This window comes from Lytechinus pictus, chromosome 16 (genome assembly GCF_037042905.1).
Source record: "Lytechinus pictus isolate F3 Inbred chromosome 16, Lp3.0, whole genome shotgun sequence".
In the NCBI taxonomy this organism is placed as follows: Eukaryota; Metazoa; Echinodermata; class Echinoidea; order Temnopleuroida; family Toxopneustidae; genus Lytechinus; species Lytechinus pictus.
Window position 1 is genome coordinate 17644640 of NC_087260.1, and position 121896 is coordinate 17766535.

General features: G+C 37.1%; 4 protein-coding genes, 1 long non-coding RNA gene and 1 pseudogene across 5 annotated transcripts; 3 read left to right on the plus strand and 3 right to left on the minus strand.

The window, feature by feature from the left end:
- The first annotated feature begins 8075 nt into the window (after positions 1-8075).
- Positions 8076-16820, plus strand: LOC129278708 (protein FAM43A-like). The gene is made up of 3 exons (XM_054914852.2): positions 8076-9231; positions 10505-10690; positions 12815-16820. Exons 1-3 carry the CDS (start codon positions 9046-9048, stop codon positions 13313-13315), a joined length of 873 nt encoding a protein of 290 aa, XP_054770827.2. The 5' UTR covers positions 8076-9045; the 3' UTR covers positions 13316-16820.
- An 8220-nt stretch (positions 16821-25040) lies between these two features.
- Positions 25041-51994, minus strand: LOC129278457 (uncharacterized). Its single transcript, XM_064111282.1, has 4 exons — positions 51406-51994; positions 31935-32088; positions 30252-30831; positions 25041-28874 (listed from the first exon to the last, which is right to left on the minus strand). The coding sequence occupies exons 3-4, from the start codon at positions 30750-30752 to the stop codon at positions 28497-28499; spliced, it is 879 nt and encodes a 292-aa protein (XP_063967352.1). The 5' UTR covers positions 30753-30831; positions 31935-32088; positions 51406-51994; the 3' UTR covers positions 25041-28496.
- Positions 43871-48574, plus strand: LOC129281710 (uncharacterized; annotated as a pseudogene).
- Positions 51995-58390: 6396 nt separating the features above from the next.
- Positions 58391-81468, minus strand: LOC129278707 (LIM and senescent cell antigen-like-containing domain protein 1). The gene is made up of 11 exons (XM_064110864.1): positions 81266-81468; positions 75929-76039; positions 70124-70169; positions 69367-69433; positions 66862-66982; positions 65915-66067; positions 64909-65059; positions 64554-64646; positions 63918-63966; positions 63107-63182; positions 58391-62185 (listed from the first exon to the last, which is right to left on the minus strand). The coding sequence occupies exons 1-11, from the start codon at positions 81274-81276 to the stop codon at positions 62056-62058; spliced, it is 1008 nt and encodes a 335-aa protein (XP_063966934.1). The 5' UTR covers positions 81277-81468; the 3' UTR covers positions 58391-62055.
- Positions 81469-84218: 2750 nt separating this feature from the next.
- Positions 84219-99706, plus strand: LOC129278706 (methylosome subunit pICln-like). The gene is made up of 4 exons (XM_064111012.1): positions 84219-84429; positions 93203-93468; positions 96062-96154; positions 96687-99706. Exons 1-4 carry the CDS (start codon positions 84308-84310, stop codon positions 96842-96844), a joined length of 639 nt encoding a protein of 212 aa, XP_063967082.1. The 5' UTR covers positions 84219-84307; the 3' UTR covers positions 96845-99706.
- Positions 99707-101756: 2050 nt separating this feature from the next.
- On the minus strand, positions 101757-111552 carry LOC135156984 (uncharacterized). The gene is made up of 3 exons (XR_010296054.1): positions 111459-111552; positions 102682-108545; positions 101757-102293 (listed from the first exon to the last, which is right to left on the minus strand). It is a non-coding gene; the product is annotated as an uncharacterized LOC135156984 (long non-coding RNA).
- Between the last annotated feature and the right edge of the window lie 10344 nt (positions 111553-121896).

Below are 121896 nucleotides of genomic sequence, written 5' to 3' on the forward strand. Positions count from 1 at the left end.
TGTAGCCGGGATTAGGTTTCTTCGCCAACGTCAAACTAAAAATATCCGAAAATACCTTTATGTTCTCGTCATTATCTTTGTTGGTTTGAGGAAGACTTTTACATGTATCTGTTTTCGGAGATACCTATTACAATTGAACCTCCGGCGAGCGATTTGTTTTGCTGGAGTTTATCGAGAAATTAGAAGGGTTTATCTTTCATACACCGCAGTATGACGACATTACGAAATGTGGATGTAAAGTTGTGTCTATACGGTGAAGTTAAGTTGGCATTTGATTAGTTAGTTGTGGGTGTAGAGTTGTGTTTGAAGTTGAGTTAGAATTTGATCAATTGATTGTATTTGTCGATAACTTGATGTCAACGATAATGATCTAAAATATGACTTATTTCAAATTCAAATTCCAATTCAAATTGATTTATTTCACTTCCATCGATTGTACATACATGAATTGTATACAATATATAAACATAAATATTTGTATACGTTGCAAAAAAAAAGAAAATAATGATACATATGTTGTGAAAAAAAAAACACTTAGACAATTTGGGCAACACATTGTAGGTTTTAAATAAGTATACTATTTTTCAATAGAAATTAAATTAAGATGGAAATGGAGGGACCCACTAAAAAGCAATGCTTGTACAATGTGGGCCCCTCAAAAAATAGATAACACAACAAATAACAAAATAGCAAAGTATAAATACAGATAATCAAATGAGAAAAAAATGAATAACTGAGAGGGAAATGCTCACAAATATACAAAGTTATCAAAAATATACAGTTAGATAAAGGACAAAACAACCCGTCCTAAAAATATCCACCCTTCCCCAACCCCACCCACCCCCCCCCCCCCCCAGTAAAAGATAAGGAGAAAAAAAAGAAGAGGGGAGAATTCCCTGAGAAGATGGATGGGTGTTGCTGTATGTAGATAGAACACATGCCGTCGTGGACTCAAGCAAACTGGATTCAATGATGTGTATAAAAGGAGAAAAAGTATATAAAATAACCTGGAAAGAATATAATGCACGAAAAATGTCATTGATGCCGTAAACAAATAACCGGTAGGAAGGCGGATAAGCGGACAGGAGAGGAGAAAATAGAGGAGAGGATAGACACAATAATGTATGAGGTTCAATAATGAGCACATCGGAGAAGGACTTGTGTCAGATTTTTTTTTAATAAAAAAAGGATAATAATTATTTTATGTTTTAATTGTAGTCTTTAAAGTAATAATGATGACTTGACAGAGATGATGAATTAAACTTAATTTGGGAGTATATTATAAGGTTTTAATAGAGATAATTTGAATTTAGTCTTAAAAGAGTTCAAAGATGTTGCATTTGTTATATCATTATGAAGTGAGTATTTGTGAGCATTTTTCAAATAATTAGCTGCAAATGCATGGTGATAAAAAGTACATGTATTGAGAATGATTTATAAAAAGAAAATGTCATAATTCATGCGTAAGTCTTAATTTACGAACAGTTTATAAAAATACCGCCCTTTTCACTCTTCGAGTACCCAGCTTGCGATCTAATCATAACCATAATTGCATGTTCATCAAGCTCACTGCTTACCATGTTCTCCGATTATCGTCATGGTTTTTCTTCTTGAAAACTAGATGTGTTCGTCGTCTTTCCATTTCTCTGAAATTACATTATGTCAAGACTTGATATTTTATGTAGGATTGAGGTGATTATCCACCCCCTCTCTCTCTCTCTCTCTCATTGCTATTGTTACTATTATTATTATTATTCGTAGTAGTAGTAGCAGTAGTAGTAATATCATTATTATTATTAATAATAATAATTTTTATCATCATTATTATTATCAGTAATACGATTCTATCAGCTCTGACAACCCTTTATTGGCAAGTATATTAAAAAGCATCATATTCAGAATAATGTCATAATACTACTGTTTATCTGGTTCTTTGCCATTCATCTTAGATATGTCACATCAAATAATTTGCTTTTCAAAGCCAACCAGTCCTATGTGACTCAAAACCCGTATAAACGCACCTTTCTAAAGTTGTACCAGTAATACGTACGCGGCATGACACGTACAATTCGTCCGTGGCACGAGTTTAGTAGCTCACGTGCTCGCGAAATCGACCCAATTCTATCCACCTCTGCAACAAATTCAGATAATATTTGGCCCTCCGCGGTGGGTTTAAAAGCAAGACTCCAAGCTGATTCATGATCATTATCTGCTCTCGATTTATGAAAATTACGATGCTTCTTCGACGGCTCTTAGGGACTTACTCCTTATTCAATTAATTTCTTGCAGCGTAAGATATTTATTCCTTCAGTTGTACGCCTATTATCATGATTATGTAAGTATTTTTATCAATTCTTATTTGAGAATGTGAAGGCCCTATGCTGAAATACAGAAGGGGATGGGGTATTGTAATTAGTGTTGCCTTGGGAAGTATGCGAGTGAGCAAAGAGTGGGAGGCAAAAATAATTATAAAAGAACTACATTCGACCACATATCAATTCCAAGGACACCTGATGCATCATATTCCAATGTAAATGATGTTTTATTTTGCATAAACTATAAGAAAAATTCTTTTCATTGCATTTTTTTTAACAAGTGCACACCTCGTTACCAATAACGCATATAGCATTTCCATTTATTTGAAAGAAGGATAAAAGAGCATATAGGTACCGCGGCCGGGGATCGAACCCCGGACATTCCATGTATAACCAGGCGCCTTAGACCACGCGGCCACGTTACAATTTGCAATCTATTCATTACAGTAATGAAATAGAATAAATTGAATAAAGGAACAGATATCCTCCATAGCCTTTTTCTTTGTATTTTCGATTGCAAAGACGATGGCGTCTCTGAAAAAAAGGGGGGAAATATGCACACACAGATAAAATGTAATTTCGCGAGTACGGGTACAAAGTTTAAAGTAAATACATACCGTCGCAAAAGAATATTCTAATTTCATGCTATTTAGATGGGGTAGCAGTTTATGCCACTAATGTCTTGTTACACTGCTGGCCTACAGAAGACAATTTTAGTCCATCAGTAGTCTTTACATCAACGGTAATAATGCAATGGCGTAACACGGGGGAGAGTGGGGGGTAAGTGGGTATGCCCGGAGACAAGGGATGCAAAAGCGTGTAATTTTACAGGCAAAGGGGGGAATACAGATGATAAATCTTAATCTTCTAGACAATAATACAAGTGAAGGGCGTCGAAAATTAAAAGGGTGCGAATTTACGTGCAAATTCCGTGCGTTCTTAATGGAAGAGCTAGTGTAATACTAAACAGCGTTTGCGCATTCCGCCTAATTTCAAACATACGCCACTTTATAGAAATTTGTGTTCATTTTATTGGTTTATTAAAAAAATAATGTTTGGGTCAGGCAGTTTCCTATCTAAATCACTTGCGTACAAATGGGAGGGTCCTTGGAGACCATGAATCCCCATGCTCCCCCTCAAAAAAAAATCACGAACCTATAGAAAAACGAGGAGGGAAAGAGGAGCCATAGAAAAGGGGTGAAATTTTATTTTTCCCCCAAATTTTTGAATTGTCAAAATCTATCAAGTGGTGCTTGCTCACTTCGCTATAGCTCGCAACATTTTAGAAACTGTGCCATTATCTGACTCCCTCGAAATGTTTGTCTCATTTTGCTTCTGATAAATTATGTATTGCTGGATGCTATATCGAGAAACGATACATGCATACACCCATAATTATGCAGGTTTCCTTTCCATCAACATCTAATTAAACGAGATCAAAGTATGATTCATGGCTGTTGTGATTATTGCATTACAAATCCCTATTGTCATTAAAAAAACAATGAATTTTCGTTATTCATGATGATCGTTATCGCTGGCAATTCACACAATTTTTACTTACCGCCCTTTGTAATCAGATGAGGAAATCTAAGTTTTCGTTTTGCCCATGCACGCGACCACTCTTTTGCTCTCGATTTTTGATGTTTATCGTCTTGACTCTGTGAATAATGCGGTCACCTCGACCTACTCTTTGAGCCAACTCCTAATCTGTAAAATATAATATTATCCGCTTTGGGGGAGTTTCTGCATTTATTCAAATTATTAGTCATAAATATTCAGCATAATTGATCAATTTGACTATGATTCCGATTGGGGATAGGTTTATAAACAAGGGCAACCCGAGGACGAATCTGTATATAATGGTACTTTTTGACAGATAACATTATGAAGGCTATCCTTCTATGGTTCAAACTTGCAAAGTATTTTTTTCTTTCTGTAATTTCCTCTGAAGCGCCTTGCGTATCTAATTAAGATTGGAAGTGTGCTATACAAATTCAAAGTATTATTATTATTATAAAGAAGTAAGAAACTGACCTATTTTTTCTGCTCAGTCAAGTTATTTTAAAAACACAGGAAGTCGAACAATTCCTGAGTGCATTCGAAGGCTTCGGGGGGTTGGGGGAAAAGAGTGCTAGATGTAATTCAATCGTCGAGTCGCAATCACTCGATGGAATCGAAGCAAATATGTCGAGCAGGATGGTAGTTTTCATTAAAGCACGTTTTTCAATTGTTCATTATTCATTGCTCCTAACTTTATTATTTTTACGGACGAACTACGCTTTCTTAAAAATCGCTCCCCCCCAAAAAAAAAATAATAATGCATCCTGGGTACTGTTGCATAAAACTACTTTTCTCAGTATGGTAACTTTGCCTTCCAACGGTAGTTACCATGGTAACAGTGCTCATCAGCCAATCAAAATCAAGGCTTTCATGCAAGTTACCATTGTATTACCATTATGGTATAGCTTTTATTCAACGAGGCCCAGAATGTTTTTCGTTAATTAAGAACATTCCCCGGGATGCCATAGAGATTTTAAATTACAATGTATTAATCGTTTTTGCTTAATCTGGAAGAGTTTAAAAGTATTTAGAAGAATTAAAATATATATATATTCAATACACATTAAAACTGGATGGGAAAAACTGTTGCGTCGTTAACGTAATATCAGCAGCACGCACACGGCGCACTTGTGGGTTACAGAGGAATGATTGCCTGTGAAATGATTTTAATTATAAAATTATTATTATAATTTGAAGATATCTGGGAAATCGATCACAAATGAACAATACGCAACTCAATTCAAACAAAATTGCAGCGAAGGATACTTTATAGTCGAAAAATACAAGGGATTTCTTCATCTGTTCAGTTTTTAATCGTTTTCAAGAAACACACGCTTCCACATCCAGGCGTTTCTTCCTTTTTGTCTATTTAATTCAAAATTCGATATGAACATCACGCTTTTGCGAAGGGAGATGCTCTCTCCCTATAAACATGTTTTTAAGATCCTCTGGCGAGAATGCATTGTGTTTTGTATCGTCCTAATTTAATTTCCAGGCTAGGAAAATTTGTAAATGTCATGAGCATCTAGCTTTTTTATTTGCCACCGTGATCAAGGCAACCTAAACTAGGTTGTTTGCTTTTTTACTTTTGCTGCCCCGAGTGAGGCACGGTATTCCCGCGCGGACATGACGGAGAAGAATAAGAAAGAATCTATTTTCTGACACAAAAATGAACGTGTGTATTGCAATTAATTTCTTGAGTGATATTGTATCCCTAATGAACTGGTAGAGATAAAGAGAGGGGGAGAGGGGAAACGAGAGAAGAAGAAGAAGAAGAAAAAGAAGAAGAAAAAGAAGAAGAAGAAGGATGAGGAGGAGGAGGAGGAGAAGGAGAAAAAGAAGAAGAAGAAGAAGAAGAGGAGGAAGAAGAAGAAGAAGAAGAAAAAGAACAATAACAACTACAACAACAAAAACAAGATAGTGGTGAGGGAGATCTGAATTCATGAGGAAAATAAAGAGATAGGTGAAAGATAGTGTGAGAGACTGAAAACATTCTCTAGGGGAAAGGGAAATATGGATGTTATCGATTTATGATTGGTAGGTGGTTTGTGGGGTTTGGAGAGAGACAGCAAGAGAGATAGAAAGAAAGTGCATTAGGAGAGAAAGGGGGGGGGGGTTAAAGAAAGTTATAGTACAATATGAAATCCCCCAACACTTTACAAGTATGTCATGCCGTGATCTACATACAAGTGTAACGATGATACAATTCCTGTATCTGTCCCTCAAGTTTGAAGTTGGTCGAGTGACAAAGGATATAGAATGTGGGTGAAGTGCATTGTGGAGATTATTCATGAACGATTATTGCTTTATCAATACCATAATCTAATTATGTTATGTAAATGTAACATATTGGCCTTGTTGATAATCATTTACAACACAACAAGCATATTGTGTTATACAAGAAGCTAGTCATATTTGACAAGGTTAGTTAATGAGACGAGCACTGGCACTCTTCTCGTCATATTATTTGATGATACAGCGGTATGCAACATGTTAATAGTGCGCATGCGTAGTTCAAGGAGTTGCTGAGTCAAGTAGCCTATCCACTCATCTTGTTTGTGTGTGTGTGAGGGTGTGTGTGTGTGTGTGTGTGTGTGTGTGGAGGTGCCTTGGCCCTGGCCGATTGTTATATGAGGCATCTGACCATGCATAGACATCTAGAATCCGGGGTTCGATTCCCGGCCAAATCCACCTTCCACGCCTGGTCAAAAATGTCTTCGAATTTGAGCCAACACTTGGACATCGTATCTGATATTTTGGTTTTAATTGAAATATTTACTGTTATTCTTACACTAAAGGGATTCTATGAATACATATTTTTTGCGATATTCTATTGAGAAAACTAATGTAATACTAAATAGGTTCAACTACTAATGTAGTTAAAATATATGATCTAAGATGGCATCTCCATATCCATTTGTCATCCTCCCTTTCATGTTTGACGGTGGGTAGTCGGTCATAATGGCGACGAGAAGGACTTTTCAATACTGCGACCTTCAATTGTAACTGTACGACCAATCTTTATGTAGATATAGACGGAAGTCTGGATATACAGTACATGTACTTTCTATTTTTCCCATTTGTCATGTTTATCTACTAATTAGCGACTATCGGACGGCCCCTTTCTGCGACTCATTCTCTCGATAAACATGATAATGGCACAATTTTCTTCATTATCTTTCGTTATCATGTCATCAAATTCCATTTCCTATTGGCGGCTGTCATGGCCGACGCGACAATCCATCGGGAAAAAAATCGCTACCGGTTATCATTGTTGCAATCTTGTATGTACATATGAATAATGATATTTATTTTCTTATTCCGTTTCTCGCCTTCCCTGTTTCCCCCCTCCTCTCCCTCTCCATGCTCTCTCTCTCTCTATCTGTATCTCTCTCCAATTCTCTATATACTTATATACTATACACTCTTCTTTCTATCTCTCTCTACCCCCCCCCCCCCTTCCCTCTGCAAGGGCGGAAATCTCTCCCCAAAGGTAAGGGGGACCAAGGGCTGGAAAATTTGACAAGCCAAAAAAAAAGGTTATCACCCCAAAGTAAGGTCATTTCGATCAAAATAAATTTGACAAGCACAAAAAAAAATGTCACCCAAAAATAAGGCCATCTCGCCCAAAATGCATATTTCATTTCGATTTTAAATGCTCATAAAAGACCACAAATAGTAGGGGGACATTTGATATTGTGTCCCCCCTACTGTTTTGGGTAGGGAGGACGCGTCCCCCCTGTCCCCACTGAGATTTCCACCCATGTCCCTCTGGCTTTCCAGTTCAAACATGCGTGCATTTTAATTCCACATTCACATTAACCCATTCATATCCTGGATATTATGTAAATGCACCATCTTACACATACACACACACGCACTCACCCACCCACATACCCCCACTTGATGCATAGGATATTTACACTCCGAAACCTCCAATCTCTCTTCCCTCTCTCTCTCTTTCCCTTGTATTTTATCTGCCTCTCCTCTCCCCTACATCCATCGCCACCCCCCTCCTGCTTCAGCCGCTGTCTCATACACAAATCCTGTGCGTAGTGCGTACACATGCCGCACCCACTCCCACAATTATACACACGCACAACCTACAGCCATACACACGCTCTATTCTAATATCTCACGTTTGATTTTCTCAACCGTTTTTCTCCTTTTTCATCCTCTCTCTCATCTATCCCTTTTCCCATTCCCAAATCATCATCTCTTCCGCTCAACATCCCCCCTTCCACCGCTCTCCCTCTCTCTCACTCTCAAGTAACATCATCTTTTGTCTTCTTCTCTTTTCAGCCAAGTCTGAATCGAAAAGCCGCAGAATGTCATCTTTTCACTCCACAGCAAACCATAGCTTTTAAGGGCGGAGGCTTAACATCGAGACATCAGATCCATTGATCTTGGTCGCAGAGTACGCTTCTCGTGGTATTGTGCGACATCGCCCTGTTAAGAGGACACTTTTATGAGCATATTCTTTGCATCATTTCAAAGCTCCTCCATCTCTGCAGTTCTATTAATAACGCTGCTTGGTATGAATACAGAGAAATACCTTCAAAATCAGATATCAGCGGATACAGGAATTATCAGAATTATCAGATCAAGCTGGCTCTGAACAACCCTTCTCCGTTTGGTCACGAGTATCGCACAAAGTCCAGTTTTTTATCTTGTCAAGTTTCTCAAGTTCTTTCACTCTTACTATTCCCATACGTTAGAGTTGGCTTACAAGTGTCGAATGGTCGAACCAGTTGTTTGTCGGTTTTGCTACTGTGGACCATCTTAATACTTGACGAACTTTGCGACGTCGGTATCAAATCGAATTATTCTTGACAGACATTTCCTTAAGACAACATTTGGGTCATTGTATTTCCCCGAAAGACTTGTCTTTACGCGAATTTATAACTGAAGTTTGATTGCATTTTCAAAACTAAATATTATTCAACAGCATCAAGATTTACAACCATTCAATATAAACATATTCATCCTCACAACGTAGTACTTCAAAAACGGTAGCTTTGTGTAATTTGAAGTAGCTTTGTGTAACTTGAAAGCTAAACATTATTTAACATCATCAGGAACTTCAACCACTTCTTCCATACCCTGCGCCGACACATATTATTCTTTGAAACCATCTATTTTTCAACCGAATACCGGCATTTCACCAACCATGTCGATCATACCCGATGTCTTAAAATGGCGCCAGCAGAGATTCATTGTGACTCCCAAGGACACGGAGTACACACTACGGTACCTGGGGAGCATGCGAACCCTGAGATCCCGGGGAGAATCCTGCTGCGATTACCCCATTAAGAAGATCTGGAAACATACGGAAGGAGGCGAGAGATACGTCAAGGTATTTATGAACATTTTCAATTGCAGAGCAGTATAATAAGGGAACTTTGAACATCAAATTCTGTTTTACGAGATGGCAAGATATATCTAATCTTGCCATGTCTACCTAATAGCTTATTGCGAGGTATTTAACCTTGACATTGTGACTTAATAACCTTATTATGTCGACATGGCATGATACGTTACATTGCCAGGTCGACGTATAAAACATGTAAAAAGTTGCTTGTTGACTTAGTGAGATATGTTACTTTGCCAAGTCGAATTGGAAATAGTTATGTCGTTAAGGCGAGCTATGATTTCGTTATCTATTACGTATCTCGCAATGACGACAGAGACATATACATTTCTTTTATAAGCTGACTTAGCAAGATAAAATTTGCCGCGATGTCGACTTAATAAGACATAGGTATATATTGGAAAATGTAGCAGACGGAGAAGTGTAGTTTGCTACTAACATAGTTGTATTAATAATTTCGAGATATTAAAAAAACATTGTACATCTTTACATGTATAAGAAATTTTGTTTAACAAAAATACCGTGCCCCGATGAGCGTAGCTCCTGCCTTCATAAGTGGATGTATGCTATTTCTATTAATAGGCACAGGCACAGGCACAGGTGACGCCAAAACAAAATAATAATAATATGCAAACGTCCTCATGAAACATTCTACACATTTCTGGACAGGAATAAGTGCTATTCAAAGTAATAACCATTTAATTTTGAGCATTGTGGTGAAAACGTAAGCATGGAGCTCATAATTATGAATGTACCTACACTGTTACATGTGTAAAGTAGGGAACTTCAGAATCCACGATGCAAGTGGACGTGAAGTGAAGATGAGAGGCTGGTTGAATTTCTTACCTCATTTAAAATCATGTAATCATATCTAGTAGTTCTCAATTTCTTGTCGTTGGTTATAGAAAGAGAAAACTATCCTTTTTTAATACATAAAGCGCCCCCAGACATTATATATATATATATATATATATATACATATTTCTCACCATAATATTGATGAAACATATAGTTCTATAAATATACCAGCCTGCTAAAACGAGTGTGACCACATTGTGTTCACAGTGTGGAAATGCCTTTACACTGTTAAATCTGATCATTTTTAATAGTGTAACAATAGGAATCTGTTATGCGCATAAGTCTACTATGCGAACACACCGTGTGACACCATTTTCTTCCTTGCCGCAGTGCAGGGTAATTATAAGTACGCTGTATTTGAATGATATCATAATCTTTCTTTTTTTCTTTATATGACCAGGCCAAAATGTACTTGGGAACGAAAGGGATGCGACTTGTGCGAGCAGGAGGTGTGTCCAGTAACGGCGAGAGGAAAGGGGACAGGGAACAATTCTTTCATCTTCATCGGATCAACTGTTGCCGAACGAACGATCAGCACCCGACGGTGTTTGCTTGGATATACCGCCATGAGCTCCCGAGGTTACAGGTGGGGTCAAAGTTCATTTTTGGTCTATAAGGTCATGTACGCTTGTAAGTAATGCTACAGTCGTACCAGCGAAACCGACTCCAGACCGACAAAGGTTTTAACATTACTTCCATTGCCATACCATATTTCAGTTGCTAGTCGGTTCCGTGGGAGTGACCGGTGATCGGTGCTCAAAGTGCGTAAAGGAAGGGGGGAGGGTAAGTGAATTTAGGCCCTCCTTTGGTGATGCTATAAAAGCAGCTTTCTCTAAATTGAATTCTAAAGATGAATGAGAACTATACGATTCGCTCTGCGGCGCTGTCGTCATAACATTTTCTTTAACCTATGTAGGCATATTAAAAGAGGCGAACAAGAGCGGGTGTAAGTCGGGCATGGGTATTTTATGGTAAATTTGACCCCTACCTTTCTCACTGTTTGACTGATGTAGGTGATTATAGCATGGTCACATGCAGGGGACTAAAAAGAAAATTCACTATATGTACATGGTGCACGGAAAGTGGCAAAAGTCTTGATGTTTTTTGGTTTTTTTTTACTAGTTCCGAATGCATATTATACTAAGCCCTAAAATGCCAATGCTTTAATCCAATGAAAATTACTCTTTAGTCAGATTCTAGAGAGTATATATTTTCTATTAATAACCATTTTTAATTAGAAATCAGAATTATATTTGTGGGACGATTTTTTTTCATAATCCACGGACGGATGTTGCTTCAATCACTTTTAGACGATTTCATCCCCTCTCAATATATTTTCTATTTTTCATCCGTTCTTTCTATCTCTCTTCACCTCTCTCTTCCTCGCTCTTTATTTTTCGTCCTCTCTCATCTTCAATCCTGCTTCCAAGGCCGTACGCATAAATTTGTCGCTGGAGGGGGGGGGGGCGGCACGCGTAAACCTTTTTTAAGCGAAGCGATCGAGCTTGTCATTTTTTTTTAAATTTTTTAAGTGAAATTGTAGGTTTTGATGCATACTTTTGGTGAATTTTGTGAAAATTTTCAGTTAAAAAATGTAAGTTTTCGAAATTTCTGGGGGGCAACTGACCCCCGCTGCGTATGGCCATGCCTGCTTCTTACCAAGCTTTCTATTTTTTTCTCTTTACTACTTCTTCGTTCAGGTTTTACCTCGATTTTTTAGTCTGTCTTCGTATTTCGTCTACTGCCTCTCTCGTCTTTATCTATTTTCTGCTCCTTCTTTTCTCGCTGTTGCTCCACCATATCTCCTCATTCTCTCTCTCTTTCTTGCCCTCTATCTCTCCCTACTCCCCCCCCCCTTATCTCTCTCTCTCTCTCTCTCTCTCTCTTATTTTCTCTCTCTCCTTTTCTCTCAACTATATTACTCTTCCGTCATCATCGATGTAATTATATAGCATATAGCAAAAGACAGAATGTAATGTATCCAATCTTGGCCGCGGGAGGAAATTTTATCATTTTATTGTTGCTCACTAATCAGGAATGGCTTTATAGTAGTCTACCCTGGATTCATGATAATTCCAGGATTTTGAAGTTTTAACTCCAATGAATTTCCCTTCTGAGATTCTATTCTAATTCATGTAGTTCCATCATTTCCCATGACGCGTCGATCTGTAATATTTCATCAAATCAGAAAGGGTACATCAAAACTGAAACAGAATTGGACGAACAGAACGTCATTACACCTCCTCCCACAAACCCGTGGACCCTCACTCGCACATACCCACGCTCCCACACCACCTACATCATACAACAAAATCGCACATGTATATGCTTGCAAGTTGTCCTATTTTAAAAAAGAGAGATAGAGTGAAATCAGAAAATGGGAGTGAAGATATGACTCTCGTTTCTCTTTATCATGAGAATTCTGACCCTAGAACATCCATGAGAAAACAGCTGTTGTACCTCTAAAGATACATTTCTACCATTCTTATTTAGAGGGATCCACACACTACAAGCATTTTGCTTTTCAGTGGATCCCTCAATTTTCAGAGATAGTATCATTATTATCATTATTTTGTATATGATGATTTCTTTTTATACATTATTTTGGGGAAAATATGGAAAATGTTTCAAGCATATTTCGATTTATATATGTGTGTTTAAGTAAATTATCATTTTGCTTTTTTCATTATGATTTTGCTCTTGCCTACAGGTTTCCTTAAGAGTCCACGTAGCAGCTTGCCACAAAGACGACCAAGCCCATGAGATAGCCAATACCATCACGGATATGTATCAGACGGCCTTCGACCTGTTCAAACGCGAGAAAGCCATCAACAAACAGAAACTCGAGCAGCGTTCCTCCATGTCCATCCCCAGTAGCCCCAGCTCACTGAGCGTCATCGAGAGGAGCTGGAGCGAAGACAGCGAGGACGGCGACGACTCCGACGAGGAGGATACGATTTCGATGACCGAGGCTCTGCCCCCGACGCCGCTGCGACGGATCATCAACGCGCGTTGTTCGTTCAAGCCGCCGTTGGCGCATCGCCTGAGCCTGCAGACCCAGATGCTGGTCATTCGGGAGAGCCGCTACGAGGGCAAGAAGAACCCCAAGGTGAGGTACAGCTTCGATAAGGTCGGGATCCTCGACAGTCCGACCCTGAAACGGGAGGAGGAAAAGTTTGAGGATTTCCAGCCGGCAGATTTAGAGCTCTGATGAGATTTCAAATTAGCCATCTCGAAAGAAACATTTTCTACGATGTTCTAATTACAGGATTCGAATTCCCGGGAAAAACTGTTCGTACTGTAGGTGAATATGTTGAAGTGTTTTTATTTTTTTTGTATGACGAATGTTTCTATAAAACGTTAATATTAACGAATGGACAAACTCCGCATGCGTCAACTCTTGAGATTTCGTCTGTCGCCCGGTTCTTGTTACTGTTTGGGGGCGAATCGGCATTGTGCTAAAATGACGATAACACACCAACAAGAGTATGTCCTCGTCAAAGAAAAATAGAAACGATTTATACACAGGACAGAAGCACTGTCACACCCGCCGGCACAGATATAATTTACATTAGTTGTCATACATCGTAAAAACCAAAATGACGGATCCTCTCTTAAGGCGTATTAGGGGTTTATTTCAAATTCGTCTAATGCCAATTCGTCCAATTGCCAACTCGTCTACTGTCATTTGGTCTACCATCAGTTCGTCCACTCACCACATATGGTCTACTCTCATTTAGTCTAATGCCATTCCGTATAATATCCAGCTGGTCCAATAGTCATTTAGTCCATTAACCATTTGGTTTAATTTGACTAAGTGTTGAGTTGTGCCAAATGAATGAAAAGAAGATGGGTATTAGACCAGCTGGTCATAGACGAACTAGTGATTAGACGAAGTGATTATTGGACCAAAAGATTATTGGACCAAATGGTTGTTAGACGAAATGTTGATGGACGGAATGGCATAAGACTAAATGAAGGTAGCCCAGGTGGTAAGTGGACGAGTTGGCAGTAGACGAATTGGCAATTATAGAAACATAAAAATCACATTCTGTTAAGACATCATTGCAAAGACTGGTGATAAACTGTCATGACTGTAGTACCTTCCCGAACTCTGAATTGTTGATGTTATAATATCTGGTATTCTTGATGTTATAATATTAGTGAAATACGCTCATTTTTGTGAACATTATCCAATATAGTAATCCAATTTACTTTTTTTATATTCGATTACCAGCGGCTGTAGCTGGCTGCTTACTATGTTACATACATTCTGTCAATACTTGACCATGCGTTTGCGGTGCATTTAGCTTTTTCAATGTATACTAAATCTATTGTGCATGGGCTATAACTAAATATAACATTGATTACAAGAAATGCCGTTCTTCTATGGTTATAAGACTGACCATGGACGTTGGTCATGTGCTAATTATAAGTAATAGATTAACTACACTAAACTAAAGACAGCAACCAGGAAATCTCACTCCATTACGCAAGGCGGATCAAGAACATAGAAAATGTATTGTAAATGCCGTTCGTGACATAGAATAACCAAGAAGTCCTTGTCGAAAATTGGTGAATCAAAACGCCAGTTTCCTCCTGGACTCTGGACCGACGACACATTTGCAATAATTCGTCAACTCCGAAATTTAGCACGAAACTGCTGTTCCGGCTCACCAGTTTTCGACAAAGACCTCCCTGCTGTGCATTGTCATTTGGCGGGCATTTCCAATGCATTAACATGCTCTTGAATCCGCCGGGTATTGCGGGAGGGAACATTCCTATTTAAACATGTTAAACGTTCTTACGTTCCGTTCTTAGTTTCTCTGGCGCCATTATTCATTACGATTTCTTCTTTTTATCAATACTTATGAATGTACATGTAAATAGTTTTACTTAATCTTGAAAACAAGACAATAAGAATGATGATGTCGTGATTTTTATAGATTGTATTCCTATTGTTATTCATTATTAATGTAATGACGTATTCATACCACAATGTACATATTTAAAATCTATTGTATATAACATGTATAATGGATGTGGAAATCAGTAGTCTTGTGAACATCATATAGAACAAGCATTATTATCATATTGCCATAGCTACACGACCAACGACGGATGACATTTCTTGCACTTTCCTTTTTATTTTCGATGAGAGACGTTTTAAATTAATGTTCATGCAGATATTTATTTTCCCACAGGTCATCTTAAATCTTGCCCTTATTTTGAGCATATAATTCACACCTTTTAGAATATCACAAAGATTTTCACCACCTTTTTACCGATGATAAAGTACTCGGTACAGTCCTCATGCCTTCATGGGGATATGAACTATAGATTAATGCATTGGACCAGATTTATAAGTTGTGATAGGCACATAAGATCGAAGAATAAATATATAAATCGTGAAAAAGTAGTTTTACATAATTCTTTAGGTTATATATGTCATTGGTTATAATGTAGTTTTATTTTATTCATATCCTAATTTTCTGATTGTATCATGTTGATGCGTTTAGACATGTTTGCGCATTATTCAAAGTTATGGGGAAGAACAGATAGTTTCTTTGCAACAATGCACATACTGATGGGGAAAACACATCTTTAGTACCATTATAATGGAAGATGCACTTACCATGTTAACAGCCCGCAAAGGCACCATTATTTTAGGGTAGATGTGTTTTTTTGTATCGTATAGAGTTCGTGCAAAACAGTGTATATTATCAGATTACTAATAGAAGTTGAGTTTTGGACTTCACAGGCAGCAAATGCTTCACCAAATACATATGTGATTAAAGGTCAAGTCCACCTCAGAAAAATGTTGATTTGAATCAACAGAGAAAAGTCAGACAAGCATAATGCTGAAAATTTCATCGAATTTGGATGTAAAATAAGAAAGTTATGACATTTTAAAGTTTCGCTTATTTTTCACCAAACAGTGATATGCACGATTTGGTGAGTCAGTCGATGATGTCCTTCACTCACTTTTTCTTTTGTTTGTTAGTGTTTGAATTATACAATATTTCATTTTTTTTATAGATTTGACAGTGAGGACCAACTTGACTGAACCATATAGTATTGAACATTGCTAATTCCACATGTTCAGGGAGGAATTAATCGTTGTATCACTTGACAATGAAGAGAAAATTAGAATATTCATATTTCATATAATAAGATACAAAAGAAATAGTGAGTGGATGACATCATAGTTTCCTCATTTGCATACCAGCCAGGATGTGCATAATAACTGTTTTGTGAAATTAAGCGAAACTTTAAAATGTCATAAATTTCTTATTTTACCTCCGATTTTGATGAAATTTTCAGTGTTATGCTTGTTGGATTTTTCTCTTTTTATTCAAATCAACTTTTGGTTGGGATGGACTTGTCCTTTAAATATACATACTTATTTCAAAACACGTGAAAGGTGTTTCCTCCATGATGTGGATAATGCTCAGCACAACTGTCTTTAGAGTAGAATGAAAAACATTTCATTTAAATCGTTTTTGTCTGAAGTGATCAAAGTGGAGTTAGCCCATTTTGACATAAACTCTTAAAATATATGATCATTATTGAATTCATGGAAATCGTGTGGAATGACATTGTAATCGATTTTCCAATCGGCGGAAATACTGTTTGTATGCTGGGGGAGAAATTCCATATTGAGCAATCAATTGGGCTGGTTTCACTTACAAAATAAAGCTTTATACCAGCAACTGAAATATATTTATAAATGTCTCCTGGTAGTTATTTATGAATAATTCGTGAATCCGTGTACTTCTCTAATTTTTTAGTTATTTTGTTGATTCGTACAGATACAATCATGGCTGATTTTGAAGCCTTAAACATGTTAAAGCTTCAGTAAATTCATCCATCACCCTATAATCCCCCCTCCCCTCTCCCCTTTCTCTCCCCCTCTCTGTCTGTCTATTTGTCTATCTATATATTTTTCTTTACATTCCTACATTTTATTTATAATGTCGCCATCTTGATTAGACGTCACCATAACAATTGAAATAATCAAGGCTTATCAATACCATTAGGCCCACTCCTCTTTTACACAATCCCTCTTTTTTATAAGGTTGCATACATTTTATCGTTTGAATTTATTATCATTGTCAAAAAAGTTGGCGCTAAATGTCAATCATTGATAATCGTAGAGTGCACAATAATTGATGTTTCTTCAATAATTCAATCTGAATGTCAATTTTGCAGCCTTGCACATCCAAACATTCACCTAGGCCTATTAGCTTTTAAAGAGAAGTGCTTGTTGTCGAGCTATCGAACACACCCACAATCAGACCACCCCCCCCCCCATCACTACCCTCCAACAAAGAAAACGTCACTAAACTACCTGTGAATATTTCACTACGCCAATGTGATATGAGATAGCAAAAATGACAGCATTATCAGGGCGAGAGTCTTTGTACTTTTAAAGTCAGTCTGACTTGAGCTTTCATTTGTAATAGGTTTCATTTTGATATTTGTGGAAAGCAGTGGTACTCATGCGTCGTATCTGCATATTCAGGGGTCAGCCAAATAATTCGCGTCCCGTTGAACCATAATCATAAGAAACATTCCTTTGGTTGAATTGGGCCATTTTAGACCAGGAGTGGTGTGAGTTTATGCTGATCGTATGAGGTATAAGAGAAGTTTATACAAAACAAAAGCGAAAGGAGGAGTGTGTATTTATAAATGAGGGTGTGCGTAAGGGCGTTTATTGTGTGTGGGGTGCATGAGGATGTGCTTGTGTGTGTGGAGGTGTTGGGTTGCGTAAGTACGTTTGTGCGCGTGGGTGTGTGAGGGTTGGTGTGTGTGTGTGTGTGTGTGTGTGTGCGTGAGTGAGGGTGTGGGTGTGTGTGTGGGTGGGTAGGTGTGAATGTGTGTGCATGTAGGGAATTTATTGTTGTTCTGGATGTGAGCGAGAAAAGAGAGACAAAAGAACGAGAAAATTGGGTTGTGCAGTATCTGAAGCGATTTCACGACTGAATATGATGAATCACATTTCGTATTTTCTGGCGTCAACATTACATAGGCCTGATGATCATCGATCTGGAATTTTCCTTTGACGTGAAATCTATGATGCGAAATGTTGGTGACGTATAATGCATGATAATTATTATGGACGGACAATGATCTTTACCACTTTTTGCCAAAAATCAATACATCATCTGATAATACAATATTTCATGCCTGATATCCGATCTCAAACATGTCAAAAGCAAAGTGTTAATATCCGCTGATCTTTCAACAGATAGCGAAATAAGTGAGCTATATATAATCCTTATGATGGTTTGCTGGTTAGGCAACACCAACACTGTCCTTTCGACATTCGAAAGAAAAACATTTATAGTAAAAAAAAACCTGAAAATGTTTGTTTGTGTAATTCATTTAAAAACGATTACAATTTTCCATTAGATATTTCGATATAAAAATAGAATGAGCTCATGTCGTTTTATATCTAAGTGATCCATATAAACACACGATAGATTTATCATAAAATGTTGATATTGTTAGAAAATCATAATTTACAAAACATAACTGGTGTCGCATCACGAACATTTTGGAAAATGGTGTAACATGATTAATTACATTTATTAACTTATTAATAATATTCAATCATTTTCATGTAAGGTTCAGGAGTTTCATTAAATTTGAAATATTGTTTTCAAATTATACAAGTTCTTATACATTTTTGAAAAACTTCATTTTTTTTTCAAATTTATGTGACATAAAATTACATTTGAACATGAAAAGGAAATTACAGAATTTGGGTCATTTGGTTAGTAACATCGCTTGAGGGTAAATAAGTTAAAGCTTCTGATAAATCACTCGCTTCCTATTAAGTAGGTTATAAAACTTATATGAACTCAAACGTGTCTAATCATTAGAATAAAAGGAATAGAAATTTCCATTTTAAGATCCCAAGATATATGCCCCTGTGTGAATATAGATTTAAAATCTAAATATTTGTCGGATATAGCCCTGCGATTAGATGGTTTGGTGGGGTAAAAAGATGATGTCATTATTTTTCTTATTTGAATAGATTGTGTTAAAAAAATCAGAAAGTATGACATGTGATATTCATTCACCTAGGTAACTCGTCAAAATAGGGGCAAAGATATATAAAGGGGCGGCATGAGATATTTTGAAAATGCCCTTTTTCAACGATCTCGAAATAAGATTGCATTACATATGTTTATTTTATTTCTCTGTTTTTCCCTTTTAGTTTTTAGAGTTTTTTTTTGTTGCTGTTGATCGCTTTTAGCTTTAAAGGTGAGGTCGCCTCCACCCCCCCCCCCTCTTAAAAAATATCAAGGTAGTCAGTTGTTTTTACATCCAACAAACACATATTGAGCACAAAACATTTAATCACACCCTCGTTTTAGATAAACCCTTTTAATGCTAAAACCGTGGAAATATACTCTTGAAATCATTTTTCAAACTACAAAGGGAGACGCCGCGATTTACACCGATAAAATATGCCTATTGGATAATGCTGTTTATGAATAGATTTTAATCATTGTTATTCTGAAGTACAATAGATAATCATGCATCATGACTACTTTGTCGAGCGTTTTGTAGGCCGGTAGACCAGACGTCCCGGATTTCAAGGGACAGTCCCATATTTTAGCAATATGTCCCCTGTCCCTTATACGACCCTGGCTTCGCTCGCTCGCAGTTTTTTTTTATAGAACTTTTGCCCTCTGAAAATGTTTGACACATTAGGCCACTGAGTTGACATCGAAGTACTTCGACTTTCCGAATCTAGTCGCCTTGGTTGTAGGGCTTGGTCTATAGTCACACATTAGGGTGTATTATGGTTTAAATGGGAAAATAGAATAATTGTTTATTTGAAAAAGCATTGTTTGGCCTCGATGAATGACTTTGTATGAACATTAAGTATTTTCATGACAACATTTCACGTAATCTTTTGTTTTCAACTGTTTAGATCCACCTTTTTCCTGTTTCAAACTTTAACTGTGTTTAAAGCCCCTTTAAAATTTTGCCATTTCCCTAAAGTTTTTGTCATTGTGGTAGTTCACTCTTACATTTTCCTGTATACGGACGCATAATTCTGTCCTAGAACTGTTGGGGCGTGGTTGAAATTTAATTTTCTTAAACCACACTTTTGTGGTAAATTACCCAAATTAAAGTTAGACTAAGTGAGTTTCAGTCCAAGTGATTGTTGGACCAAACGGTAATTAGACCATCTTGATAGTTGACCAAGTGGTCGAGTCATTGTAATGTTAGACCAACTGAGATTTAGACCATTTGCTATAGGGTCGATTGGATACAAATCGTAATTTCTTGGGTCGACAAAACCAATTAGTGTTTCTTTATAATGATTTGTTTCTAATTATTCGTCAATGAATGAACAATTTATACAAACATAGACGTCCAGATAAAATACCCTCACATTTAAGAACGTGCAATAATTGTAATTCAGGAAGGGTTGGGGATGAGTATCACACGATAATAGAATGTAATGTACACACAACTGAAAGGGTTGTGTTTTTTTACAAAATAGCTGAAATGTATAAACAGTTTAAGAACCTTAGCGATGAAGACAAATTTATATTCATAATGAAACATGATAATGAAAACATAATTGATAATTTTTGTAAGTTCTTCAAAGCGATTATAAATAAGAGGGGTGAGTTTTAACATCAAGTACATTTTTTCTTTTTAAATTTCATTCAAAACATCTAAAATCCACCAAAGCCACCATTACCAAAGATATATCTCTAACGTTATACGTTTATTTACTTCCTGATTTGTATTCGATAATTAGATAACTTATGTATATTGCATTATGCTACACCTTCTTTATGTTAAATTTCAATTCGTCATTTCTCTTTGTATATATAGATGTATATCTTTATAATAATTGGAAATCTATGTATTGATGTATTGCTGATTTATACGACATACATGTACAATTATGAATGTTTTTGTTTATGTTATCATTGTATATATGTTAAAATAAAATATTCATGCCATATGAATGAAGTTTGTTAATAAATTCAAAATTCAAATTCAAACAAGATGATGTAAAGTGCCAAAAAGGGACCACCAAATTAATGGCTGGCATGTGCAAATTGTTATTATTATTCAAAGTTAGTTGAATAATATCCTCCCCCCACACACACACATTTTAGGATTTCATCATGTATATTATCTACCGAAATCTGGATGAATTAATGTTTGATGCAAGGCTCTTATCAATAATTCTACCTGAAAAAAATTATGATGCATGAAAGGGGACGGGCAAATCATCCTGAAATTGAAATATCCTTGAACTTGTTTTTTTTTTCCAACGCATTACAGGGTTACTCGTGATCATAGTTCTAAAGATGAAAGGAAAAACATGAGGAGACGCTTGTCAACGAAGCCGAATGATGATGACAAAGTATGAGGTTCATTTATTAGTTGCCTAGCAACGGAAATGCGTGTATTATTAGCTGACAAGGTTCTCTTACGCGAAGGTTTTTCCTTTATTCCACATCAGGCGTTCTGTATTCTATACAAAAAGAGAAATAGCAGCCACGGTTCATAATTTGACAGATCGAGACCAAAATGTCAAGATAGATATTTCAGTGGTTGGAAAGTCATTGCACATGTGAATAATTTGTCTTTAAAGGAGCTATTTCCACATTTTTTTTCCACATTTCAGTTTGGAAAACTACACACAGACCAATTGGCCTGATGGAATTAAGTTTTTTGCTGTGGATCGATGCTCTTATACGCTTCCCAATGGAGGAAAGTGGGATGGAAATGAATTAATATGAATTTTCATTCAGAGTAGAATTTACATTCCACACTTTAAATACCAGAATACCTAAGTTTTACTGTTTGTTCATAAGATGATTGCTTTTATTGTTGTTTTTCATCGTTTTCCTTTTAAATAACACCCGTGGCATGACTTAAATATTTCAAAACCCTTTTTTTCGCTCAACATATCTGTTTTTGTGTTATTCTATCTCGATTCTTACAATAAAACATTTCTTCGTTTATTGTTTTCGCTGTATTTAATATTTAAAATATTTTTCTCAGGGATGCGATCAGGAGGCTGAGGGGTAAGGGTCAGGTAAGTACACGTAGCGGCCTAAAATAATGGATCGATGTAATGTTCACAGCAATATTTATAAAATAATATGATTATTAACATTCTTGCCTTAGTCTTTGGTGCTTCCGCTTACGAAAGCTTACGTAAAATGAAAGTGTGTGCGATGGCGGTTGATGGAGAAAAATGCACGAATGATGCGATGTAGTATGTGTCTATAACGCCCCATTTAACTCTAATTTAAGTTTTTCAGGATCGTTGATTTGAAGCAAAATAAATAATAAATGATCGTTCAGACTTTGACGTAGGACAATCATTAAAAAACTAAGCTTGAAAGGTTTATATCCAATAGGTAAAATGACAATATGTCCAATTACCACCTCGTCTACTATCATTTGTTCTACCATCAGTTCGTCCACTATCCACATGGTCAAATTTGCCATTTCGTTTACTCACCATTTTGTCTGATAAACAGTTGGTCCAAAAGCCATTCAGTCTGGTGACACGACATTTGCTCCCGCGACAATTGCTCCGGGCTTTAATCGTCTAAGACATAGGGTTAGGATTAGGATTGCAATAGGGTTTTATGTTAGGTTTGGGTTAGGATAGGATAAAGTATTATATCCAGAGTTGAAGTTGGTCATTCCATTAGTGTGTTGAATTTACCGCGGAGCAAATGTCATGGAACCAGTAGTCCATATTGGTCTAATTGGACTAAGTGTTAAGTGGACGAAATGAATGAAAAGAAAATGGATATGAGACAAACTGGTTATGAGAAGAAATGTTTATAGACGAACTGGTGATTAGACGAAGGGATTATTGGACCAAATGGTTAGTGGACAAAGTGGCTGTTAGACGAATTGTTGGGGGACGGACATGTGAATTGTCCCTGGGAAGTGGGGGTGCTGAACTGAAGCACCCCCAACAATTTCACTGATTGCAACAGGCGTACTGCGTGTATTATTCTCCATAGGCAGCACCCCTAGGTATTCTGGAAGATGTGTAAAAATCGGAAAATGTAACCAAACTGGATTTTGTTGTGAAACCCTTGGCAATAGACGAATCGGCAGTTTGCCGCTGTAAATACCATATGACAAGGAACACCATCAATCTTCTTCTTACCAAGTAATCGTGCTGCCAAACAATAACTGTTGGCGCTTTCTCGCTGAAAAAAATACTGTATCATTATAAATTCACGACTGAATATTAACAGATATATCTTATACAAGTATGTTCTCTTCCTGTAAAGGTACAACCTGTTCAAAAGGGCAAGAGGTCGAGAACCGATAATAGATATATACAAGAGATTGATTGTCCTTGTAAAAAAAAAGTGAAAATGGTGTCCTTTTGTTGGCTAACGGTTGCCTAGCAACAGCATAATGAAAGAAAGTGAGAGGAAAGTTATTGCTGATATAATTATGAATTAGTATATATGTTGATATACACGTACGATAATGTTCGATAATACACCGTTCCCACTGTCATGCGATCCTTTTAAAAACGCCACGATTGACCTTTCGTGGCTGAAAGCGACAAATTGTGGACCATCCGATTTTTTTTTTACGATCAATACCATTGCCACGACTGATCTGATATGATCTGATACGATCACTCCACGATTAAGTCCACCGTTTTACTCTTGGCGCGAATCGTGGCAGTGGGAACTGGGTATAAAGAAAACGTGTCAGTTTGGGGTTTATTGCTCGGGGAAGAGGAAGAGGTCAAGAAAGGCATGAGGAGAGGAGAAGAGAGAGAGGTGTAGAGGGGAAGACGGAGAAAAGACGTAAATACACCCACTGGCGGATCCAGGGGGGAGCACATCCGGTTCGTACCCCCCCCCCCCCTTTGAGAGTCATAATCAAAATTTTTAATGTAAATATGTCATTTTTACCCAAGTGTGCCCCCCCCCCCCCCCCCCCCTTTAAAGCGAGGACCTGTTTTCTTTCTTTCTTTTTTTGGCTTCTCAAATTTTCTGCAGGCGAAATTACCTAATTTATTTTTTATTTTTTGCTTGTCAAATTTTCATCGGGAAAATGTCCCCCCCCCCCCATTGGAAAATCCTGGATCCGCTCTTGAATACACCAGTGACAGAACTTAGATATTCAGAACAGTGATTAAAAAAAAGAAATTGATGTCGTTTCATTTTGTGGAAAGGCCAAGGTTGTTTTTGCCACAATGGCATTTAATGCAATCGAAGTAGGTCATTAATTCAAGGTATATCTGTAAAAGATCAGCGGCATCTATAGTTCAAATTTGAAGATAAGATCATGTACACAAGGCCTATATCGTCATATCCATCGATGTGTAGTTAAGGGGATCGAATCTTTCACAATGCAATTCGCGTCACAATCCTTCGCGTCATAGATTTGGTATCAGAAACGCTGAAAAATAAAAATGTTTTTTTATCACAAATTTATAGCAAATTAACATTAAGCATGTGAAATGAAATGCCTATATGTGAGAAATTAGGAGTGTACATTCTTTCATATTACGGTCAGTGGCGTAATGTACAAAAAAAATGTGGGGGTCGCCTTGTCGTATGGAGCAAAATTTCTTTTTATAGTATATATGATATTCTTAAAGATGAAAATCTACTTTGTGATAGCTTTCGACATGGTAATTAAGAAAATTATATCATTCTTCACCCTCTTTTCTTTCTTTTATTCTTTTTCTCTTTCTATTTTTTCATGGTCCCAATTCAGCCCCACCCCCATCTAAATCTCGAACTGAAGGGTGTGTCTGAATTCACATTGTACACATTGACCCTTTAATGTACTAACTTCGCACCCCCATGCCCCTTATCTCCCCCACCCCCCCCCCCCTCTATCTCTCTCTCCCTCTATCTCTTTCCTACTCCATCCCCCTCATTTATGTCTTTGTCTAGATCTATCTATCTGAATATCGACGTTATATATCTATATATCTCCCTGCATCCCTCAGTAGCTCTCCTAACCTTTTCAGTTTACTACTCTCCACCATTTACATTCCCTTATTTACCTCTGTTTCCTCTTTTTTTCTTTGTTTCCCCCTCCTAAACTTCTTGTTTTCTTGGGGTTTTTTCTATCGGTTTCTTCTATCACCTATATAAAAATGATCACAAGAATTGACACAACAACAAACATTGGTTCCAACGATTAATTTTCAGCTTTCTGCGAGTTTTCATAATATTGCCCAAGCGAAATACATCTTTCTAAATCATGTCAATTTAGCATGACTCCCTTTTCTGTAATACTGCCCTCTATATGAAATGGATTTCTTATGCTGTTATGAGAGGACCTGACGTGATTTCTCTTACTTAAAAATATTAATGTCAGTATTCGGAACATGGAGGATATCGAGAATGCTGAATTGCTTCTTTTGTTAGATTGATACCGTTGTTAGTTGGAAATTGGCATTGGCAGTTTACATTAATTCCGAGATTTTGAATTGATGTCAAAAATCCTTCTTCTTGTTCTTCTTTCTCTTGTTCTCCTCCTCCCCTACCCAGGTAATTGTTCTCATTTCTCCCACACACCTTACCCCCCTCCCCTCTCTCCCCCTTCTCTTTATTGTGTGAGTGTCTCTCTCTCTCCATATCTCCTCTTTCTCTCTCTCCCTCTCCCCTACTACATCTGTCCAATGTCATGAATATAAAGTATAAATTTAACAAAATCTTTTTGACGTCAATTGTATTATCTGGACCAATATTCTATTTCAATAACCATTACCAAAATGACTTTACAATAATACTCTTGATTTGATATATGAATTACCTTACACCCGTTTCTATTCAGTTTGTCTATAATTTACAATGCAGTAGTCTTTTTTAAAGTTTAAATCACTTGCACCAAATTTATGAAAATTGATAGCCCTGGGGCCCGTTTCATAAAGGACTTACAACTGTTGTAACTTTTCCATAATGGCAACTACCATTGTAACAGGGCTCAGCAGCCAATCATAATCAAGGTTTCCATGGTATAGTTGCCATAATGGCAAAGTTACAACATGTAGTTCCAGTCCTTTATGAAACGGGCCCCTGGTTGCCTGCTGTAGAAAATACTGTTTTCTATCGGAATCTCCTTAACTTGATGATTTTCCACTTTAACAATAGACGAGTTACTGCCAGAAGACACATGGCATTGAAAGAGAGCAAATCGTAGATCACTTGATTCTGAAACATCAAAGACGCTTTCAGACGGTATTCATCACCCACGATGGATATACCGCTACCATATCACCAGTGGTGATCAGCAACATGTCATTCACGCGTTACCATCACTGATTGCAACAGGCGATGTGTACCGTGTCTCACACACACATGTTATTACCACTTGCAACAGGGGATTTGCTACAGGTAACACGTGAATCGACAGCGCCGTGACGTGTAATGTGTCACCCCTACACAATACCAAACGATGTCCCACATTATAACACATCACGACATGGCTAACTCACTGCCACTCTTTCCTTTTAAATTACAAAGAAATAATAAAATATCAACCCACTACTTTCGAGGAATGTTTTGACACAATACAACTACCTATATGCACAAATGTATATATTCGGTTATTACGTAACACTGTGGTATCGATTCTATGTATATGATGTTATACATATATAAGGGACAATGTTGCATATTGAATATGCCTCCATTTTATTATTATTACTATTTTATTCGGCACTTTCAGAAATCAAGAACAAGACATAGTAGCCAAAGGCATGCCACAATAACACGGGAAAATGGACACCAGACCGACCAAGAGTATAAAGTTATTTCCATTGATATCGGTCGATTTGGAATCGGTTTCGTTGGTGTGACTGTAGTATCTAGCGATTTGTCATTCAAAGAAACATTTTATATCAGTGGGTAGACCTTAGAATGGAGATGAATTTAAGAGTGTTGCATGTGGAAAGTCATGCGATACATTTACAATTGATTTGACGACAAATGCGACATAGATGTAATGGAAAGGATTCAAATTATCTATCTGCGAGGCACTGACTCTGCGACTATACCCTAAACCATAGACGACATCACCTTCATTACTAAACGGTATAATTTACCTCGATTCGGTCGTCTTTCATGAAAATGTCATTATTGGGTTTGAGTTTTTTTCTTAACATACATAATGCTGAATTTGGTTGTTTCCCCCTAATTCTGAAGTATAATTTTTTTCATCATTTCTATTTTCTTTGAACATATTCGAATCTGCGAACAAACATTACGCCAGTAATTAGAGGTATTGAAAACAAACCCACATCTGTCAGTATTTACACCCATTCAGCTCAAATATCAAATGCTCTCTTGAAATATTCATATAACCAAAGGCACAATAGTCATCACATTGTTCATTTTAGATTATAATGTTTATACTTACAAGGCCAAAACAGAACAACAAAAACGGTGATAGACCCATCAATTACATCCTGACCTAACTATGTACCAGCTATATATCACCTAGTGGAATATTCGCTAGGTTCAATACCTCTTCTGACTCATTTCATTATGTAGAGCATGCGCCCATCTTTCCTAGGTATAATCCAGAAACGTCCTAATAATAACTTAGAGACAGTCAGTAACTATGTTCAGAATTCAAGAATGTGAAAACTCCTTTCCAGCTTCTGTGGTGAAGGTGAGATAAAATGTGTTTTGGCTTTACAAGACTGCCGTCGTTCGAAAATCACGATAGGGATCCATTGATAGTGTAACATTGTACCGCAATACCAGTTCCAGTTGTTCCATTAGGCATGCATTTTGATGCAGACGACTACACTGGCGCACGCAACTGCGATCTACCAGTCAGGTGCTTCCAATGATCAGGAATTATGTTCCGCTAACGTCGATTGTGAGTAGCTTTTAGCTCGGATTCCGTCTGAAACTGCATGCCTACAGGACGTGTGGTCCAGTAGTTAGAGAATTGGACTCATAATCGCAAGGTAGTGAGTTCGAATCCCAACTCTGCCAGTGTCTCCGCTTTGAAAAAAAAGGCCCGAGAGTAATATCTGTTTTCTATAACGTCAGCCACTATGACTGATTAACCTAGAAGTAAAATATTTTCTAGGTAATTGGTTATCTGCCAGCTTGGCGTTTACCAGCAAAACGCTGTCCTGCCAAGTTCCTACGGGAGTTACCCGGGGGAGTTACCATAAACAGAAACAGAAAATTATGGTAGCGTTGCTTGCAAGATTCGGTACACTGTACCACTCATTCATTCATTCACATGATTTTTGTCCTAACTTCGACAAATCCATTTCGTTTAGGCTTAATTCTATACCACGAAAATGTTTTCGTGTTATCATGGATAAGATCTATTAGTAATATTGATGGAAGACGTATGCAAACATTGATTTACACCGGCCAGTATCTTCTGGGCCTCGGTTCAAACGGCTCATACCCGAAATTTCTTGAATTGCGGTCATTTTCCAGGCTGGCAACATCGTAAACATAAGGAAGATTCGGTTCGTTCGGAAGGGTCTCTTTCGCCTGCCGTAATCCTTGCCAGTAGATATCCAATGTCCGTAGATACTCGCGAGTCTTGTTCCCAACGCGATCGTTGTCGGGGTCGCCCCGGCGGTCAGGTCGGAAGACGGCTTGTCGCACCGGTTCGAATGCCTCAATTAACCTCAAGATAACCGTTCGAATCTCCCGTAGATCGTGGTCAAGTCGCCTGCTTTCGGCTTTGTCTGCTGACATATTTTTTGAGATTCTTTCCACTTGAGTAGACTCCTAAGAAAGAACAGAAATGGTAAAGTTGCGATTAGGGACAATTGAAATGAAATGAAGAACAGAGGAATGCGTTTTTCCCACCGTTCCCTAGAAAATGAAAGTCCCCCCCCCAAAAAAAAAAAAATATAATAATAATAATAATAATAAATAAATAAAATAAACAATAAAATAAAAATAAAATAAAAAATAAAAAATCCTCAGCAATTTATATCACCTGAAGACCTTGAGGAGAGCTTAAAGATTGCTGACAAGCTATTGAGAGATCACTGGAAGATTATCTAGCAAACACTCATACATCTTAGAAAGGTCAGTGAAGATCTCTGACTGTCTAACCGAGATCACTGGAACTTTAAAAATACTGAAATACTCCATGACCAACACCCCCAAATATAACTCGTTGTTGCTTGTCTTTTGGCGATGCATGTATTGCATGTCTTTCACTGGTCTTTCAATGATTCGTCAATGACCTATCAGCAGTCTTTTAGTGAGCTCTGCAATTTAAAAAAGCATAAAGGCTATCGGGGCATGATGGAAAGGCTAATTACACCTCTGAAAAGATAAGATACCAAATTGAACGACTACTGAAAGACAACTGAAATAAACCGATTTCCTAAGACCGTTTACTGTTCTGAACCTTGAAAGCTGCTTGAAGACCACTGAAAATCCATGAAACTTGTTTGGCCTTTCAAATGTCTTTCCAATGAACTCTCAATGATCTCCTATGTCTTTCGGGTTTCTAGACTGTTCTTTAAGAGCTCTTCCTGGTCTCCTTTAGCTACAAAACTGGTTGAAAAGTCTCAAATCAGTCTTTCAGCAGTCGGTCAGCAATCTTTTAGTAGTCTCAATGAACTTTCAAATGTCTTTGTATGCATACCATCTTTTGACAGTTTGTCATTTTTAGGGAGATCACTGAAACACTGTATGAGAGAACATTGCCATGATTGAAGACCAGTGAAAGACATGCATGGAGATCATCGAATGACTTTGCTGTATAAAAAAAAACTCAAAAAAGACCGTTGAAAAGCCGTTGATTGAAAAATCAAGTTCAGCATAACTGTCGACCAGTCTATCAGTGATCTCTCGGAGGGGCCTTGGTACGTCAGTCTTCAAAAGTTCTGTAAGTGGTCTCTCAGTTTTTCGGAGATCTTTATACTTTAAAGAGGTCTTTCAAAGACTTCTGGCAGCATGCCAGATGATATTTCAGGTTTTTGGACCCATTCCATAGACACCAATATTTTTTTTATCTTGGGGACTGCTGAAAGATTTTGCAAATATTCGGTCTTTTTGAAGGGTCTTTGTTCCATTTCACAGAAGTAAGACCCTTCAAAGTTTGAAAGGTCTGACAAACTCCTATTGTAACAAAGATATTGTTCTTACCTTTGTAAGCATATTTATCAGAACTGGCGTGAAGATTTTCTCTGGTTTAGCAGGACCGAGAACACTCAGACTCTCCATCAGCCGTTCAATCACCTCCTTGATCAATAACAATGCCTCGGTTAATCGTGTGATTTTAAAAATCCTGGACTGGGAGACCAATGTTGTCTTTTCGTGGGTGGTGTCAAACTGGCGGTTGATGCAGTCCGCGCAAGATCGGAGGTCATCTGCGGCGGAAACCAAGAGTTCCACCGCGTTGTTTAAGATTCCTACGTTGCCTCCTTTGCCTTTGAAACTTTTTTGACACTTTGGAATCTTGACTTCTGGAACCAGTTTCGATTTATCCTTGCAAGAAATAACCCCGTCATCTTCTTCAAATGCAAAATTCTGTGTACCAAATGCCTGATGGTTTTTACCTTTGTTCGGCGCCATAGTTCTTCCGAAATGGCGGAGTATGCGAAACTTAAGTTTCGAATTTGGCAGCGACGAATATTTCCGATTCATTTAAAGAAAATATTGTTTATAGAAGATTTTGAAGATCGCATTCGGATTCAACTGTCCTTGTGCGCTTCCTCTTCGAGATCTGTCAAAATGAACAAAGCACAAAGTACGATTATTCTCTAGAACTTGGCGATTAACATTAACGTTCTACCCTTTCACACCCAACGGCATAAGATATATAATTGATTTGGGGGTGGTTTACTAGTCAGAAAAAGTTTGAAGAAAGAGACGACCCTCCCTCTCCCCCTTACTAGGCTCAATACTACAGCCGCCATTCAGTGAATGTGCCTGTTTACTCTATCAGGCAATAGTGCTCAGGGGCGGATCCAGGATTTTACAAAAGGGGCACTTTTTTCGAGGGGAAAATTTTATAGACAAAAAAAAGTTTTTCACCCAAAATTTAAGGTCATTTCGTCCACGAAAAAAATTGACAAGCAAAAAAAATTCATCGCTTTCAAAAGGGGGAGGGGACACCTGTGTTATAACGGCATATTTACATTACAAATTTGGATTGTGCCTCTCAAAGGGTTACATACCAGCTGTGCCCCCCCCCCCCCTTCCATGGATCCGCCAGTGATAGTGCTGTATTATTCTGGGGAGCGTTTCATGAAAGGACCTGTCGGATGTTTTATTAGTATCCGACAAGTCCCATTTTATCCGACAGTTACCATAGTTACAGTGCTTCCCAGCCAGTCAGAATCAAGGAAAGAATTCAGATCTGACTAATTGTCGGACAAAAATGATGATGTCTAAAATATGTTAAAGACATTGGGAACCTTGATTTCACTTTTAACATTCTCAAAGGGCCCAGTTACCTTTGTCTGTTACTTCTCATTATTGAAGACATGGGAAATTGAGTTATGGAGGCAAGAAAGGGAAAGTACGTAAACTAATCTGAGAAAATATTTTTTTTCATGACGAATGATCTCACATTATTAAGAAATTCTTAGTTTATCAACAAATTTCCGTTAACGTTAAATTCTGATAATTAGTGAATTTATATTGAGACTAGCTCTTATAGGCCTACAACTGCAGTTACTATACATAGTTATGTTATGTTCCATATTTTTATTCCTGTCTATTCCCTTTCTTTTTGAAAATAACTTAAAATCGAATTTCCTTAATATCGATATTTCTTGCCGGATTTCTTGGACATGATGATCTAAAACCGAAATTCAAACTTACCTATGCTTTTCAGTGCTCTCTTGATCACAAAATAGTCGAAGTTTGAGGCAATGATCGGATATAACAGAGCAGAGAAGGATGATGTTGACGATGTAGCGAACCTTCTCAAAGTGCTTGATGACTTTCTTGCCAGCAAAAGTCCTGTCCTTTTTTTCTGTACGGGATACGTCAGGAAAAAAAATAAAACTTAATGACCTCTTCGATCATATGACTTATTTTATTTCTATGTCAGTATGTTGCGAGCATCCTGTTTCGTTTATGTGGCGCCGACCTGACTTTTCGAATCGGTTATACGTTATTGGTGGCACCACGGGAGAGGGGGGAGGGGTGGGCTAAGGGGTTCAGAGGCGGCACAAGGATATTTCGATAGGGGGGCAAGGCGACTAAAAGTCGACGTCATTTTCTTGCATTTTGATAATAATGGTAGAGTGAGATGGTACAAACTTCGTATTTCATACACTATACTTTCTTTTGCTCCCACTTTTTTTCCCTGTTATGTTCCCTACCCACCCCCCCCCCCCCCCCATGGCACCACGCCTGAAGGAATTCGATCTCGCTCCTCAATTGATATAGACTTTGGGAATTTGAAATTGGTCTTACAAAATTCTCCTGCTTTTCTCTTTCTCTGATCTTAACATCATTTTTATGTTTTCATCCTACATCGCAATATAATTCTTTAATGAAAAGTGTCCCGTAATAATAATCATAATTATATAGCATTTATGAAGGGGCCGATTATCTCTAGTTTCCTATTCAATGGTGCACCATATACTTCCTCGGCTTTATCCTCAGCTGCTAAAGGCGCTTGGAGCTTTCAAGGAATTAATCCTGCTGGGTACCTATTCACCTAACCTGGGTTGAGTGCAGCACGATGTGGGTATATTTCTTGCTGAAGGAAAACATGCCTTGGCTTGGATTCGAACCCACGTCCCTCTGATTGAAAGACGAGAGTCGTAACCACTATGTCACGACGCCAATTCTAGGTCAACTATTAAGTACATAATTGGTATTTGAAATTTGATCCCCTGTAATTTTGAGTGCACCCATGACCGCCTGATCCTCCGCCAAACTTCATAGTCTAAACAGGTTAACCCATCGCGTACTGGAACCGGATGGTACCTGTGCAATGCGTATGGGACTTACAGCATTCGGTAGTCAACGGGATGAATTTCTAGAAACATTCACCATGTTCACCTTACTTTTAAGTGTACTTCAAAACTAATCATTCAAATGAATATCATATTCCAAAAACATGACTAACACGGTGCCCTTTGACTCATTTCGTAGAAATAACCTGGTAGCTATAAAAAAAAAATATATTATTTACTGTTTCACCGTTACCTTCGTATGAAATTCACCAAATGTGTCCATCATTTCTAGAACATTTGTAAAGGTCGGGTCAAATCTAACTACTATTGTTCATTTATTGGAGCGGGAATAAAACTATTTAAGGCAGCCTTCGTTAAATATACCGGTACTCGTTAAACGTGTTGACAAAAATGCGGTACGTCTTAATGTTATGGGATTGTTTTCGTTGAAATATAATCAAACTGGAAGATTTAAATACAAAGTAATAACATATGCAAAGGTTTTTTTTTAAAGTCTCATTCATAAAAATATTGGCTTACATTACAAAAGTCTTATTAAAAAAATCCAGAGGAAGAAATGTCATACTATTCAAGTGGGGGATGAAACAATAGACCCCCCTGAACAAAATACATTCGCCGCTAGGATGTACGCCAGTGGGCAAAGGCAACAAATGGAACTTTGCAGCGTACATTCCTGATTAACACATATGGTCGGATATTAACCGTTTAACGTGTCGAACATTAATGATCCTATATTATTTAGATGTTTCTCGACAATCTGATTGATATTCCATCATTTTGTTGGGGTATTTGGATATGGTTTTGGGGTAATTTAAAGCATTTCCTAATCGTTGTTATAATCCCAAGGAGAAAAAAACATACCAGGTGTTCCAGGAAAAGTAAAATGTTGAATTTTAAGTACTTCAAACATTTCAAAATAAAGGACTTGGAATGAATGACAATTGAAATCATAATAACAAGAGGGGGTATAACACGTTTAAAGCATGATTTGAAATTTAAAGAATTTTCGACGTTTTTTTGCATCTACCTTTTTGCATGTTTTGTCAATAAAGTAAGATTATACATTTGATCTGATGATCGTTTGATGTATGCCAGTGATTTTATAATGTTTTTAATAATAAATTAAGAATGGTTTTTCTCGAAACCATTCTCATAATCGAATGACCATTGAGAGCAATGACATGGTGGCATATTATAAAGCCTACAACTCAAGCGAACTTAATTGACTCTGAGTGAGTGTACTTATTAAACACATGGGTTCGGCCATATTGTGTGCCTTTTCGTCTCCGTTATACAGGCCTGGGTCGCGAAGTGGTTTTGAAAGTGAAGTGGGGGCTTAGCCGAAAGTGGCTCAGTCGGGGGGAGGGGGGCTGACTATGCCAAAAAATCACAATTAAATGGTAATTTTTACCATTTTCTGTATGTATTGGAAATAAGTGGGGCCTGAAGCATCATGTAGTAGCATCATGCTAACGATGATGCTACTACATTGATGAGGCAATACTGAGGGGGTTAGGAGGAGGGGGAGGAAGAAGAAGAAGAAGAAGAAGAAGAAGAAGAAGAAGAAGAAGAAGAAGAAGAAGAAGAAGAAGGAGAAGAAGAAGAAGAAGAAGAAGAAGAAGAAGAAGAAGAAGAGGAAGAAGAAGAAGAAGAAGAAGAAGAAGAAGAAGAAGAAGAAGAAGAAGAAAAAGAAAAAAAGAAATAAAGAAAGAAGAGGAGGAGAAGAAGAATTCGGAGGGTGGTGATGATGCTAAAGCTAGATATATTGATGAAATCTCTTTCTACACACAATTGAAACATTTTTCTCGTTACATCAAGTCAGTGGCGTACGCAGAGGGGTGGTTCAACCCCCCTTAAGTTTGTTGATACCCATGTCCCCCCCTCCCCCCCCCCCCCCTCCCCTAAAATTTTTATTGAATACCTTTTTTTTCCTTGTCAATTTTTTGCGGGATAGGAAGCGACCAAAAATTGGAGGTGAAGACCTTTTTTTTTGGGGGGGGGGTTATCAACATTTCATTCAGCTTGATACCTCACCCTCCCCCCCCCCCTTAAAAAATCCTGCGTTCGCTACTGCACCAAGTTGTAGTTAAGACATGAAAAGTAAATGAGGAATGCACCAAATTGGGAAATGAGTAATGACACAAATGCAACTGTTCAATTTTGTGCATGGAATTGTATCAGTAGGTCTCGTGATATAAGGATAATCTACAACTATTGCATAGTTATGAAATACACATGATAAGGTAATGTCAGCAAAAGAAGATAGCAGCTGTCAATAAGAAGTAAAAAGAGATATTCTATACCACAATTGTATTTGTTTTTGTATTGCAAATTTACAAACCTACCTTCAATTTCTACAAACTCGTCCTCATTTTACATAAAATCCATCAATCAAGAATCAGCACATCATTATGTAGCTGTATAAAAGCAAGACGTCTATGTGAGAAAATGTTATTGTATAGCACTAAAAACTGAAATGTTAAATCAACAATTGAAATGTTTGAGGGGTGGCAACCTTTTCTAATTTTTGCACGTTAAATGGTTTGACCAACATTTAAATTGTTGGATTCAGCTTTATGCAAGGTTGGAAAAGATTGTCATTCCTCCAACCTTTCAATTATTGATTTAACATTCAGTTTTTACATTGTAGGCCTATATTCACAACACTGGCGGATCCAGGGGACAAAGCCGGCCCGTGCTCCCTTTTTTAGAGACACTATTTAAATTTTCTAATGTAAAAATGCTATTAAAACAGAACAGAAGTTTTGGATTTTTTTTTTTTTTTGCTTGTCAGATTTTTCCTCAGGAAATTGTGCTCCCCCCACTTTTCGAAAATCCTGGATCCGCCCCTGATTCAATAAATGGAACCACCTCTTCCCCGGCGCCATCTTCCATTTCTAACTGTGTGTACGACCGCCACCCGTATCACGCATAAAATTATTATGTTCGTTACATAATGAAGACAGATGCGCGGGTATGTTTTGGCTCCCACATGTGCACGAGTTAAAAATTGCAAAATTTCACTCATTTTACCCTGACGATGTAACATCAAAAGATTGAACCGCTCATAGAGTGGCGCAATGAGCCAAAAATTTTGAGGGGGGCCCAGATTTGACGTATCGGAAAAATTTTTGTTTACAAAAAGTTGCGAGCGAGTAAAAATTTCGACATTTTTATTACAAAAATTCTATTTTGGGATAGATTTTGATATAACATTAAGAGAATAATATTACTTACTATATTTCACCCTTCTCTCTTTCATTTTCTTACGTTTATTTTTTTTCTTGGTATTAAAACATTTAAGGGGCAAGCGCCCCCAGCCCTCCCCCCCCCCCCCCTTATCTGCATGTCACTGCAATCATTGTACAATCAAACTCAAGTATTTAATTCATAGTCGACTGCATGTGAATAGACTAAATTTAAAAATCTAATCGATCTTACAATCAACCGTACCTGAATAATCAATGTGCTTAAGATTGATATCAATTGTTGGCATCGATGGACCAATCACTCATGTTATGGTAGCTGATGCAATGTACAAAGAAGACTTTTCATCTTAAACGTTTGGACCCAGCATTTATAGTTTATTGAATACATTGACCTGAGTAATGTTCTAAATATATACGATAACTGTGCAATCGGCCATTTTTATGACTTCCTTCAAGTAATTAATGTTTATGTTTAACATCACATTTATAAAGCACGTGCACACTGGATCACGTTGAATCAGCAGCTCATGTAAATGACGTACCATAAAACATAGACAAATGATAGAGTTGTGATTTATCTGATCAACCTCTACTATATGGAAAACCATTAAATGTCATAATTTTTCCTACAGGATACTCGCACAATTTCCTTTTGTTAACGAAGAGGAGCATACTAAATTGTCAAAAAACAATGAATGTATGAATATTCATCGTATCTAGAAAACATTTTGAACAAAGTACATTTTAGGTAGTCGCTTTCCAAATTGTGGTATTATTATCAGATCTATCGCTACTCTTTGTAAGACGGATAACCCTCGTCAGACATGTCAGATCTTAAGAACAGGGGCAACAACATGGTTTGGGGGAGGGGCACTAGCGTACCTACGGGGGGGGGCAGGGGGGCACTCTGCCCCCCTGACGAGCCACAACCCATACAAAATACATATCACTGCCCCCCCCTGACGAGCTTGAAAGACCTTTAATGCCCCCCCCCTTACGAGCTTGAATACTTTTTTTTTTTTTTTTTTTTTTGGGCGGCCGATTTTGCCCCCCCCCCTGTGGAAAATCCTAGGTACGCCACTGGGGAGGGGTAATAGACAGGATTGTAATGAGTCACTAAATTTTGGGTCGGGTCAAGGCATTTCATTGTTTAATAAAATATTTGAGTCGATTCCGTCGAAATGCGGTACAAATTTTGTCAATGGGAACGAGTCAAGGAATACTGCTGGCTTTATAGGCCATACCTTTAGGTGGAGAACAAGAACAAAATGGCTCAAACACCGCAATTTTCATTTCGCACGTTATCCTGCATATAAAATCTAACAATGTGATGTAGATTCCAGCTCGATCGCCTTGCTCTTTTGTTCACATGTTTCCGAAAACAAATTACCAATGCTTTCCCCAGGGGAGGCAATATATGGGCAACGGGATGACCCCCCCCCCCCATGATTTTTTCAAACAGTTAATAAAATGAAAAAAAAGCATGAAATGAAGAAAATAAAGGGGGATACGAAGGAAAAAGAAAATCATTAAAATGATCGATTAAATAGGGCGTATAACTTTTGATTATGTTTTTACCATCACAAGTGATTTGAAGTCGATTAAAAAAAAACAAGAACGAAATTATATAAATACAGGTCAAGTCAGTTAGAAGTGATTAAGAAAGAAGTATATTCAGAACACTGATGAATTAAAAAAATCAGTAGAGTATAAAAAACAATACACGTAGTCTGAAATAACTAACATATCTTTATCATGTTCATGTGCCCCTGACTCTAGATTCATAACACAAACCCGACGTTATTAAAATGCAAATAAGCATACTTGAAAAAATCCATTATCACGGAGAGTGTTTGTATCTCCATGTCCATATGGTGCGATGAGTAAATATGCATAAAGCGGATTTCAGCGAGAATAAATTCTTAAATTTTAAAATCATATTTCTCAGTTAACACTTGCTTTTAGCAGCATGTTCCAATGTCGATTATTGTAGACAAAATCGGAGCCAAGATTTCACAGTGGGAGGGGTTACAGAAAATAAATCATTTTTTCCCGCTTTCAACAAGCAAGCAAATGAGCAAAAGGCCAAGGGGGGAGGTTCAAGAAAATAAAGGGAAAGGTTGATATATAATATAATTTTCTGAATATTATGTAGAAATTTATCCCCAAATTTGATCCTCATTCCCAAAAGATTAAGTCGATTCGCTCGCTAGCGATTATTTAGACGTTTTGCTCAAAACATACAATGCTGAAGCCCTTCAAAATCGTTGGTGCATTGCGCCACTACATTACCACTGATTACAGCTTACTAATTAAGGGCAACTCCGACTTGTTTCGCCTTCCTGAACCAAAAATGGAACCTTCCCTTTAACATATCATTAATTAAAATCTGCGAAACAGCTTCTGCATGTAGGGGATATATATTCCGATGTACCAATGGTATATTAATTATGCATGCGTGGTTGAATGCTGCTGTAGGGTCTAATTAACATGACCAAACAAGACATAGCCCCGTCTCCCGTTTAATAAAGTAGATTCTACTTTTGACTCATAATCGATAATATAATATACTTGTAAGAAATTGATGCTTCATTTTCAGCATGCAAATACGCCTAAATATAAAATAAATTTCTACCAACCATTTACACTCTAAAAAAGGTTTGCTCAATATTGGGTAAAATGGGAACATACATGTTGGTTGGGTAAAAATATATCCAATATTTTGTTAATTTTGCGCAATGTTGCTTTGAAATAGCCCAATGTGAGGTTTAAAAAAATACCCATCAAACATACATGTTCCCTTTCTACCCAATATTGAGTAAAATTTTATTCCTAGTTTTAAAAGTGTACAATTGCACCCGTATAGCAACCTGCGTTTAATCTACATGTATTGGATCTCAATGGCTCTAAATAAAGTGATTCATCCGTATCTTTTAAAGTGTTTATATATTTATATTCATTTTTTGTTTGTACGTATTTTGTTTTGATATTGAATAAAACCAAACCAAAACAAAATCGTTCAGAGCCTGTATTACTAACATTTATTTCAGGGACATGAACTTTGTGGTCTCGAAAGCTTTTTAGGGTGGGGTATATGGCATATCATACACATTATATACACTGGGGATGGAAAACGTTTATTTATTGCAAGATGAGTAGGAGAAGAAGGGATATCGTGGGGGCTGTGCGATTACATAATATCTTCACAAATTGGAGCTGAAATATCATCCTCTGTTATGAGAGAAAAAGAAGAAGGAATAGTAGAAGTAGAAGAAGAAGAAGATGGTGAAGAAGAAGATGGAGAATAAGATGAAGAAGAAGAAGAAGAAGAAGAAGAAAGAAGAAGAAGAAAAAGAGGAAGAAGAAGAAGAAAAAAGAAGAGGAAGAAGAAGAAAGAAGAAGAAGAAAAAGAAGAAGAAGAAGAAGAGGAAGAAGACAAAAGAAGAAGAAGAAAAAGAAGAAGAAGAAGAAGAAGAAGAAAGAAGACGAAGAAGAAAAAGAAGGAGGAAGAAGAGGAGGAGTGAGAGAAGAAACATAATCTCTTTGAGAACAAACCTTGCGATATACAATTATACGATAGCTGAAACCTATCGCATTTATTCACTGTTGTATTGTGTAATATTTTTTCATGGTCCATGATTTTGTGAAATATGTATACACTTTCACTAGAATCAAGTCAGTCAATTATTATTTACTAATTTCGACATATTATTTATTGACTTAACTGATTTAACGGAAGCTACATGTATAATCATCCCTTTCATCAACGCTTTTTAATAATGGAACCCTACTGTCAGTTTTATCTCAACCACTAACCAAGGAAAGTCCAAGCCGATATAATCCATTAAAATCACAAAATATAGACATTGTTAATCATTATTTGATAACTTCCGGCATTAAAGCTCTTAAGGCGTTAATACCACCTGAGCTCAATTATGCATATCATCATATATATTTACACCACAACACAATGTAAAGCTTTCTTGGGCTATCATTAATGATATTCTAAATATATTTTTTTACCCTAGTATAGGCATCTTAGGAAAATCGAACGTTGCATTAAAATCACCTACGCTTTAAAGCAGAGATATGTAAATTTGTGATAAGAAGCAATAGTGTTTGGTGGTGGGTTAGGGTTGGGGTTAGTAGTAGTAGAAGAAGAAGTATGGTAGTAGTAGTAGTAGTAAAAGTAGCAGCAGCAGCAGCAGTAGTAGTAGAAGTAGTAGTAGTAGAATTAGTAGTAGAAGTAGTATTAGTAGAAGTAGTAGTATAGTAGTAGCAGTAGTAGTAGTAGTAGTAGCAGAAGTAGTAGTAGAAGTAGAAGTAGTAGTAGAAGTAGTAGTAGTAGTAGTAGTAGTAGTAGTAGTAGTAGTAGTAGTAGTAGTAGTAGAATTAGTAGTAGAAGTAGTATTAGTAGAAGTAGTAGTATAGTAGTAGCAGTAGTAGTAGTAGTAGTAGCAGAAGTAGCAGCAGCAGTAGTAGCAGCAGCAGTAGTAGTAGTAGTAGTAGTAGTAGTAGTAGTAGTAGTAGTAGTAGTAGTAGAAGTAGTAGTAGAAGTAGAAGTAGTAGTAGAAGTAGTAGTAGTAGTAGTAGTAGTAGTAGTAGTAGTAGTAGTAGTAGTAGTAGTAGTAGTAGTAGTAGTAGTAGTAGTAGTAGTAGAATTAGAAGTAGAAGTAGTATAAGTAGAAGTAGTAGTATAGTAGTAGCAGTAGTAGTAGTAGTAGTAGCAGAAGTAGCAGCAGCAGTAATAGTAGTAGTACTACTACTACTAGTAGTAGTGGTAGTAGTAGTGGTAGTAGTAGTAGTAGTAGTAGTAGTAGTACTACTACTACTAGTAGTAGTGGTAGTAGTAGTAGTAGTAGTAGTAGTAGACTTGCAGTAGTGGTAGTAGTAGCAGTAGTAGTAGTAGTAGTAGTAGTAGTAGTAGTAGTAGTAGTAGTAGTAGTAGTAGTAGTAGTAGTAGTAGTAGTAATGGTTGTAGTAGTGGTAGCGGACTTGTAGTAGTGGTAGTAGTAGTAGTAGTAGTAGTAGGAGTAGCAGTAGTAATGGTTGTAGTAGTGGTAGCAGACTTGTAGTAGTGGTAGTAGTAGTAGAAGTAGTAGTAGTAGTAGTAGTAGTAGTAGTAGTAGTAGTAGTAGTAGTAGTAGTAGTAGTAGCCTGGTAGTAGTAGTAGTAGTAGTAGTAGTAGTAGTAGTAGTAGTAGTAGTAGTAGTAGTAGTAGTAGTAGCAACAGTAGTAGTAGTAGTAGTAGTAGTAGTAGTAGTAGTATAGTAGCAGTAGAGGTAGTAGTAGTAGTAGTAGTAGAAGTAGTAGTAGTAGTAGTAGTAGAAGTGGTAATAGTAGTGGTAGTAGTAGTGGTAGTAGTAGTAGTAGTAGTAGTAGTAGTAGTAGTAGTAGTAGTAGTAGTAGCAGCAGCAGCAGAAGTAGTAGTAGTAGTAGTAGTAGTAGTAGTAGTAGTAGTAGTAGTAGTAGTAGTAGTAGTAGTAGTAGTAGTAGGGTGAAGTTATAGTAAAAGAAGAAGTAATATTGACCAAACTGGCTGTGCTTAGGGTTACCACTAGCTCAACCAACTGCATAATAATCTGTACAATTGTTTTAAGTTATTAACACTTGGTGCACCTGGATGTTTAGTAAGGCTTTGAGTAACCCTTGAAAAATACAACCAGGGGCCCGTAACACAAAGCTTAAGCAATGATCGTAGAACATATTTCTACGATTGATTGCATTGACTACAATGTACAATCAATCGTAAAAATCAAGCTTACGATTAATCGCTAACTTTTGTGTTACCATGGTTACGGGATCCTGGCAGTCCGCATTTTACACCTGAGCTATCAAAACAGGTGCACCTTTTACTGCCTTTGATTTTATATATAATTATGATTATCTATCTATTTTTGTTCCAATACGACCAGGCAATACGATCATATTCAATCATGTATTTAAAGCTGATTTAAAAATTGGAATTAAAGGTGCGTGTTTTATATACAGGGAGAGGGAGAGAAAAATGGGCACGATAATTAGGATCAGGGAGGCAATTAAACTAGAGTTTACCTAAGGCATGGAAAACGAGTCAGTGGCGTATTTAAAGCCAAATAGTGTGAGGGGGCCAGACATGGCATATGAGGGAAAATTTCTAAAAATCTGCGAACGAGCGAAAATGTTGACATTCTTAAAACAAAAATCTAACTTTATGATAGATTTTGTCATAATTGTCAGAAATCGTTATCCTATGTCACCATTTCATTTTCTTTCCCTTTTCTCCTCATAATTGTCAGAAACTGATATCCTATTTCATAATTTCTTTTTCTTTCCCTTTTCTCCTCTTTTCGTGAAACTTCTGGGGATCCATGGCTCCGAGTCCGCCCCCCCCCCCCCCCCCATCTGCCCCCATCAGTACGCCAGTGAATTGAGGACCGTAATTTATTTGACCATAAGTTACAATTTATTAGATTCCATGAGATAACAACAAGATGATAAAATCCAAAATATAAAGTAAATCGTGACAACTCGAATAAAGTGATTTCTTGTTTACTTTATATTTTCATGGTTTTCAACTTTTCATGTTTTTTCAAATGTGACTCATATTCATAATTATGTATACCGTTGTCATATTAATGAATGTGGTTTGTTTTGTACTCTTCAGTTGAATCTGATCCGTCATTACCCGAAACCTAAATACAAATAAGGGCTCTTAATGTACCTTGAAACTTTATCTATTTCGAAATTATGATAAATTGGTATCTGTTGTGTAAATCTTCTTTCATTTGGCTGTTGAAAATAAACTACGGTAATACCCTAACGTAACTATTTGAACATCGCTTAATAACGGCGAGGAATATTGGTGGTTTGGGTAATTAGAAAGTCTAAAGTTTAAACTTTAAAGTTTTGTGTGACAGGCATGAAGTGATATAGGATCCCCCCAAAAAAAATGTAAAAAACAGGGATTTCCCTCCTTGGTCCTCGTTAGTCGTAAATCTGAATTTGTCTTCCTCTGCCCACGTGAAAGGACGTCGATAAATGGAGCCAATTACAGTTCAATTAGTATTCATCATATTCTTATTTGTAGTTCTTTGGGGCGTTTCGTATCATGGGGGAGTGACGTACTACCCCGACACTATTTCATTTCTTTAAGTAGTGAAAAAGGAGAAGTAAGGGGGAAAAAGAGGGAGAAATGGAGAAAAAAGAAGAGAAGTATTAAAGGAGAGGTCTAGGCCGTGTTACTCTACACTGCAAAAAAGTTGCGTGAAATCCGTTGCAGAAAGTGGTTTTAGTATTTGTTGTTTGAAGTGTTGATTAAAATTCACGCAATATGTGTAGAAAATAAGGTGTTGGGGGAAAGTTAAGAATCTGCAACGCTGCGCAACACTTCAAAATCAACTTCGTGAAAATGTTGGGCGAATTATTTCTGTTGCTAAAAACATGTTGAGTAGAAATATCAACTTCGACAACTGTTGAATGGAAATAAAGCAACCGTTATCAAATGATACTCACTAGCGAGTTTTTCTACAACTGGTTGTTCGTATTTCATACCAGAAACATTCACTTAGGCAACCGTTGCTGTAAAGTTACGCAATCAGTTGCCTGAGGTGGCACACGCGGCTTGTTTTCGGCAAAAATGTCGTCCTCGGTGCACGAGTTATTGTTGGAGTGGGGGCTTGAACGCCTGGAACAAACGTTTGAAGGTGAGTGTTGTGTATAATTGTTCAATACAAGTCGTAGAATACAGTTGTGTCAATTAATGGACAGATTAAGTAATACAATAGAAGTGCAAAACAGGAAAAAAGTGTGTTTTCAATCATTCACATACATCGTATGTTCATGCATGACATGATGCACAGCCACAGCTTTGCTCGAGAAGCAGCGACAGTCCCTCATTGCATCATTACATTGCACGTATACATCATTGACATTGTAGCATGTTCATGTTGTATGAGACTTAGACTGCTACGATCATAGTCTGTACATGAAAGGTATGGGGTCAAAGGTCACCTCGGGGTCATTACAGGTCAATGACTTTCGGTGGTCAAAATTTTAAGATTGGTCGCAAAATCCACATACTTTGTTATAGTTTCATGAAACTTGCACACAATAGTCCTTGGGTAAGGGTACATATGTGACCCCAACTAAAGTGGGGTCAAAGGTCATCTAGGGGTCGTTAGAGGTCCAGGTGGTCAAAATTATAAGATTGGTTGCAAAAATTAATCCACATTGTTGGATCTTTATGAAACTTGGACACATTGAGCCTTGGGTAGTGGTACATATGTGACCCCAAAAGAGGTGGGGTCATAGGTCATCTAGGGGTCAATAGATGTCAATTGATTCACAAACCGCGATGCATATGGCACACTATTTTTTTTTTACTTTGGCAACATTTCTTGTACCATTTTGGCAATTGCCACAGTGAGGCAGAGTGGCAGATTTTAAAATTGCCCCGATTAGCCACACAGTTGATGATTGTTACTCTGATCCCAATTAAAAAATATCAGGTGTGGCTAAAATTAAATTCTAAAATTTTCCACTTTGGCCCACTCTGGCAATTGTCCCAAGTATTTTTTTTTAGTGTCTACTCTGGTAATTGCCAGAATGGGCCAGGGTGGCAAAAATCCCGTGTTGTCTGTATTTATATTTTGAAACATTATTTTTTGCAGATGAGAAAAGCAATCTAGCTTTTATGTTCATGCCGCTTATATTTGAGGGCCGAAGTGGTGGCAAAAGCAAGGGGAAATCTGCTACAAGTGACTCTATCCATTAATTCATCGATGCCCAGTTGGTAAGTTGAGATTGAAATGTGAATGAAAATACCTGGTACCGAGTCAGCAAAAAAAGATTTTTTTCTTCACATTTTGAATAAAAATTTGTAAAACTATTTGTAATATTTTTCGTGTTACAAATGTTTTGTCATGGATGGACAACTTTATCCATTGAATGATGTGTTCTACCAGAACCTGATGTGCCAAAAATATTCTTCAAGATGGTTCCATCTTTGTCTCTGATCTCCACCTTTTTTATTCTCTTCCAAAAAAAAAATAGGTGCATGATGATGGTTTGTTTCCTATGTCATGTCTGAAGTAGAGTACATGGATGATTTGCTTAAGAAAATGTGACATGAACGGTGTTGATGACAACTTCAGTATGTCTCAATTGTTAAAGATGGAGATGCTTAAAAATAATATGATGTATATTTCTTTTCTTTTTTATCAACCCTTTTCCTCAAAGGTTTTGTTTGTTTCCAGTTATGATCAGTCACCTTTGTTCACTGAAACTAACATTTTATTGTATTTGTATTCTTGTGTTTTCAGGATGTTACCAATGTGACAGAGTACTTATCAAGGATTGATGCTGTTGAAAGACCACAACCTTTCATCATCATCTTGTATTAAAAAAGTGTGCTGCAGCCATCCCAGTGTTTTGTCGTCCTAGAAAGGCATGCCTTGCCACAGCCATCACTGTTAAAGGCGGTTGATTTGTGCTATAAAGTGCATTTTGTTATGGACTTGAATTATCAAGTTGACTGCCGAGCAGTGTGGAAGTTCATAGAAGCTATCTACCAACAGCCAGATGTCAGTCCTCAAAAAGAAAACAGCCAGGTTCGCCAATTCAGAGCATACATGTTCCATTATAAAGAGAAGAAGTAACTTCACCAAAACACTCAGTCCCTCTGGCGATAACTCTTGTACATTGTAATACTTATGTGTACAACTTGCTTGGAACAGCTTGGACATACCTGTTCTGAGGTGACACCCTTTGTTATAGTGTTAGTTATTATTTCCTTGAGATAAGGAAATCATTTGCGTTCTTCATAATGTTTTGATATTTCACCTTTAAGGTGGTATGAAACCCAAAATCAAGTTGTTCTGTTTAAGTTCAAATCAGGTTAGTTGCAGAGAGCAAGCCAAACTAAACTTAATTCCAAAATTTAAGCCAAATCGGACATACGGTTTTTGAGTTATTACTGTTTAAAGATTCTTTGTATTCTATTGTTTTTGCCAATAACTTGATCAAGTTATGAGGAAAATTGGCAAAATCAGCTCATTAATATTAATTTTTGCCAATATTTTACCAATATTTCATGAATAAACCTTCATACTACTTTTATCTTACAGAATTTTGGTCTGAAACTTTGCCAGTGTGTTTCTATGGCCCAATATATTAACGTAAATTAGCATGTCATTTCAGATTGGAAAGACCAATTATTTTTGTTTCTTTTTGCATTTTGATGTGTATGCCAGATGCCCATAAATAAGAGAAAAAATTCCCTATTTTAAAATGTGTTTCTAAAATATGAAAAATATGAAAAAAATAACTTAGAATTCCGTCCCTCACATTTTTGAGATACAAAAGTTTGTTTTGGGGCTGGAAAATCTTACTGGATTTTGTTGTAACTTTCCAAAGTATCAATTATTATTTACCTCAACACATGTAAGAAAGTTTAGAAAAAATTGGTAAAGTTAATATGTGACCATCCACCACAAAGGAGCACTGAAGTCGGCAAAAACTTTCAAGACATTTTGATCATTTAGCTCGAAATAAACAATGATATTAATTGATGTGATTTATTGTTGATCACCTTCATATCTACCAATTAAAATGAGAAGAAAAAGAATTGGAAATCTATTTTTCCAGAAAGATGTGTGTTTATGTCACAAATTCATGGCCGACTTATGTGCTCCTTTGTAGTGGATTGTCACATATGGTGTGGTAGAGTCAAAAAGATTTTGTGAGGGACAGAATTTCTGCGATTAACGGTGGCTTATACGGGGGCAAAACAGGGGTTATGCTTAAAATTCAAGCTCATTTGATGTAGTATGATCTGAGCATGTTTACACATTTTTCATCAAAATTGGCCAAAAAATGATTTTCTTTGATTTTTATAGCTATTAAGCCTTCCAAATTCTACAACCTTGACACAAATAACCTTTATTAAGCATTTCCAGGGGAAAAATGTATGTTTTTTGCTAAAATATGTATTTATTCAGCATGATCTACTATGTACCTAGTGGTCTCAAAGATATTTTTCATATTCACCACCCTAATGACAGGGGGGGGGGGTGAAAAATATTTCGTTCCGCGTATTTGACAATTTTACAAGATTGTCGATTGCATCAGGTTATCATGGATTTTTTGGCATAGGCCTACTGATATTATTTCAATTTCCCATATTTAAACTAAAAATTTGACAAATTTGTTCTAAAGATCTGTCCCTTGCAGAAAAGATAATTTTGGCTTTGGCCCAACTGAATACTTAAGTTGTTTGCCGCAGCCTATTTTATAGCTTTTGATGATAATTTGCTTTCATCAAACTTAGTGATTACGTTGTGAAAAGGAGCAACAAGGAAAGTGTGTTCCTCATATTTGGATATTTATAAGTTAATTTCTTAACTTACAAACAAAAGTGGTGTATGGTCATACTACTGCATACTGATCACTCATACTTAGAGGGTACAACTTTAATTATTCTGATAAACCCTTACATTTGTCACATCATATTTTTGTGGGACAGCAGATTGGTTATACCTGTTTTGGCGTTTGGGGTGACACTTTATCAGAGCCTAGTGTTGTGACTTACTCAAGAAGTTACCCCTATAATTGAAAAAGAGAACTGTTTTATCATTCCACAAACAAGTAAAAACATTTTTAAGGATGGAACTTATTTATTTTATGGGGTTGTAGATTGATGTAGTTTTATTTATTGTTTTAAAGTGAAAGTGACGGCATGAAAAGACTACCAGAAACAGTCGAGACTATAACTTAATCATGTTAATTTGTATATCCAAGAACTGAATACCTCCATTGGTTACTGTAGCCTATTTACTAGTTCTAACATTAATTTGTTGATCATTTGTTTTCATCAAATTTAAGTGATCTCCTTGTGATAATGCAACATTTCAAAGGCATCATAATTTGAATTGTTCACATTTTTACGAGAAATTATGATTTTTAATGACAAAAAAATAGTCTAAAGCAACAGTGTGTCTGGTCTTGTGCCTAATTTTGGCATGCAATTGTATGTTTCTCAATCATAGAGTTCATCATACTATACCACCCACAAGATTAATGATGATCATGACAATTGCATGTCAAAATTAGGCAAGGGACTTCTCTTGTCATTATAAAAGGTCAATATTTCTTGTAAAAAATGTGAAACACTCAAATTATGAGTTGTTCCTCTTTTTTTTTCTTTATGCAGGTCCAATATTGCTAACATGCAGCAAGTTTGGTGTATAAGAAAACTTGGTTTAATGAATTAAGTTTCAGCTTTCCATGATGCTAATGTTCTGAATGAAGTATGTAGTGTGTTTTCATGACTTTGTTTATTAAAAATCTGAAACAGAAGAACAATAGTGTACTGTGTTATAAATTGGAAATGCTCAAAATTCTGATGACAGGTGCTGTTTAAAGTGAAAGAAATACTTACGAAGACACTCAGCATTTGATAAATATATTACAAGTGGGCAAAGGTTGATACAAAAAAACACTCAATTGTTACTAAAATAAAATCCATAATTTAGCCATATTATGCAACAATTTGATCTACTACCTAAAAAATGAGTAAATAAAAGCTCAATATATATCCAAATAAAACCCAACAAATAGTAAGAAAATGCTCAACGATGCTCAATGAACTAGGCGCAGCAACAGTTGCATAGTAAATACTCAACAAATGAGAAAGACAATACTCAACAAATAATGAAATGTCATATTTCAGCAATACTTGGTATTTTAAAAACACAACGCATGAGTAATAGAATGCTCAACACATAATGAAACCTCGTATGTATAAGCAATTGCTGGGTTTTAAATGCCCAACAAATGGTTATTGAAATGCTTAACACTTGAGAAAAGATACGCGCAATTAAGCAATAGTTGATATGAACATTACACAATAGATGGTTAAATCAAGACGTTCAACTGTTGAGTAATTGTAATTGCTCAACTGTTGAGTAATTGTAATTGCTCAACATCTGAGTGACATCAATTACTCAATTGTTGGTGGAAACTGTTACCCAACAATATTGGTGATTTATTACTCAACAGTTGAGTTGCAGCCTCCTTGAGCAACGTTGTGTAAAATGTTGAGCAAAATTTTACTCAACATTTTTGCAGTGTATAATATCTCAATGATTATTGATACAAAATAATGACGTCACCCTTATGTGGAGACATGCCGTAGGTTCCTCAGTATCCGAGTCGGAAATCGTGGCCTCCCTCATGGCAACGATATACCACCTTTGCTATTTAGAGAAATTAACAGTTTAAGCATTGGTTGAATATGCAGTGGTGAATAAGAAATCTTGAAATAGGAAGTGGCCAGGCATTTTTTTTATAACAATTATTTGTTACATATAGGGTCAAGAAGAAACTTAGAACAGTCTTTTTCCCTATAAGAATAAATCTCGCGTTATTGCAGTATTTTATGAGAGAAATAGGACATAATATACCTACATCAACATAAGGTCTATGTCGTAATACACAGACAGACTTTTTTCAGCGAAGTGGATTCGTTGCATCTAGTGGCGTAATGAACCAAAATGTATGAAGATTTCGAAACTTTTTTATTTAAAAAAAAAATCAAATTTTGTGATAGATTTTGACATAATATTTAGAAAATAAGATCACACATCCCTATTCTCTCTTTCCTTTTCTTTTCTTTCCTTTTCTCTTTTCTTTTCTCTTGGTCGTGAAATGTTCGGGCAAGATCTCCTTCGCCCCCCTCCCCCGTCTGTACGTCACTGGTTGCATCATGAAATGATTTAATAATGATGTAAAATAATATAATATAATCAATAAAACGTTTAAATTAGAAAATAATGTGCATAATGTGCAATCGATAATTCAATATCAATGTTACTATAATCCTGCTGGCTGCAAAGCATTTCATTTTTTTTTCTAATATATCTTGTTTCGAATAATTCCCATTGTCCTCATATCAACGATTATTTTACAAAACATATTGGCACGATTGATCTGGAAACAGCCCCACCGAAACCGACTCCAAAGCGATCGACTGTATACCATTCGTAATAACGTAATATAGCTTTGATCGGTCTGGAGTCGGTTCCTTGGTTATAGCATAACCCAACCGCTTGGGTTACACGACATCTGCTCCTCCCACATTGCTCCGGTCTTACATAGTACGTCTTTATATATGAGAGGGCATACAGTGAGAGTTAAGAATATAAGAGTTGTTTTGTTCTTATAATGTAAAGATAAGTATTAGGGTTAATTCATTCAGCTTTGGAGGTTAGGTTTAGGTTTGGCTCAAAGTTGACATTTTCAATCGGAGAAATTGTCGCCGGAGCAAATGTCATGGAACCAAACAAGCACTCACCCCACACTATGTGGAACGATATTCAGATCATAAAGCGAATGTAAACAAATTCACCATTGGATTATTACAAGGGAGATGTATACTGCGGATTACAGAGTATGGATAAACATCAACAAACAAACGACGACATTGAATACAAATTTACAGCAAATGTTGGGCACAAGAAAACCCCCGGGGGGGCCACTTACATTGACGAGTGGATACCATGCGCGACCAAAAAAACACGTAAAAAGGATGTCTTTTTCACGATAGGGCACGTTACGTACGTAACGTGATAAGGGTGTCAAAAACACAAAAATAATGAAAAAAGGGTATCTATTTCGCTAGGAAAATTACGTGTTTAGGGTCAAATTTGCGGGGATGATAAAACAAAATTAAAATGTTTTATAAAGGATGTCCTTTTTGCCCCAACACTTCGTGTTTAGAGTCCGATTTGCGCGAGGTGTAGAAGGTGGGGTCGTACTAAACCAAATAAGGTAAAGCCGAAGACCGAAGGACCCGTAACAATAAAACATTCCTGTACTTGTTTAGGGGTTCATTTCAGGAAATATTTGCCAAGAGTATCGTTTTATTTCCAATACTTGTTAAGGGTAGGGTTTTAGACGCTAATACTTGTTAAGGGGTGCATTTCCAGAATATGGAAATTACGTGTTTAGGGTGCTTTTCGAGACCCCATGGTCGCGCATGGTATCCACTCGTGAATGGAAGTGGCCCCCCCGGGAGAAAACCACATGCCAGTACAATAAACATGAATGTGAACATATCAGATATACAACAATTATATAAACAGCAATGACAAATATGCTTCGAATTTTACTCACGTTTACAACACGAAGCAGCCGACACGGTACATTGCTATCCACTCCGATATCAAGCATCTCATTAACGATTTCCCGCGGTATATTGTGGTCGGAGCGAGCTGCTTCAGCAATTAATCAGAGCCTGCCTCGGATCCACCATCCAGGACCGCTGTAAACATCAGACACGCAATAGAGCGGACAAAAAGCGAAAGTGGAAAAGGCCCGTTTCTGCGATGTTTATACCCGCCAATATTATGCTTAAAATCCCGGCTGAAGATAATTTATTTACGAGTCGCCCGCACCCGCCAACTATAGCGTGTGATATACCAGTAATTAGCATCAAATTCGAATGCATCTGCTAATAAATGGCGATGGCAAGAATGTACACTTTGTATCATATATTACAAAAATTCCGTGTCAATGATGCGAAAAAGGCGACTTGCTCTCGAAAATCGACGCCCAACCTGAATTAGGAGACTAATAGGCCTACGTTCCTCCATGAGAATGTAGATTCTAATTCGTTCTGTAAACGAGAGCATTGTCGACTGTTTCCTCTCCTGATAAGAGAATGTTTTACTTGCTGTTATATTGTTGCTTACCTTGTTTCTATATCTGTAAGTTTTGTATGTGTATACATTAAACATATGAACATTATAATGTTATGTACATACCGGCATTTTGTAAACCCTCCCACATATAATATTGAGAGCTAGCGAAATGAGCGAGAAAATAGACTTTTCTTATATAATTTCATTGTATAATAAATTACTATAATCTGATGATGCTTATTTTAACAGTAATAATAATAATGATTAAAAAACTTTATATTATAAAGTATATTACTCTTTTTGATATCTTGGACGGGGGGGGGGGAGGTTATGCGTACCATCATCCCCCATCCGGAAAATTTGTGGAATAAATCCCTCCACCTCCTCCCCCCTCTGTGGTCTACGCCCATGAACGGTTGCATTAAAAACTGTCAAATCATTGTTGGAAAGAACAGAGTGAGTTTCACAGAGAGTGTAGACATATTGGAAGATTATGATCAAGGAATAAATGCTCAATTTGAGGTTAATTCCATACTGTGCACTTAGATGCATACAGGGGAATGTATTCACATAGTGGACGATGCGAGCATAACTTGTAATTCACGCTGTCAATATACTCAAGTTTAACAGTTTGCATATGATTTCACACTGTGAACTCCTCCAAAGTGTGACAATATTCACAGTGTGTTCACATAATAAACTATGTGAAGATGTCATTTACAATGTTAGAATACTCAAATTGAACAGTGAGAAGATAATTCCGCACTGTGAACACCTCCAAAGTGTGAGAATTCACAGTGTGTTCACAGTGCGAACTGCATGTGTGAAGATGTGATCACAGTTAAAATGCACAAATTTAACAGTGTGGAGACACTTGCCACACTGGACGTCTCTACAGGGGAGTGTTCACGAGGTGTTCAAATAGTGGACAACATGAAAATGTGATTTACACTGTTAAATATACTCAAATGTAGAATAGTGAGACAATAACACTGTGGACACCTCCACAATGTGAGAGTTCACTGAGTCGTCACAACCATATAGCCATGCATAATGATCTGTGCGAAATTGTAATTCATAGCTATAAAAATATGATCACATATCAAAGCGTGAAAGCAATTTTGCACTGTGTTTAAAAGAAGGAGGAAATAAGAAGGAAAATTTGAAAATTATAATATTAATATCACTTTACGAATCATATTATTTCCGGAGTAATTTTTATTTATCTATCACAAATTAGATTTACATATTGTGAAAAATGTGCCTCTCCCTTGCATGGCTCGATTGCGACTTTAGGGGGAGTTTTCCCCCATCGCCATGTATTCTGTGCCCTAAAATGTTAAGCCCAATAACGCTTTGGGGTGGTTGCACCTGCCCCTCTAATAAGGAACAGACCCATAACTTCCTTTTAAAAAAGGGGTTATGGGAAGGAAACAAAGGTTTAGAATAACAGGAAAAATATGGGGAAGAGGAGATCGGTAAATGTGAGGTAAGGAAGTTTGGTATATCAAATAAAAGGAAATGGAAAATATGAGTTTATTCCAATCATGAGGGTTTTTTAAAATTAGAGTCGATTTCTTTGGTGTTATACTGTGGCATCACACAGGCAAAACTTATACTGATAAAAAGATAAAAAAGTTCACGAAAACACCCCGATCATATTTTAGAAAGAAGTTGTATTGGGATAACAAATTCTAGTCCTTTCCCTTACATAATATCAAATATTATAAAGACAAAATATCATCCGTTTGGGGATAACGATTGTAATGATAATAGTGAAGATGAACGATAAACCATGGAACATAACATAAAAATGATTGTGCATGTGCAACATCGTGAGCATAATTATGTACATTAGGATTATTTGTATCTGAAGTCCATGGTATATAACTTTCTAAATATTTCGTGATCATACTCAGGGCTGAGCAGTGCAGTAATAAAATAGATCACGATAATCATAGCTTTGTTGGTTATTTTACGGATCCAAATAGCTCGGAAAACGGCAATTTGGATGGGCTATTTACAGGGGCCGCGGAACGGTTTTCAAAGTGGGGGGGGGGGGCTGACCATGCTAAAAATCACAATCATATGGTCATTTTTACGTTTTTGTACACGGTTTTGGAAAAAAGTGGGGGCTGAAGCCCCCCCCCCCACCCCCCCCCCCCCCCGGTTCCGCGGCCCCTGATTTATACCTATTTCCACCGTCCTATTGCAAGGCCGTCTTTTTTTTTCTTTTGCTTTATTGTGATCGAAAAACCAAAATGCAGTCAAGTCTATCGAACGATCTTTCAAATCTATGGACATAAAGAAAACGAAAAATGAATAAAGATAAAATAGCATTTAATGAATGCAGTAAAATTAGGTTAGCGCGATCTACAATCTTTTAAAGAGAGACTGCTCAATAATGAATACTATGCGTCTGATCAAAGTCTTGAAGTGTGGTCATGAAAACGAGTTTATTGGTGAAAACGTTGTACATTTTTTTAACTGATTTGATTTTTTTTAATCATTTTATTTTACTTTGGCGTCGGTATACACGGATTCTGACTCATCCTGATACCAGAACAAACTAACTTAAGTAGTTTCCTAGTTCAGAGCGACCCGTTTGAGTTTCATATATCCAATATCAATTAACAGAGTGTCCTCTTTTAAAACAAATTTTAATGAAAATGAAAATACTTGAATGGAAGTTTAAAATTTCTCATCCTTTCATTCCCTTTCTTTCCTTTTTTGGGGGCGTGACATGAATGCGGGCATAAATGGGAGGGAATTCTAGACAGACATCTTATTATTCAGGCAAATGATCAAATTACGATGGAAACCGCAAGCTATATATATTTCAGTAAATAATAAACATACGATCTTCCTATGAACATAATAGATAACACTTCTTTGAAGATACGCGTACCTTCTCAATTTTGAAGCAATTAATTTTGATTAGATTGCTTCGAGAAATAAATAATGCTGGTCACTTGTTCTTTAGCGACACATTCTGAACTTTGGTAATCAAATGACCATCTCAGATGATTATAATGTGTGGTATACGTTGTAAAGAGTAAAATTTATTAAGTATTATAATATATGATGAAGTGTATTCTGGGTAAAGAAATTGGGTGCTCGAACAGTTCGGGATCCATAGCTGATGTTATCTCAGATATGCCTGTGGCATCGCCTTATACCTTTAAATTGCTAATACCTTTATCTGCTACACCTTTGAGGTGACTTTCTCACTTCATATTTACGTCTGTTGTCACGTTTTAAAGCTCTTCGAGACGAAGATCCCTTTCAACTGAATTCACTCATCCATAAAATCATAACAATAACAGATACTCCCAAGACATGCCACACTAAATAACCTTTCAAAGGAACTCCTTTTCAAACCAATTTCCCGCATTGTCAGTGCACACGGGGTATACCTATTGCGCCTTCTCTGTCTTTTCCTGTGTGTGTATATATATATATATATATATATATATATGCTGTGGGAGGGGGGCACTCACAAAAAATAACTACTGTGGTACACGCGCGCGTTCACGAGTTTCAAAACCATCTAAGCCTAAACGAGTTAACTTTTCACTGATAAACAAATACCCTTTTGGGGTGCCCCAAGGCTCAGTGGTCGGACCTCTCGCCTTTAGTTGATACTCTACTCCTCTTCAAGATGTCATCACTCATCATAACATAAGCTGCATGATGTATGCTGGTGATATGAAAATGTACATTATCCTTAAAAAAAATAGTGAGCAGCAAGAGATGCGCTTCTACCAGGCTACAGAGATGTGTCAAAGATGTAAATATTTCATGTATTTCGTCAACTGACAATGGACTGAAACTCAATTGTAATAAAACTGCAACACTTCATCTCACTGGTGAATTAGAAATAGTAGACAAATAGAAGGAATAGAACTTGATAACACCTATGTTAAATGTGTAGATACTGCAAGAAATCTTGGTGTACAACTATAGATAGAAAACTAAGTATGGTAGATCAAATAAACAATGTATGTAAAACTGGTTCGCTTGCCTTGTATAACCTTGGAAAAATTCTCAAATTTTTAACGTATTGTCGCGCATTAATTTCTGTAATAGCTTATTGTACGGTATTCCTGATAATCAAATTCGAGAACTTCAAAGGATCCAAAACTCGGCAGCAAGACTAATAACAAGAAGGAAGCGCAGGGAACAAATAACACCTATACTACAAAATAATACTGGCTTCCTGTAAAATTTCGTACTGAATACACTATATTACTCCTTACATACCTATGCTTGCAAGGTTACTCGCCATCTTATCTCAAAGAACTCATTGATCAATATGAGCCCCAAAGAAAATTACGATCAAACATGAAATCTTTACTGGTAATTCCAAAAATTAATACTTAATTCTATGGCTCTCGTTCTTTCAAAATGTCATCTGCTGAGCTTTGGAACAACTTGCCTGATAATGTGAAACAAGCTAATACTGAATGATTATTTAAGTCCCTTTTGAATACATTCCTTTTTGTAAGATTCCTTTTTGTATACATGTACACCCAGTGGCGTAACTACGGGGGGCATGGGGGGGCACGTGCCCCCCCAATCGGCTGGCCAAAAAAAAAAAAAAAAACGGGGAAAAGGAGAAAAAGAGGGAGAAAGGGAGAGAAACGTAGTGGGGAAAGAAGAAATTATTGTTAATTATAATGTTATATTATGTTATAATTATGTTATGTTATATTACATTTTAAAAAAATTATAACTTTATGAAACATAATTTGCGCAAGGCCTATGTCTTCATTGTTCCTGGTGCTCGCATTGTCTGTTTAACAAGATACATAATCCTGTTGTACTAAGACCTCCCGTTTTCAAGTCAATATACACCAAATATATTTCCTCGCACTTCGAATTATTATTGTTTATGTAGTGACATATGCTTCTATTTCATGACTACTTAAAGTGATTGCCCCATTTTAAGGTCTTAATATAAACCATTTCCTGTCCGTGCTTACGTTCGCATTCGTGGATTGGTGAGATATGTCTGTTCTTCATGAATTCCCCAAATCAGTCCTTAAAATGTCCCTTTTTCTGATCTGAATATCAAAAATTTTCAGCTTGCGCTTCGCGCTCGCATCATTTGGTTAGTGAGATGCGTATATGATTATCATGATTACAATGACTACAAAAAGTGCTTCATGTGTCATTTACATGTAATTCTAACAAGATCAGCATGCGCTTGGTACTCGCTTTAGATGACTATGGTGAGATATGTACTCTTAATGGATTCCTTAAAAAAATAGTCCTTATATCCCTGTTTGGGGTCAATATATGCAAAAATTTAAGCTTGCGCTTCGCGCTCGCATATTTTTGTTAGTGAAATACGTATGATCTTCGTGAATTCCTACAAACAAGCCTTAAAATGTCCCTCTTCAGGTCTGAATTTCCTAAATTTTCAGCTCGCGCTTCGCGCTCGCAATATTTGATTAGTGAGGTGCGTATGTTAACCATGATTACAATGACTACAAAAAGTGCTTCATGTGTTTAGATGTATATAATTCTAACAAAATCAGCAAGAGATTGGCACTCACAATAGATGACTATGGTGAGATATGTATACTCTTAATGGATTACTAAGATATAGTCCTTAAAATGTCCCTGTTTGGGGTCAATATATACAAAAATTTCAGCTCGCGCTTCGCGCTCGCATTGTTTGTTTAGATGGACAGGTATGTATTATGATTACAAAAATTTGCTTATAATGTCCTTTTTAGGCCTGAATTTCAAAAAAATTCAGCTCGCGCTTCGCGCTCGCATTATGTGATCAGTGAGATACATAACCGTTTAATGGCACTGTCCTAAAAATGTCTCTATTATGTCAGTATACCTGGCAACTGAGCGCGCTTCGCGCGCTCTTTAAGTGAGTCAATTTTTTTGCTGGTGCCCCCCCAATGCCGTGACCCACGGTACGCCACTGTGTACACCTTTCCTCTGTAAACGGGTGTTTCCTTCTCTTCTTTTCCTCTAAAGTGCATAGAGACATGATGTTATCACTGTGATATATGGTATATAAGCAACGTTTATCATTATCATTATTTTACTCACAGAGTGGGGTATTTCTTCGTGCTATCCTGTGCAATGGACCCTAGTTTTGTAATGGATATTCAGATCATTAATTTAAAACATTCATTTCAATTTGGGGTGAAAGCAACAACACGATTATATCAACTTTGAGATACCCCTTCACTCGCATTAAGCTTCAATTTCCAGGTACATTCCCTTCTCCTCCTCCCCTTATTCTCATCCATCTCCTCTTTCTTCGTACTTTTCTTACTGTCCTTCATTCATTCCCCCCTCCCCCCCCCCCCGCTCTCACCTCTCTCTCTCACACACCCACACACACAAACACGTTGAAGCCTCACCCATCCTTTCTTTAATCATTTTTTTTTGACAGATGATACCATAACAACAAATTCTGTACAGTAGACTGGGTTAATAATAAACATTTTTATTACAAACAAAGGGGGATGAGGAGCAAAAAGAAATACACATGCAATCGACTATATAAATCAACTTAAAATTATAAAATGTAAAAAGCTGTTTTACAACTCTACTTCAAAGCAAGACACATCTCTATAGTTAAAGGCTAATGAAAATAAATATTACTGGCATTTTGTCATGATTATATGCATTAGAAAATGTGCCTATACACATGAATGACCAAAAATACAAAAAAAGAGAATATATCATTCTAAAAAATTCCTTATACTCACTATGTAAATTCATGCATTATACACATGCATATTTGTAATAGCATTATTCAATCTATTTACATGTACAAATCTATAAAGAAAGAAAATAATAATTCTCAAATAGAATTTCATGTCAATACTTCAACCTCGGGTAAAATTCATAAATATGCTTTTGGTTAGAAGGATTATGTAAATCGTTTTCAAGACCTTATGGCACCAAAGCAAGCTTGGATGATTTTTTTTTTCATCTCTTTTCTTTTTCAAACAAGATATGCATTTTATCATAATTTCAATTTATCAGAAGGTCAATGTTCATTAAATACTGGCAATATAATGGCACTTTAGCCATTCAATACCAACTACTTATTTTAAATAAATGACATAATGAATCCACAAAAGACAAAATGGGAAGAATTAGATGAATTTTTAAAAACATGAATGCAAGGCTGCAGGTTCTGTGTGTGTGCTTGATGTGAGCGGTTGGGGATTCTGATTGTGACACGACATATGCTCCTGCGACATTTACTCCTGACTCAATAGGGCCTACCTCAGAGGGCGTACGGTAAGGATTGCAGTAGAGATTTGAGTTCAGAATAGTGTAAAGATAAGGATTAGGGTTTATTCAGTTTTGGAGGTTTGTTTTCAGGTTTGCTTAACGTGCAGATTTTCCATCGGAGCAATTGTCGCCGGAGCAAATGTCATGAAACCGTCCTGATTGAGGGCAGCATTACTCCCGTCCCTTTATTTTCTCTAACAACACTCCCTCCGAAAATATGAAAACAAAATACAATATTCAGTCTTATCGAGAGAGACAAAATAAATACAGAGGGGAAATCTTTAATAGTCATAGCAATGCCTTTCAGCAGGAATCCTGCAAGCGCCTTTTCATCGATAATCTTCACATTTCATCATAGACAAAACAACACGGATGCAGGAAAGCTGCAGTAAAAGACGCTTAATGACTGTATGACAGGATTTCTGGTAAAAAGACATGGCATAGTCTTTTCTTTATCAATTATGTGCATATCGCATTAGGTCTGGAGATTAATAGTACTCAACTGATCTACTGCCCTCTTTGTCATCAAAGAGAACAGTCATGAAAATTGAAATGGTTACAAACTCCCAGTTAGAATGCTTGCCAGACATAAATAATCACAGAATCATGAAGTAATAGCAATAAAAAAATTCATATATTGGTTTCAACTCATATTTTCTGAATTTCTAAGACAACATCTATTGAAATCCATTTTTCATAATACTCTTTTCTCCTCTTTTCTCATTACAACAAATGCATAATGATTTTAAAATGATTTACCGGTTCATTTTGGTTTTTACTTCTATGCAATAATCTGTTCAATTACATAAGTATTTCGGTAGATATTTTATTGTACACTATTTGTGCATCTCCCACATACGAAAGAACGCAATTACATTTACCACACCACATGGAGTTGTTTCATTTCAATTCTGTAAGATACAGAATTTTACTATTAACTATTAGTAATTGTAGGAATGATTTGTGCAATTGATTGCATTGGTTAATATGTATGATCATTTGTAAAAATCGTGTGTATGATCATTGCTGAAGTTTGTAATACCAGCCCTGATCTTGAACATACAATAAGATCTTTTTCACCCTGAGAAGTATAAAAATGGGCAGTACATTGGCAATTGCTATTAAAGGAATAAGAAGAGTAAAATGGCCATGGAATACGGAGACTGACCAATCATGCAATTAAATATGTGCATAATTACGATTCCGAAACTTTTTGTACACCGTATTTCCTGCATTACTACCAGTTGCTATTGTATAAATCTCATTAATAGGTGCAGTTAAGAAATACACTTTTTTTCTCCTTTTTTTGATGTCAGCCTTATCAAAAGTACCTCCCGAAGCAGTGTGATGACTTTGGACTAATTAAACAAATGTATCCAGCTGCTTTCCCCTCCCCTTCTTTCTGCCTTTTATCCTTGTATGTTACCTCACTCCTCTCTCCTTTCCCTTTCCATTTCTCTGGCTTATGCCCCCCTCCCTTCTCAACCCCACCCCTCCCCTCCATTCCCTCCCTACCTCTTCTCTCTCTGTCTCTTTCTATCTCATAGTTTCAACTATATCTATAAAGTGATCAAAACCCCAAAAAATCTATATCTCTTTCTATTTTGCTCATCTCCCTTTAGTCTACTTCCATTTATTTCTTCAGCGAAAAATCCCCTACCATATCCATTGTTTTTGTTTGGCTTTTTTTTTTTTTTTAATTATTAATAAATAACAATGAATTATTTTATGAAAGTCTACTCACTGCTACAAGCTAAGCCTTTTCGCTATAAACTTCTTCATAAATCACTCTATATTACTATCACATTATCAATATACATTTTAGGGACCCATTGCACAAAAATTGATTCATTCACAAATCTGCACCCCCCCCCAAAAAAAAAAAATTCAGCCAATCAAAAGCAAAATTTAGGACTACTGTTTGATTATAAGAGTTTGTGCAATGGGCCCCTGACATCGTAAATTAATCATGCTATTGGCATAATCATGTTGTTGTAGTTTAAAAAGCTTAAAAACGAATGCAAAATAATATAAATATTCTAAAAACTCAAAGGTAGCGCAGCATCACTGAAGTTCGTAGACAAGATGACAAAATGATGTTGACAAATGAACTAATTAGGTTAGCATTACGAGAACAATTGAAAGAGCTCATATCATACATCCATTCATAATGGTGCATTACCTCAAAGGGGACGTTCACACTGATGTTTACTTGGTTTTTAATAATAAGATTAGAAAAAAAATTGACAAAAAAGTTGCTGAATGTTTGATGAAAATTTAGCAAAAAATAAGAGTTATGAAATTTGAAAATTTTTAATTCATGAAGTCAAATGCGAGCAACTCCCCCATATATCATGTAACATAAATATTATGGAACATGAGGGGGTATAAATAAAATGATGTCTGTTAATATATCCAACACACAAATATATAATCACTTAAATATTTGAGAAAATAGCTTTGGGGGAATTTCTATCACAAAGAAGAGTAGCTTGTCTGCGATATCACAAAATCAAATCTTTAAATATTCCTAACTCTGTTACTCTTTGATGGATTTTAATCAATCTTTCAACAATATTTTTCTATATATATAACCGCTTTTATCAAAACCAACATAACATCGGTGTGAACTTCCCTTTTATGTGCTTTATAGATAAAATAAGTCAAATGTGCCAATCCTGGCAAGTATTCATAAAGCTATCCACAAGATAAAGCCAACTACAAAAAAAAAAAAGGATTTGGAGATTTACATGAGAAAGATAAGGTGATTATCTAGGAAGGTGATTTTCCAAATGAAATATACAAGATGAGATATATCTAGGTCCACTAAATATGGGGCTCCCTCTCACTTCTCGTTTTTGCCAAACTTTTTGCCGGCCATTTCGGTCTTTTTCAGTCTCCTCTTGAGTTCGTTGGGGAAGCGGTCGTAACATCGCTTGCAGACGGGCTTCAGGTCAAACTCGATGAACTTGCTCCTGTGAAGATCAAGGGAAAACAGAATATGATGGAACTTTGTTGTAATCCTCAAGGAAACAATAATTTTTTCTTAAAAGCAGAAATAATGAAAAAAGTGGAAACTGCAAAAGTTCCTGTAACTTCGTACAGACAATGTACACAAAAATATGAAGATAAGCTGAGAAAAAAATAGCTGAAATAAGCTAAAAAGCCAGCTCTCACACCTATAATTTCTATTTCATAAAAAGTACTTGTCAGTCATAATTATGATATCCTGAGAAAATGTAATGACATGAAATCAGAACTGACATTTAATGTAAATGAATGTATATGTATCAAATGACAGACTGTCTTTCCAAAAGAAATGTCAACAAAGGCCAATTCCATCCTAGAAAACTCTGCCATTTTCACAACATTTTTCAACCTGCTTTTGAAACTAACGAGGAACTTAATTTTTTTCTTAATGATAATAAAGTACTACTGGGTAGTCTAGTGAAAAAAAATGACAACCAACAAAAATATGTTGTCCATGGGCGAGTGCTGAAAACTTTGCGTGCCATAACAGGACATTTCTGCGTCCCTAGAGGTGATTGCTATTCCTCGTTTCGTTGAAATGAACAAGGAAAATATTGATTCATGCTGAAAATGCTTGGATAAAACATCTGAGGGTGTGTGACTAAAATTGGCAATTAAATTCCCAATAGCATGATGTATATCACTGCCTTGGTCAGAGTATGCCCAGGGGGCTGTTTCATAAAGCTGTTCCTAATTTAAGAGTGACTTTGCATATCTCTATCTTGAATAGTACAGTTTAGAATCATCATATCAATCATAACAACACACAGGCGTGACTGCCTTATATTTTTATCTTCTTTTCACAATATAACAACTGTATGGCAAGAACATGATTCGTAATAAGATCACTTTTAAGTAAAACTTACTTGGTGGTAAGAAGAGTATCGCAGCCCATGCAGAAAAAATGCTCATCGCACCAAGTCTTGCTCATCGTACACATCACTGTAGCATCAAACAAAAATGAGAAAACTTTAATGCTTATCTTTCGATTTGGTATTAAAATAAAAGAAAAAAAGTAAGATCGCTATTCCCATTCATGACTAGATTGCAGAAATATGCATGTCCTAAAGCAGTTACAATGTGAAGGATCCAAAATACATGTACAAATGTGTTTTATTTGATAATTTTATTGCAATTTTACATGAAAATGTATTTTGATCGGGTGCTTGACAGAGCACCAAATGCAAAACAATTCCAAATTTTAGTCCCAAGGGTTGACAAAAAAAATCCCATGACCACTCCACTTTTGTAAGATTGGAATGTCGAAGGATACACAAGTATAATTCACATTATTGAGCCTTTGAAGCTTTAAACTACCTTCAAAGTTAATCTCATGTATGCAGCAGTGTATACATATATTTGTCTGATTTAGCACCTTATGTGTGATTTTCCTCTATTTTATTCAAGTCAACTGTTACACTGTAGTTGGTGTGTACAGTACTTGACCTTTGACTTGCAATAACTTTCTTGTTTTACATCTGATTTTGATGAGATTTTCAGCGACTATAACTCAAAAAAACTTTTTGTTGGGGCGGGCTTTGCTTATTAAAAATGTCATTAATTTCAAATTTGATGAGATTTTCAGGATTAAACATGTCTGATTTTCCTGTGTTTATAAAAAAAAATTTAGTTAGGGTTAACTTTTATATGGAGATTGAAAAACCAAATTATACTCACTCTCTGATGTGATTGCCTTGTTGCAGTAGAAGCAAATATTTCCAAAGAGCTGTAAAGATAAATTAAAGATAATAAAAACCATTGCTTAATAATGGATCCTCAAAAATTCAGTGCCCCTCAATTCAGATAAATTCAATCAATCAAGCATAATTGTAAGTCTATGGGAAACTTTGTATAAAGTGCTACCATAAATCATAAATATCGAGAGTATCTCTTTACGGTACGCCCAAGAAAACAGAAATACATATGAAATTGATTTTGGCACCGGAATTTATTTTCATTTACAATTGCTAGGAATGCTATACAGAATATCTACAACAAAAATAAGCATTATTTAGTGAATTAAAGCAAAAAGTACAATTTTATGAATAAATTAGCATAATCAATTCATATAATATAAAATATATGAATGAAGTGAAGTTAACCTTTGCAACCATGTAGATTACAGCATTCTCTACCAATGTGCAATTTTTTTCCCGCAATTGCACAATTCACAGCCAAAATCTTAAGTGGGGGCCATAATGCCCCCCCCCCCCCCCCCGGTAGCCACAAGGTTAAAAATTCCACGGGAGTGATAGGGTTAACCAATGGTGCAGCACGAACCTAATTATAAAGAATATGACATGATACTCATACCTGATTGTAATGTGTCTCACAGTAAGCTTTGCCGTTCTTCTCGTAATGCTTGTGTCCAAGGAAGGGCTTCTCACATCGAGCACACACGAAGTGCTGTCAAAACAAAATGGCAGGTTTTCTATTACACAAAATTCATTAGAATTAAAATGGTGTTTGTATTTCCAGAAGTTACAACAGTAACAACTACAAATTTTCAGAAATAGTTGGCAGCTACTGCTAGGCTATGTCAACATATACCCCCCCCCCCCCTCCCGGAGTATTAGGGTTAAGAAAGGTATTTCTCTGGTTAATTTGTAAACTCTGTGAGGATGTGTGTGTGTGTGAGTGTCTCTCTCGGTTGCTATGTCAGTCTTACCTCAACGTGCCAATGTTTGCCGAGGGCAGTGACGATTCTCTCATCGATGGGTCGATGGCAGGCCTGGCAGATCGGGATACCCATCTTGTCGTGGCAAGGCAAGCAGTAGAGTTCTCCCCGAAGCTCCCTCGCCGTGCCATTCAACTCCTCACTAACATTAAGAAACAAAATAGGAAAGAAATATGAGTACCTGTATTTGTAAATTGACCCCCCCCCCCCTTCCTGCCTATGCTGCTCCTCGATAATTCCACGCATATAACAATAATCAGTCAGTCAGTCATCTACATGTATCTTTTGAATATGGTTTGGTCCCCAACTCCGGGGTGGCCAGATTCACTTCGCACTCACAGAGATCACCCTCGCCCCCTTCCTCCATTTCACTCTACCTGGTGCATGCTCCTCCCTCAACCTAACCCTCCTACTCTCCTTCATCACTTGCTTCTTCCATGTCTTCTTTGGTTGCTCCCTTAGTCTCTGACAAGCCATCTCAAGTTCATAAATATAAATGTACATGTACAATTATTTACTATCCAAACTTGCTTTGGTGACCAGGGGCCCATAACAAAGATTAGCAATAATCGTGAAACATTTCTCTACCATTGACTGCATTGACTACACTGTACAATTAATCGTGAAAATAAAGCATATGATCATGCTCAGGTAGCGATCTCGAGTTGGAAGCAATAGTTAACGTAAGAAATCCAAGGCAGATTCCTAAAGGCCCTGCGCCTGGGCATTACTCGTATCCATCCGGCTTTTTGCGACAAGTCTTTGTTTTCAGTCGGTAGGCGTTTGATATAAACATCATAACAGACATAGGGCCTAGTATAAAGGCTACTGAAACCCTTCAGAGCCATCAAAGAGTGGGTAGGGTAGGGTTTAGTGTTAAATCCAGGGTTTTAAGTTAGTAATGTGATTAGTGTTTGGATTTTATAGCAGAGCAATTGCCGCCCTGAGAGCAAATGTCAGGGAACCCATAGAAACTACCTGATGGGCATGGACTAACCTGCAACTAGTACAGTTGAAATGATAGGCATGGTGAGGTTCCTTTTTATACTTGATCAGCATATCTTCCTCGATGACACCATGACATCGGTAGCAGATGTACTTGCCGGTGCTTGCTGCTTTCTCCTTCAGGTGGCACGGGTGGCATAAGGCCCTGCAAGAAAAGAGGAGATAAAGCGAAAGGATCAGGAAGTTTATTTTTCAGCATTGTTGATAATACATTATTTTATGAATCTATTAGTTGCTAAAACTACGTACTTAAAACTAATAAGGGATCCTCAATGTCAATGGGTATTAGCTTGATACATTGATAAGCCCCCTGATGAGCAAAATGTTTACAAGATCATAATATCATAAAATAAATGTAAAATAAGAAAGTTAAGGTATTTTCATAAGTCTTGCTTTTAAAGTATTTTCAGAACACAGTTACATATTATACCACTTCCTATAAATCAGTATATGAATAAGGGGCTGATAACGTTACACACTCACATTTTTTTGTACCAAAGCAGGGAACAATTTTCCTTGGTATCACATGGCAATTTGCTCCACATTTTTGAAAGACTGCTATGCATAAACTCTTTTGAATAGCATATTTTTACATAGAACTATACATTGCTTTAATAGTTGAGAGCTTTTCTCTCATGACCAAAATGCTATTCAAATTTGTAAAGCAAAATTATTCCCTGCAAAGTATATAAAATATAAATTATTCATTTTTTTCCCATGACTTTGATGATTCATTGGATCTCCAATGAATCATGTTAAATCATAAGAACACAAATCTAAACAACTCAATATTTTACATCCCATTTGTAAGAACTTCTAAGTGTTATTCCCTGAAGGATCATTTTAATGTTTATTTGAATTGACTTTTAATATGACGGGGGGAGGGGTAAACTTGAGTTTTACGCTGCAAGTCTGGACTTGTAAAAAATGTATTCTTACCTTCCACGATTCTTCATAAATCCAGTGTCGGCAAGCTCACAGTTACATAGCTGACAGAGGAAGCACTGGGGATGCCAGCTATTGTTCAAAGCCTTGATCACACGGCCTATCACAAACTCGTCTATAAAAGAAAGATGAAAACAAATAACCATCAAAGAATATGATTAGCTATTCAGGCATGAGTAGTATTTCATGAGAACATGAAAACTCTAATGTACATGTAATATCCCACACTATAAAACAAATCATAATAATATTTCAGTGGGCTTAAAAAAAGAGGATGCCAGCTATCATTTAAAGCCTTGATCATGCATCCTATCACAAACTCAGCTACAGATGAATCAGAACAAATTAAAAGAAACAAAGGATTTTAATATGAAATTCATGTACAGTATGTGTGCAGATAAGAATATAAATCATGACAGAAAAATGAAAATAAAAAGAGGGGAAGTTGGAATGCAAGATTATTATGGAAGAATGGAAGAGAATGAATCAAGACAAGAGAATAACAAGGAATATCAAAGAGAGATTAAACAAAGAAGAAAGAGTTAGAAGAGAATGAGATGGAAATGGAAAGAATACAAATGATATAAACCACGGTTATGTAGACGAGTGAACATCAAGAACACAATAAAAAAGGGAACATGTAACTTTTTTTTGGGGGGGGGTGGGATATGTAAAAAATAGAAAAGGAAGCAGGAAGGAAATGAAGAATGATACATGTACAATGTAGGATTAAGGGATGTAGATATGAGACGACAAAAGGAAATATTATAAAAGCATGACTACATGTACATTGTATGTGAATGATATTTCAATCTTCCTGAATGAGAAGAAAAACTGGTATGAAAATTGAAGACATTGAAGACAGGAAATTAGCCTAGCATTCTGGTCTTTCTGGATAAAAAATTTGAATTCATATTCTATACGGCAAGGAAATGATCGGTTTATTTGTATTCTGAGCTTGTAGGTGTATGTGACAATAAGCATGTTTTCTTTGGGCAAACAAGGAAACTTGCCAGACTCCGAGGAGACATTTCATACCGGTGAACGTTCTCAGCACTGACTACATTGTCAGTTCCCATAATTTCGGTGAAATCCTTCGTTTTGATTGGCTAGAAAGTACTGGTCTCTATGGAAACTGTCAGAGAATGACAGCTAATCAGTACAGAAAAGCTTTGTGAAATGCTCCCACATGTCTCTTGTACAATGTACATGGTTAATATGCAGTGTCCCTATTTTGCGAAACAGAAAATTTCCACGAAATTCAGAGAAGCACATATTTTCACTGAAGATCACAGAAATATGATTTCTGGGGCAAAAATACCGGTATACAATTGATTTATACCAAAGTACAGCAAAAGTAATCAAAATAAATTAAATTCTATTCCAACACACAGCATTGATCTTTGATAAAGGCGGGTGTCTGGACAAGTGTCACTGGGTTTTAAAGGAATGTTGTTGTTGATGATTGGTTTTTAGCGGCGCTCTCATTAAAATATGCGCCAATCAAAATTATCTTACCACATCATTATAATAATGTTATTATTTTCAGTAGATAAGGTCTAATATGTTAGGAGATTTTAGATATAAGGCCGTTCATTGGATAGAAGAAATTTTGCAAGAGCACGCAAGCTTAGTTACACTCAATACGCACTGTAAAAGATAACGCCTATTGAAGACCATCCTCTTCACTTACAAAGGGCTATTGATGACATCTAATACCGACCATTTTCTCACTTTCTTTTTCTCGTAAAAGTAGTCTTGAAAGCCTTCTTCAAATACATTAATGGATACCCTAAGACACTATTTTCACTTTCTATCTTTTGTTCTAGTAGGTTTATGTAGAACCTATTAATTGTTGGGCATTTTAGAATACTTCACTAATTGCACAACTTGAAATAAAGCAAAGAACCACTCTGTCAACTGTGATGTCATTATTCATACATTTGCAGTTTCAATTTGTTTAATTTTAAATAGTTAAGAGATGGTCAAGTATGACACTCTATAGCAAATTGGCTTACAAATGATTATGAATGTTATTTATGTAATTATGTATTTATTATAATTAAGACAAATCCATTTCAAATCAAATTTTCAAGTCAGTTGAGAAAGGTGTTTATCAATCAAAATTTCTTAAATAAAAAAACCTACACTGTTTATCCTCTGCCCCTGATGTTAACCCCCCTACACACGCACACACAAGCCTTTGGTAGCTACATGTAAGAGCTCATAAATCCATTTATTTACTTTTTGAACATGAATATTGCAAAATTCCATGTTCATATAAATAATTCGAATTAGTTTCCTCTTTCACCTATGTTTCAAAAAATAATTATCAGTATCACTATCAATGGTGCAAGAAAAGCAAAATTCAAAGATAATATCAAATAAGCAATAATCATTATTATCCCTTCAAAATTAAGTCAGCATGCAAAGAGTTAAAACAAAATTATCATGCATGTTATAAAGTCTATTCCTTTAATGACTGAATATGATACTTACTGCATTTTCCACAACAGGGAGCAAACAGGACGTTGAAATCGTGCTCGCAATATTTCCTGCCGTCAAACTAAAAAGGAAAGGGAAAATAAAGAGAATACATTACCGATACCACAAGTCTTTTGCGAACCAAATCATATCTACACTATGTAAATTATACGAGTAGGACACTGATGTTACAAGTTTGTCATGTTTATACAAAGTATGCTGTTTATATACTGTTTGAAGTAACATTGAATTTCAAACATAAAACAAAAGAAAAGAACATAAATGTTCAAACAGTTTTATACTCAAAGGTGGTAATTTGCCCATTGATTTCATTTTTTATAGAAAATTGAAAAAACACTAAGAAATTTTTGACATTTTAAAACTATCATTTTCATTTTCATTTACACTGTACATGTATCCTGTTCTTGAATGATAGCAATTACAGATGGAATATTAAAAACCATTCTACTGCAAAAATATGGTGCCATTCCTGAAAGCCAATCATTGAACATTTAAAGCTACATGTACATTTATAATATTTTAACATTTTTAAATACAATTACATGAAGAAAATACTAACAAAATCATTGTTTGAGAATACAAATTCATAATTAGCTAAATTTATATGACAACCATTTTTAATCATGTACATGTATAAACAGGTACATTCTTTCAGGGTGTGAAAATTAATAGAACATTGTTGCTGAATTGAAAAGCAAAATCAGATTAATCTTGACCTCTAAAGTTAAATGTACTCTTTCTCTTTACTTACCTCAAAGAAAACCCCATCTGGGAAAGGCCTAAAACACTGGGCACAGCTGCGGACGATAAGGAAAACATAATCATACTTTCATTAAAATTTCATTAACCATGATAACAGATGAGTCCTGGTATGTACATGTATAATTCATACACATTGACAATACTGTTTGAAGATATGCTAAGTTTCCTTTTTCACTCCCAGGCACAAGTGACGACGAGGAAAATTAATAAAGGCGTAATATCTTTCTACTCATATTTTTGCTTCTGAATCGGAAGGTCAGCTGACACATACATGTACATGTCCTGTATGTTTCTGGGAATACATGTACCAGGCCAAAAATGAATTTTTAATTTCCGGGGCAACTTTTTCACAACCTACTGCCTAAATCTGCCACATATACAGGTATATTTTTCTGTACATTTACATGGCTCTTCTAAGCATTTCAAGGGCAAAATTGTCCCAAGCCCCCTCCGCCCCCCCCCCCCCCCCCCGTGTTATTTTGTCCGTGGTATGTAAAATTGTTGGCCTGACAGTTACTGTTTATTGTTACAGTTTTGATGTTGGTGTATTTGGAGAGCAATCCTAAAAATAATTTATTCCTGCATGTACATGAAAATATTGGAAAAAACACATATTGTCCTTTAAAATGGACATGTACCGTACATGCTGGCCCTACAAGTGCATGCATTCAAATGCAGCTATATATCAACCTCTGTGCATGCTTGCAGATTTTTTGGTCTTTTTGGAGGTGTTTTTATCAATCTCAATCTCTTTGGCATACAGGAGCCATCAACATGCCAGCAATGGATGGTGTCAGAGGATTTGCTTGTTTTGATGGAAGGAAAAAAACAAGCCCATCATCGCAACCTGATTCACGATCTACATGTGCAGATTGTAAGTCAGCGTTCACTTAACACTTCTCACTGCAGGAACCCATTTTCGAAGATATGTACATGTATATCATGAAGTTCCTAGATTCTCCTTCGATTTGTAGAAAATAAACTTAATTCAAGACACACATAAAAAAAAAAAAATGATGAAAAGTGTGTCTTTTACAAGGCCACACTGTGTCAGATCCAGGGGGGGTGGGCACAGCCGGCCCGTGCTCCCCCCCCCCCCCCTTTGATAGCCGTAATCAAAATTCCCCATTTAAAGTGAAAAATCTTCTTTTTTTTGCTTGTCAAATTTTCATCGGGAAAATGTGCCCCCACCCCCCCCCCCTTTTGGAAAATCCTGGATCCACCCCTGGTGTAACACCAGGCAATGTTTAAAATTTTAATTGAAAGCAACAAACATCTCAATCATGATAGAAATGAAAATATCAACATTGTGTTGATATATATCTCCATGATTTTACACTGTAGTTAATTCATCACGGGCGTCAATCCATGTTTCGAAGGGGTGGGGGGCAAAAAGGAAAATAAATAAATAAATTTGGGTGCACATTGTAATTATAATTATATAAAATTGTGTGAGCAACGCATGCCAAAAAATTCAATATTTTGCAAACAGTCTACAGCAAGTTTATAGTGCTTTCCAATGCTATTTAAAGCATATTTTATTCATGAATTTTAGGTTGTCAAAAAATTATTGGAGGAATCAATGTACATGTACATGTACTTTACGTTTGCCCCCTTCCCCCCATTTTGTAGGAAGGGTTTATCGCCCCCTGCCCACCTATTTAAAGTATATTTTATTCATTTATTTTTAGGTTGTTAAAAAAAATTATTGGGGAATCAATGTACATGTATGTTTGCCCCCCCCCCCATTTTCATAGGGGGGTGATCGCCCCCTGCCCACCCACCATTTTTATATCCCGCTTTAAGGGGAAATTCACCCTGACGAAAACTTTGTTGTAAAGATAGCAGGAAAAAATATTAATATTGGTGAAGGTTTGAGGAAAATCATTAAAGATTAAGAAAGTTGTATATAATTCAAGTTTTTTATTTGTAACGTCACCAAAACAAACAGCTTCCCTGGTTATACATGTATGCATAAATTTCATTTTTTGATGGTTCTTGATGAATTCTATTTCATTTTCTTTTTAGGAGTGGGGTACATGTAAAAGGATTTGTGTAATTGATATACAATTGTATACTGAAGATACAATAAAAATAATTTTTTATTTTCTGAGAAAATGACATTTCACTGATTTTTTTTACCATACGATACATGTATGCAGGAAAGCTGCTTGTAAATGTATATACCAATGTCACAAATAAAATGATTAAAATTCTGATAAATGTTTTTTATTCTTTGATGGATCTTCCTCAAACCTTTGCCAATATTTTCTTTTATTTTTCTGCTATTTTTACAATAAACTTTTGTCAGGGTGAACTTCCCCTTTAATACTAGTCCTACACACGAGCAGTGAGAAATGTGCACATTGTACAGTGAACTCCACCATATAAAATTGGTTCATTTACTTCCTACCAAGCCTTGCTGATTAATAAGGAGGAGATTGTATCAATCTACAGCACCCCTCACACATGCTCTGGGTAATTGCCCTCTAGCCTATATTCAAACTACAATTCATTTTCATCAAATCTTTGAACATCCCACATGTTTAATCCAGGGCTCCGTAACACAAGATTAGCGATCAATCATTACTGACCAATCAAGATCAACATTACACGCGCATCCGGCGCAAAATACTGACGAGGAACCAATCAGAAGTGTTCTCTCATATATTTGCTATTCATCGCTAATCTTTGTGTTTAATACGGAGCCCAGATTCTTTCAACTAACCCGTAAAACCCATAGATATTGGGTTGGGTTTAGTACAATACTGAGTTTTACATTATAGTTCTTTTTTTTCTTTTGAAAAGGAAGTTCTATCTTCATACTGTAGGTTCATGAAAACTTCTTAGAATTTAGGGCAATTATATGATAAATAGACTGTCTGCAATCTGCATTTGAATTTTCAGGTCAATACAATTTCTTTCTTTGGTGTGCATTGCTATTAAAATTGCTACAGAGAATAGTTTTCCTAGTATTGCACTGCAATTTGCTACATATTTTTTTGACTGCTACACAAAAATTATTCTGCGTAGCAGATATTTACTTGTAGATACCGTACACTCTAGACCATGAGAGCTTTTCACATAAATGACCAAAATTGATATCAAATTTGGTAAGAGAAAATTTGAAATTATTTTAGGAGTACATGTATCATTCCATGTCTTTAACCAAGACTATGCTGAAATATCTGGCTTAACGCGCAGAGTAAATGAAGAGCCAACCAGTCATCCATTCCATACATACTTTGTCACTGTGTACATTGCACATATACAGGAGGGTGTGCCTGAAGTCAATGAGATTGATGCATATACCAGACCCTGTTCACAAAGTCATGTACAAACACTAGCCAAAATGTACAGTATCCATGTAATGACAGTCTACATGTAGGAGTGCGATCGTACAGACTTTATTTTATGTACATACGTACAGTGTACATGTATGTAGATGTAAAATATGCAAACCTTTAATAATTTTCAAACACTATAAAAATGTTAAAAACTTTGTCTACAGGTATCAACTATCATGGACACAAATTACATGTACTGTACATGTACTGTAGTGTACGCCCTATACTTTTCCTTTTCTTTTCAGTACCGGTAGCCTACATGTACTGTACATACATGTACAGTGGAAGCGATCAGAACAGGGGTGTGAGTGGTCACAAATAAAAAGATCTGAAAAAAGCTGAAGAGTGTTGAAAAAGTCTGAAATAGAAAGAGCTCCCATACTTTTTGTACAGAGGAAGGCCAAAAATAAGCTGAAATTAAGCTGGAAAAAAAAATCTAAAATCAGATAAAAATCTAAACTCTCACACCCCTGTCAGAAGCACAATTGTATCAAAACGTAAACTCTTTTTAATAAAGGGGAAGTTCACCCTGATGAAAAGTTTGTTGTAAAAAATAGCAGAAAAAATAATTGAAAATGTAAAGGTTTGAGGAAAATCCATCAAAGATTTTAAAAGTTATTAGAATTTGAAGTTTTGGATTTGTGACATACATGTAGGCCCTACATGTACGAGCAGCTGCCCAATACGCTATGTACTGTAATACAAAATGCATGAATTTCAATTTTTGTGGTTTGTGATGACTTTTTTTCTTCTCTTTTTAGGAGTGGGTGTGAAATGATGTTTCTAGTGATATATGTACATGTACAGAATATACAATAAAAACCATTTTCAATTTTCTGAGAAAATGGCCATTTATTGATTTTTACCATACATTACAAAAGTTGCTTGCAAATGACGTCATGAATCTAATTTAACTAAATTCTCATTTATAACTTTTTTTATTCTTTTGTAGATTTTCGTCAAACCTTCGCCAATATTTGAAAAATATATTTATGCCATTTTTTTAATACAAGAAACTTTTTGTCAGGGTAAACTCCCCCTTCAAGCAGCAAAGAAAGTATTATGTAAGCCTAGTCATAATCATCAGTTAGAAGACCCAAACATCTTAATTCTACATTGTTTGACATCAACAGCCCCATGGGAAAATCTTGATGCTATTATGTAGAACACTACATCATGTACTACAGTATACAAGGTTACAGAACAGTTTGAACAGTTGTGGTGTGATTGCGTGAAGGATCGTAAACTAAAAATGTGTATTATTTGATAAATTTACTTTTCTTAAATTTTTTTTATTATATCAGATTTAAATTCTATCGCATGCCCGATCAAATAGAATATCTGAGAATTTTTGTCTTGTTTATTAAACATCTTCTCAACTTATGGGCTGAAAAGTCCAGGATAGTCTTTACACAAGCCTTTTAACGTCCAAGTTTGTGCTCAAACACCTCTTTTATAAAAAAAATAAACAAATTTCTGAGTGGGGGCGATAGATTTAAATTTAAATCCAATTGATCAGAAATAATGCCATAAATTCTTATGAGTAAAAAATGCATTCAATGACTACTACATGTATGTTTATGTAATACAAATGTTGATGATACTCAAGCATACTGTACATGTAAATGTACATGTATTTCACATTACTGACCCTATACTAAAGCTGTAGACAGAAAAATTGATTTTTATATTTAAACAAAATTTGTGTTGCTATCCTGGAGGGTTGACAGTCAAAGGGCTTAAAAGAAGTCAGAACACATTCAAGCCCCAAATCAGGCAAATGCTCTGTGTTTACATTTATGGTAAATGTTGATAAAAATAAAAAACGGGATTAAATGTGAAACTGCTTGCCATACCAATGTCAGTGTACATACTGGTCATTAAAGGGGAAGTTCACCCTGACGAAAACTTTGTTGTAAAATAGCAGGAAAAACAATATATTGGTGAAGGTTTGAGGAAAATACATGTAAATTAAAGAAAGTTATCATAATTTCAAGTTTTTGATTTGTAACATCATAAATGAGTAGTTGCCCCATATATTATGTAATATAAAATGCATAAATTCTATTTTTTAAATGGTTCATGATGACTTATTTTTTTATTTTCTTTTCAGCAGCAGGTGTGAAATGATTTGTGAATTGATAATGAAGGTACACTAAAACCATTTTCAATTTTCTGAGAAAATGACATTTCATAAATTTGTTACCATATGGTATGTAGAAAGCTGCTCACATCTATATGACGTCACAAATCAAATAATTAAAATTCTATAAAATATACATGCAACTTTTTTGTTCTTTTGGATTTTCCTTGAACCTTCGCCAATGGTTACTTTTCCTGCTATTTTTACAAAAAACTTTCTGTTAGAGTGATCTTCCCCTTTAAACGTGCAGGACTTTCACCCCCCCCCCCCCCCTCCTCACTAATAACAACTGGAGTATACTCACACAAAGCACTTTTCACACCACAATTCACCACTTGAGTTGACGATCCGCTGATCTTCTCTAAATACAGTGTTGCATCGCACACACGCGGATTTCAAAAGCGACATTTCCTTCCTGGAGAAAAGAGAAAGAAATAAAAATCAAATGCCAACAAAATACAGAGGGAGTGCGGCCAGAGAGGGATTTAGCCCCTGAGATGTACAAAATATGACAATTTGATCTGAGCTCATTTCATTAAAAAAAAATACTTTGTCAATTACATAATTATATAGGCCTAGTACATTACATCATATTCATAAGGCTCAGCACCCCAATAAATCAACCTCCATGGTATTTTAATGCTTCATACTGATTAGCAGAGTTTTGACCTTTTAATAGAGGAATACTAGGATAAAGCAACTGAGTTACACTTTTTACGTAGTTTTTGCTCTTTAAGGCTTAGGCCTTTAATAGCAAGTTGGATCAATTACAATGTATTTGTTTAGAAATACTGAAATACACTGTACCATGTTTTTTAAAGTCTCCTTTAATGATATCAGAATTTTTCATTGTAAATTAATGAATGAGTTAATAATAGCAACATTTGAACTACACTGTACATGTAACCTGGATAATAAACATAATTATATCCTACAAAAATTGAATCGTGTATGTATGCTGATTGGTTTGAATAGCATCATGTGACCAAACATATTCCCACTATTTTGAAATGTTGAAAATGAAATACCCACTGAAGAGAAATTACTACCAGTATTCCGTGACATCAATGATGGAATAGTGCACTATTCCATCATTGACATCACAGATCATTAATTGACACAGATTGCTCAGTCTCTCGGGCACAGGCTCAAATGCGTGTTCCACTGAGCACGTAGCTTCAGGACAAGTAGGTCAGTCAGCGCAGCGCGTTATCTATATTTTGGTTCAGACTAAAAAAAGGATGAACGTGTACAAGAACAAGATTATCAAGATCTGTTGTTCTAAATTATTGAATGTAGGATATAAAACAAATATACTGGTCTGGCCTTTATATCGAAAGTATAGAGGGAATTTTTCATCCTCGGTTGTACTGGCAAAATTACTATTTTTCCCTCAGGGCTTTGCCCCTCGTGAAAAATAGTAATGCCAGTCCAACCTCAGATAAATAATTCCTGCTTTACTTACTCAAAGCCTGGTGTGTTTGTACATGTAGGCTTGATACGAAAAAAAAAATGATATTTCATAATACATGTACATGAAGAATGATGATTAAGATGATGATGATGGTGGTGGTGGTGGTGGTGGTGATGCTAAGTAATGATGGTGGTGGTGATGCTACTGATGATGATGATGATGCTACTGATGATGGATGATGATTAAGATGATCATGATGGTGGTGGTGGTGGTGGTGATGCTACTGATGATGATGTTGATGATGCTGATGATGATGATGCTACTGATAATGATGATGATGATGATGATGATGAATAGATTATTTTCTATTTTTCACAGAAGGAAAACATGTACATGTATATGAACAACTCAGTGATATGCAAATGAGAGAGAGTCGATTACATGTATGTCCCTAACTCACTATTTATTTTGTTTGTTACCGTACTGTTTAAATTATAAAATATTTCATTTTTACAGATATGACAATAAGGACCAACTTAACTTAATCATAAACTATAAATAAGATACATGTAATGGTACTACCCCATGTACAGGGAGGAGCGAATAAAATTTTGTTTCACTTGACAATATGGGGGAAATTATAATTGTTCATATTTCATAATGGAATACAAAAGAAATCCTGCATTAAACTTTTTTGTAAAATTAAGTGAAACTTTAAAATGCCATAACTTTCTTTTTTTATCCGATTTCGATGAAATTCAGTTTTATGCTAGTTAGATTAGGCCCTAACGTTAGACCTATTCTCCTTATATTCAAATCAACTTTCTGTTGAGTGGACTTGTCCTTGAAGGTCAAGTCTACCCCAGAAAATTGTTGAGCACTTTGGATAAATGGAGAAAAATCAAACTAGCATAACGCTGAAAATTTCATCAAAATTGGATGTTAAATAAGTTTATATGACATTTTAAAGTTTTGCTTTTTTTTTTTTACAAAACAGTAATATGCACAACTCAGTGGCATTCAAATGAGACAGTCGATGATGTCCCTCACTCACTATTTCTTTGGTTTTTTATTGTTTGAATTATACAATATTTCATTTTTACCAGATATGACAATAAGGACCAACTTGACTGAACCATGTGATATAGTATTAAATAATGCTAATTCCACATGTTCAGAGAGGAATTAATCGTTGTTTCACTTGACAATGAGGAGAAAATTAGAATATTTCATATTTCATATAATAAAATACAAAATAAATAGTGAGTGGATGACGTCATCAGTCTCCTCATTTGCATACCGACCAGGATGCATGTGCATACATGTATACTGTTTCGTGAAAATTGAGCAAAACTGTAAAATGTCATAACTTTCTTATTTTACATCTGATTTTGATGAAATTTTCAGTGTTATGCTTGTTGGATTTTTTTTTCTTTTTATTCAAATCAACTTTTTGTTGGGGTGTACTTGTCCTTTAATAATGTGAAGTAACATGTATATTTACTACATGTATAATATAATAATGTAGATATCTTCGTGTACGACACTTAACACTTAGACTTAGATCTACATGTGTCTTAGTCTAGTTAACGTAGACAGTAACTTTATTAATAGTCTAGATGATTATTAATTATGGACAGCAACACAACCAAAAAGACAACACAAATTGTGACTGCCGCCTGCCCTATTTTTTAGTTCAGTTCTTATTAACCCCCCTACATCACATGTAATGTACCTATTACTAGTAAAGTAGTACCAGTACAGTCAGACCGCAGGTCCCTATGCTAATGAGCAAAAAGGCCAGATTCATCCAAATCATCTCGTGGCTGAATCCTCCTCCTTGCAAAATCTCGTGATTCGTGAGATTTTCTTTCTCTTAGAATTTACCTGTTTTAACCTCAAGTTAAATGAAATATTATTGCACCATCAGATAGAGTAAATGTTACTCTTTCATATTGGTCATTTATTTTGTATACAATATTTTGTTAAATAAGTAAATTTCTGGCCTGAAAATGTGCCTCAAAACTGAATTTTCTTCCTCTGTTTTCTTTTGCAAATTGTGCAAAACTTTTTATTTTGAGCCTCAATGATATCTATATCACCATAAAGCTGAACTTCTGTACTTTCTCACAATGCCACTCTTGATATGCGGCACCTTTTAATCGGATCAAGATCACACTTTTCCCACCAAGGTACAAGACGAGATTTCTGAAATTTTGTACATGCATGAAATCCAGAGTTCTGATTGGCTGGATAAGGTTCACAGAACAACAGGCGCGGGGTATTTGAGGAGATTACCACATGGGAAGTGTGACCTTCCCATGAACCCAGGCACTGGAACCGTTGGAATTTGCCAGTGTGTGGTCTCTTTGACCAATCAGAGTGCAGTATTCTTGTTTTCATGCTGCTTTATGTACTTGGCAAATGAAAAGTGTGATCTTGACCCGATTAAACCAATTCTTATTTTGAAACCTATGTCATTTTAAAGCATACATATTCAGCTTTATCATGATCTAAAAATCATTTGGGCTCAAACAAAAATAAGCAGCTTTTTTCATGTGAAAATAATTATTTTGTAGCATATTTTAGATCAAAATTTTAACCTACAGTATATTACAAAATCTTTGAATGAATTCAAACACATGACCTAAAACTAAAAGAATGATTCTTCTTCTTTACAATGATACCAAATTCATGAAATTCGATGCACAAGTAGAGCAGCAAAGACCGAATGAAAAGAGGTGTTTTGGTCCGCATCAAGCTCATTAAATATGCAAAACATCTCAAGTCATGAATATCAATTATCACTTGGATGAAAGAAGCCACTTTCTTGGGACCTGCCGTCTGACTGAGTAGTATAGTCACGTATTGTATTACCGGACACTATTATGTTTCCGGACGCGCGTATCACTGCGTTCTAAAACAAATTCGTACCGTAAGACTTCCGCAATTCAATTTCACAGAGCAATACATAGAACAAGATTGCAAAAACAAAGCAAAAAATCAAACTTTTACCTAATTATCTCTAAAAATTACAGAAAATGCTTAAAATATCATATAACATAGTTTTGTATTAACAATTGATATATTTTCTAACGGAAATATGGGCCTGATTTGCCGAATTTCAATCTCGTCCACTCCTTCGATCGAATGACGAGGTGTGGGGCATTGTGGGTGATCGTTGACGGCTAGTTCTCAAGGTACCCGTGCGCGAGGTTTACCGTGAGTAGAGCCGTCGATCGGCAGCGCATCGATAGAACTTGATGAGCGTCACGATACGAACGCGTGCATATTATTATTGGAAAGTGCCATGGAACATGCAGCTAACAAGACAAAAAGTTATCAAACACGAATTTATTACCAACATCTGCTCAGATTCGATATAAAAAAAGCAAATAATACTTAGAATTTACTCATGATATGATAAAAGAAGAAAAAAATCACAAAAATTTGTTCTTACATCATTATAATCAAGGATATCTTTACCCGTCCGGCGCGCGTCCGGAATCATGATGTAATTTGTCGCGCACAAAAATAATGGTTTTTCGTGGAGGGGTATGCGGCAAGTGCGATACGAAGAAATAGGTTGGTAAATATAAAATAATGTTATCATATTCATAATTTTCATAATATTTGGAAAAGCAAGCGTGAATTTTTCTTGATTGCATTTCCTCTAGTTGTCATTTTTAAAGCACTGAAAATATTAAAGGTGTCATGTCAGGCAATAATAATACTATTACTAGGCCCTATATACACTGCCATCACTAGTACTTTTAATTTTATACAAATAGTGAGTCCTAGTCCTACTACTACTAGTACTAGTACTAGTCCTAAAGGCTAAGAGTTACATGCCCTACATCATATGGGAATTTCTATTTGATCATTTACAATAATTGTAAAGAAAACGTCTAAAATACATGCTACCCAGCACTGTAATCAGATACCACTGCAGTAGACGTTTCTCAGCTAGCGGGTTTGACCTCTAACTCGCCGACGTGCTTAGGGGCAACTCCGGTATGCGAAGCATTCAGAATCCGCTGCATTCGCTAACTGCTTCTCCGTTGACTCATGCTGAGCGCGATAGAATTTCCATAAATAAATACAATTTCTGACTATAGGAACTGCTAATACATAGGAAATATACTGGAAATTGGTGGTTTAAAAGTATTCTAGCTCACAACATCAAAGGCTTTCAATAACAAGTATTAAGTTGATAGAAACACTCACGTTTTTGTCATCGGTGATCGATAAAATTTGCCAAAAAGCCACTCCTAAAAATATAATCCGCAGCTAGCGGAAGTCGACAACATCAACAGTGAAGTGTGCAAGAGGTTCGCTGATTCCTCTCTCAAGGGCTATGTCCTATGCATATTGCGATACTTGAGGATCAGCGAGAAACAGTAGTCACAGAATTAGGGCCCCGTCCCCACGGCCACACGATCGGCATGGGAGAGGGGCTATTGATTGATTAATTGATGGATGGATGGATGGGGGATGGATGGATGGATGGATGGATGGATGGATGGGTGGATGGATGGATTGACTGACGGATGGATGGGGGATGGATGGATGGGTGGATGGATGGATGCACTAGCGTACCTACGGGGGGGGGGGGGGGGCAGAGGGGGCAGACTGCCCCCCTGACGAGTCACAACCCATGCAAGGGACATATGCCTGCCCCCCCCCCTGACGAGTCTTGAAGACCTTTTTTTTTGCTTGTCAAATTTTTATCTGGTACAAAATCATTTATTTGTGGTTGAAGACCTTTTTTTTTTTTTTTTTTTTTTTTTTGCTTGTCAAATTTTTTTGGCGGACGAATTTGCCCCCCCCCCCCCCCTGTGGAAAATCCTAGGTACGCCAGCGCCACTGGATGGATGGATGGATGAATTTTACTTGGTAAGTCACCGGCCACAACATAATAACATTAAAGGCTTTCAAAGGAAGACCCACGAAAGCTCGAAAGCTTATTTCCAGTGGGGTCCTCGATCGATATGTAGGCCAAAATAGAATTGAAATAATAAAAGGTAAATTTATACTATTTACACACAAAAAGGAAATCACAATTCACTTTAAGCAATGAATAAGATATAGAGATGATATATACAAGAAAAATATATAAAGAAGAGAAGAAGAAGAAGAACGGAAGAAGAAGAAATTAAGAAGAAGAAGAAGAAGGAGGAGGAGGAGAAGAATTACGGAAGAAGAATTGAGGAGGAAAGGAAGAAAAAGAACACGTAGAACAACAACAATAACAACACGAAGAGGAGAATAGAAGGAAAAAAGATAAAAGAAAAATAAGGAAAAGAAAAAAGGACATACATATCTATAAAAAAAAATCAATCATATTTATGTAAAATAAAATTACCTGACAGAGGAGAAAAGATCACGGTCTGTATTCAGGTTGGTATAACATATCATTTGCATATTCTCTTAATTTGACTCTCAATGCTCAATGAAGATATGTATATTTAAAAAAATAAAAAAATCCCAATGAGATGATGATAATAATAATAAATACGTTTATTGAAAAAGAAAGTGGAGGCTGAAAAAAAATGGAGTACAAAATCATGTTTATAAAGCATTCAATTAATTGGTTTCTCAGGTTGGGGTTTTAAAGATACTGATAGTTAAAATTCATAATCACGAGATCCGGCAAAATAAAATAAAGAAAAAAAATATGAAAAAAGTAAATAATTGTATTTTTTCAGCCTCCACAACCTGTTGAGCCAAATCAACGATTTATCGGTCCGGAGGGGTTGTACAGATGAAGCCTTAATTGAAACTCGTGCCTATTTTCAATTATTTTTTGTGAAAGGGGGTACCCATTATTATTACGGATTTTCTTCCTAAAAGAGACCCATGTTGTGTTCTAGTCGTTTGTAATGGCATGTGTAACTTTAAAAAAAAAATTGTTTACTGACGGACGCAAAAATTGAAGTTTGTTGGAAAACTGGGAAAAAATGACTTAAATGGGTTAAATTTACGAAAAGACAAAATCATTTACAAGGTATGTTTAAAGGTCTAGTTCACCTAGGAAAAAACAAGTTAATTTGAAGAGAAAAATAAAAAAAGCATAACACTGAAAATTCCATCAAATGATCGGATATAAAATAAAAAAGTTATGACACTTTAAAGTTTCGCGTATATTTTTCACAAAACAGTTGTATAAATAACTCATTAAAATGCAAATGAGAGAGTCGATGATGTTCCTGACTCACTATTTCTTTTGTTTTTTATTGTTTAAAATAACTATTTAAATTTTTGCAGATTTGACAATAATGACCCTCTTGATAGGCCTACTATAGTTATAGAATCACAAAATGTTAATGATAATTACTCAGTCATGTTCAGGGAGGAATAAAACTTTGTTTCACATGACAACGAGAAGAAAATTAGAATATTTCATATTCCATGTAATGAAATACAAAAGAGTGGATGCCATCAGCCCGGGGTCATCAGTACCCTCATTTGCATGCCGACCAGTATGTGAATAACTATTACGTGAAATTAAGCAAAACTTAAAAATGTTATAACTTTCTTATTTTACATCCGAATTTGATGAAAATTTATTTGTTATACCTGTTTGATTTTTCTCTTTTTATTCAAACCATCTTTTTGTTGGGGTGGGCTTATCCTTTACAGATTTTCAAGCTCAAACTGATACCCCAATACAATACCCCATGTTTAAAGATTTTTCACTAAAAAAAATGACTTAATAGATCGATCGGGGTTCTCTCAGCGGAAGACTAGTGTGAGTTGATCGAAAGCTAATGATGGGCACTTGTCGTTCATTTCTACTAGCCTAGGCTATACTTTTCTCTAGAGACATTTTTAGTTATATGGGTAAATAGAGACGAGTTTGTGTCTACGACTTCTAATTTTCATACTATTCTCTCTTCTTCATTCATTTCTCTCCCCTTTTCTCCTCGGTATTTTTTCTCCTCTTCGGTACCTTACCCCTCCCCTATGCCTTTTATACGTCCTATACGTTTTATAAAAAAAAATCCATACGTTTTATAAAAAAATAAGCCTCTAATAATTTACCTTTTAATATCTGACACACACACAAAACAGTCTTTCAATGAAAAATCTACATTTTTTTCCGAAAACCCCCAAAATAAAAATTGAATTGAACGGTCGATGTTGAACCATGGCCATGGACCTTATTTGGCACAGCGCCATCTCTGTCGAATGAACCCAACGAAATTTAGTCGATTCGATGAAGATATCGCCATCACGCGGGTGTCTTGAAAAAAAAGAAGGGAAATAATGATGGGATTTATCGCTTCAATTCAACCTCCACAGTCATCAGTGAGGTGGCAGAAAGATGACACCATTGCTTTCGTGGAGAAACAAGACTTGTCTAAGGGGACATTATACATAGCTGAAAGGTAAAAAAAACTAAGTAATAAGGCGTGCGCGCTGCGCCGCGCCTGTCGGGCATGATCAGAGACTCCATTTAGACGAAACTCTAGCCGTCATGATCGGGGAAGAGTCGGCCTGGACCCGGTACAAATTGCGCTGGGATTTATTCCTGATCCTGCAGCAAGCGCCGCGCCCGACATGCATGCATGCAGCATGGCCTGGTCGTTCCGGATTATTTTTGCCAGGGGGTCGGCTAATGAGAGAGAATGAAGCTTGTGAAAGGCTGGATAATGGGCTCCAAATTCGGTAGGCCTACTGATGCATGTGGTCTGATACGATCGAGCGAAGTTCGTGCAGCCTGCAGTGCAGGCTCCACTTCACTACCGCTACTGGCGCTAGCTACAGTCACTAGTCACTACATGCATGTACGTCTACGCTCCACCAACCCGAAGTTCGTGCAGGCTCCACTCCACAGAGTCCACTACCGCTACACTACGCTCCACCAACCCGAACTTCGAGACCGTGAACTCGATCTGATATTCCGAGTGACAAAGGACATGAAAGGTGGGGTTTTATGGGGGGGAAATATAAAATTCATGCAACATCACGATATTTAATAAAAACAATAAAACTAATAATAATATTCTTACTTTACACTAAGTTTCACTTCTTTTCCATGCTTCTATCAGTCTCAAAATTGGTGATTTAGTTTAGAGCCAACATGAAGTTCCTCACACATAAATAATTCGCTGCCAATTTCAAAACATCGCATGCGGATGCGATACATTGTATGTGCGAGGTGCCGGGTCCGGTCCAAGCTCGGACCCTCGCGCATGCGATGTTTTGAAACCGGCAGCGAATTATTTATATGTGTGAGGATGTGAAGTGGAGTGGAGCCTGCATGAACTTCGCTCGAGGTAGGACTGATATAGACAGCTGGCAGCAGTCTGTTTCGCGGAGTTTTTTAACATTTTTAATTTTTTTTTAATTCTCGTACACAGACGGCTCGCGATCGTGCAGCCGCCATTAGGGGGTTAACAATGCAAAATCCAGCTGTGAAGCCTGTGATCCCTCCGATGCCGGGACTCATCGATTCTTGTCTTTATTTCATAAAAATATATAAAAAGAACTGGACTAAATTAAAGTACATGTATTCCGTTTTGGCCTGAAATGGCATGCACCAAAACGGGGAAAAATAAACTTCAAAAGGAAAAAACCAGTGACTTTGGCTGTCGCGCAACGCCATTTTCACTGGTTCATCCGAACTTCATACATAAACATACAGAGATCAAGTCCCTGTACAGATCGGGTTAGAACTTCGGTCTCTGTAATTGTCGAGTGGAGCCAACGGAGTTCAGCGGAACAACCAATAACAGAGACAGAAGCTTTTGGTCTAGGTCTGATACAGTTAATGTTGTAAATCGGATCAAAAATCAGATCGAAAATCGGATCGGCAGTTAAGCTTCTAAAATCGAAATCGAATCGAAAATCGAATCGGCGATGTTTAAAAACAAAGGAATAATGACATCAAAATGTTGTTCGCGGTCGCGCGCATCTTCCTGACAAAGTCACAAAGACGAATGCATTGGAATGGAAGTCGCCAACATGCGCGATCGTTTGGAACATGTTTTAAAGCCAGGGGTTTTGAGGTGTTATTGCTTTAAAATAAACCGAGTGATTTTTATTAGAAAGATAAACGAAAGACGCATCTTCCGAGCAAAGGCGCAAAGGAAAATAAAATGAAAATATTTCTCATAGATCAGAGGTTAATGAACGATCGGCGGGACATCTTTTAGAAGTATTTTTAGGTGCTAGCGATTTAGAATTATTGGAATGATCTCTTACGACGCATCATCTTAAAGTCGCAAGTGCAATTAAAATGAAGTAGAAGACGCAAGCACGCACGATGATTTGAAATGTTATTAAAATGTTTTGGGTAGCTAGCGTTTTCAAATCAATTTGAAGTTCACGGAGAAGATGTCTATCATCAAAAAAGGGGGTAAGAGAGTAGCGCAGTGAGCTCCGTCGGTAATACGACCTTTCAAAGTTCAAGGTAGTGCTGCAAGTCAGGCGCCATGTTCGGGTTCGGTTCGGTTCGGCAAGGTTCGGCAGAAAATTGCCGAACATTGGTTCGGTTCGGGGTTCGGTAATGATAGACTGATAAAAGTTATAGTTCATTCAGGTATACGTAGCGTTTCGGTAGACAATTTGTACTTGATTGACTGCATGTGCTCGCGTGTCCTCTGTCACATCAAACCATTTTATCTCTATCTTGCTGACATGAAACTATGAAAGTTATAGCGCTCAACGAATCAACTGTTATCTCGAATTTGATTATCTGATGACAGATTTATTGGGTAACTCACAGTTCTAAAATGGCGACTCTTCCTCGTCGTCCATACCTGGACCACGCTTTGGATACTTGCCAAATTAACTACGCTCGCACTCGTACCGGTACCAGTTAGGCCAGCGCATGCAGTCCCCTTGTAGCGGGACTCTGAGCTCATGAATATTTATATTTACAGTCCGGCCAAACGTGATTGGCCATTGCATCACATACGAGGCGGCCAGCGCCAGTGCACTGAACTGCAGGCATAGTAGGGCCAGGGGCGTGTCGAAGAAAGCGTGCTTATGTAATGCGCCTTTCGCTAATTGGCTCGATGGGTGAACTAAACCACCAATCGCATGTCGCTGATTGTCGCATTGGTACATACAGCCACGTGCTTTGTCACCCGCGAAACTCAGCTCACCGATTGAAAAGCAATTGCCGAGATTTCTATGATTTTATTGGTCAGATTTCATTCGACCATGAACATACAGACAAAGTGGGATGCAAAGTTTTACGACTGTAATGGGACAGGGGGAGTAGAGTGATCATCGAATTGTTTATGGTTAATTTGAGAAGTTGATAAGAAAGGGAAAAAAGTAAAGATTGGGGGTCATTTTCCCCCAAGAGATGACTGTTTCCGCTTTATCTTCATTCAACTTTTCAACGAGGGGAAGGGGATCTTGCTATATGCTATACCGTAATCATTCATGAGTGTTTGATTTTTATTTTCATCTGATTGTTAATAATAAAAAAGATAACTTCACCTCATCTCATTTCTATATTATTTGTTTTGCGTCTCTCCTTTCCATCTCTAACAGTCACTCACTTTATTTCCCACTTTCACTGGATCTCTCGTTTTCAAAACTCTTTACTTCTCTCTAGAATCATGAAAACTAGACAGTAGCGAGCCGACACCTCAATAATAATGTTAATCACCTCAATCAGATCTTTATTCTCCGCCGCAACAATACACGAGTTACGATCTTCATCACGTATCGTAATTCGTAATATTAATGGTACTTCATCTTTCACTTTCAGTTTATTGAGCTCGTTCATTCAAAATACTTTGAAGATTTTCAAACAAGAATCTTGTTCGCCACCTAAAAACAACAATATTTAAATAATTAGATTTAACCAATGAACACTCATACAGTTTTGGTTTTCTTTACCATGCTTCGGCGATTCGGCCACAGAGCGAGAGATGATGAAAGCCAGTAAAATGATTATAGCGCAAGCTCGCGCAACATCATTCATCGGATCTCCTTTCTTAATCAGGGCCGTAAAAACCACAATGTCAACATGAAAATGAAAACAAAATCTAGTAACCGCAAAATAAGCGCATACTTCCAACATACAATTGCAAAGAAGATTAGAGAATGCGCAAATATAATGATTAGAAAGGGTGTAAACTTACATGTATAAATTTATTAGCTGAAAGCCGTTTTTTTTTTTTTTTGCCGAACTTCCGAACCAAGTCTTAGTGTTCGGTTCGGTTCTGTTCGGTTCGGAAGTGCCATGTTCGGCGAACTACCGTTCGGTTCGGCGGTTCGGCTACAGCACTAGTTCAAGGCGGCATCCGCTATCACCACGAGATTAAAAATAAAATGTATATCATCATAAACGATGTAAGAGAGCAACGCAATAAGCTCCGTCAATAGTACAGTCTTTAAAAGTTTATGGCGGGGTCAGCTATCACCACGAGGTTGATAATATAAAATGAATATCATCATAAACGATGTAAGAGAGTAACGCAATGAGCTCCGTCAGTAGCACGATCTTTAAAAGTTCACGGCGGGGTCCGCTATCACCACGAGGTTGAAAATAAAATGTATATCATCATAAACGATGTAAGAGAGTAACGCAATAAGCTCCGTCAATAGTACAGTCTTTAAAAGTTTATGGCGGGGTCCGCTATCACCACGAGGTTGAAGAGAAGATTTATATCATTATAAACGGGGTTAGAGAGTAGCGCAGTGAGCTCCGTCGGTAATACGACCTTTCAAAGTTCACGGCGGGGTCCGCTATCACCACGAGGTTGAAAATAAAATGTATATCATCATAAACGGGGTTAGAGAGTAGCACAGTGAGCTCCGTCGGTAATACGACCTTTACAAAGTTCACGGCGGGGTCCGCTATCACCACGAGGTTGAAAATAAAATGTATATCATCATAAACGATGTAAGAGAGTAACGCAGTGAGCTCCGTCGGTAATACGACCTTTCAAAGTTCACGGCGGCATCCGCTATCACCACGAGGTTGAAAATAAAATGTATATCATCATAAACGATGTAAGAGAGTAACGCAATAAGCTCCGTCAATAGTACAGTCTTTAAAAGTTTATGGCGGGGTCCGCTATCACCACGAGGTTGAAGAGAAGATTTATATCATTATAAACGGGGTTAGAGAGTAGCGCAGTGAGCTTTGTCGGTAATACGACCTTTCAAAGTTCACGGCGGGGTCCGCTATCACCACGAGGTTGAAAATAAAATGTATATCATCATAAACGGGGTTAGAGAGTAGCGCAGTGAGCTCCGTCGGTAATACGACCTTTCAAAGTTCACGGCGGGGTCCGCTATCACCACGAGGTTGAAAATAAAATGTATATCATCATAAACGATGTAAGAGAGTAACGCAGTGAGCTCCGTCGGTAATACGACCTTTCAAAGTTCACGGCGGCATCCGCTATCACCACGAGGTTGAAAATAAAATGTATATCATCATAAACGATGTAAGAGAGTAACGCAATAAGCTCCGTCAATAGTACAGTCTTTAAAAGTTTATGGCGGGGTCCGCTATCACCACGAGGTTGAAGAGAAGATTTATATCATTATAAACGGGGTTAGAGAGTAGCGCAGTGAGCTCCGTCGGTAATACGACCTTTCAAAGTTCACGGCGGGGTCCGCTATCACCACGAGGTTGAAAATAAAATGTATATCATCATAAACGGGGTTAGAGAGTAGCGCAGTGAGCTCCGTCGGTAATACGACCTTTCAAAGTTGACGGCGGGGTCCGCTATCACCACGAGGTTGAAAATAAAATGCATATCATCATAAACGATGTAAGAGAGTAACGCAGTGAGCTCCGTCGGTAATACGACCTTTCAAAGTTCACGGCGGCATCCGCTATCACCACGAGGTTGAAAATAAAATGTATTTCATCATAAACGATGTAAGAGAGTAACGCAATAAGCTCCGTCAATAGTACAGTCTTTAAAAGTTTATGGCGGGGTCCGCTATCACCACGAGGTTGAAGAGAAGATTTATATCATTGTAAACTGGGTTAGAGAGTAGCGCAGTGAGCTCCATCGGTAATACGACCTTTCAAAGTTCACGGCGGCTTCCGCTATCACCACGAGGTTGAAAATAAAATGAATATCATCATAAACGATGTAAGAGAGCAACGCAATAAGCTCCGTCAATAGTACAGTCTTTAAAAGTTTATGGCGGGTCCGCTATCACCACGAGGTTGAAGAGAAGATTTATATCTTTATAAACGATGTAAGAGAGTAACGCAATGAGCTCCGTCAGTAGCACGATCTTTAAAAGTTCACGGCGGGGTCCGCTATCACCACGAGGTTGAAAATAAAATGTATATCATCATAAACGATGTAAGAGAGTAACGTAATAAGCTCCGTCAATAGTACAGTCTTTAAAAGTTTATGGCGGGGTCCGCTATCACCACGAGGTTGAAGAGAAGATTTATATCATTATAAACGGGGTTAGAGAGTAGCGCAGTGAGCTTTGTCGGTAATACGACCTTTCAAAGTTCACGGCGGGGTCCGCTATCACCACGAGGTTGAAAATAAAATGTATATCATCATAAACGGGGTTAGAGAGTAGCGCAGTGAGCTCCGTCGGTAATACGACCTTTCAAAGTTCACGGCGGGGTCCGCTATCACCACGAGGTTGAAAATAAAATGTATATCATCATAAACGATGTAAGAGAGTAACGCAGTGAGCTCCGTCGGTAATACGACCTTTCAAAGTTCACGGCGGCATCCGCTATCACCACGAGGTTGAAAATAAAATGTATATCATCATAAACGATGTAAGAGAGTAACGCAATAAGCTCCGTCAATAGTACAGTCTTTAAAAGTTTATGGCGGGGTCCGCTATCACCACGAGGTTGAAGAGAAGATTTATATCATTATAAACGGGGTTAGAGAGTAGCGCAGTGAGCTCCGTCGGTAATACGACCTTTCAAAGTTCACGGCGGGGTCCGCTATCACCACGAGGTTGAAAATAAAATGTATATCATCATAAACGGGGTTAGAGAGTAGCGCAGTGAGCTCCGTCGGTAATACGACCTTTCAAAGTTGACGGCGGGGTCCGCTATCACCACGAGGTTGAAAATAAAATGCATATCATCATAAACGATGTAAGAGAGTAACGCAGTGAGCTCCGTCGGTAATACGACCTTTCAAAGTTCACGGCGGCATCCGCTATCACCACGAGGTTGAAAATAAAATGTATTTCATCATAAACGATGTAAGAGAGTAACGCAATAAGCTCCGTCAATAGTACAGTCTTTAAAAGTTTATGGCGGGGTCCGCTATCACCACGAGGTTGAAGAGAAGATTTATATCATTGTAAACTGGGTTAGAGAGTAGCGCAGTGAGCTCCATCGGTAATACGACCTTTCAAAGTTCACGGCGGCTTCCGCTATCACCACGAGGTTGAAAATAAAATGAATATCATCATAAACGATGTAAGAGAGCAACGCAATAAGCTCCGTCAATAGTACAGTCTTTAAAAGTTTATGGCGGGTCCGCTATCACCACGAGGTTGAAGAGAAGATTTATATCTTTATAAACGATGTAAGAGAGTAACGCAATGAGCTCCGTCAGTAGCACGATCTTTAAAAGTTCACGGCGGGGTCCGCTATCACCACGAGGTTGAAAATAAAATGTATATCATCATAAACGATGTAAGAGAGTAACGTAATAAGCTCCGTCAATAGTACAGTCTTTAAAAGTTTATGGCGGGGTCCGCTATCACCACGAGGTTGAAGAGAAGATTTATATCTTTATAAACGATGTAAAAGAGTAACGCAATGAGCTCCGTCAGTAGCACGATCTTTAAAAGTTCACGGCGGGGTCCGCTATCACCACGAGGTTGAAAATAAAATGTATATCATCACAAACGATGTAAGAGAGTAACGTAATAAGCTCCGTCAATAGTACAGTCTTTAAAAGTTTATGGCGGGGTCCGCTATCACCACGAGGTTGAAGAGAAGATTTATATCATTATAAAGGGGGTAAGAGAGTAGCGCAGTGAGCTCCGTCGGTAATACGACCTTTCAAAGTTCACGGCGGCATCCGCTATCACCACGAGGTTGAAAATAAAATGTATATAATCATAAACGATGTAAGAGAGTAGCGCAGTGAGCTCCGTCGGTAATACGACCTTTCAAAGTTCACGGCGGCATCCGCTATCACCATGAGTTGGAAGAGAAGATATTTATCCTCTTAAACATCGCCATAGATAATACCGCGTCTTTCTCCCTGAATAATGCGACCTCTAAATAGCTAGCACCTCAAAATAGCTAGCACCTCAAAAACAATCTTGAAATATGTTCTGAGCGATCACGCACTGTAACCAGATCTACGCCGATTTTTTATTTTCGATTTTTTCCTTCAAGGGGCATGATCGAAGATCGGCAAGTGATTGCCGATTGCAAAATCGGTTACAAGCTTAGATACAGTCATTAATATTTTAACAGATCTAGATCAGTAGAGGCGCACGGCCAATTATGGGAGACTCCCATATCAGTGCAGTCTCCAGTTTGGGAGACCAATTTCCTTTGTTTACATTTGCTGCAAAAGGATTCACTTGGCAGCAAATAGAAATGTGATAAGCAGATTCCTCATGAAAAATTACCCCTTTTCACCGTCTACTTTGAAAATTTACCATCTACTTTTGTTTTGATAAGGATTTTTGTTGTCATCCACACAAAACAAATGGGCTTCTGACCTCAATGAGACAAATTTTTGGGTGGAAAAAATTACGCTTTTGTTGGTGTTTGTTTCTTTTGTTCTTTTGCAAAGCAAGTCTCCAATATGGGAGATTGTCTCCCATCAATCGCAACTCTTTGTAAGACGGGCCCTAAGAATCTAACGTTAGGCACGCACAGCTAGCTGCTGCATTATGTACTGTACATGTAATATGGGTCTAGATTCAATCCAGGGTTTTTTTCCGAGCTTGCCGAGCCCAATGGTAGCCTATGTATCTGTTCTACCATGCAAATCTTAAAGGATTCCCAAGTGTGGACCCTTAACCAGAGCTTCAGATGGGCTGTAATTTAATATTGTGAATGAAGATGATGGCGTATTACTTCATCAAAACAATCATGAAAAACAGGTTAATTCCATCCCTATACATGTACTAACTAGCAAGAATTTCATGGTATTTCATCTTAATAATAGACAAGGTTTGTCACAAACTCTACTCTGAATTTTTTTCTCCCTGCAGCCATGTATCATGGATTAACCCAAGTGGACAAGGCTTCAATGTTCCTTACCGTGCCATCACGGTCCATGCTATATCGAGAGACCTGTCGTCATTCCCACACGAGTGCCTCTACCTCATGATCGACTCCGATGTGATGACCGAGCTCAGAGATGTCCCGGGCCAAGGAGGAGATGCACCTCAAGATGACAACAGCGATGACGGCTTCCAGGAGGAAGAGGGGAATGAAGTCCGAGAGATCAGACTTGTTCCTCAGGATAAAACAGTGTGTAAGTTAATAAGAGAAGGAACCTTTTCCAGAGTAGATCTTTCTACTTGGCGAAGCACGGAGGATTAAGAACAGAGTGCAGAAGGTGTTGTCAATTGTCTGCCAAGCGACAAAGAACAGTCAAGAAGTATTTGTTGAAAGTTGGTAAACTGAAACAGTAGTTTAATCCTTGATTCAGAGCTGACCCCCCCCCCCAAAAAAAAAAATGCAAATGTATGATTTTCAAGCATCAAATATTAAACTACTGTTCACCAACTTTTGGCAAAGACTTATTTTTTTGTCATTTGGCAGGCATTTGACAATACATTTACTGTTATCTTGTCTTGAATCCTTTGTATTTCGCTGAGCGAAAACTCCCTACTTTCAATTTTGGTAACTTAACCATCCAATGGAAACATCCACGCCAACACAATATTCTAATCTAATCGAGGGACTCGTTACTTTTAGAAATCATCCTGGAGTTTAATATGGAGGCATTTTTTTACGCCCGTGGTAGACGGGACGTACAATGTATGGTATCACACGGTGTCTATCCGTCCGCCTGTCTGTCCGTTAACTTTTCATTTTTAATGTGATAACTTTAGTTTGACTTAACCTAGGTTCATATAATTTTGTGTGTTTGATACTAGCATGAATCCCAGGAAGCCTATTGGTTTTGAGGTCAAAAGGTCAAGGTCACACTGACAAAATCCTCATCCTATAAAATCCTCATTTACTGCCATGTTAAATCTGATCCAATGGAATAGATTTAGGCAGTACATTGTAAGTTGTGTAAAGTAGCTTTCAAAAATACAAAATTAATTGTTTGCCTAAACAAAACTTCATGTAGGTCTATCAGCCCTGCAAACTACAAGGATGTTCTGATGTAGAGGCACTAAAAAACAATAGGGCTTAAAGATTGTATTTTAACCCCCCCCCCCCCCCACATATGTTTAGTTTTTGCAACCCTCTCATTTTGATCATCCATAACTTTGATACAATATTAAGTTCTTCTAAATGTATGTTGGGTATTTAATGTAGAGGTTTCATGGTATTGGTAACATTTTGTATTCTATTGTGGGCATTTGATGGTTTGAAAAGTAAAATGAACAGGATGTACATGTACTAATTAACTGCACGATGTCTTCAGACTCTTTCATAGTATATGACCTTGAATTTAATCCCTTAATCCGTTCTTTGTCACCTTAATGCCTTGTTGAGTGCTTTAATAGACTGCAAGCTTTCATCAACATTTTTTTCATCAGTACTGTCCTGCAGAACTTGATATTACATGCATATGATAAAGAGTGCTTGGAGTATTTATCAACTGCTGTTGGAATTGAGCTATCATGGAATATCTTTGTTTTAGGACCAGTCATCACATTTTCCCCCTCTTATGCTATGTCATCTTTATTTGATATGAAAACAAAGGGAAGTGCCACTGCATTTACATATGTCCGAGGTTAAAGTTACTTGTTTTGGTAGGAAAAAGTACAGGGCTACTGTTATGGATAATGATCACAGGTAAAAAAAAGGGACAAGAAAGTAACGTGCCTAAAACAACTTTCCCCCCATTAAAAAATGGGGGAAAAGAAAATGTTTCGTTTTGGAGGTTTATTTCAAATTTGTCGAATGCCAATTCATCCATTTGCTAACTTGTCTACTATCATTTGGTCTACCATCAGGTCGTCCGCTATCCACATAGTCTTACTGCCATTTTGTCCAATCACCATTTTGTTTAACAACCATTTGGTCCAATAGCCATTTAGTCCATATACCATTCGGTCTAATTGGACTAAGTGTTAATTGTGCAAAATGAATGAAAATAAAATGGATATTAGACCAACTGGTTATGAGATAAAATGGTCATAGGCAAAATGATTAGACGAAGTGATAATCAGACCAAATGGTTGGTAGACGAAATGTTGATGGACGGAATGGCATTTGATTAGATTAAATGGAAGTAGACCATTTGATTAGTGGACAAGTTGGCAGTAGACGAATTGGTAATTTACCGTTTTGGGCTGGCGAGACACCGGGCAAGGCATAGGCCTATAGGAGGCAGTGGTGAATTATGCAATGACCACTGCCATACATCTGGAAACTTTTAGGTGGTTATGAGTGAAATGTTCTGGCATGTACTTCTGAATAACCTAAATAGAGGCTTATCTCAGGAGAGATGAATGGTGATGGAATGCTTCAAGTGCTAGAAACTGCAGCTCGAGATAAAATCAGAATAATTACATGTATGAAAGGTGTGCAATCTGGGTCCCGTCTTAAAAGGAGTTACGATTGATCCAATAAATCATAACTCTATGGAAATCCATCAGTGTCATAATTTTTTACTAGAAATCTGTACAATGTCCTTTGTAAGCAAAGAGAAACACAGTGAATTTTCAAGAAAACAATGAATGCATGAATATGCATCATAGTTAGAAAATATTTTTAACAAACATGCTTTTTAGATGTTGACGTTGCTGGCCGTCCATAGTTGTGATTGATCGAATCAATCGCAACTCTTTGTAAGACGGCGGCCTGAATGCATTATTTCCTAGATCAGACAGTGTCTGTATTCGTGTAATCGCCTGTTGTTATCTGTTTTCTTCTCCTTATAGTACAGAGTATGTTTGATGCTATGTCAGAATGCCAGGCTTTACATCCAGACCCAGATGATGATGGAGATGACGCAAATGCTTTTGTCCAATGCGGTGAGTATGACAGCATGTGATTAGTTATGGTAAATCCTCCAAAAAGTGTATTTTAATTTATAACTGAATTACTGAAACCATGTGAGTGTGTGTGTCCTCAAACAGTTTCGATTTGAACAACACAAAATGAAAACCTATTTTTTTAGGGAAAGTCAATCTATTTTACCTTTATTTTTTCTCAATTGTTTTACTAGGCACTTACATGTGTGTGCACTGTTTTCTTTATGAAAAAGTATATAATGGGCTAAGAATTGGAAAATATATTTCTTTGTCTTTTAGCTTCCTAGTTTCCAGTCATCTGCAAACATTATTTTCCTTCCTCAGATTATGATATGATATTGTACAGTCTGTCATAGGTTATAAACCTCTTCATGTATGTAATTTAAAGTATCTATTTTGTTTTATATTTGAATTGCACACATGTTCTACTCAGCCTTTGGCTGCCATACTTGTACTTGTACCTGTTTCTCTTATTAAGCCAGTTTTGATCAATTGATTTTTTTATGTTCACTGTCAATCATTCCTTCTCCAGATGATGAAGAAGAGGAGGAAGAAGAGGAGGAAGGAGAGGAGGGGGAAGAAGGGGAGGATCCTGCAATAGGGGTAGAGTTGATCATCGCTAATCAAGGCGACAGCGATGCCATGGACACCGGCCAGTTCGACGATGCGGATATGGATCCGGAGCATTGACGAACAATTTCATTCATTCCAGCGGACGCTAAAGCTGACATTGAAGGCTTGTTTACATTATATGTTGATGTGAATTCATTGAAATGACTGCATTATTTCATGTGGGCAATGTACTTACATTGTGTATCATCATGGAGCTATTGAAACACCTATACAGGCAAACATGGATCTGCTAGAGGTGGACATCTTTGTTTTGTTTTGCAATTCCTGCATACGTGGTCCTTGCTTGTTTGCCATTAGAGTCTTAAGGGGGATCATTGTGGGGGGGGGGGGGATTTGACCCCACTTCCTGTCAAAGTCTTACAACTGTGAAGATATGACAGGACATTTTTTTTTTCAAGTCTTATGCATTTTTTGGTACCAAGGTCAAGACAATCAAACTACATGTAAGAGTCATGGGGTCATAGCTCATTTTGTTATATGTTGGCACAAAAAAATATATTTTACAGGAATTTGTGTACACCTAATGGAAAATTATGATTTACATTATTTGTACCAAGCAATGTAAATTTCTGATCCTATGCCATCAATCCTATCCTATCTAAAATTCATCAGAAACTAAATTCTAGAATACCTTTGAGTCATGAAAACAATAAAGTACATAAGCATAAAAAACAAATATATATATATAAAAGAATGAATTTAAGGGTGACATCTTTTCACAAAAAGTAATGTTGGAAATGATTTCTGATTTCCCACCAACCTTTTGCAAAAGATTTTGCTTTAAAGACCCTTATTTGAAGGGAATGACAAAAACAAAATCCATGCAACTCATTTGCCAATTCTAATATAAAGAACAATTTTGCCAAAGAAATAAAAACCCTGCATACCAGCACCGTTTACTGCTGTCTCAACTTCCATCCTATGCAAAATTTCTTACCGATCTGACTTTTCACTGCCAAGGTCAAGATCTTCCAATCCCGTAAAACCTTGATCTGTAAAAGCATAGATCAATCGATGGTAAGTCATAAAAAACAATGTAATAGTTTGTATGAGTGTGACTGCCACATATATCCACCCCCCTTCCCTCCATTCCTTTATCTCGTCTTAGTCTAGTATAAAAGGCGATATGAGTTTATAGGCTGTAAGAGGCAGCTGTTAGGACTGGAGTGAAACTGTTGGGCAGCTGTTGTCTCATTCTTCTACTCCAGGCAGTGAGTGCCCTCTGCATGTATATGCTACCGCTAGAGTCACACCTTCGGAACGAACTCCACACTGACCTATGGTATGTCATTGGAAATAGCGTATCAGCTTTTGTTAATCTGGGTCCCGTAACACAAAGATTAGGGATTAATCGTACGCTTGATTTTCACGATTGATTGTACATGTACATTGTAGTTAATGCAATCAATCGTTAAAAAATGTACGATCATTGCTAAGCATTGTGTTATGGGCCCCTGGAGTTGGTTGCACTGGTTTGAATGTAGCATATACCTAGGCCCTGTCTTACAAAGACTTGCGATTGATCTGATCACTCCCAACTATGGCAATCCACCAATGTAATAATTCTATATAGAAGAAATGTACAAAACATTCCTTTGGAAACAAGAGGAACATGATAATTTGTCAAAGGATGATGGAAACATGACTATGATCATATTTATTAAAAAAAACACTTTGAAGGGACATATGCATTTTAGATGTTGGAGTCATTGGGTTTCCATAGTTGTGATTAAGTGTGATTAATAGGATCAATTGTATCTCTTAGTAAGACAGGGACCCTGTAGTACTTGTCAGTTAGGAAGTACAGTGTATATACATTTAAAGGGATAGTTGGGTTCCGGGGAAGGCAAAAACAATCATTGTGAACTTAAAATTTATTTTCCTGTATGCTTGAGACTATTGTATTGTGGTATGTGTAGTTTCACTGCAAATTAGTTCTCTTCGTATGCCCTCGGTTACTTTGTATTGAAATGTTGCATACAAAGACTGATGAATATTTAGGCCAATATCAATGGAGTTGAGGGGTCTGCTGAATTTATGTGAGAGATACGTGGGTTCTGGGGAAGGCAAAAATAATCGAGAACTTTTACTTTCTTTTCCTGTATGATTGAGATTATGGTATGTGTAGTTGCACTGCAAATGATTCCTCTCCATATGCCCTCAATCCCTTTAACTTTAGAGGTTACATAAATGGCAGATAAATATTCAGGGGGGTGTTTCACAAAGATTTAAGTGTGACTTAAATCACACTTACATGTAAATGCCGACATGTATCTGAAATACAACGCACAATCTAATTGATCAGTACGCAGTAGTACGCGTCCTCTTTGCATGATCTGACCAATGCGGTTATGCCTTTTATAATGCACGCAACTAGGCTTTTAAGTGCGACTCGAAGGTCATACTTAAATCTTTGTGAAACACCCCCCCACCCCCCCGGCCAATATTATGGAGGTTGAAAGGACTGCAGAATTATGCATCTAGGTATGCTGACAAAAGTGTAAAAAAAAGTACTAGAACACAGGTATCACTAGCAAAATGACTTGTCAATTTGTAATTGGATCGTTTGTACAATTTTTTCCGATATCGACAATCTTCAAGAGAAGTCTTGTATACATTTTGTACATTAATGTACAGTTTGGGAATCTACTATGTACTTGAAACTTGAAATGGACTTCTTTTGTTGAATACACTGAAATTATTTATACTTTATACATGTGGTATATTGTTCAGGTTATATGTTCATTTATTTCAACTTCGATTTTTATTTCATGTATGAATTAAAAAGACATGAAATTATTTGTTAAACAAAAAAAAATCTTGTAGATAATTCAGCAACTGGATTTCTCTTTGAAAGAGAATAGTACAGTACCTGTACAGATGACGTAACTTTTGGTATAAATATATCTTTGAAAAATATTTCAGTTTTTCAGAACTTTTTGTTTATCATCATCCCATGGACCCTGCTACGAAGTATGGTCCATGATCTTCCCGTGGCAATGAAGAGAAATAGGGAAAAGAGTGAGAGGGAGAGATAGATAGTAGCCAGTAAAGACAGGAGCAAAGAGTTAACACAAAACGGAAGAGAGGCGCGATAGCTCATTCGGTAGAGCGGGGGACTCGTATTCCGGTGACCCGGGTTCGATTCCCACTTGGTGCGCTAGTGCCCTTTGGTAAGGCATTAATCCTCAGTACCAGGTCCTTCGGAGGGGACCTTAAGCCGTCGGTCCTCTGGTTGCTTGCTTACAAGCATTCATGCTTTCTTAGCAATCAGGTAAAAAAATCACCACCACCAAGAGAGAGAGAGAGAGAGGCAGTTGACATAGATATATTATGCTCAGGGACAGAACCAGGGTTCCCACAGAAATTTGAAAACAGAATTCCATGACTAAATTGCTGCTTTCCATGACTTCCTTTCCGGCACGGTTTCCAAAATCAGACACGTTAATGATGGCCTCCACCTCCCCTCACAGTCATCCGTTCCACCCACTATCTTACTCATGACATGTACATCTATTATCATTAGTATATGGGCCGTTTCTGACCAGGGTACCGTTTTCGTTTCACCCACACCCAAAATGATCTTGAACACAATTCCATGACTTTTCACAAATTCTCTGACTTTCCATGACCACAATTTTTTCCAGGATTTTCATGACTGGGAACCCCCAAGAACAAGAGTTTTGATAGGAGCAATACAACCCGTTTTTCCCCCCAAATGAATTACAGTGGTAGAATATAGTTATATATCTCTCTTATGGTTAATCTTCCTTTTTTATCCCTTCTCATTGTCTTCAAGCGGGTGGGGGTCTGTAGTGCTCCTCCTGACTAGAGACAGGAGTTGGGCAGATTAACGCGAGATGGGAGAGAGAACAGAGGTGGCGGACAGTGCGAAGGAAAGAAATGTTCTAAAGAGTAGGACTATTGACAAAAGTGAAGGGCGACAGGAGGGTGGTAGTCTGCAGGCACAGACCTTTGGTTCCACAATTCGCATAGTGCATAATGCAGGGTCTGAAGTAGTGAGACTAGATTCACCATGTTCTATGGCTGGTCCATAGAGATACATATATTAGTATATATCTCTATGGGCTGGTCTTATTTGACAGTATTTGGGCTCTAGTCTTCAGTCTAGACCTGTTATTGGTTGAAGTGTCATTTATGAGTCTGTGCTTGCAGACTACAAGGGTAGGGAGGAGAGAGGAAGATGTAGAGGGGGGAATGGGGAATGAAAGGAAATGTGCTCATGGTAACTTAAAGGGATGGTCCGGGCTGACAATATTTATATCTAAATAAACAGAGTAAAATTCACAGAACAAAATGCTGAAAATTTCATCAAAATCAGATAACAAAGTTATTGCATTTTAAAGTTTATCAATATTTTGTTAAAACAGTTATATGCACATTGTCATGAATATTCATTAGGTGGGCTGATGTCACATCTCCACTTTCCTTTTCCTTATGTTATCACATGAAATCATAAATGTTTAATATTTAATATACATATGTAAATGGTGTGTCTCCATTATGATGAAAGAAGTTGCGGCAATAAATGACCAATGCACTTACTCAGTTGTCAATCCAATCGTTTTAGTTCTTAGTAGAAAAATGTTAAATAAACCAAATTTCATATAATAAAATACAAAAGCACAAGTGGGGATATGTAATCATCAGCCCATCAAATGAATATTCATAAAGACATGCCTAGAAATGTTTCACCGGAATAATGCAAATCTTTAAAATTCAATAACTTTGTTATTTGTTATCCAATTTCGATCAAATTTTCAGCATTTTGCTTTGTGACTTTTACTCTATTTATTGAGATATAGATATCTCCAGCTTGGACCATCCCTTTAAAGCAGCTAACGTGTGAGAAGTCATGGGGGAAGCATTGCTCTCAGATTAATAAAAGGATAGTATTACCACCTATTTCTTCACCAGGACACTCAACAAAATGCAAAGAAAAACAATGTTTCAGTTTTTATAACCATGCATTTATCATCATGTTTTTTCTCAAACTACATCCTGTAAATACATCAACATTTTTTTTTTCACCGTTTTTTTTTTCCTTTTCTCGTCCGTTTGAAAATATTGTATAATAGTAACAATGGTTATACTCTTCAATAAAAACCTATCTAGATGTACATAGCTAACATGGTGCAAGATGGAATCACATATAAACATCATGAAATCTACTACTTGAATAACTTGAACCCTGCCCATTGCTCATACACGATGTGTACATATTGTCACAAAAACAAAGTAATGAAGGGTTTTCGAGACCAAAGCTTCCATTCATGCATCAATGTGCTCTTTTCATCATCGTTTCAGTGCAATTTGAAGTTGCACTCAACTTTTTGTGAAACACCCCCTAATAATTCTGTTATAAACTATACATGAAGTATGTTTACTTTTCATCCTAATCAAATCTCGATCCTCTTAAAAGGGGGGGGGGGGGGTTTACAAAGAGTACATGTACATATAAGTGTGATCAAAGAGGCTGTTCTCACTACGTTCCTAAAACTAGTTTACTGGAAACTAGTTCAGTGGAAACTAGTTTAACGCGTAGTGAGAACGGTCGAAGCGGTCTTGGAAGCGATCTTCCAAACCAGTTTGGAAAACCACCTCGCGATGTAGTTTTCAAGATCGCTTTGCCTCGTTAAACTGGTTTTAGCGTAAGTGAGGACACAACCGTTCTTCGGGAAGCGATCTTCGCACATTTTGAGCGCGCTACTCCACACGACAGGTGTAGAATGTCTACGCTGCGGTTTCGAATTTCGCGCGAAACGTGTCACCCCACTGAGAGCGTTTCCATAGCAACAAGAGCGCTTTACGTGAAGTGATTTTGAAAACCACTTTCGTGTGATCAAGTGGGAACGCTAGCAAAGCGATCTTACCAAGTGGTTTCCTGAATCGGTTTCCAGTAAACTAGTTTTAGAAAGCGTAATGAGAACGGCCTCAAAGTTATGCTGGAAATTATAAGTGACTTAGTCACACTTAGATGTTTGTGAAACATTCCCCAGGAAGGTCGAGATTGACATCAATATCATAATCACATCCTTGTTTTCTTGACGGCTTACAACATCATGTATGAGCGGGCAATATCAACTCTGTTAACATCACACAACCTTACTTTAAACAGCATACAAATCACGACCTCTAGACAGATCAACCTTTTAAAAGACATCCCACTTGAGGGGAATAAAATTGAAAGAAAAAGAGTCCTTTAAAATCAACTGAAGGAAGAGGATTATGCTCATTTTGAAGTCATCTCCTTTAAACTTCGGATCAGCTCAAAGCCAAACGCAGGTCTCCGATCGTTCATGAATTTGCATAAATTTGATGGTGAGAAATTACTAGTACAGCATAGTTGAAATAAATAGAAGTATTATAACATCACATATCTACTACCAATGTGGCATATTCCAACAGTCAAAAAAATTATCCATCACAAGTAAAAATATTCATCGAATAGCAGACATGACCCATCACCAGATACCACGGCGACCTTTGACCCGGCCGCAATGCAACAACCAACCACCGCTCGCATTATTAGTAAGCAGAGTGTAAAATTTTCATAGAAAAACAGTTAGTGAGAAACATGGAATACATAAATATATCAAACACACAGTTATATATTAACTAACACAGGTAAAGAAATAAGGCAACTCTTTGTTATCAAGTATACCGATATAAAGAAAAATCATACTAAAATGTAATAAAAAAGAAACAGAATACATGCTTATTACCTAAAATGAACTAAAACACATATGTACAAGGGCAAGACATAGTAATTGATAGGCATGTAAACCTAAACTTAATATTCAGAGATCCTTATATGTTATCTCACAGCGAATAACAATAAAATAAGCCTGCAATGTTTTCCCCCTTCTTGTACTTGTATACATACATGTACATGTGTGCTTTGTTTGTGCAAAATAGGAAGAATGCAAGTGGCTTTCCATAGTTGAGATCGATTGGATCAATCACAATTCTTTGTAAAACATGGTCCTGATGTTAGTGTTGAGCAAAGAATATCCTGTAAAACGCCAAATTGCAAAAGAATGAATCACAACTCACGTAAGCACCAGTAGAGAATATATCACTGCAATACATGTACATTAAGGATAGGAATATCCTAGATAGGTCTAAACACTGTACAGAAGCGCATTACATGGTTTGGAATGTATAGGTATGGGTATGAAATCACAAGAAATATAAATAAAATGGAAAATGATGAGTTTCCATTGATTGATGAAATTGATCGATTTGGGGGAGAGAGGGTTTCAGTGGTTGAAGAAGTTTGACACTATGAAGACTCCTCACGTGACGTTTAGTCTTAATTTGGCCTAATTCCACTTTGCCTATTAAAGCCTGCCACACACTTTATGATCCGATTTTTTTTTTTCACAAATCATATTTTACAGTAAATAGTACAGTTCTTAGCAGTAAATGATTTGAAGTCCTAAATAACCAAAATCAAAATTCTATTTTACTGGCAGCCTTATGGTCAAATTAAAGTCAAAATCAGCTTCAAATCACAGCCAATGATGAAGTCACTACAGTTTGGAATTTAAATTGCTTTATTCCTATACAAGGGACTTGAAATAGACTGGGATTTTTATTTGTCCATATCGGATCCAAATGGATAGTGTAGTGAACGCCGGGCTTTATTTTAATTCGGTCTAATCTCATAAAAAATAATCTAGTGCTTCTCAACCTTTTTTTTTCACCTAAGGACCCCCCCCCCCTTTCAGCTTTTTTTTTTCATCTATATTTTGCAGGTCCAACTTCATTCTTCAATTTCTTACACGAGCTTTACAAAAATATATCATTACCCCATTCATCAGATCCTGACATGCCCAGAAACAGAATATGCAATTTCTCCGCTCCCTTGGGAGGATTCCAACAATATCCGTAATGAGAATAAATATGAATACGATGAAAGTAAATGTGGTAATTATTTGAAGCACAGCATTGCTTATTTACAAGGCAGCATTTCAAGAAAGGGGACTTTCTTTTTAAAAATACCATGGTGAGAGCATCGAAAAGGCTGAAGGAGAGCTTGACTAAGTGTGACGATTTTCGGCTCGATTGATGTGATGTTATAGAAGAGTTATGCTGCATCAAAGAACATAGATATTTTCTTCTTTTTTTTGGTTTAATATCCAAAATATTGTTGGCTGACCTTGCAGCCATAGAGTGGGCAACTGGCAACCACTGGAGAAGCACTGTTCTACATGCATCTACATTTTGTAATGTTATAGGTCCCCGAGACTAAAAGTGATGATGGGATCATATAGAAGTTATACCTAACTGATACAAAACTGTCTTTGGCCGCAGTAGTGTTAATAGACAACCTTGGAATTAGACCAAATATCATTGGATCATGTGCCTGATTAAAATAAATTGCCATACATGTATCATTTAAGAAGCGATCCATGTAAATGTATAATCATCATCATCATTCATGTGTGATAGGCTTTCATCCCCAAACAGACACTCTGCTTTGAAGGGCCACATTGTTTTTACAAGCGACAACACTAATACATGCAATCACCCCAAATAAAGTCCAGCAAGCTATAGAAACAAAATGATCTCTCAATGTAAAAAAAATGATCAAACTTCTACACAGAGTGTAGTTGTAGACATTGACGCTGAAAGAAAGATAGAAAAGCATAAAAATCAAAATAAAATTTAAAGATTCAAAAATTTAAAATTTAATCTAAAATGCGGTTTGAAAACTTTTTTCTCTTCATTCTACAGCCCCTTTTCCATTTATTCAAGGTCTCACTACACAAAGCTAAGCAACCAATCATACAGTTGATTTTTACGATTGATGGCACCCACTGATAAATACAACCAGTCATGTTACTCGACCCTAAGATCAATCCAGGTGAAGTGAATGGGTACCCGGTAGGAAGAAATTCCTTGAACGCTTTGAGCGCCTAGGCAGCCCAGCTGAAGCCGGGGTAATAATAATAGCAGGGCCCACTGGGAGAACATTTTTCAGAACTGAAGTGGCTTCCCTGGGTAAATAAACCAATATTATTATTATTACAATCACTAAGCCCATTGTTCATAGAGCTGTTCTTAAGAGTGACAATAAGAATGACTGGTGATCCTTTCTTGTGGTAAATGATATTCACCATGAAATGTTCATTGGTGATTATTTAGCGCGTAAGAAAGGTTCACCAGTCGTTCTTAAAGTCGCTCTTAACTTACGAACAGCTTTATGAAACACCCACCAGATCATTTGAATATAGCTACATCATGTTCTAATATCACACAACAAAATAAAACATCTTTCAGCAAAATAGGAAAAACTAAAAAATTTATCCAAACTTCTAAAATCAGAGAAGAAAGTTAATGGATAAGTTTGGCTCAGACGGTCTCAACTGTCATAAGTCAGATCTCAAAGGACAGTTTCCTTTCCAAAAGGATGTTAAATCCAATTTTTATTTTTAAAAAAGTTTGAGCATTTTCAACTCTGTACCTTAAAGGGCCTTGATTCATAAATGCTGTCAGCAACAATTTTTCATTATAAAATTATATCAATAATAAAAGTACTTTGGAGGTTGGAATTGTACAAAAGTTAAATGAATTTGATATTAATTTTGAATCATCTCTCAAAAAGAATTAAAGAAGAAAAAGGTTTTTTAATTGCCTGAAAAGCACCATTACCATGGTAACCGTCATTCCATTTGCACTAATCAATGACAAATTTATTATTAAATAACCAATGCCATGGTATAGTCACATGCAATAAAGTACACATACCATAGGTATCAAGCAAAATGAATCTTTCCTCTTTTCACATGTACATGTAAATAAAAAACATGAACTTGCTTCATTTTGGAAAGGAATTTGTCAAAGAAGAAATGCATCGGACTGGTATGCATTAACTAGAGTCAAAATGCCCTATTCTGATAATGCCCTGCACTAGGAATAGAATTTGGTTGAGTGTTTAATCTAAAGCCCGCCTCACACTACACGATTCGTTGCGACCCAAATTTCAAATTAATTGTGATAACATTTGATATGGATATTCAAACTAATAAAATATTACGGATCAGAGTTCAGAATAGTGGTAGGACTACTGAAATTGAAATTCAGTCCAGTTAGAGCCTCCCTGAATGAATAAAACAAATTCAATTCAAAATCGTAATGACGTCATCATCGGCTGCGACTTGAAGCCGATTTGGACTTTACTCCGACCATAGGGCTTGCCGCAAATTGAAATATTTTAGTTTTCCTTACAACATGCCAAACCTTAGATAAGATAATTTTACTTCTTGGAACTTTCATATTTAATGCTAAACGTCGCACCAGTTCGCAAAGTGTGAGACAGGCTTAATAAAAAAAAAAGATGGCATTTTCTTTCACAAAACAAGTGGGAAGCAGCTCAGCTCTGAAGGGGGGGATAATGCCCTGCATAAGGAAGAGAAATTGGTTGAGTTTCCAATCTAATATCCCTTATCCAACAGAGACAATGGGCAAGGGAATATACATAAACAAACACCCATTGCCCGAACCTGACATTTCACCAAGCCCAGCAGACCTGGACCTGGTTTAAAAGCAAAGTACCTACACAGCACCCTGAGTTTCAATATATAATATACAACAAAATATTGGAAAACCTTTCGTAGGAAGTGAACATTTCCTAATAAAGAGAACCTTGAGTAAGTAACTTCATTGGGGGGGAAAATGGTGAGTCGCGGTGTTGATGCCAAATAGACGGTGTAATCATTATTATCTACAGTAGGTATTCCACTGAACGTGTACAAAATAATAATAATACCATAAACTAGGAAAGTTTGTTAAAATCTGTGAACAAATGAAGGAAAAACTTTTTTTATAATATGGAAATCGAGGAATCAAACCCATTAGAAATTTGGTGTTGCATTTGATGGCTCATTTGCACATCAAAATGCAGCGAAAGCTGTCTAAATGATATGGGCTTTTTCTCCAGAAGTGTTATCTATTACCAACAAGATTTTGTCTCAGTTGATCTGAGTTCTTATAGCTACAGTTCTAATTGTACATAAGGGCTTGGCCAATATCACCTTTATAAGGACAGAAATTATCCAATTGGAAAAAACATGTGAATTAAAAAGTAGGATATGTTTAATCAACACCAATCTAGAAATAATTCTTTTACTTTGCAAGCAAACTGGTTGCTCCTCTGCCAGGGATTCAGTATGACTGTAATCTTGTGGGAATATGTTCATTTGGGCCGGGAATTGTTTATTTGGAACAAGAATTCTGTTTCAAATCTGAATGAGACAACAAAAATTAAGAAGTATATTAAAAGCAACAGTAATATGCCCCATCTATCTAATCACATAAGTCCAAACTCCTACACAATCCATCGGGTGACAAGAAAAAAAAAGAAATTTCTATCATCTTTGAAACAAGTTCATTAATTCACAATCCACTCCCTTTGACTTCCTACGGTATCTTTAAAAAAAACCTAAGGTATCTTCAAAACAACAATTAAAAATACACATATAAAAAGTGGATGAAAGTTGTTAAACAAGTCTGCCACCTGGAAGAGGTGACACGGAAAGCTATCATTAAATATGTCCGTTGGCTTGTCGGCGACCGTTGTTGTAGGCTGTGTAATCTGCATAGCTTTGGGTCAGTTTTTCGCTCTGATAACGGGTGACGCGTATAGTTCGGCGGAACTCGTCTCGTATTACCGGTACCGTGTAACCTCCTTTGCGCAGAAGATGGTCTATAGTTTGCTTCTTGGTCCACTCTGCATGAAAATTGGAGTTGAAAAAAAAATCAACAAAACTTTAGTCCATGATTTTCTAAAGAGCGATTCCTTAGAATTGTCAACCTTGTTGTACGTCCAAACCCCCATTTTTTCTCAAGTTTCACTTCACTTTATAAACTGACCAAGTCGTGGTTCTTTGAGAACATTACAGACTGTCAAAAGAACAAGAAATCAGAGACAGAAAATTTCGTGAAATTCCCACATATAGGGGTCGGACAAGCATATTTTATGGAATTGCTCTAAAGAGATACAGTGAAAATAACATCAAGGGAAAACAAAAGATGCACGTACTGATCAAGTACATTAACATATCTAGGATATCATGATAGGGTTCTTAAAAAAATAGTGACATTTATATAGCGCTTGATGCGCTTTACATTGTAATTATTATTACCCCCGTCATCGGATCCTGGCACAGAGATGCCAACCTTCAAAAAGCAAAAACAGTATTCTGAGAGGAAAAAAACAGTATTTTGATTTAAAAAAAAGTATTTTGTAAAATATAACGAAGCAAAACGACCGAACCGTGGCACAAAATAAAAAAAGGGAATCACTGAAAATAATTATAAAAGTAACAAAGAAAAAATGAATTAAAGAAAATGAAGAAAAAAAGAAAGAAAGTTAGAATAAAAGAAGGATGAAAGAAATAATAAAGGAAAGAAGAAAGGTTTCCTTCATTCTTTGAAATAAATAAAACAGAAAAAAGGAAAGAAACAGAAAGGAAGGGATGATAAATGAATGTTTGAACGAAAAAAGGAAAAGAAAAAACATGGAGGATGAATGAAGGAATGAAATTTTTTTTCATTCCTTGAGAAAAAGAAAGAAGAAAACAGGAAGGGAGGGAGAAAGGAAGGAAGGGAATAGCAAAAAGGAAAAAGAATGAAATAAAGGATGAAAGAAAGGAAGGAAAGAATAAAAAAGAAAGAAAATAATAGGAGAGAAAGAAAAAAAAAGGGAGAGGAAGGGAAAAGGATGCAAAGACAATTTTAAGAAATGAAAGAATGAAAGAACAAATAAAATTAAAAAAAGAAGGAAAGTAAGAGAAAGAAAGAAAAACAATGTGGGACATGTAAAGAAGGAAAGAATGAAGAAAATAAATGAACACAGAAAAAAGGAAGGAAATCTAGGAAATAATAAGAAATAAATATAGATGGAATGGAAAAGGGAATTTAGAAAAGAAAGGATGGAGAAAGAAGGAATGGAAAAAGAAAAAGAAAGAGAAAAAATCAGGAAGGAAGATAAGAAAGAATAAGGGAAAGGAAAAGAAAAGGAAGGAAAGAATGAATGAAGCGAAAGAGAGAGTGAAAGCAAGAAAAGAATGAAAGAAAAGAAGAAAGAGGGAATGACAGAAAGAATGAAAAGAGGAGAGGAAGGGAACAAAAAAAAATAAGGAAAGAAAGGAGAAAGGAAATAAAAGGAAAATAAGAAAAGGAAGGAAGGGAAGAACAAAAAATGAACAGAGAGAGAGAAAGGATCAGGAAAGAAAGCTAGGAAAGATTTGAAATAAGATAGAACAAAAAAGCAAGCAGGAAGGATAGAAGAAAGGATGAAGAAAAAAAGATAGAAAAGAAAGAAAATGAACGAAAGAAAGCAATAAAGAAAGAAATGAAGAAAGAATTAAAGAGGAAAAAAATTCAAGCTTCAAGCAAACAAAACAAATGTAATCATCTAACAAAAATCTTACTGATATTTGTCTTTTTTATAATATATTTAAAAATTGTTAGAAAACTAAAATGTTTTAGAAACGAATAAAATTTCAAAGTGAAACATTGTCAAACTTTTAATAATAAAATGAACATCGCGGCATCGCACCATCTCTCTTCCCATTGTCTTGTCTTCTTGTTATCGGTGCGAACACGATAAGACTCAATTTCACTCAAAACAAAAGCTGAAACAACTAGACCGAACTAGTAATGAAAACTTGATAACTTGCTCCTACGACTACATCACCAAATCATTAATCCGAGGATCCATATAATTATATGTAATTATAAAAATGTCCTGCCGATTTTGTGATTATTTTGTTGGAAAAACTATTAATCATGTGAGATTGTTCACTTTGATTCAGAGTTTGCAAATCTCCTCCGATCACGCAAGCCTGCCACACACCACACAGGCAGGCAGGCCAAGCCACGTGCGGCAGCTGGTACATGTACACTGTATGCTAACTTTGTGTGTGTGTGTGTGTCTGTGTGTAGATCCCAGAAAATCACGGAAAATGGCTTGCAGTTTGAATTGATCTGAGTTAGTTTTTAACTTTGTTTTTTTCTCTCCCTCTTCTGTATTTTTGCTTGTGAAATATGGGAGAACTTTGTAAACTTTAATCTTACACTGAGAAAGGGCATGACCAGTTTTGAAAAGGGCACGTCGGCCAGGTAGAAAAAAAGGGCACAGCCTTTTTGGCCGTGAATTGATCACTTTTTGTAGAGGCATCACGGCCAGTTATAGGGGCATCGACGGCCAATTTTATGGTATACCTTAATTTATGCCCTGCACAAAGCACCACCACATTGGGGATTTTTTAAGCGTAATTCTTTACCGCACTACCTATCGTAATGCACACTCACCTTAAACACCCAGCTAGCTAAACACAATGCATATTGTACACGATCGAAATCTTAAGAAAACGTATTTTACAAAGAAAAAAGTAACGCCGTATTTTGGGTGAAAAAACGTAACAAATACGGCAAAAACGTAACGGTTGGCATCTCTGCTGGCATGCCTGCACACAATGATTGCACTTTCTCCACTCCCTGGGGAGCATTCCACCAAGACTCAATTGCTAGGCAAACTACAAATACATGTATGTATGTCAAGCATTAAATGGCATATCATTTACATGTATTTGCCTCTATTCAAGGTAATCAGGTACATGTAGAAGAGTTCACCTACCCTGTTCAGGAGGGACTTCAGGTAGATAGGTGGCAGATTTCTTGGTCCCCTTGTCGTTGTAGAATTCTATCCTAATTCCGTGGGTACCAACCTATATGTACACAGTAAACAAAGAAAAAAAGTTAAATACATTTTACTTCCATTTTATTCTTATGATGCACTGTATACAAGGGGGAAAAAACATATAAACTAGAATTAATCAAAGGTGAGAGATACTTTACCCCCCCCCCCCCGCACCTTTCTAATTAAACTTGAGTGTACAAGGAAATGATAACACCATAATATCCCAATACCATAGCAACACAGTTTCTGACCCACTCAAAATAATGTGCTTTGCATTCTTCACTCCGTGACCAATAGGGGTTCAAGTCGCATGAGCATTGGGCAAACTCTGAGCGAGTAGTCTTCTTTCCAAGATGTCTCCTGGTTCTTATCATACATGTACATGTATGCTGCTATAACAGCAATTCAGAGACATTATACAATGTGTTTTGCACACCTTCACTCTGGACATCACTAATTTGTATGCTGTTTCTCAATGAGCAAGTGAAACCAGAAGTCACATGATCCACAATATATGATATAGACCAACCAACCGCTCAAATGTACACTGGTTGCTATATTAGTCCGGGGGCTGGGAGAGTTTATTCAGCTGATCGGGTACAAAAGGTTTGATGGTCCCATTATGTTGGCATGAAGTCAGTGATCAAGGAAAAGTGTTGCTGCCGGGCCATATCCTGTACGGAAGGCCCTGATGGCCCCAAATAGGGGCCCTAAAAATTGGTTTATTCAGCTGAAAAGGTACATGGCTAATTATTTTTGCAATGGACCGAGTATACACTGAGATTTTCAAAAATACCCATGCCAGCAACTTTATCCTGTACGGGGGCCCAGACAGTAGGCCCAAAGGGCCCCCCGAAAATAGGTTTATTCAGCTCAAAAGGTACATGGCTAATTCTTTTTGCAATGGACCGAGTACACATTGGGATTTCCCAAAATACCCATGCCAGCAACTTTATCCTGTACGGGGGCCCAGACAGTAGCCCAAAAGTGCCCATATGTGTCCCACAACTAATTCATTAAGCTAAAAATTTACATGAATAATTCCTTTTGCAATGGAGACAGTATACATTGGGATTTTCAAAAATACCCATGCCAGCAACTCTATCCTGTACGGGGGCCCAGACAGTAGGCCCAAGGGGCCCCCGAAAATAGGTTTATTCAGCTGAAAAGGTACATGGCTAATTCTTTTTGCAATGGACCGAGAATATATTGGGATTTCCCGAAATGCCCATGCCAGCAACTTTATCCTGTACGGGGGCCCAGACAGTAGCCCCAAAGTGCCCATATGTCCCACAACTAATTCATTCAGCTAAAAATGTACATGGATAATTCCTTGTGCAATGGAGGCAGTATACAATGTGATTTATAAAGAAATAAAACCATGCCAGCAACTTTATCCTATATAGGGGCCCAGACAGTAGCCCCAAAGTGCCCATATGTGTCCCACAACTAATTCATTAAGCTAAAAATGTACATGGATAATTCCTTTTGCAATGGAGGCAGTATACATTGGGATTTTCAAAAATACCAATGCCAGCAAATTTATGCTATATAGGGGCCCAGAGAGTAGGTCCGAAGGCCCCCCGAAAAACTGGGTTATTCAGCCGAAAAGGTACATTGCTAATTCTTTTTAAAATGGAACCTGCATACTTCAAGGCTCACAAAACAACCCATGCCAGCAACTTTACCCTGTACGGGGGCCCAGACAGTAGCCCCAAAGTGCCAACATGTCCCACAACTAATTTATTCAGCTAAAAATGTACATGGATAATTCCTTGTGCAATGGAGGCAGTATACAATGGGATTTTTAAAAATATCGATGCCAGCAATTTTATTCTGTTCTGTTCTGGTTGTTCTGTTTGTGGTAACTCCCGTAGGAACTCGGCAGGACAGCATTTTGCTGGTAAACGCCAAGCTGGTATATAACCAATTACCTACGAAACGTTTTACGTCTAGGTTAATCAGTCATAGTGGCTGACGTTATAGACGACAGATATCACTCTCGGGCCTTTTTATCAAAGCGGAGACAATGGCAGTGTTGGGGTTCGAACTCACAACCTTAGGATTATGAGTCCAATGCTCTAACCACTGGACCACACGACCCGTGTACGGTGGCCCAGTCAGTAGGCTCAGAGGGCCCCAGAACAGCTTTATTCAACTGAAGACATAAATGGATAATCCATTTTAGGACCTAAATTTGCATGCTTCGGTGCTCACAAAAATACCAATGGCAGCAACTTTTATCCCGGACGGGGACCTACAAAGTAGCCCCAAAGTGCTTCGGCTCCCCAAAAGTAAATTAATGGAAGTTATTGTATGGCAATTGAATTTTTTTTTTCACATTTGTTTTGATTTTCCTTTAATTTGTTGGTATTCATTATAATGTTCGATTTGTTGCTTATTCTGTCATTAACCCATTAGAAAAGGGATGTGAGTGTTCAGGAATATCCAGCCGGATTAGACAAAATAGTTTGAGAGGCCGACTATTGTGCAAAAACAATATGGCCCCTGAAATGATATTGTGTCTAATCTAGCTCCACGCCCTGAACTTCTTTTTATTGGGATTGCCTGACATTGTATAATGGCAACAGCCGCCTATTCTGATTTGCCATCAACTACTTGTCAGTGCTTCCACTACTACTGTACATCATGGCTTCCACAACTCAGGTGAGAAATATCAATTTTAATCATAATTTTAGTCAAACCGATTTGACTGATTAAACTATCTGTTGAACATAATAATAATCAAGCATCATCCATTAGTTATCAACAATAAAAGTTTGTGCATATTTCATTAATTTCTATATACTTCATGATTAATCAATCATTACATGTTGCTCAAAACTACCAATTAAATGATACAGTAGATGACACCAGTTGATGTAATAAAAAGATTACAGCACCCGGAAGGTAGTACTTAGGGATGACCTTGAAGGTGGCAGCTGAGCCAAATTTGAAAAAAATATGAAATGTTCTTTCATTCCAATTTTTTGCAAATATTTATTGCATTAATTGTGGTATAATTGTCAATATTCCTCTATGCACATTTTATGATCACAACTGCCCTCACTTGCCAGATACAATGTCCCGCCATGCGTGGATCCAATGGGCCTTAAATGCCCCCCTCTTTTTGAGGGGGGGGGCATTTATAAAGGAGATTGGGGAAATGGGAAGGGGACTGAGGGAGAAGAGAAAGGAAGAGCGGAAAGGATAGGAAGTGGAAAAGAGAGAAAATCGTGAAGGGTTGGGAAAGAAAGGGAGGGAAAGGAGCGGGAGGAGGGGGATAGAAAGAATGAGAAGGAAACAAAGGAAGAAGGGGGAGAAAAGGAACGGGAAAGAGCAAAATGAGAAGGGAAATAGAGATGGAGAGAGAAAAGGGAGGGATAGGAGAAAAGGAAGGATGAAATATAAAAACTATAATAGAGAAAGAACAGAACAAAAGATAGAGAAGGGGAAAAAGGATAACTGCATAAAGGAAAGTGATTGGAGAAACAGAAGAATATAGAGGCGATCATAATAGGGAGAAAGGAAATGATAATGGAGATAAGAAATATTTTTTTTTTGTTTGACAAAAGCCCTTGCCGTCTCGAATAAAATATATTTTAAAAAAGAATAAAAGGGGAATGGGGAAATATAGTTGGGTCTTGGATGCTGAAGCAGCCTTGTCCCTTTAATGGCGACGCACAGGATTATGAGGGATAAAAGAGGAAAATAACAAGAAAGGGAAAAGAAGTTTTAAAAATATATAAACGTGGAAATAGAAAGAAAAGTAACCGAAATGAGAGAAAGAGGAGAACTGGCAAATACCACACCTTTCAGGTTGATAAATCAAAATGATATTTTATTCCGGCCTTTCACTGTTATCACCAAAAGTAATAAATGTTAGTATTGGACACACGGCAATATATTCTCGTATCCATAGCCCTTGTTGTGATAATTACAAACAACTTGAAAGATAATTACAAACCACTTCGCTTCACTCGCCCATAGTTTGATATTATACCGACTTCAGTAACTAAGAAAACTGTTATAAGTATTACAAAATCGTCATAGGCTTAAAAAGATGGTAATATTAGCAATGTACACGCTTACATTATCCCATGTTTTGGGTGCTGTCCCCAAAATTTTGAATTTTCATCTCAATATTTCTATGATCACCCACAGGACCGGATCTATACGTCACTGGTGGCATGAAAGGAAATGAGAAGGAAAAGAAGAGAGGGAGAGGGGGGAAAGCAGCGAACAGTTGATTAAAAAAAGAGAGAGAGAACGGGAGAAGGGATTTAAGGGAGAAGGGAATGGGACTGAGGGAGAAGAGAAATTGAGAGCGGAAAGGACAGGAAGTGGAAAAGAAAGAAAAAGTGACGGGGAAGAAATGAAGGAAATAGAAAACGAAAAGGGATTAGAAGAGGGGGTAGAAAAAGAAGGAGGGAGACATTGAGGAGGGGAATATAGAAAAGAAATATTAAAAAAAAACTGTTACAGCATAGATGTTGAAAATCACCATAGACCTTTAACCGAAAGATGGGGATGTTAGCAATGCATACGCTAATACCCCGTGTTTTGGGTTTCCCCTAAATTTCGAATTTTCATGTCAATATTTCTATGATTCCCCACTGCTATATAGGACCAGATCTACGTCACTGGGACAATAGGCAAGTGAGGGCAAGTGAGATGGATAAAGTTACCAGAAAACACGAAATGCGATTCGTTGATCCTCTTTTGAATTAAAATGCTAATACTTTGAAAAGATTGGGCCTGTATTGTGCATTCATACATCTATTTCATTCAATTTCAGGTTTGCATCATCTGCAAAAAGAGCGAAAGTGAGGCACCAGGTGTGAAGAAGTTCAAGTCCCAGGTAGCTTTGAGAAATGCCGCTGAACGTCGACGATCCTTAAAGACAGATAAATATGTCACAGCTACATTAGATATATTTACAGCTGATCCCTCTTGTGATTTGTTTTACCATTCTTCATGTAACAGTCAGTATTGCGCTATAAAAAGGAAGGCCTCGGACGAAGATGCCAAGAGTACCCAACACCCGCCAACTGCTGCTAAATGTACTAGGTCTCAGTCTGACTTGCCTCGGTCAGATTTAAATGGGGTTCTGGGGCGCTCGTGTATTTTTTGCTTTACTGAGCGCAAAAGATCATGTTCCCAGGACAGTAGTTTTGAGAAGCTACATAAAGTAGAGACCATAGAGCATAGTAATTTGCTCATTAAGGCTGCGAAGAGCAAGTCCGAATTGAAAAGCAGTCAGGTCATACTCTCTCTTGGTTCAGAAGATTTGATCGCGAAACAGTTGCATTATCATAATACATGCCGGGTGAAATTTCTAAAAGAAACAAAAAAACACACAGAAAGAAGTACTCATGACTATGTGTCCACCAAGAAGAAACATGACCAAACATTTGAAGATTTCACGGCTTACATAGACCAAGAAATCATTCAGAAACGTCTACCCAAGTATGCAAGCAAAGTGATGGACTTGTACAAAGAAAAGTTCAAGGAAAAGTGGAGATGTGAGAAAGACATCGATTCATACATGTCACAGTGTTTCATCCGAAAAATACAGAACAAGTTTGGTGACAAACTGATGATCACAAAAGAATCGAACAGGGATGGAAACTTCCTATATCCACAGGATATGAGCATCGAGGAAGCAAAGTTGCGTTTGAGAAACGTGAACAATGAAGAAGACGAAATTCGTCGCGCCGCCCTGGTCCTCAGATCCGAGATTCTTCAAATGGAACATACCAAAACCCCTGAACCCACATCAATAAAAACTTTGAAGGACAATTCACCAGATATCCCTCATCTGACGAAGATATTTTTTGAAACCTTGACGAGTGGTTTGTCCCCTTCGTCCAGCGAGGTAACACCCGTGAGGTCTTCATCGATGGCATCGGATGCAGTGTTCAATGTGTCAAGGGGTCGCGTGCGGCCATGGAAGCACACCTCTTTAGGTTTGGGTCTGACATCAATGCTTGGGTCGAAAACGGCAATGATTGTTCTAAATCGTCTTGGCCACACAACTAACTACTATGACTGCAAGCGTCTAGAAACGGAAATCGCATACACATGCTCATCTGAAGACCTACTTACGCCTGCTGGTTTAGAACTTGAACCTTCTTTAGCAACAGGTAGACTGCGAAATTATTTTGAACTAATCTTAAATTTGATAGTTGACTACAAAGACTCATAAATCCAACGTTTGGGAAGCAGTAAACTTGAAAAATTAAGACAAGAGTTAAGACTAAAAAATCACTCCCGGCAGAATGAAAATGAAAAAATGTTCTTGATATTAGAATGATGAATGATAAAATATGACATCTTTTATCATTTCCCATTGAGATAGGAAGACGCTGAAATTGTTGCATATCAGTATTCTGAAAATATTCTTAAGGCGATTTTATCTCTGTAAAGAATGCCCCTTTCTCTTCTTCACCGCGCCCATTTTTCTAAATATCACCAATCAAAATGCACTTCGATTGGCTGTTTTAATCAATAGAAACGCTCATCAAGGGGATATCGTGCGATCTGTTTTTTGGCAAATTGCGGGAAATAGGCATTTCATACCCCGTGATTTATCTTTTTTTACACGGGCACAAAAGAAAATAAGTAGTGAAAGAGATAAATAGTTCAATAAATAAAATGAACGAAAGGAGGAAAGAAGAAGTAATCAAGAAAGTAAAGAGAGATAACGGTTCAGAAAAAAAACAGAAAAAAATTAATGAAAGAAAACAAAATAAAAGTGAAAGTGAAGCATGATAACAAGAAAGAACGAACAAAGGGAAGGGAGAAAGAAATGAAGAAAAGAGGAGAGAAGGAAAAAATCATGAAATCATGAAAAAAGAAAATAATGAAGAATCAAAAACATGAAGATAAAATGAAAGAAGAAATTAATAACAAAAAAAGAAAAAAATATAAAGAAACGCAGAAAGAAAGAAAGAAAAAAGGAAAGAAAAAAAGAAAGAAAGAAAGAAAGAAAGAAAGAAAGGAAGAAAAAAGAAAGAAAGAAAGAAAGATAGGAGAGAGATTATGAATGAATAAAAGGACGAAAAAAGAAGAAGCAATGAACAGAATAAAGAAAAAATATAAATAAGTAATAGACAGAAAGGGAGAAACAGAGAAGACAAAGGGAAGAACAAAAATAATTAAGGAGAAATAAAGGGGGAAAAAGAAAGGGGAAAAGGGAAATGAGACTGACATATTAATAAAGGCTGAATGAAAGACAGGATGGAACGAAGTCCAATGACCATAGCTTGCTTGTTACTAGGAGTTGCCGCTCACTTTGAGCCAAAAAAGAAGAAAAAAAAGATCGCGGCCATCATGAGATGTTATAACCCCTCGCTACTAAAAAATATAAGAATTCAAACATGCATAATAAGGTGGAGCAGTTGCCATCGGGTTTATAATCGATTACAAAAGCATGTTTAATATTTCAACATATTTCTAAAGATGCAAAAGTTTACTCTATGCAACTAACTTTACAAGGAACAAGTTTTATGGATATACAAAACTGAAAATCTTGTTTCTTTTTTACTGATTTATTTTTCTGTAGGAACTGCATGGGACAACTATGACCTGAATATCGAAACTCTAAATGGAAAGGGAAGTCTCCACGTTACTGTTGGCATCGCCTATCAGAATGTCAGTAAGGGGCGAGACATGGAAACTGAAATTCGAGAACATAGGACAGAATCAAGCAACTCAGTCGTCAGAGTACCCAGGAGGTCATTCGAAGGAACTGATAAGCAAATCTTGCCTTTCCGCAGAAATCTCAAGACGGCAAAATTCAAGTTTGAACAAACTGATGTTGACGAAGCGGGTGAGCACGATACGAAGTGTGTTCTCTTGAAAGCCACCAACATTGACTTCATGTGGCTAGTACTGTCGCGTGAAAATCAACTTCCCCTCTTCAATGGGTTTTACTCAAACTTTGTAAATGACCCTCTACCTCTCACTGCAATCGCCTACATGGATCCAATTTCACAACCACCTACAATGAATGATGTTGTGCAAGAGACTATGTATCGGTCACTGAAAGTGGCAGACGAGAACAAGATGGCATACCATCCGGTCACGTATGATCTCGCAGTTGCCTCCAAGGCGTTTTGTATCCAATCCTTGCAATCGCCTATCTTCGATAGATTGATGATCTTGCTTGGTCATTTCCATATTGAGCTGGCATTTTTTGGAGCGATTGGCACATACATCGCCGATTCTGGCCTAGAGTATCTACTAACTGAAGCCAATATCTTGGCAGCAGGATCCGTCAATGGCTTCATTCACGGAAAACTGTACAATAGATGCACGAGAGTTCACCAAATCGCTGCAAATGTAATGGAGAAAGCACTGCTTGAACGCTTCATCAGCAATGCCGGCCAGGATACCAGTGAGGTCTTGGAAGAGGTCTTGGAAGAGATGGGGGCATTACCAAAAGGAGATACAAAGGCCCAGGCTGAAGTCACTGACCGTGAAGAATTCCAAAAGCTTGCAAAGGAATACGAAGAGTTTTTCCAACGCACTATCAATGGTGAACTTGGAGAAACCGCATCATTCTGGGCAACATACGTGTATCTCATCAACAGATTGTTTCGGGCATTCCAGCGTGCAGTGAGAACAAATAATGTGGAGCTGTATACGGAAGTACTACCCTCCTTGATTGAGGTGTTCTTCAGTTTGAACCGCCCGAACTATGCACGCTGGGGTTCATACTTTCTAGAGAAGTTGCAACATTTGAACCAAGAAGAAATAGAAATCTTGAAAGCTGGTGCCTTTTCAACACGACGAACCGGAAAGGCATATTCTAGAGCACCGATCGACCTCACTCTTGAACAAACCGTAAACAGAGACGCAGCGTCATCGACTACCGGAATCACCCACTTTGCAAGTTCAGAAGGTGCATTCCGTAGGTGGTGTGTCACTCTTTCTCAACGGAGCATGGCTGTATCCGAGATGAAGGAAATGAGTGGCATTCAACCAGGAGAAACTCCTGCGAATCAGTTGCGTACATGGAGGATTCAGAGAGACAATACTGATACACGGAAGCTCATCCAGATGCTTGACGACACTTGCAACCCATTTGCAGTGGAAGCACCAACATCCCTAGTCAACATTGCGACAGGAAAAACTGCCAGTTCTACAACAAAGCAATACCTACTGGGTACCCTTGAGCGCGGAGCATCACTGAGGCAAGAATTTCACGCACAGTGTGTCGCGGATGATAGCCGATTGCTGAAGACAGTTAAGCGGGTTAAGGTTCAGAACTTTGCAGCTGCTAACGGGAAGAAAAGGCCATCAAAAGAAAAGAAAGCTCTTGGTGCAGCTGAAGGGGTAAGAGATGCATTTGGTTATCTTTTATCCAAGACTGGAATCGACTTGCATGAGGTTCTTTGCTTTCCCATCACTGAGATTCCACTTTCTCTAGCGCATACTGATGGTACACCAACCAAGACCGATAAATCAAATCTCACCAAGCTCTTAGAGAAAAAACAACTGCCACCTCAAGATGAAACATCATCTCCCACAACCAAGAAAACAGATACCACTCTGTTCGATGGCGGACTTATTCTGCATGAAGTTTTACCTTCCCACAACACTTCCACCTACGGCAAAATCGTATCAGACATCATGATCAAGGTGTGCTCTGCTAGTGGAAAATCTGTTCATCTGCTCTTGGACAAATATGTCGAGCCTTCCATCAAGGATATCGAGAGGATTAATAGAGGATATGTGCGGAGTGAGGCTAGTCCGTACGTTATTACAGGGTCGGAGCAGCAGCAGAAAAGGAAGGGTGTTGAATTGATCAAAGATGGTGGATTCAAAGATGCACTTGCACAATTCCTTTTACAAGAAGTAAAGAAAGAGTACTTTGCTCCAATCATAGGGAACAAAACAGTCTACATTTCACATGGCGGCACTTGTCTGAAATTAAGAGTGAACTCTATGGGAGTATTAGAAGTTGACGTTCCTGATGAGTTTCAGGGACACCACGAGGAGGCTGACACGTTGATAGCATTCCACGCTTATAGAGTTGTTGGCAGAATGATGGTTAGATCTTCTGACACAGACGTACTCGTCATACTGGTCGGGCTGGCTGCAAAGATGCCTCAAACCACAACAATCATGATGGACTTTGGTTCTGGTAACAACCGGAGGATGATCAATGTAACTGAAATTTCAAGACATCTTGAGGAGAAACAGACTGGACTAAGTGAGGCCCTAATTGGGTTTCATGCTTTAAGTGGATGTGATTTCAACTCTGCATTCTTTGGAAAGGGCAAAGCAACACCTTTCAGTCACCTAGAGAAAGACGCGAACTACGTTAATGCATTGAGATCTCTGTGTGGGGATTTGGTTGACATGA

Excerpts from the sequence above, each read along its gene's own strand:
- LOC129278708 (XM_054914852.2), top strand. The coding sequence starts at position 9,046 with ATGTCGATCATACCCGATGTCTTAAAATGGCGCCAGCAGAGATTCATT. Across the intron at positions 9,232-10,504 it reads GAGGCGAGAGATACGTCAAG|GCCAAAATGTACTTGGGAAC; the intron begins GTATTTATGAAC and ends TTATATGACCAG. Across the intron at positions 10,691-12,814 it reads ATGAGCTCCCGAGGTTACAG|GTTTCCTTAAGAGTCCACGT; the intron begins GTGGGGTCAAAG and ends TCTTGCCTACAG.
- LOC129278706 (XM_064111012.1), top strand. The coding sequence starts at position 84,308 with ATGATGGGATTTATCGCTTCAATTCAACCTCCACAGTCATCAGTGAGG. Across the intron at positions 84,430-93,202 it reads ACATTATACATAGCTGAAAG|CCATGTATCATGGATTAACC; the intron begins GTAAAAAAAACT and ends TTCTCCCTGCAG. Across the intron at positions 93,469-96,061 it reads TCCTCAGGATAAAACAGTGT|TACAGAGTATGTTTGATGCT; the intron begins GTAAGTTAATAA and ends TTCTCCTTATAG.
- LOC129278457 (XM_064111282.1), bottom strand. The coding sequence starts at position 30,752 with ATGAATCGGAAATATTCGTCGCTGCCAAATTCGAAACTTAAGTTTCGC. Across the intron at positions 28,875-30,251 it reads TGATAAATATGCTTACAAAG|GAGTCTACTCAAGTGGAAAG; the intron begins GTAAGAACAATA and ends GTTCTTTCTTAG.
- LOC129278707 (XM_064110864.1), bottom strand. Across the intron at positions 65,060-65,914 it reads TTCAACTGTACTAGTTGCAG|TGAGGAGTTGAATGGCACGG; the intron begins GTTAGTCCATGC and ends TCTTAATGTTAG. Across the intron at positions 64,647-64,908 it reads GCAAACATTGGCACGTTGAG|CACTTCGTGTGTGCTCGATG; the intron begins GTAAGACTGACA and ends TTGTTTTGACAG.